Below are 144,179 nucleotides of genomic sequence, written 5' to 3' on the forward strand. Positions count from 1 at the left end.
ATATTTTTAACAATTAAATCTCAAAGTTGACCCACTTAGCCTCGATACTATGATTGAAGGCCTTGCAGGTATTTTCCCAGACCACTCTCTCTCCATGGCTTTATTTAGGACATTCCAATCCACATGGGAGATGGCACAGGCCTTTATCTCGATCGCACCCGGATCTCATAGTTAAGAGGGTTACAGTCTGTGTAGGACGGAAGCCAAATTGATCAGGACAGGAAATTAGCCAAGTTGTTTTGACACAACTTAGTAGGTTTCTTTTTTTATAGTTTTATTTTTTTGGCTTTGTGGCTTACAGGCTTCCTCTCAATGCTCTTGCTGTGGTCCTTTCGTTTTTAATCTTGGTACAGAGACCCTTGGAGCAGAGACGATGCAGGCGATCTCTCGTTATAACTTATTTATGTGTCAAGAAGCCCTGACACACGATTTCTTTTGGTCTCTATTTTAGTTATCTGTGGTCTGATGAAGACAGTTGTTTAACAAGAATTGTGTATGTTTATTGGTCTACAAGTCGATATTAAATTATTATTGGTTATTATTAATGGTACATTTGATATTACAAAGCAACTTAATGATTTTATGTTTTTAACTTAATAGGCACTTTTTATTCTTTAAAATGTTATTTTTTTTGGACCATAACAACTCATCCTCTTATTAAAAAAAGCATTGATAATTTTAGTCAATTAAGTGGCTTTTAAGACTAAAAGTTTAAATATTGGACATTGTGAAGTGCTCCAGGAGCCTGGATATATGGAAAGTAGAAAGTGGGGACAACAATTTAAAGAGGCATGTAGATTTTTCGTCAAGCTTGGTAAAGTAGATCAAGGAAGAGCCAACCAAATCTATAAATCGCCTTGCTAATGACTTCTCTGTGGTTTCTAGGACCATGAGGAGAGCAATGAAGGTTGACTTAGGATTGTACTCATACACGACGACCCCACGCTATCTTCTGACAGAGTTCATGAAGGCTGAAAGGGTTGAGAGTTTACGTTTTGCTGCCCAACCTTGTACATTACATATAGAGGTATTAAAATCCCAAAAAAATCAACCTTTTGCAGCCATTGGCCCATTAACTTTACGGTCGATGTTGACAATTTTGGGCCATTTCTACTGGTGATGTTTTAGTGGTAGATAGCACACATATTTATACTCAAATACATTCCACGCACAGTCGTAATGGGAATTCAACTCCAAACACCCTATGAGCTATTGAGAAGAAAACAGTTTGTGGGCCAAAACCTTTTTTTTATTATTTTTGTAATGTTCCTTTAATTGTACAGATGAAGTTGCACTAATTAAGTATAAGTATGCATTATAGTATTATATTTACTTCATTTGACCCAGGAATCTTCTTTGAAGTCCATATACATAAAGTATATTTCTTTCTCTAGGAATGACCGAGGCGCAAATCTACACAAATAAAGTTAAAGAAAATAATTTCTCTCGAGTGTGTTGCCCATTTACCTACGTCATTCCTAATAAATATTGCGGGTCAAAACCATTTGGTATTGTATGCTATCCATTTACCCAGAATGGAGAGAAGGTTTTTCTATCACTTCGAATTACTACCAATATCATGGCTGATTAAGGATATTTTGATCTTTTCATTTGGAGCCACATTCTTTCGATTCCTGTGCCCGGTGCTCTTAGAATTGGCCACACAGTCCACAGTAAATATTTTATAACAAAATAATCTGCGCATGCAGTTTTTTCTGTGGCTCATTTATTTAAAAAAACACACTTTAATGTTTATTGACATAGAATAATAATTAAGGCAAATTATTACAGGCCTGGAGTGAAAGAAAAATCTCTAAATGTTTTATCTCCTATATTCATATAGCAAAGTGTGTCCTTCTGTATGTATATATGAAAACATGTCACCAGGACCAATGTGCATAAATAATAAAAGTAATTATATGAATGTATCTAAACTTGAAAGGAATAGGTTGCGGGAGTAATTAAAACTCCATGATAAAGTATATTAACTCTTTGATGTTTCATTCTTTCAGTTTTTAATTATTGTAGAGGAGAGTTAGGTAGGGATTATGTTTAATTGTTTAGTTATATTATTTTGAAGAAAGAAAATATAATTCTGCTTGTTATATAAAACTTAAAAAAGTACGCATGTACTTCAAACATAATTTATATTGTAACATGTGCTATTTTTTTCTGAATAAGAATTTCCTCATAAAATGATGTATATATTACAATAATCATATTTTCATCTAAGAAGTAGCAAAAAAATGTAGTCGTATGGATGCAATATTGCTGGCGTGTGCATCTTATGTACATGCAAACGCCCGTAACTTTTATATTATTTATTGTTTTGCTTTACGATTTAGCATCTAACGTGTTTATACTGTGTATAATATATAGCGTGAGTGGACAATTGGCCGAAAAATATTTTGCCGAATGGGCAATTCACCGAAAAACAATTTGCCGAATACACGTTTTACAGAATGAACATTTCGCCAAAGGATTATTATTTAATTTATTTAAAGTACTAGAACGGGTAAAGATTCGAACTACATGCTACTGAGTTGTGTTCATATATAAATAATGATCAATAATGAATATACCTAATTTAAAAAATATATATTTTCTGGAAAAGAATGGTAATTACTTTACTTATAGGACGACATAACCGTATAAGTATAATCGGGGAAATTATCATACAATCATTTTTAATTGAATTAAAATATGCAATCCCATATGTCCCTATAGTATTTATTAAATATTATGTTTCGACCAAATGTCACAAATAATCCTTCGGCCCCATGTCAATTCGGCAAATTGTCCGTTCGGCAAAAATGTTTTCGGCCAATTGTCCTAGAACCATTATATAATAGTCCCTGATGTAAATCAAATAAATATTTTTGAAAAAATAATAATGGAGGGGTATAATTAAATATTAATGAAATATTGAAGGCGTGTGCGCAAAACAAGAGCAATGTTTTAATTGTTTTTGTATTGCTCTCTTATGTATATCATAGCTCATATGTTTTAAAATTTGAATAACACGCTGGTATATTAAAATAATTGTTGTTTATTTTTGTTAGTGAGCGCTCTAAAGACTAAAGTACTCATCCAACCATATTTAAAAAATCATCCAACTCTTTCAAATTATTCTTTCATTCTTGAAGAAGTAACACGTCATATGAACTTATATATGTAGTGATGTAAATCGTGTGAATTTTTAGATGACCCATTTGTGTTGTATTTTTTCGTATTTTTTTTGGAATTGGTAATCGGAAAAATGAATTTTCTCTTCCTTAGCAGTTGTTATTATTATTTAATTCCTGAGTAGTGAACTTCCGTTCATAAAGGTATTCAATTGTATTACAAACCTGATTGAATATTCGTTTGTGGTCTTAAAAGACAGAGAGTAACCTTGAGGATTTATTACAGAGTTATAATTGTGAGTCCTTGTTGGACTCAGAGTAGAATTGAGGATCGACAATGGAGTAATTCTTGCCGATGCCCTTGTTTATTTTCTTATCCTTTTCCTTGTCCCTTGACACAGCTGATTGTAACTGATCTCCTACAAAACATTCTTTAAATTATTATAGTTGTCATGTTGATTTTTGTTATTTATTATTTTTTTTACATGCCGAATATTGTATTGAGTTGTTAGTTGAGAGTGTGATCATGACAAACAAAAAGTAACACTAAACATTTTTTGGGGGAGTTCTCTTCTATATTATAGATACACAAATGTTCTTTTAGACGTCGCCAAATTACTTTGGGCAATGCTGGGTACTACCTCTAATCTAGATTTGCTTCAAAAAATGTTTGAGCAAATTGAGACATCTACGTTGATGTACGCAAGCTAAAATGTGTTCAAAATTTGATCTACCATCGTCAAAGAAAAAATACTCTAGACGAAAACGAAAACAACCGGTTTCGAACCAAGTCTTAGCACTAATATATGTATATTACAAATGTTAAAAAAAAACTGTATATCATTAAGGAATGTTGTTAGGACGCTTATTTATTTATTTTTTGTTTTCTTTTTTTTAAATGGTTAGCCTTGTAAATACATATACAATATTAACATACAATAGTTGTTGAAAATAATAAAAAGTATGGAAAATATGGAATTTAAGACTGTTTATTGTGGGGATAGGATCTGTGGAAAGATCATTTAAAAAGTTATTCAGATTTATTGAAAAAGGATACTTAATTGTTTGACTAGTATATAATTTAACAACATGAATTATTGAAACAGCCATACCAGGGGGGCCTCCGCAAGATTATATTTTAGGGGGCCTTGGTTTATTGAATTTTTTAAATTGTAAAATAAAAATTAATTTTTTTTGAAAATTTTTTTGAAAATTAAAGTTATTGACAAAAAATTTCAAAATATTAAATTTTTTTTCATTTTAAAATCCACAGCTATTCACAAAAAATTTCAGAAATCAGAAGCTATTAAAAAAAAAAAAAAAATTCAGATAAAAATTTCAAATATTAAATTATTTGGAAAAAAAAAACAAAAATCCTTAGCTATTCACAAAATATGATATTTTTTAGAAAAAAATTTAAAAATCATTGGCTATTATAAAAAAATATTTTTCTAAATGTTTTTTGGAATGAAATTACAAAAATTATATTTCAATTATAATTCTAAATTTTTTGAGAAAAATTTAGAAAACCAGAACTATTAACAGATATTTAAATTTTTCGGAAAAAAAATTTCAAAAATAATATTTTTTTATAGAAAATTTAAATATTAAATTTTCTAGCAAAAAACCAAAATTCCTTATTTTGAAGGGGGAGGGTGGCTACATCCCCTACAGCCTACCCCCTCCGTACGCCCCTGCATAGATATGCAATTTTATTCAAGATGGCTATAGTTGTATAAAATATGATTTTAACGGGAGAATTTTTTTTCTATTTGCAATATTTAGAGGGTCTTTTAAAGCACACTTAGGGGTAATGATGTCGACGTTTGAAGGCTCAAGAACATCTTTTAGAAAAAAGTTTATTTTACAACAAAGAAAGATGGAGATTGCATGAATCATATACAACAAATAGAATTAGAAAATATACAACTGTCTAGGAGAAATATTAAGTTGAATTTGCTCTCATAAGACTTATGGGTCACGTTGTAAATATAGATTTATATGGAATTAAAATTAATTTAACACAACTTTTGTTTGGCTCTTTAATTAGTTAGTTTTTATAACCCAAAGGAATTAAATTATTTTGTTTTGGATATGAAAAGTCAAAAAAACTTTACACTGTCTGTTTTTTTTAATATATATTTCCCAGTATTTTTAACATAATTAAATTAAGGAATATATATGAATAAAAATAAATTTTACAAAAACCTTCTCTTATTAAACTTTCTTAATAGTATTAAATATTTCTCCTAATTTTCCATTTGTACAATAATTCTAGCCTTCCTTTATTTACGTTTTTGATTTAGAAGCCATTTTTTTAGACTTATTGACAACAATACAATTTTCAAATAACTGCAAAGGTATTTTTCGAATTAGAAACATATTTTATTAGCTATTAATTATAAATTGAAACCCAAAGAACATGTTTAAGTCAATATATCCACTTTCAGAATTAATGGTGAGCTCCAGGAGGAAGTGGAAGCATCTAGATACTCTCTTAATGCACTTGGCGCTCACGGAGGCCCAGATCTTGTTGACGGAGATCGTCAGGCCCCGGGTGCAGTTTAACTCCGTGGAATACGCTGTAGAGACTTTCCACCTCCTTTTTTAGAGCCCTGGACACTGCTGATGTATTTGAGTTCATCTTATTAGGTTTTTTCTTGAAGGCCAATTTCAGGCGGTTGGCATCTACGGAAGTTTCCTTCTAGCTCTTGGAGAGTGTCTGAGGTCCCCTCCGATCTGCAAGTACATGAATACATTGTAAATCGTATTCCTCAAGGCTCCAGTCTGCTCCCAGATGGCCTTCTAGAACAATCCTGCGCGGAGAAGCACTGTAATCTGAATCCTCTTCTCATACTGTGTGCTCATGGTGGTGACTTGGACAATATTTTTCATAGCAATCGACAGCTAATAATGTATTGTACAACATTGCTCTTCGAAATATTGTAAAAAAGTACTCTTAACCTCTCAAAATTTGCATAATAGAAATGAGAAAATAATACCGGTTGTCCCGGTAGATTGTGGAGAGCAAATTGTTACTCGGAGTCGCCTATTGAACGTTCCTTCTCTAGAACTTTTTAAAATTCTATTACACAAATAGCTTTTTTATCCACTCTCAGCCTCGACTATCATAAGGGAAAGGAAAAATTTGAATGACATGCGGTACATTGCTTTCAGTATTTTTTTGTATCACCACCTATTAATTATTACTTAGATAAATGTTATATTATTATACACATTGAATAGATAACTTTATTAAAATAAGTATCATTGACAATGTAGGAAATGTCATACATTCTAAACGACGTCCCTTAATTAATATAAAGTAATATCAAAACCCTACTGAGGGTCCATTGAAATCTGAACACTTACTAATTCAATATTTAATTAAAGTTGAATTGTTGAAATTAATTCATGTTTCGATATATTAAAGCATACACAATTGGTTAAAAAACTAAACAAATTTGAGCTCTCTAGATTACGTACAAGTCGAGAAAATGACACTTGAACGGGATCGACGAATTTCCATTCGTGCACTCCAAACAGTTAAGCGTCTTAAGGGCCACCGTCTACACCTTCAGCAAGTCCAAAACGTTGTAGAGGAAGAAGGGCTCTGTCAAAAAGGCCAAACTGGATTAGGAGGAGTTAAAAAAAACCATGAGGGCCCATGCAATAGATCTCAGGGGTTCATAAAAGACTGTCTAGAGAGCTATCAAAAAAGTGGATGGAGAGACCACTTTTGACACTAGCAATCAAAGTAACCTATCTTCTCCATTTCAAGACTCTTTTGAATTTGTCTATTGTGATCTTTTAAAATCTTTTTTAACATTTTTGGCAACCCTAAAGTAATGATGCCAACACTCCGACTACACCTTTTGGTTATGTGTCGAAGGGAAGGCCTCCAGTAACCGTCATCCAAACACTGACACCCTCAAAGCCACTGTCACCCAGGACTGGGACACCATAACAGAGGACTACATTCAGAGCGGCTTACTAGGCCTTCCGCCGCCACCTGGAGCCCCTCATTGCAACTAAGGATGGCAACAGTAACGATTCAGAGAGCTCATATACACATCTGTTTATAGTATTAATTTTGTTGAAATTCTATTGTTAATTAATAAATTATATCTTGTTGAAGTTTAAAATTCAAAGTCTTCAGATTTTAATGGACCACTCGGTATGAAGTACCTTTATGGATTTCATAATATATGAAAAATCAGCTGTTTTAAATCATAAGAGAGTCAACTGATGAAAAATAATCAAAACAGGTGAACAGTAAATATGCCGCATCTTCGTTTATTTCAAAAACCTATTCTTGTTCACGGGTTGTTTTTTTACTTACAGCACCATTACGTTCATTTTACGAACAATAGGAGGATGATACTGATATATTTTGAATGCTAATATACTGAATTGGTATTGGACATAAAAAACTGAACCTCAAATTTCGTAGATATTCCCATGCACAAGTTCTACAAACACGCAGTGTAAGAAGATGTTAAATTTGGATTTGGCAAACATAAAACTAAATGTTATTTTTGTAAGCTGTAAGTCTTTTATAAACTTTAAACACAATTTGTCTTTAAATACATTTTATGTTGGTAATTCTTTGAAAATAAACACATTTAAAGATATCCCTGTTAAGTAATGAGTCATTTTGTTTGAATACAAATTAAAAATTGTTCAGGAAAAAATTTGTAATTAAAAAATTTGAAGAAGACTTTTCTCTGTCAAAATTTGAATATTGACATTTAAAAAATATTATACATACTACAAAATGTTAAAAATTGATGGTTTTTTTTTTGAAAGCTTCAAAAAAAGTTCAGAGTAAGTGATTTAATCTTTTTTAAATCATTGATCACTTCCATTGTACACCTAATTGAGGCAAATATTGAAAGTGTTTTTCCCCCACAAAACTCGTCTTTCTCCCAAACTTTTGGAAGATCAAAGGAACGACTTCAATTTTGCTGTGAACATAAATCCTGTTATCGTGGATGACAGGAAATGTGCCCTCTTTAGTGATGATTTCATGCTTCAAATCCTTAAACAGATTGTGCAAGGCAAGAAATAAAGGGGATGTGGAGCCAAATCCACTCAAAATTCAGGTTTGGCCAGTTATTAGCCATCATGCAGAATCATAATTGCACTTGATTCTCCGAACACAAACTGTGAGAGCGTAACATTATTTGACAGAGATCTTCAATAAGTCACGGATGTCTTGTACCTAATAAAATTTCCTCGCAATGAAGAGGAGAATGTTGTTTGACACATCAACGACAATTTTCCAGCAAGAAAGTCCTCCATCTCACCATTTAGAAAAAGGCATAAGAGTTCAAGATACTTGGATTATTTTTGTGATAAAAGTACATGTCCCGCCAACGGAGGGAACTGCATGAAAATGCCTCATGAATTTATATGATAATCGATTTATCTGAAAAACATTAATATTCGTTTCATAATTGGAGGAAATAATATGGAAAGTTTCAAATAAGTAAACACTGAAGTTGATCCTCCTAATATTCGAAATTCAATCTGCAACGAAATTCAGGTCTTGGAGCGTCCCCAGGCCTACAATCATTATTATCATTTAAGCCATAGAACACAAAAATGATCTTGAAAAGATTTGTTCTGTAAAGCATTTTTTTAAATCACGTTGTAGAGTATAAATTCGATTCAGAGTCATATTTTGAAATGAAAGAACGATTTAAATGAAAATTAAAGGAAATAACAATTGATAAAACACTTTCCCACGTTCAAAAATAAAATATTTATTTAGTTATCTAGAACACAGTTCCTTCAAAAGGGCTCTAAAAAAGACAACTAAAATTAAAGGGTTCTTAATTCTCAATTTCTTACACCTAATCAATAAACACAAATACAATATATAGTTTAAATTTTAAATCTTTGTGACTTTAAAATACTAATTCATTATGACAATTTTAATTATCATTTTCGTGTAAGGGTTCAATATTAATATTAAATGAGGGTTTTAGCTGGTGGGCGAAAATGCAGCTTAATAATGTCATGAGTATGGAAAATCTGGTGTATTTTGGGCTTGTTAAAAAAAGAAACCGAAATCAATATGGTAACCCTGACAATTTGAAGAATATTTTGGAGAAGAGCAGCTTAGCTGTCATGACGTTTCATTAGATCAGCTACAATCAGCTGTGAAAAGGGAGAAGGGTGAGAAGGAAATAAAAAAAGGTCATATAACAAAAAATTATACCAATGTCGATCCTCAATTCTTCTCTGAGTCTAAAAAGGAATAGAATTTTAACACTGCAACAAATCAAAAATGTTACATTCCATCTTTTATGAGTATAAATGAATGTTCAATCAGGTTGTCCATATAATTGAATGTAGAAGAAAATAAGTTCTTTACTCGGGTGTTAAAAAATAATGACAATATTGAACCAATTTCCGGAGATAAGTAACCTAACTTTGAGATCCACACTTTGAGAGCTTCCATAAAAAAAGGAACCTGATTTTTGGTACAGGGATACATATCCCTGTATACAAAATACAGGGATATGTATGTTATACAGGGATACATGGTACATATTCGAAACATGTTGCTAAAGTTTCATGCCCATAAAAGTTGGGGATTTTTTTTTTATGATTGATCAAGTACATTCTAGTATATTTCAGATTTGTTTTACTTTTTCAATCAAAATTCAGGGAATAACACATTTAAGTATTCTACTTTTGACATCATTTTTGGACTCCTCATGCTTTAAAAAAAGTTAAACAGCAAACTTCAAGAGGTAGGCTCTTTTTGATCAAAAAATATAGAAGAAAGAGTAGCCTTCGGTAATAAGACATTATAGTGAGGCTATAAATTTTGTTCCAAAAAGGCACTGGGACGAGTATCTCATAAAAAAAAACTCAGAGTTATGGGCTGAAATTTGGCACACTTGTTCTACTCATAAATTTCAGCTTCTGTGCCAAAAATTATCCAAATCTGAAAGGGGAGGCTATTTTTTTTTTTTTTTCTTATGGAATGACCAAATAGCTGAGGAAAAGTTTTACAAATTACAAAAAAAGAGCGGACCAGCTAAAAAATATACACAATTTACATCACTAAACATAGTACACTTAGAGAATTTAAATCAACTGTTTGGTCAATTAAAATCTAAAAACTTTGAATTTTAAACTTCAACAAGATATAATTTATTAAATAACAATAGAATTTCAACAAAATGAATACCATAAACAGATGTGTGTATGAGCTCTCTTAATCATTAATGCAGCCGTCCTTAGCAGCAATGATGGTTTTCAGGCGACGGCAGAAAGCCTGGGACCCACTGAGGATGTATTCATCTATCATGGCGTCACAATGCTGGCTGATAGTGGCTTTGAGGGCCTTTCTGATTGGATGACGGGCATCGCAGGCCTGTCTCTCAACATTCGCCCAAAAGGCGTAGTCAAGGTAGTCGGCATCAGGGATGTAGGGAGTTCAAAAGTGTCAAAAAAGAGTCCCAAAGAATTGAAAGGATTCATTCAAAAGAGTCTCGCAACGGAGGAGATGGGTTTCTTTCATTGCTGCTGTCAAACAGGGTCTCTCTACCCTCAAAAGGTTCTTTCGTCGTTTTTATATCTCTATAAACAGTCTGGTGTAAAACACCGAGATCTCATGGACTTGAGGATATTGGCCTGGGATTTTTCCTTTAACTCTTCCGGGTTCAGTTTAGCCTTTTTGATAAAGTCCTTATTCCTCTCCAACTCCGATTTGCTGACAGCGTATATGGTGATCCTGGGGATGCCCAACTGCTTGGAGTGCACGTATGGACATTCTTCGATAAGCTTCAAGAGTAATTATCTCGACTTGAGCTCAGTTTGCTTTGTTTTGTAAGTAATTGCTTATTTTTATTCATTCATTTCGAACAGCGGCGATAAAAAATGCCTATAAAGGTCGACTTATATTAAATGGTTATAAAATATAAAAATTATCATTCGCAATAAAAGTGACTCATTTAAAATACAAATATTATTATTTTTTCAAAAATAAAAAATGAATCAAATCTGGCTTGCACCTTTTCTAAGGACTTAATCAAGTAATTTCTGGAAGGGTTCCTGATATCAGATCCATACATTAAAATCGGGAAGACATAAAGTTTACCCATAAACAAAGGCTAAGGAGTTTTGAAGCTTCTTTTAATAATTCCCAAGTTTTGATTTGCCTTCTTTATAATGTAGTGTATATACCTTTCAAATTTCATATCGCGAGAGATGTAAATTCCTAAGTCTAAGTAATCATCTACTACCCTAAGACTTGTGTGGATAAACTGTTTTTTGGAGATAGGAAGCAGGACACATTTATAGGTATTCTCTAAGTAACACTCCAGTTAATAAATTTGGTAAATACATCACTGACAGAGTTTAAATCAGAACGAATGATTTTTGTATCATCCGTGTATAAAAATGTATCTTCTGAAAAATTATCAACTAAGTCGTTAATGAAAATGTCAAAGAGTGTGGGCCCAAGTACATTAACTTGCAGAACCAATGAAGTAACGTCATAAGGCTCAGAAACAGTGGAATGGATCACTACTACACTCTGTATCCTATTTGTTACCCAGGAACTAAGCTACTGTAAGAACCTACCTTTTTTACCGATGTTAGACAATTCAAAGAGAAATTCCCCGAGAGGGCCCTTTTCAAAAGCCTTACTAAAATCAATGTATTTAACAACACAGACAAGGTTACAGTTACGACGACTAACACTAACATCCCAGAAAGAAATTCGATTCGAGACACACGACATATTAGGACGGAATCATTGTTGCCTACTAGAAATAAGTTTATTACTCTCAAGGAATGATTGTATCTTCCAGTTAACGATCCACTCCATTACTTAACAAACATGGCTTGTAAGGGATATAGGTCTGTAATTATAAGGATCAAGAGGATCTCCCTTTTTAAAGATTGAAACTGCATTGGCTATATTCCAATCATTTGGCACATATCCACTTTGAAAAGAAAGATTAAATAGAATAGAAAAGAGGGAAGGCAACACTTTTAACAACTCTTTTCGAGAAGAAGATGTTAAAGAGGAATGGATATTAACAATTACACTTCGAACTTCTTCAGGAGAAAATAAACATTCAGAGATGGACGGGGCCCCAGGATTCATATGGATAGGACCCTCAAGTACTCGATTCAATTTGGGCTGTTAGACTAATACAAAATACGTGTTACAGTAAGAAGCATTGCCAACATCATCAATTATTTCGTATCGAGCCAATTCCACTGTTACCAGAACCTACTCTCTTTTCTCTAATACATGAGTTTATGCTTTAATATATTGAAATTTGAATAAATTGCAATTACTCAACCTTAATTAATAATTGATATTATTAAGTGTTCAGATTTGAATGTACCACTTGGTAAAAGAATTCAATACTGCTACCTGAGAAGGCTCTATGTGATTTTTTAAATACCACCATCTGGTTTTAGAGAACCTGTATATTAAGTTCTTATTGTACACATATAAGAAAAAATGACTCCTATTCGAAAATGACGTCTTTATTCCAGATATATCGAGTTCCATGCCCACACTATGCTAAATACTTTTTAATTATAATTGCAAAAATAATAGACTGTAATTTTTTTTTTTTTTTTTTTTTTTTTTTTTTTTTTTTTTTGTATTAAAAACAATATCTTATAAACAATTTCGTGTTTGTTAATTTTTTTTTGTCTAGAAAAAAGTAACCAGAGTAAATTTGTAATATATTTTTATATATGTTATGTTAATAAATAATTATTTTGTTAAAAATGATTTTTTTTATAATTTCTTTCCTTAGTTTTTTCTATAATTGATAATAATTAAAAAGATAATTAATTAACGTAGAAGGAACACGCGCTGGATCATGAATCTATAAAAAAAGTGGGTTGAGGAGGTTCATGGAGGCTCTGAGGATGATTGAGGGAATGGGTTCTTATATATTTTTTCATACTTTTTATTAAAAAGTATTCTTTTATGAATTTGGATTGTGTTTACTATTGCATTCACTATAAGATCGAATATAGATTGAGGGAGAGGTGTGATCCAGGATTTCATTGGAAGTGGGTGTTTCCGAGTTGTCAGGGGATATTAAATGATTTGCAGTATGATTTTCTCTTTGACTATATTCGGATGTAGGTGTGGTTGAGCCAGCTGTTTCACCGGACTCTGAGGAAGAGAGACAAGAGTCTGGAACGAGGAGAGGATACTCCTTGGAGTCTTGAGACTCTGGAAAATACAAAAGTACAATTAAAAAATGCATTTTATTAATATTAATTTAGAATATTTGGTACATTAACACTAAAGTATGTTTGAAAGACATTACAAAAAGACTTAAATTTAAATTGAATCTGGATTAGTGTTGCACCAGTCATTTTTTATTCAGTCAAGTCCAGACTAAGGATCGATCCTTCAGACTTTGTCCTTCGGACTGTCAGTACTAGAACTTATTAAAAAAAAAGTGAGAAGACTTTTTAATTTTTTAGGACTGATATGCAGGACTCAACTGGTCCGGACTGAGATTGAACTGAACGAGACTTTATCTTCAGTCCGATAAACCTATAAAGTAGCAGAAATTAATTGTCGCAGTGAAAGAATAATAAATTTTATTTGAAAGACCGTATCGGGACTAGAAAAGGTCTTATATATCAAATAAAGGCTCTAAACTATAGATAACATTCTTGGATAATTTAACTCATTCCAAAAATTTGAATATAACCCCTATAGCTTTGTGGAATTTCATGCTAAAGCATGACAAAATCTCTTATTACTAGATTTTTTATTCATAAATGTTAAAGACCCAACAATTGAGCCCATTATGGACTTGATATTCAAACTTTGGGGATTAGCAAATAAGATGCTCAAGGATGATAACTATATACTTATCCTTCTTTTTGATAAAAAAAATACTTTATTTGCCATCGATATGGCATTTCCAAAAAGAATCATCTACCATATCCTTTTTCGTTCATTGTGATCAGTTAATCTAGTCATCCTTATTTACGGGTTCTTAAAAGGATCAATTAGGTTAAATTATTAATTCAAAAATAGAAGGTTGTTAAAATTTTTTGTTTGCTGATAAATAGATAAAAAAAAATTTTGTTTGCTGATAAATAAATAAAAAAAATTGATGCATACTCGAACAAAATATTTTAAAAAATGTTTTTTCCCTAAATTGCATCGTCTAACATAAATTTCAATCACCTTTGTGAAATTAATATTTAATTTTGCAGAGAAATAAGTTTTATTTTATGTATTATATTACTGATTTTTTTTTTCTCTTAGTCAAAAGTTGTGTCAAGCAAAAAGTTAAAAAATATTTAGAAAAAATCAAAATTTTAAATAGAAAATGATACGTACAAAAAAACATTGCAAATTCATAATCAGGGTGTCAAAAACTGCTTTGGAATTAGAAATCGAATCTAAAATATGTTTAAAAAACTTGATGACCCATGCAACTAATTAGTCAAATAATGCAAAAGGGTTAATACGTCAACATAAAACTGACCTATGTGGAAATTATTTTTTTTACATTTCTGGCCTCAAATATTCACAATTAGGCTACTAAATTTAATTTATACCAAAAAATAAGTTTTTTATTAATTGAATACATCTTTCAGCTGCCCTTATTTTCAGAATGATTTGTAAAATTCCTTTTTGCGAATTTTGGCTCCAAAGTTCCTTTGTTATTTTTATATATGTTTAGGCAATCAGTCGTATAGTTGTTATTTGCAAAAATTTGCTATTACATATCCAATGTTCAACCAGGGATTATTTTTCATTTGTTAAAACATTCTATTTTTGTACTATAATTCCTAATCTTTATACGTCTGCAAATGGGACGCAAAGGTCATCCCATAGATGGAAATGGGATTTATGTAAGAAGGCAAGGAGATGGGAGGAGAAAGACATATGATACATCTGAATTAAGACCCTTGTTAATATCAGCTGCTTGTTTTATGATTTTGGATGGATGAAAGGAATTACGGGTATAGAAAGAAGAACCTTCTACATTTAAAATACCATTTGTTCAAGAAAAATGTTATAACTATATATAAATTAATATATTTGATTATGCATTTTTAAATCAATTTACAACCAATATAGCCGATAATTCTTCTTTTTGGGGAGATGTTAACACGCAATTAGAAAATTAATAATAAATAAAAAAGATAATGAAGCAACGTAGCTTAATGAACAACGCACTCGGGAGTATTTTTTCTCTTGATCTCAACCTGTGTAGGTTCGCGCCCCAGTCGTTCCTAGAGGAGGAAATATACTTTATGTATATGGACTTTAATTTGAAAGAAGATTCCTATGTTAGTTGGAGTAAATGTAATACTATAATGTTTACTTATCCATCTGACAAATTAAAGGAATATTTAACCTTTGGAATGATTAGTTCTAGGACTGATTCCCTAATCAGTTTCCCCACTTCTGTGTTTTTTATTTGCCATATTCAAACCAATTTGTGAGAAATGATAGGTAAGAGAAGCACTCATCAAATAAGCGAGTGTGTATTTTGACAGTCAATTGACCGAGGAATCAACTCTCATTCTTTGAATCAGACAAGGTTCCATCTATATTTTTCAAATCTCCTTTTGTGTTGTGATAATAGAAACTTGACTAATAATTACTCGAATGTTTCTATTTTTTTTTAATTATTACTCGGATTTCTACTCAAAAAAATTTATGAGCGTGTTTGAATCATTTTTATAGTTCGAATCAAACTCGAATCCAACACTACTTTAAAAGTAAATAATTTTATTGAGTTGAGTCTTCCAGAAAAGGTAGATAAGACATTTAAAAGTGGAAGGGAAGTTATGATTATCCATTTTGACACGAATGCCTGAGCAGCTCTCAACCATATCCGACACTGACTTTTATTTATATATAGTATACAAGTTGCAATTTTGGAGTAAGCTATTGCTTTGATAAGTAGATTGTACAAATTGTAGGTCTCATAATGTCTTATTTAAGTATAGCATCAGCCATTTTAATTAATCACTATTAATTGATGATATTATTACATTTTGATTGATTAGAATTGTGGATTTATTATGTTGCTACGAGTAAAACAACTTTGGGCATTTAAACTTTATAATGTGCCACCGCAGATTACTTGAAGTCTCCATCAAAATAGTTAAGAAATAGAGCATAGATATATTAATTTATCTTCATCATTTAATTTATTTTGAAACGGCATGGATTATGAGGTGAACATTATGACTCGTGTGATTAGGGACGTTGATGTATGTTCCTTGCAAAAAATTATAATTGATTAATATTTATGTCCAGAGTCAAGAGTCCAGAGTCAAGTTCATCATTTATTCGTATAACTCCAAGTTTAGTTTAATGTCTTGTACACAAATAAATTGCACAAGTTACAACCAAAAATGAGATTTATAACCTTTAATAAAGAATTACAGTTTTCTATTTGTGATAAGAGGTAAAGCAATCATTGAATACTCCATGTATGACTTTTGAATTGAAAAACCTTCTGCGGCACATTATACAGATCAAATGCACACTATGGAGTGACGTCAATTGGACAGATTGAGTAATTATAATACCATAATAGTTTAATTATACTTAATCGGAGCAATTAAAGGAAAGTAAAAAAAAATCTCATAGGCCCTAAATACATAATTAAAGATAAGTTTAATCAATCAAAATGAAATTAAGACGTAGAAATAATAACTTTTAAATAATATTCTTCCTGCTTATACGAGGTCTGATCAGAAAGATCCCGTTATTTAGCATTTTGTAAGAAATAACTATTTTAGAAAAATAAACAATCTTTCAAAAGTGTTTTACAAATTTTCCTGTAAATTAATTTTCTTTCCATTTTATTTCAATAATATAAAATGGTGTAGCACACAAAAAGACGTCTAACCCTTTTATCTGTCAATACAAAGTAACAATTCAAAATGGCTGATATTATGAACATGTGTACCAATATAATAAAAAAAATTAATTTATGACTTTAATTTGGAAATAGAAAATAGCAGTTTCTTTATTTTCAAAGTGATTACAACATATATATAATGTTAGGGTGGGGAAAAAGATATTTCGTATTTACCGCTCTTTTTTTTAACTAAGTATATCTTCGTCATTATTGGTCACATCGTATCAAACGATAAAGTTTTGTAAGGGTGTGAGTGTATACTACATACGATTTTTATAGTATTGCGCTTGACCGACGCAATTGTGAATTATTGTGCGTCAAGTATGGATGACTTAAAGGAAGAAATTCGCCATATTTTACATTTTTGCAACCTGAAATAATGGGCCAATACTGTTTCTGTTCGTGTTGCACAACAGTTGTTGAGGTTGTGTTTCTTCGCTGAATTCAGCTCTCTAATGTGGGCAACTCAACCGTTTGAAGCTGGGGACAAAAACAAAAGTGGTCAGCATTCGTGCATAGGAAACATGACATCATCAAGACAACGCCAGGTAACACCTATCTTTGATGACGTCCCAGAAGCTCCGAGCGCTCGGATGGGATCTCCTTATGCCTACAGTCTGGACCTAGCCCCAAGTGACTACTATCGGTTCCTGTCGATGGCCAATGTGCTTGGGGATACAAATTTGGCCTCAGCATAGATTGTGAAAATTGTCTGTCCGAGTTTTTTGCGAATAGGGACATTATGAAGTTGGATTCTTATCAGCAACAAGTTATCAAACAGAGTAGGACATACTTGGCTTAAATTGGATGATTGTAAAACTTCTTACAAAGCATTGAAACCAAGCAAAAACCACGGAATTACTTTTTCTCAACCTATTATAAATAACTATCATCATAATTATAAAGATATTTTTAAGAAGGAGCAAAGACCTTTTAAGAAGGTCGTTAAAATTGCTACACTTTCACTTTCATCTTTGCAAAAAAGACAGATAAGAGTTATTTTTTATGTAAGTGTAAAACCATATGTCATTACTAGTAGTAAGTGTCAACTCAACCCAGTTAGGGTGCCAATCCATATGCAGTGGGCATTAAATTAGGTAGTTATTTTGATCCATTTTAGACTATACAGTTACAAAACAAGTATTAAAGGAAATATAAATTATTAAAAATAATAAATAAATGCTCCATTTGAAGTTAAGGTTAGATTGAAGAAATATGGAGAAAAGAATGCAGAATGGGGACCAAAAACTTTGAGTAGCATTTAATTACAATTTCCTCTCCGCTATTCGTAATTACAAGGTTTCATTATCCAACCAAACGACAACTAAAACAAAAATAGGTTTGTTTTCATCCCAATTCTCTTAGTGGAAAAATATCGGAGCAACAACCGTACAGGTAGCGCGAGTGCAATCTCCCCTACGACGTTGTCAGTGCCGAGAAGACTGTAGAGATTGTTAGGATCTCCGTTCAGACAACCTACTATATCGAGAAGACCATTATAGCCCCATACAGTCAAGAAAAACCAAAACTTCTGCAGGAAAAATATGGCTGACCTCTGACCTACCTCCACGTGGCCCTCCTCCAGCTCTGTTCCTAAGCCTCTGGACTTTGGGATATCTTGGAGAAGAATGTCTGCCAAATTTTACATTCAAATTTGGATTCGTTTAGAGCTGCTATCATGACAGCATGGTACGCGCCATTCATCGTCAAGAGGTGCTATTGCTTATGAAGAAAGACATATTGAATAAAAAATTTATAACTTGATATAATATTTAAATGTATCACAAATTGATTTTGATTTGTTTTTCCTTGATTCTTTTAAAATCACGTTTTCGTAATTTAGTTCTGCTTGTGCAAGTTTTGATTCCTTACTCTGTATACTTTATATAGAAGGCCTTTTTTATGAAAGGTATAATTGACAAATGTTGAACAATCATGAAGGACTGCTGTTTTAGAAAAGCCAAATTTCCCAAATAACCATTTTGTGAGATTAAAAAAAACATAACAAATAACTTTCTTCTTTTTTAAATAAAAAATGTACAATAAATATTGTTAATTTCCAAAACATGACAAAAAAAAAATAATTGACAAAAACTATCCTTCCAATATTATAGCAAAACTACAGTATTAATAATTTTTAAAGTCTATTAATTACACTTAAAAAATTTAAAAAATATATTATCTTTATGTAATTGGAGGATATTGAAGGAAGATAAGGAAACTTTCCAAAAAATCGTTCATTTTTTGAAGCAACCTCTAAACGTTATTTTTTTAGATAAGTACTTTGATTTTTACAACAAAATGAAGAAATTTGGGAGGTAACTCCTGCAAAAAAGTTAAAATTTAGTGTACGCTGCATATGGATTGAAATTGAATGTACATATATCTGCATAAAAGCAACCTAGAGTGATTTTTCTCCAAATTGAGTACGGAACACATTGTACTCCGCAACAAATTATTAACAATTTCTGGGTACTTTATAAGTAAAGTTGTATTATCCTAGATCTGAGATCCAAACAGGCTTAACGTACTCAAATTTTAATTTATCTTAAAAAAGATCTGAGGAATTTTACAGATCCTAAAGAGTCTATAGTATTTCTTAATATAGGTAGGATGAACCTTGAAGTTCTTGGGTAAAGTCCAAGTAAAATGTATTATCTTAAATCTAGGATCTGAACCGGCTTAGAGTACACGAACCTTTAAGGATCTGAAAAAACTGATAGTATTGTTTAATAATTAATCCTGGTTAAAAAAAAAGATATAATCTATATCAAACATAGCATATCTATTTATCTTGATTAGTGATTGGAGCCACATCTACATAAACATTTGTTATTCAAATGTTATCATTGCTATAATTTTTAATACTCAGAAACAATTCTATTGGAGTAGTAATAATATTCAATTATTAATTTTTTCGGTTTCCGTAATTAGTAAAAATGTAACCTTAATCCAAATCCTATTTTTTTAGGTCCGAAACTTTAGGTAAAATACTCATCAAATTCGAAACAAGTATCTATTTAATTTTGATACCGGATGTGGATACGAAAGTACTAGAAATTTACTCGAATATTTACGTCTAAAGATCCAAAGTAACTCGGATCCGAGAAATGTGTAAAGGAGAGGAGATTAGAACACCTTTATTTAATTGAATTTTTTCGATTATTTTTCAAATTTTTACTATTTAGATTCATAATACTTGCATAGTGGCCTTAATAATGCTATTGTAAATATATATACAATAGGTTGGAGAAAAAGTAATTTCGTATTTTTCGATTTCTTTCCATACTTTATAAAAAGTGTTACAAGCATCCAATATAAGCCGCGCATGCCCTGTTCTGTTTGATAACTTGTTGCCAACAAGAATCCAACTTCATAATGTCTTTTCGTAGAAGCCCTTGTCCCTATGGGCAAAAAAACTTGGACAACCAATTTTCACAGGACTCTATTGAGGACAAATTTGTACCCACAAGTGTGTTGGACATAGACAAGAATAAATGGTAGTCACTTGGTCCAAGGTACGGACTGTATGGTGGATGCATAAGAACGTCCCATCCAAGCTCCCGGAGCTTGGGGAATCATCAAAGATGTGTAAAGCCTGCGGTTGTCTCTTATTCAACATTGTTGCTTCAAACGGTTAAGTTGCTCAAAGTAGAGGGCAGAATTGTTGTGAAATTAATTTGTTAAAGTTAAAGAAAAAATCACAATCACTGTTGTGCAACAGGAACCGAAAGATTATCGGCTCCGTATACATCGTATTTTTGTTTGGTCGCTTTCGACGCGTTTTCCCTTTCAGGTAGTAAAAATGTACTTTATGGCAAATGTCTTCCTTTCCATACTCGACGCACGATAATTCACTACTGAACCAGCCAAGCGCAATACTGTCCGCAAAGAGTTTGTAGTATATATTCACATCTATAAAATACTTTATCATATGATCAGATGTGATCAATAATGAACTAGAAATGCTTAGTTACGAAAAAGGGCGGGAAATACGAAATTACTTTTTCTCCAACCTATGATATAATTACATACTTGGGTTATGTAATATACAAAAAAAGGGCATTGTCTACACTCTACTATAAACTGATGAAGAATACCTTGGTATTTGGGAACTTTGTCATCCACTTTGTCATGATTGATTAGACTTGCATGTTCGCACATCATTGAATTCATTTGTGAAATATTGTTCACGCAATTCATAAGGGTCCTGAAAAAGATCAGAAGAAATAAAATTAATGGTAAAATAACAATTAATAAGTGATTAGTAATTAAAATATATGTTAAATTTAGCAACATCAGGTATATGTTGGCTACTGGATCGAGTATAAAAATGATGTCATATATGGATGATATCTTAATCAATCAACTTTTCAATCATTTTTTTTCACACCATTGGGTATAGAAATATATTTAAATAGATGTATGTGAATCTATATTCATGGAAGCAAACTTAATCCGTCCGTCTGTCTGCGGGTGTACTCATGAAAAGCAGAAAATAACACTACATAAGTGTGTTTTAGCCGACAATACAATTAGAGTTTTGGTTGAGAACATACCGTATGACTGAATTGAGTCAAAAATTGAGTTAAAGCTACACCAAAGACGCCAAGCAGGTTGAAACCAGTGACAATACTACATGAATCATTTGGGTTCCCTCTGAATACTTCAAATGAGCCCTGGATCAATGAGTTGATAAAGGCTACGGCAAAGACACATAGCCGGTTAAAAACCATGCACCCAAGGTTAATTTGGAGGGGTCCTAAATACTTTTGAAGTGGTGGCGGTGGTTTTTAACCTGCTTGGTGACCCTGTCATTGCACAAAACAATTTTTGGGATGAGGTGTTTTAGTTTTGTTAGTAAATGACGGGAAATTGTATGTGCACTCATTTAAATATATTATGCGCATGCTGGTAAAAAATTGGAGAGTAAGACAGATGATTTGTTGGGGATTAGCTTTTGTACTGTTAAAGCAAAGGGTGTATGTTAGTCAGCCCCTAATTACTCCAGGTAATAGTTACTACTGCTCGTTATTTAATTAAACATTTTCTACTAATATTAGCTTTCAAGTTTATTTCAGTTATTTATTTAAGTTTTTTTGTTCCTAATCACATTTAAGTATACCCATTTGTCACTAAATAACACCCAACCAAATAATCCTAGTTCCTTTTAATACTCAGATCTAACATTTTTCAATTGAACAATATTTTAATATCAAGAGATCTTCCTTTTATATCGTTCGTGTTGGATAAGCATCTTACATAAATATATATATATATATCCGAGATCTCCGTGAACTCTTATGAATAAATGAAAAAAACGAAATAAAAATATGGGTAAACCCTTATCTTTCAACAGAGCAGAGATTATTTAGGTTACAACAAACTTTAAATTTTCAACCAGTCTAATTAAAGTATTAATGTTGTGTTGACTTTAATTGAGTCGTGTTGTTAAGGATTGATTCGAGTAGATCAATTAAGTAATGGAAGAAAAAGAGACAATTAAAAAACTACCACTGAATGTTTATTTATTAATTTATATTCAATTAAATATTCTCGTGAGTACTTTATATACGAGGGAAGGCTGATAAGTTTCCAATCTAAGAAAGATACTTGACATTTGTCCCGATTCTTGTTCTTCTTGTAACTCTGTACACTTCTCCGAGCGATGCTCCGATCTCTGTAACCCGTTCAAATAATATTCGGCATTTTTCTCTACAAAATAATTGTTCACGAAGGTGATTGCCTCTTCATTTGACATAAATAATTGAAGTCCACTGTTTGGACTGTATTTTTATTCCAGGGGTAAAATGGTTTATCCAAGTTTCATCTGCAGTCATTAATACGCACGAAAGCTTGTATATATTGTGCCTAAACTGCACCAACAGAGTGACACTCGATTTTGTGCATTTTCACAAAAGCACTCACTCAAACGACTCTTACTTAACAACTGTGCGTCAAAAAATGGCTGAAGCTTTGGTGTGTAAGTGTCAACAGATGTTACATAAAGACATTTGCAAAAGTTTTAGACGACCTGTGATACTTTTCACATTTTTAGCAGAAAAGTAATGTGCTTCAGAAATTTAAAAAAATATGACCGGTTTAGTCACACGACGTGAAATAGTGCTGAAAAACACTTTGTACCCTTTACGAAATCAAATTAGACGGGTTTTTTTTAGTACTAATGATCTAATATTATTTAGTAACCTTGATATATGACAATTCGTACAAAAACTGTATAATCTACACATAGTTTTTCTCCTCATAAATGATTAGATCAACCTCATTAGAAATAATGATTGATTAGTAGTAAATCCCTTACTAGAGAGAGCGGAGCCACGAAACTCAAAAAAATATTTGATGTGGTTTAGTGATAAAAATCAAACCAACGCAGTAAATTATGATATCCACACAGATTTATTCAAATTTAAAAATCAACTACCCATTTTCGTATTGGATCAACTCGAGTCAAATGACTTGAATCAAATTTTAAATTAAAAAAAAACACGTGTCGACTCAACTAGACACAACGCAAAACCATTTGAGTTAAACCAAGTCGATAATAGATTATTGTTTAAGTCAACATAACATTAGATTACTACAAACTTTTAATTAACTTCCAAATAAAAGATATTTAACTGTTTATCCTCCAACTAAACAGGTGTATACCTACACACATGCAACAACTCTTTGTAATGTATTTACATCATTGATTGAGATGATGATGTTGATGAAATTTAATCAAAAGATATCCACTTTTTGTTCAAATACCGTGTGATCCATTAAAATCTGAACACTTTGATTTCTAACCTTCAACAAGATATGATAAATTTATTAACAATAGAATTTCAAGAAAATGAATACTATAAATAGATGTGTGTATGAGCTCTCTTAATCATTAATATACCGGCCTAAGCGGCAATGATGGCTTCCAGGGGGTGACGGAAAGCTTGGCGCCCGTTGCCGATGTAGTCATCCGTCATGGCGTGCCAGGGCTGGCTGGCAGTGACTTTGAAGGCCTCAGTGTTTGGATGACGGGCACTGTAGGCCTTTCTGGCGACCTGCACCTAAAAGGTGACATCAGAACTAAAGAGGGGGTTTTGTGTTGGCCTGTTTTATTTAACTTCTCCGTGTCCAGTTTGGCATTGTTGCCCTTCTTCCTCTCCAACGTTTTGGACTTGCTGACGGTGTAGATGGTGATCCTAGAGACGCCCAACTTTGTTAGGAGTGTGTGAATGGAAATTTGTCGATCAAGTTCAAGTGTAATTTTCTTCACTTGTATGTAAGCTGGAGAGCTCAAATTTGTTTTGTTTTGTAATTAACTGTTGATGCTTTAAAATATCAAAATATGAGTAGATTTCAACCGATCAACCTTTATTAATTATTGAATTAGTCAGTATTCAGATTTCAATGGTCCACCAGGTATAAGAAAGAATGATCTTCGGGTAGGGGATGGATAGATTGGGCGGAAATTTAAATATAAAAAAAATCCATTGTTGTAAGTATTCAGATGTCAATAGACCACCCGGTACTCATAGATATAATAGTTAAAATTATCATTATTCATGAATAAACTGCGGATTTTGAAGACTTCCTACAAATCAAGAGGGAATTTGTTTGTGCATTTATTTATTTAAACCGATAAATATTAATTGACTCTACCAAAATGCAATATCCTCTCATTCATGAGAAGTTGTTAACAATCCGAACAAGCTATTTGAGTGGGAGGGTTCTTTGTTATATACATAATATGTAGGGCTCAGGATGAAGAGGAATGTCATCGTCCCCAAAAGTTGGTGGGTAATATGTAAGGAATTATTCGAGGTCGTTGAACAAACTATGGGTTCATAATATTTATATATAGGGAAGACCGAGACAGTTATAAAAGTTTCTTTGTGTTATGTTAGTCCGTATTTATTTAGTCCAGTTCAGTTCATTCTTAAGAACGGACGATCACTGCCCTTCGGACTGTCAGTACAAGGACTTACTGTCTCAACATTCCTTAAGTTAAGGCGAGATCTTAATTTATGGAAATAAGCAAAAAAAAGTAAAATTACTTTTTACTTTTATTTTTCCTTTTAATGCTCCAAGAATTTGTTATATAACATTTTAAGTTTATAAAGAACAGTTTTAAGGTCATAAGAAAGGTAAACTTCTTCTAAGTTTTTATTTTAGCGTCACGTGTAATGGAGTTTCCAATCTTTAGGGTTATCTGTTAATTCAATCTTCTGTTGTATTTTAATGAAAAAGTTTTGTTCGTAAAGTTTCAGTCTGCAATGAGCGTTTTGTGACCTCTATAGCCATTTTAAAAGGACTTTCTTTTAAAGACATTCTCTATTTGTAAAGAAATTCACAAGTTTCAATTTTAAAATTATGTTGTTGAATTTCAAAAGTTTTATTAACGTCACTTTTCTCAAGTAAAACATAAGAATATAATCCTTATTTTTCGTGTTGAAGAAAAAGAAATTGTAGTCCAACGTAATACTTAGTTTAGTATTGTACTGTTTTAAATGCATCACTATCCACAATAGTAGTGGTAGGCCGTGTTAATTGTTGAGTAATTAAGCCTTAAGCAACAAAATGTTGCAACTATCCTCGACCTACCCACCCTATTTAAAGGACATTACTCATTGAAAAAAAACCAAAAAAAAACAATGAACGTAAAAGAATTAGAGAATATTTCATTGTCATGGACTTTTTATTTAGGCCTTGAATTGCATGAAATAAGAAACTGAGGCGTTTCCAATGGAAATAATAATGACTACTATATACATATGCATGTACGCCCTAATAACATGGTCGAAGGTAGCTTATGTGGGGAAACATCTTTTCTTTTCTTATCAATGGGCCTCTCCCCACCCCCTGACAAACAGTTCAGGAATTCATTTTCCGGAAATAAGACCAAGGCCAAATACGATCAAAAATAATTTAAATAGTCTTCTTTCTTGCAATACTGCATGACCACAACTATTTTATAATAACCCTAACAAATGCCTATTTAAATACAGGGTGGGGATTTTAAATGCGGAAAATTTAAAGGACATTGTATATTACAATTATTTTCCCAAAATAATTCATTAATTTGTTGCTTTTACGTGACACAATCCATTAAAGCCAATCAATCAAGTATTAATCCACGGCCTCCAACCTGAGCCCATCACAGCCGTGATAATGAACTCCTTGTCCATGCTGTTCCCTGCTTCGAGAATGGAAGCCCGCAAGGGGTCCATAGTGTTATGTGCACGTGTATTGTTTATTTTTTTACCAATTGTTTTTGTTTTGTGAAGAGCCATTGTACATACATACAATTAGGGTGTTGGTATTGATGATTTAAAGATAACTTTCTGGATTTATCCAAAGATAGAGTTATTCAAATACTCTCAACAAGAGCTGTTCATGTGGACAGATGTACAAAATATTACTAGACGCTACGCTTACCAAACAGACATTGAAAAATGACATTGTAGCACAAACCATTTGAAAAATATTTTATTATTTTAAAAAAATGATTTTTTTTAAATAATATAAGTAGATGTCGCATAAATTACAATCATGATTTATTACCTATGTTAATAAACAAAGTTTGTCTGTATGCATGTACTTCTGTAAAATGTAAGTCATTTTTGATCTAAGAAGTAACAATGTACCAATATTAATGAAATATTGCGGGCGTTTGGCATGTAGCATTGAGCGTGTATATAGGGTGCACTGCATATACAAAGTTTGTATTAATAAATATATTTTTTGGATTATGTCACTTTTTAGTGTATCTTAAATATGAGATGAAGGTTCATTTTTAACATATAGCGTGTGTAGCTCAAGCATATAATAATAGAAACCTGTAAGTGAAGGCTCAAGCGCTCGCGCTGCAGATTGAGTGTAAGAGCAGTGAAATTACTACAATGATATTAGATAAGTTCCGAAGAACATTTTTCAACCATTTGACCATTTAAATTTTTATTAAATTTTTTTTTTTCTACAAAAATATGACAAACATATACCAATATAAAAAAGTTAGGGCTGTGAAATTCACTAATCAAAGTTTTTATTAAATTATTTAACTCCAATATCCAGCCTATCAAAGTCCTCTGTTTTAGATATAGGCTATAGACTCGACGATTTAAATCTAATAAATACTTTTTCCCCATAATAATATTTGAAATTATATTATGTCATTCTAGTAGTTTCTCAGTTATTCTACCCAATTTGTGGCGGTTACGCTTGATAAGCCTTCGCTTACAGGTTCCTAGTATTACATGACTCAAACTCATATATTAATAAATAAAAAAAGGGAAGTACATCATTTAAAATTTAAAATAACGAATGTTACTTTAATTTAGCCTTAGCAACGAGCGTTTGTATATAAAGCTCAGACAGTGAGCAGTCTAGAGACTAAAGTACTCCCTGGCTCATCACACCATTTTTTTTTAAACGAGCCATTATTTTTTATTTTTTTTCATTCTTTAGAAGAGAACATCTAAGTATTGAGTAACTACATGTGGGTGTGCACTCTGCCCATAAAAAGACATCGAGTAAGACGGAAGATTTGTTTGGGAGTTATCTTCAATTTCATTAAAGCAAAGTCTGTCTGTTCGTCGAAGCCTAATTTCTCGGTACAATGCAGTAGAATGATTCAAAGTTGAGGGAGTCCAGTGGTAACTCATATCTATATCATTCCTTATTCCATGTGAGTCACGACAATAACCAAAATAATGATAGAGAAAGATAAGTTATATAAAATAACCTATGTAGAAGGTGCACCATTTTCCTAAGAGCACATCACCTTTATCTACGTCTATGGGTACATAATAAGTATGTCTATCGATATTTTTACTAATTATAAAATGGGTGTGTACCCACAAATTTATTGCGTGAACAAAGGGATTATTAGAATTTGAAATCCATTATTGATAGTATTTTAAGTTAAAAGAATATATTTTAACAAAGTACGGATAAAGTAAGTAGAGCTACATACAATCCGGATTTCTGAAGAGGATATGTATGTATAAATAATTAAGACATTTGAAGGATATCATTCATTGTGGAAATCAATAAACTTTTAGTGTATATGGACAGTCCTCAATGCTATAAGAGTTTGACTCTGTATATAAGAGAATCAGGGAGTGGCCAATCTATGACACTTGTCCACAAAGTGACAAATTACTTTAGTAGGGTTGTACGAAGTTAAGAATAATTATAGCCTTAAGCCACACTGTTACCCATTTGCTATTTATTTATATATATAAAATATAAATTGCCGGTAAAAATGAAGTTGGTAACCCTAATCCCTTGAAGGATTATTTAATCTGTCATGACATTGTATTAAATCAGCTGCAAGCAGCTGCGAGAGGAAGAAAATGAACAACGCATCCCATTACTTATATAGGCAGGAATTTCTCCATTGTTCATCTCCAATTCTACTCCGAGCCCATCAGAGCGGGGAGGCAAAAATGAGCGGTGAGGGAAATGCTGAATTAACTTCGTGTAACTTTTTTTTTTGTCTAGGATTTTTTAATAAGCTTTATTTGAATACTGAGAGTTGTGGTATAGAAGCTGTGGCATTCAATATGACTTCCCCATGCCTCAATGGCAGCATCGATACTGCCCATAATGTAGGAGTCTCCCTTCTTGAAATCCTCTTCAGGGTAGTCTGTCCACTCCTTGTCAATGGTAGCTTCGAGGGAGTCCACATTGTGCTGAAGAGGAGCATTGGTCCTCTCGATAGTGCCCCAACAGAAATAGTCGAGGGGGTTGAGGCCTGGGAAACAGGTTGCCCAGTTGTAATTGGGCCAGAAGTTGGTCATATGTTTCTTGCAGAGTTTTTGGTTTTTGGCTGAGGTATGCAATCAATTGTGAGATGAAGGAAATAAATACCAAGTATATAAAAGCTGACATTACTCCAATATCAATCCTCAATTCTACTTCGAATTCAACAAAGAGTTACGGGATTTATGCTTATAACTCCTGAGCAAATCATCACTCTTACACGCACTGGTTATTAATTTAAACCTTCTCAAGAATTAAAAAATAATGTCAACACTCTTAGAAAATATAAACCCTATTCATACTTTACAAATCTGATCAAGCCGCTTTATAGGACATATTTTATATACTTTTGTGTAAAAAAAGTTGTATAAAAATATGTATATGACACATACTTGGGTAAAAACAACCGGTAACCCCCAATAAATAAAGATCTGAATACTCTTTAAAAATTTAAAATGGCGACGAGTAATTGACCGTGCTCTATAAAATCTATTCTACCGGCGTGTCAAAATAAAAGAAACCGAAAATTAACGTGGTAATCCTTGAGAGATGAGTGAAAATAGGATTTGTTATTACATTCATTAGATCAGCTGCAAGCAGTCGTGAAAGGAAATAAACAAAAAAATACCACTTTTGTTTACAGCAAGATATATAGTCTGGAATTACTCAAATGTCCATCATCAATACGACCCTGAGTAGACAGGAAGAACTAACACTTGCACAAGCTCCTAGTTAATATGTTAAACTCCGTCTTTCATAAGCATAGTCTCTAGTTATTTCTTTAATTTTTTTATAGGCCTCTGGCGGTGATTAACTGGGAATACTTAATATATACAAGGTTTATAAATATCAGTAATTTCCATCAAAAAACTTAAAAATGACATCATTAATATTTTGAACATCCAGGGGGGATATTCAACTATTGCATGATCTTCATCGCAACTAAATATATTTTTTGCAATTTGATTATACTATTTACAAGGCCTATATGTACATAAATATGAGTAAAATATTATTTTTTGCAAGGATCAAATATCTACGACTCTAATATTAGCCTAAATAGTCATTTTGCCCTTCTAATCCGTGACGTTACAAGTTAAATTAAAGGATGGAGGGAAATTATAGGAGTCAATAGGTTATGTCATTATATCAAGGTTGACTTAAAAGTACCCATTATATTGTTGTTCTCAAAATGCATTGGAGAGGAATGCAAAAAGAAGAATTTAAAGTTTTCCAAATGTGCAATGTATTTCAAGAAACCCTTGAATTTACTTGATTTAATAATATATATGTCATCATATTTTATGCAAGAGTTTTGGAATCTTTGATTAGCGATGTTTGATCATTTATTGGCTCAAGAACTTTATGGATCATATTATAAATATATAATCTATAGGTTATATTCAAAGGTGAAAATCCAGTCTAGAATGGGTATGTTAAAAAAAAAAAAAAACGAAAAATCAACATGGTAACCCTAATAATTTGAAGAATGTTACGGAGGAGAGAAATAATAATGCTGATGAGGTTTCATTAAATCAACTACAACCAACTGTTACAAGGGAGGAAGGAGAAAAGGATATAAACAAGGACATTTGCTAGAATTACACTGATGTCTATCCCCAATTCTTCTCTGAGTCCAACAAGGACTTACAATTATAACTCCGAAACAAATCCTCGGGGTACGCTCCGTCTAATATGGGAACACACAAATTTTCAATCAGGTTTTGAATATACATAATTGAATCTATTTAGGAAAGGATGTTCGCTACTCATGAATTTAATAATAATGACAACTGCTTAAGAAAAGAAAATTCATTCTGTATACAAGCAATTATAAATTAATGGGCCAGTTAAAAAACACACCGGATTTACATGTATGGTTATATTACATAAAAAATTCGAATTTCTTACTTTTGACTAAGGAAGTCATTTTTGTAAGGACAAGATAAGCGCGAGGAGCAGGCAGAAGCTAGACTTATGATTTTACTGAATTAGGCCACTTATTACTATCAGCTGCCTGTTATATGATTTATTTATTTTTAGGGGGGAGAGAAAATGACCTACTGGTATAAAGAGGAGAATCTTCTAATTTCTAAAATAGCATTAGAGTAGGGAATATACTGTTGTTGTATATAAATTCATATAAACGTATCTTGGTAGTTGTCGTGAAAAAGTATTTAAAAAGTAAGATTGATTCAACTTAAGACCCATCTAGCGAGTAAAAAAACTTATCTGTGAAAATACGCGCTCCCAGATATATATATAAGGGATGCATAAAATGAATTTAGTATAATTTATACTAAAAAAGAGAAAAACGGGAAGTACTTTATTTAAATTTTTTTTTAAATGAATGCGACTTTAGATGAGGTTTAGCAAAGAGCTAAAGTACTCCAAGGCTCATTAAATCATATTTAAAAAAATCTCTATCTGCATGCCTAAGTGTATACAGTGTGTAGCTACGTATACGTGTGCCATAACTAGACGCCATCTATGATGGCGTCATTTAACAAAGTCAATTTGTATAGGACGACTTTGCCGTCTGATTCGGACACGTATCAAAGATTAAGGACGGACCAGGGGAACTCTCACAATATTGGGACCGATACATCTCCAAGTGAAAAAGGGCGTATCCATTCTGTCTATATGTTGTCTGTTTTGTCCGCAACGAGAAGAAAAATTAACGTACATGCATATATATACTTGTAATCTTTTTTTTTTTTTTTTTCTCTCTCTCTCTCTTGTTAAAGGTCATTTCAGAATACTCTGTAGATAATAATCGAACTTAAAATAAAAACGGGTGCTTCCTACATTAAAACATAGATTCATCTAATGATATGGAAATGCAAATGAGGGGTAGGAAGTAAATGATAATTATTAATGAACCCAGGAGGCATTCGGAATGACGAATGAGTATACCAAGTATTTACATACCAAGGTTAATAGAAATACAAGGTTATACCATAACACATGTACGACTGAAGTTTGACTTCCACTACGCTTTTTAATATTGACGTCATAGTGTATGAGTGGCAGCGTGTTTGGTCAAAATCAGTCTTTCTTGCCCAACAGTCGGTACGATACATCAAATTGAACATTCTTGCCAATAGTGACGTCATAGACTATGATTGGTTGCGTGCTTTGTCAAAACCTTGTATTTCTATTAACCTTTGTACATACTACTGATCCAAGGAATAATCTGATGTCGTCATAACTAGTCATAACTAATTGTAAAAAAAGGTTTTGAAAGACTCGCCTTTGTTTGTGCCCAATCCTGAACAATGTAGCAATTTCGTCAAAGGTTTTATTCTTAGTTTCAGGGACTTTACGATAAGTAAAGACCCAAAAAATTGCTAAAAACACACTGAAGGGTAGAAAGGTGTAATTTTCCAATGCAGTCTGAAATATTAAGAGTGATATTTTAATTGTATAAATGTATTTATGTATAAAGGAGAGTTTCTGGATCTATGATAAGTGTACATTGGACTGTCCCGTTATCAGGCTAATATTTCGTCTCTAAACATATATCTTTTCTGCTGGAGACATTGGCAAAAAAAAGTACATTGGCAAAATGTGAGGCCTCTCAGACCATTTTTGGTATGGTAGACGCCATTTTACTTGAAAAGATGGGAGTTTTATGGTCGCAATTGGCCATTTTATATCCTCTTGTACCACCGGCCCAAGTACAATTCTATGAGTCAAGCATTGTACTTTTTATATTATTTAGTATTTGGTTAAAAATAACTTGTGCTCCATGTTTTTAATCATTTTAGTGGTCCAATATGTACTCAATTTCCCTTTTTTATAGACCTATGCATATTGATGAAAATCGTGTGTATTTGGTGATATAAAAATAAAAATAATATGGTAACCCTGGCACGAATTGGTGGAGAGCAGCTTTACTGTGATTATTTTTTATTAGATCAGCTACAATCAGCTGTGTCGAGGAAGGAGAAGGCGATAAACAAGGACATTGGCAAGATAATTCCAATTTATATCCTTAATTCTTTTCAGAGTCCAAGAAGGACATAAAATTATAAATCCTCAAGATTTACTCAAGAGTTAAATAATATTGACATCAGACAGAAATAAAAAAATTATTTTTCAATATAGCAATTCCCAAAAAGTGGACCAGCTTAAAAATACACACGATTGACATCACTAACTATGCAACAACATTTTTGCTCGCCAGATAAAAACCAACTTTTATTATTGTTATTTAAGCCATAAAACACTCAAATGATTTTTCAAACCTTCAAGCACAATAAGTTTGACCTTAAAAGCCTTTTTTTTTTAATCCTGTATTTAGAGTATAGTTACGATTCAGTGTGTAGTTCGATGTGAAATAACTATATGGTTGAAAGATAAGGATAATAATTGATACAAACAAACCAGCATTTAAAAATTATTGTTATCTTGAATACAGTTTCTCTAAAATGTGCCTGATCATACATACATCAAGGAAAATGTATATTGCAGCTAATGTTATACGTATATTTTTTTTCAATTTCTATATATATTTGATGAAACTAAAGTATATTTTTTACAATTTAAAAAGATATGCAAAAAAAAAATAGTTCAATTTCTGTCAATTTTCTTATGGAATAAATAAACCATTTAGGATTATGTGAAAATGTTTCCAAATTAAATATAATTAAGTCAATCATTACTTTATTATTATTGAAGTATTTTGAAAACAGCCTGTCGAGTCCACGTTTGATGTGCCATCCCTGTATATTTAATCTCGGAAATTATCACGAAACCTTTAATTGCTGACTTATTAAGTATCATATATGAAAATTTAGAGTTAAGCTGAAAAAATCATTTAAAATTGACGGCAGATCCTTTGAAGTTTTAACTGCATAGTTGAGTTTTACTCTCCAATGTTTGATACAACAGGGAATATGTAAGTGATTGAGCACATCTTATACCTCTTAAATGATTAAAACAAGGTACCTAATATTTTTAACTCATATACCGAATACTAATAAATATTCAAAGTCCCCTTCAAAATGAGAAGGCTCTATTATTCAATTTTTTTTTTATTTGGATGACCGAAAATGCCGCAAAAAACTTCCAAAACTTAACTTTTTTGATGTTATTTTCTTTCCTCCAAAGAAGACACTTATATAATCACAGAAGCTCTTTCCCTAAAAAGGGATAATTGTTGAGGTTTGAAGATTATAATATGTAGAGACCATATAAATAAATGATTCATTCCCAAACACGTGGTTACCCTCTACAAGGATCATAGATGTGGAAACTCCCCTCTTCCGAGGTACATATACAAACCTGCATTGTTGGGAATCCGATTCCAACGAGAAAGTTAGCGCACCAATTAATAAGAACGGCGACCGACATTGCTGCTGGTCTAGGACCTTGTGAGAAAAGCTCGGCAGTAATCATCCAGGGTATGGAGCCTGGACCTACAGCAAAGAAAACGACATAAAACAATGTGGAAATGACAGAGAGCCACCAAATCCAGGCAACGAGTTCCTATAATTGAAAAATGATTATTAAACAAAAATTAACAATTCATTCGAGTACATATTAAAATTGAAGTGGGAGCGTGTCAACTTAAAAACAATTTGGAACAAAACAATAAAAGTATAAAATTTACATTTTTTCTTCAAATACAGCTCAATATTTCATAGACATATTTGACTCAATTACAGCCGTTTTTTATCTAAAGTCTGTCAATTAGTCATTCTTTTATTGCTAGTTTAGGAGTACAATTTGCAACACGCCCGAAGGGTGAGTAGAAATAATTTGGTGATATAAATTTGAAGTTAATACGTCGAAGAATAAAAATGTTATACACACTCTATTTTGAGAAAAATCATTCTTGCTCGCTTTTGTGTTGACGGGCCACAATATGGTCAGTTTTAGAAGATAGAGGATAAATATTTTTAAATAAGTAAAATATAAGGTTAAGTTTTGATTCTGAGTGATAAACTTGAATTTTTTTACAATCTAATCCAATTTCAATTTTGTAAAAAAATATTCTACATTGTTTTTTTGTTGACGGGCCACTGTCTAAATGTAAAAAAATAATAATAGTAATAAAATGGTAACCCTGTAATTTTGATGAATATTCTGGAGGAAAGCAGACTAGCTGTCATGACATTTCATTAGATCAGCCAAGCACTTACTTTATATATGGAACACGCATTTTTTCTTTTCTCCAATTTTTGGACCGACTCAGGGCTCTTTTTTAGTTTAGAATAACAAAAAACTAATTTTTATATCTCTATTTGTAGAATTGTTATGAAAGAAAGAAAAAAAATGCATTAAAAAAACTGTGTAATGATTATTTTAATTCAATTTCATTTTTGATTTCATAACTATTCTAAAAATAGAAATATTGCCTATAGTTGGTCCACAAAAAAGGAAGGGGAAAAAATATGCGTTCCATGCATACAACAGTAGTATTTAGGTTAACTATGAGATGAAGAGGAAGGAAAAAAAACATCAATCCCAAAGATGTGGAGAGTGAAATCATAAAAGGTCATTCCTCAGTTCTTTACTGAGTCCAATTAACTTTTAGCTCTCCAATCAATCCTAAGTGTAGAGTATCTCTAGAGTTGTAAAAAGTATGGCCTAGAATGCGTGAAAGATTTTGTAGCTCACACTTGAACAGGGTTTTTTTATTTACCAAATCTGTTATCATTAGTATTTAATTTTTGTAAAAAGGACAGCTTAACTATTTGAAGTAAATATTCTTCAAATAGTCAGGATTACAATGTTGATTTACGGGTTTTTTTTTTTTTTTTTTTAGTATACCAATAAATTATGTTTTACATATCTAAGTTTATGTTTATACTCATTGATACTAGATGGCTCTAATAATTATAAAACTCCAACGATAAGGAGTAGATATCTGTAGTATTCCCAGTGGTGTATAAAATATGTTCTGTCCGTATGTAAAATTTAAAAAAAACGGGGAAAAATCATGGTAATCCTGACCAATAGAATAATGTTTTAGGGAAGAGCAGCTTAGCTGTCATGAACTTCTATTAAATCAGCTGCAAGCAGCCGTGATATGCAGCAAATACATGCAAATACCACTCCTTATATATCAAGTATATATAGGATTGAATTACTTCCAGTCCAACAAGGACTTAACCTTATAAATTCCGAAGAGCAAACCCTCATTGTTACTCTGGGTCCTTCATCACAAATAATTACTTTATGATTAGATATTCTGTCCTCAAGAATTAAAGAAAAATGATGACATCTTTCAAAAATAAAAAAACATATTTCAGACTGCCAATTACTGTAAAATCCCACACGCAATCAAATGCTTAGTTTTTACAACTACAATGATATCTCGTTTGATGATTGACGCTCTCATACACACCTTGACCAAAAATGAAATAGTTATAAATATTGAGAAGATAAACATTCCACCGAGTCCATAGAGATGGAGTGTTCGTCTTCCACTACGGTCCATTAGAGGTATGGAAATAAGGGTCATTATGACCATAACAGATCCTATGCCAATGGTTGCATATTTAGCATGCGTTTCTGTGAGACCAGTCGTGATAAATAGATTCGTTGAGTAGTAAAACACCTATGGATTAATGAATAAATTATTAATTGAGGTGTATATAATAAGGTCTGTGCATTGATACTATACAATTACGTCACTGGGATATGAAGTATGATATTTTTGTATTGAATAAAAATTCGTTACGATGTGTTTTTAAATTCTCAAAATAATATTTGTTTAATACATTCCCTATCAAGTTTCAGTACAATTTCACTTAAAATGTGAGTTTTAGTCAAAATAAATCCATGATTTTTAATGGATATTATTTCCATTAATTTATATCACCTTGGCAATCAAAACAGTGCTTACACAGTGGTAAGACTCTGCGGTTTCTATTATTTTATACACATTTTCGACAATGAGCCTTCCAGAGTATGGTGCATCTTTTATATCGAAATTGCCGGAACAGAATTGACGAAACTAATATACTACGCAATGGGATGTTACGGTATCATGATCATAAACACTGTTTACATTTTCAGCCGGCTGGCCCGCGTTTTCGCCTTGTTTGAAGAAAAACTATAAAATATGGCAACTATCTCTTTGGTCGTGTCCATCTTTGACGACCACTCAAACACTACTGTGTATTACAATCCCAAACTGTTTTAAAAGTTTTTATTAGGATATCTTATCTTTCTAATACCACCTAGAGTAAATCGATCGCACTTATACAACGAGAGATACCCATTACTTAAGCCATCCATAGGAAAAATAATGGCTTTCTGTTTATTTCATCCATTATATTCCCAATTTCATACCAGGTATTTAGCCAAATACATTTAAATGTACTTTTAAGTCATGTAAAAGTACTGCATTGAAATTTTGAGTGCAAGTATAAATACTAGGCTGCTTTTTTTTGTATTTGTATTTAAGTAATTTACAAGTACCACTAATGTATTTAAGTACAAGTGAGTGGAAGGTCTATGAAGAATATATTTACTTATTATTTTCTCTCAATCCCTTTTTATGAGTTAAGTTACTTATATAGGAAGTAAATTACTGGAAATCAGATATTGAATTCCTTGCAAAGAAGACAATTTATCGTCCGAAATGAAAAGGACGGATATAATCCAGTTATTATAATTGATGAAATACAATAAAAATGTTGTAAAAGACATAAATACAAGTAACACTGTACTTGGACCTAACCCTACTTCATAACCCCAATGACGTAATTTTAAATATTTTTTCATTTTCTAGTGCCCAGACCTAGAAATAAATATTCCTGTTTTTCCTGTCCCACTTACAGCATTGATCCCGGAGAGTTGCTGCGAGAGCTGCATGACTATGGCAATGAGGAGAGGAAGCCTCAGAGTAGGGGATCGGAGGAGTTCGAACATGGTGATCTTTGCCTCTGCGTGCTGTGCCTGCTCTTCAGCTCTCATTTCCGCAATGTCATCTTCGATATCGATTGAGTTCCTTAACTTCTTTAAGGCTATGGAGATCATAAAAAAGTAATTGTTATATATTTATGAGGGGAAAAAAAATGATTAAATGAATACGAAACAAACATGTATTGTACAAATTAAGCATTGTCATTGTCACGTCGTTACTTTTATGATATCTCGCAACCTTCCATACAAATAAAAACATTAAAAAAAAAGAGAAAAATCATATGGTAGTTTTCCGCCAACTGTGGAACTATTACACAGGGAAACAGTCATTTTGTTTAAATGAATTTAAGCCAAAAAAGGAATTTATCTCTGAGGGCAAAATCCAAAGCTGATCTCAGTTATTCTCTCAGTCTTCTGAATTCGGAAATATCTGAGATTACAATAAATCACAGGACCATTATCGTTCAGAGTCATTCTTTACCCTTAAAACAATCCCTAAATTAAAGTAGGATTCATCAAATTTATGTAAAAGTATTTTTATTTATTCTGTATCTTGTTCTAAACTCGATACATTTCCATTTTTAGGCTGAAAAATGATGAAAAAAGACACTCTACTTTAGACCCTTATAACTTATTCATAATAATTAGTGATGAAGAATATCATAGCTTAAATAATAAAAAAATATTCAATGTATAACTTAAAAAAAATATGCGTCTCCAAGGATTTTTGCTCGAATTTATATTTTTTAAGTGATCCCATTTTTAAATATTAAAATTATCTACTCATCGTGAATGGATCGCTATATTGTTTCGATACTGGTATTTTATTCCCAAGGAAGGAGTCAACTCTACTCCCTTATGAGGTTTGGTAGTTTTCCTGGGATAAATTATCTTCCTGTCGTCCCTTGTGGAATTCAGAATCCGAATTCCAACATCTCTTGAGAGGGATGATCAAGTTAGAAATATCTTCCTTCGATTGCTCCGATCTTCCTTTTATGGGAAATGACGTCATAAATTGGCATAAAACTTGATATGCATATATTTTAAATAGGTCATATTTTAAATAAACCGTGGATTTTTTTTTTCGGTAATATAAGCTAGGATATTTCTTATCAATATGAATTATGAATAAGTTATATAGATTTAAATAAAAGTGTGGGTTTTCAGCCTAAAAATGGAAATATATCGAGTTCAGAACAAGATTCAGAATCGATAGAACACTTGTATATAAGTTTAAAATCCAACTTCTAATTTAAGGATTTCTTTAAAGGTAAAAATAACTCCGAACTATAATAGTCCCAAATTACTATAGTTCCAAATATATCAGAATTCAAATTACGGAGAAAAACCCTACAAGTTAGTGCAGCAAAACGTGGACTCGAGAAAGGAATTTAACTATAGAGAAAAAAATGTAAACAAAGTTTTCAAAAAAAAAATCACTCAATATGGCCACCTTCATAATCAATCACAGCCTTTAAACGTTGCCTGAAGATATGCAGGGGTTGATGACAAACTCAGCTACTAAGGAGGACTTTAGTCAGTCCACATTTGGCTGTGAAGTTCTATTGGTTTCCCTCTCCAAAGTGTCTTATATGAAAAAGTCCAATGGATTCAAACCTGGAAAGTGAAGGGGGCCATATCACTTTGCACCACAATCTTGCCATGTTATCTGTACAGAACTTTTGGCACTTGGTGGACGTGTGAGAGGGGTTGCCGTCCTGAGTCCATACGTTGTAATCCTCTGAATAGTTGGTCTTCAGGGATGGCAAGATGGTGTACCTAAGCACCTTATGGTAGGCCTCCTGCCCGATTTTCTATCCAGCATTGAAAAAGAACGGAGGCGTCGTCTTTCTATGAGGGACCACTGCCCTGGGAATCATTGTTTGGGCCGGATATTGGGTATGGTAAACCCTTGGACCTCTTCTTTTGAATCCGTAAGCCAGCGGTCGTTCTGGTGGTTGTGGAATTGATCAACTGTGAAAATCTTTTTGTCCGAGATAATTTTAACAATTTATCAATTTTCCTCAATCCATGTGACAATTTTCTTGCAACTCTCGAGCCTTCTGGCTTTCATGCCTTCAGTCAAAAGGTGACATGGAGTCTTTGTGAAAGAAGCTAATCCCAAGTTGTGCTTTATAGCCCTCCTTATGGGCATTGGAGCCACAGAGAAGTCGCTGGCAAGGTGATTCATCTATTTAGTGGAATCCTTCTTTATATTCTTCTTCAAACTTAATAAGACTTTGTATTCCTCTTTAAATTATGCCCTCCACTTACTGAGATGCTGGAGAGGTTTTTTTCATTTTTTTTTTTTTTCATCATGGTCAACTTAAAAACAAGGCTCCTAGAACACTTAACAATGTCCGTAATTTTCATCATATCAACTCCATCATCTAGGAGATGTGAGATGCACCACCTTTCCACTTGTTGCTCACTCATAATGATGAAATTACAAAATGATTAGTATAGTTTGTTTATGTTAAAAGGATGGCAGAAAGAAAATATCAAAATATAATCACTAAACCTTTTCATAGTAATAAGAAAATAAATGTTAATTAACAGTCCTCGTTTTGCTTCTATACCCTGTATAAACAGCCAATATTTCATAGACATATTTGAGTCAATTACAAGCTTTGTATTTGACTTTCTAGGATGAGTTAAGTTACCTCAGAACTTCAGTTATAGCTTAGAAACTTTATTTGATTTAAGAGACTTATATTGAGGCCGATATAACCTCTTTCAAATGTACAAAATCTTTCAATGAGACGATCAATTTTGGCTACTATAAGATTGTAATTTAGGTCAAACCCAAAGAAAAAAATTGGTTATAGAAATTGATTCATTGAAGAATACAAATTTAATCCCCACTCATTTTTGTGAAGAATCATTCTTGCTGGCTTTTGTGTAAACGAGCCACATATGTGATCGTTTGTAGGGGAGAATTTATAAATTAATATAATTTAAGGTTGAATTTTGATTTTTGTGAATTATCTTCAATTTTTTTAATTTAAAAATAGATTTTTTTATTTTTTTATAGAAAATCTCCCTATTGTATATTAAATTAAAGAGACCAACCGTTATTTTTAGCACAAAAAAGTCCTTCTTTTACATACTAAAAATCGACTTAACCCATAACAAATCCGACACTTCATGAAATTACAAAACAGTGTGCTGTACGCTCTGAACATAATGTAAAAATAGGACGTTTCTAGTGATGTTTCAGTCCTTATTTTATCCAGTGCAGTCTCACTTGTCGATCCTTAAAGAAAGTAAAATCAATCACTCAGACGTCATTGAGGGTGTTTGTCCTGTATTTATTTATTTATTTTTTGTAATAAATAAATTATATAACTAAATAAAAATACGAATATTTTTTTTAATAAACGATCAACCTTTTTCAAGGGACACACAGTTACAGACGGTCCCAAGGATACCAATTGGACTGATCTTAGGACTGGACTAGACCAAATAGATAAGGACCGACACGGTCTAGTCCAGTAACTAAGTAAAAATAATTATGTTTCACCATAATATTACATTATAATGAAAATATGAATACTTTTAGCAAGATATGAGCAGTGCTCTGAATACATATCCCATTTCTACCTATTTGCCTTCATAAACTATCAATATTTTAAGGGAAAATACCCATGATGCATAATTAGGGCCCGGTTTGTAGTATTAAAAGGACTAAGGACCAGTTAGAAGGACAGACAGTCCTAAGGACCAAAAGGACCGGCCACAAGACTGGACTCGACCGAATAAATAAAGATATACATAACACTTATTGACCTATCCCATTTCACAAACAGTGTGCGGAGCCTACAAGGGATTTTATAAAATGTTTGCTTGAAAGGGGAATCTTTTCGAATTTGAATAGCATTGTAAAGGACAATTTTCTAACTCATAGCTTTTGAGGAGTTGCGTCATTAAAGAGACTTTTTTTAAACGCGGAGTGGAAAGTACCGGTTATATTCCTAATTTAGTGTAGTGTCGTTTTAAATACATCTGAATCCCGGACCGCACATAGTGCCGGGATACCGAAAAACACCCGTATATAGGAGTGTTTGCCAGCATAGATTCGATTCAGTTAAGCCCTCATTAATATGTATACTTAAATATGCTCACTTGACTATCTATAAGTATGAAGGATCAACACCACCTACCCCAAATCATATTCATGATAGTCATAATCATACGCTTATATATTTTGTATGTAAATAACATGGGCGAATAGAGGGGACCTTGAACTTCAAATGACATTCAAGTGATGTCATTATGATACATACGTATATATATATATATATAATTAAATACGGTTAGCAAAGTGTGATTGGTATTTTGAGTTTGAAGGATGATGATTCCATTTTCCAGATAAATAAACTCACAATCTTCCGTTTATATATGTAATAACAAATCCTTTCAAATGTGATTGATTTGCATAATAATTATCTAACATCAAGAAAATATACATATAAGTCAAGAATTGAAAGAAGAGCATGTGGTTAATATTTGTCCAAATATAGTTGGCTACACGACTACTTTTTTATCCGATAGGAGGCTTTAGTATACATGAATTTTATTCTATAACTAGGGATGGGACAATAAAAACGTGTAAGGAGAAGGAAATAGTGAAACAAAATATAGTAGACCTGAATCAAAACCCTTGTTAAGTTCAATTTAAAGTATCAGCTGATGGTAACAAGGGTCTTAATTCTTAATTAATATTAATTTCTTAATGTCCCGGACAACGCGGGGTAAACCTTCTCTATTCCATATTAAAGGATAGAATGAGTGACTGAAGGAAGTCTTCAGTACGGTGTTACCTTGCTAATACAAAAATGATCTATATATTTTTTGTCACCTGTCGATTCTTTCGTCTCACTGGATACGTAATGACAACTTTATAATTTATTCTTTCTTTAAAAAAAAAGGTTAACCTATTATTAAAGAGTGGACGTGTGTGAATAAAAAACTAAGTATAACGATTAGAAAGAGAAAAACGGTTGTTGCGTGTGCTCTCCCTCCTTTTTTGTTCATTTTTTAATCGATGGTCGTGGTGTTAACTTCTCCCTCTGAAGTAAGCCTTCTTGCTTATCCCAAGGTTAATAGAAATACAAGGTTAGACCATCATGTAATCGGCCTTGCTAGAATTTTCAATTTGAAGTATCGTACCGACTGCAGGGCAAGAATGGGAGATTTTGACGTCATAGAGAATATAAAGGGAATCAAATAGAAATTCATAAAAAGGCCAAAATTATCTTCTTCTTCTTCCCTTGCTGTAGTCTACTATGGCAAATTGTTCCTCTATAGAAACTAAGACTTAGCTTTATATGCTTCACAACGACCTGGAAGATCCTCAATGGGTTTGAATATCTTTTTATAAAATGAAGACCTTGTCAAATTGTAGAATCAAGAATGTATATTGTATCTTTTTTTATAGGGTTGGAAAATGTAAACAAAACACGCAACTACTTATACACTATGACGTCACTATTAAAAGCGTGGTGGAAATCAAACATCAGTCGTAAACACGTTATGCTCAAACATTGTATTTCTATTAACTTAGGCCTATCCTTGGTTCAAATTGTTTTTAAAATGTATAATAAAATATATATATATTAATTTATCTATAATTACAATCTTTTTCATACATTAATGCATTTTAAAATGTAGCAGTTATCCTCTTTATGGCAGTATTTTTTTCCCCAAAATCATTTAACAAGAAGCTGATATTAACAAGGTTCTTAATCCAGGTGTACTATGTATGTATAAGTCTCGATCCTGTCCTTTACTCGCCCTTTTTTGTCCTTACAAGAGTGTCAATTCTAGGTATTAAAGATTTAAGACCCTTGTTAACATCAACTGCCTGTTATATTAATTAAAAAATGCAAATTTCTTACTTTGACTAAGGATGTCATTTTTGTAAAGAAAAAATGAGTAGTCAGAGAAGTCTGAGCGAGACTTAGGGTATTACTTAATAAATATCCTTGTTAATATCAGCTGCCTGTTATATTATTTTGGGGGGAGGGAGAAAACAAATTACTGCAATAAAATAAGAACCTTCTTCATTTAAAATAATATTAGTGCATGGAAAATATTATAGCTATATTTAAAATAATATATATATATATTAATTTTATTATGCATTTTTAAAACAATTTACACCAAAATAGGAGATTATGCTCACGTCAGAGGGAGAAATTAACACTACCACGACCCCTTGAATAATGATCAAGGAAAAGAGAAAACGGGCCCACCGTTTTCTATTTTCTAATTTCGAAACTTCGTTTTTCTTTACAAAGATCCCTTCTCTATCCTTAACTAAATATACTACCTCAACCATCAATTTACCCTTTTAATGGAATTAATTAGAATGTGAATTCCTCAAAGAGAAAGGAAAAGTTTCATCTGTTATTGTGGGAAAATGACTCAAAATATGACGTCATTTGAAGTATCATAAAAAGCTGCACCTTTTATGTGAAAAAAGTTGTTAATATACAGCATGTTACCCCATTAAGACAAACATTGTCAGTGTAATTTAGGGTCAGCTGTCAATGGTTATGCTTCTTCTCCCCTTATAATTAGTGATCTGAAAGTTGATTGGTTGAATTCGAATTTGCTCTTGCTAATCATTCTCAACAATTATTGAATATTCACGCAATAGTTAGGAAGAATTGGCCTATTAACTGTTTATGGTCCAAGTTTCAGTTTCATTTGGGTTAGAAAGGTTGCATGATACAACAAAAGTTCAAAAAGGAATCTACTTAGCTAACAGGGTGTTTCACTATTTTATATTCTAATTATGTCGAGAAACACAAAAAGTCTGTTATATTCATTAATGTCTTTTTAACACTTTCCTAGATCCGTGGCTCAAAACCAAAATTAAAATGTTCAGTTTTAAGATGTGCCTCAATCAGATTTTATTTATCACAAACTTCTTCCACCACTCTAGTGAATGCCTGCTTGCTTAGAATTCTATAATAATGTTTTGTTTTTTTGAAAAAGTAAGGCATAAAAGATTCTCTCTTTTAAATAAAACTAAATTGCTTTAACTTCTAATTTAATTCAATAAAATAATTATATAATGTCTATAACATTTCTATCATCAGATTAAATAAATTCAATTACAATTAATAAATGAGACTCTTGAGTCTATAGTGTTGCGTCCCTCCTTATTTAAGATTGAATACTGCAGTCTGTGTCCGGCCCAAATCCGTCCTGCATATTAGTCCTAAGAACTTGTAAAGTTTTGTCCTTACTGACGTCACTCAACTTTATGTCTTCTCTATTTCATCATTTCTAGTAAAGCGAGTCCTAAGGACTGATCCCAAAGAAATATAGGAGGGATTCTAAGACCGGATTAAACTGGACCAAATGAATATGGACCAACACATCACTATGACTGTATCCAAGGATCAAATTTTGTTAATTTTAATCTCAAAACACTTTGTTTCAAGTCGGTTTATTTTCTTCAGTAATAAGTCATTCACATAACTAAATCCACATACCACTAAACATGGTGATGAAAATTGTAGGCGTAGTCTGTTTGCCAAGCCACTTGTATTTGCATATTTAGCATGCGTTTCTTCATAAAGCCACATAATGATTGTTCCTTTTATTTTGAACAGGACTTACATCGAGTAAATAAAGGTGTGATATAATCAAGGTAAGACGTAGTGAACAGCTTGGATATACATATTATACAAGTTGAGCTGCTTATTGGGGTTATATTTGTGATTTTAGCTTATAAATTTATCATATACCTATAAAAAAAGGTTGATACAGGGGCATTCAATGTCAAATCAACGAGGGCATATCACCCAATCCCCTCAGATTTGGATTATTTATGGCACAAAAGCTCTAATGCATAAGTAGATTAAGTGTGTCAAATTTCAGACCATAATTATGAGTCGTATTATTTAATCTATTGTACATAGAAATCTTCAATCATGAAATAATATGATCGAGCAGCTTAGATAAATTTTTCAACTTCATGACAGCTTTTCGAAGCTGTCATGAAGTTTTATTGAATTAGCTACGAGAAGCTATGAGAGGAAGAATATAAGCCCCGACTCCCAGCCATATCTAACCAGACCATATATAGATAGGAATTACTCAAATGGCGATTCTCAATTACCCTCCAACTACTTATATTTAACTCTGCAACAAATCCTTACGGTTACTCTCCGTCTTTCACGCACTAGTGATTACTTTATACGTATATGTGCTCTCTTCAAGAAAAAAAAGCAGTAGTGGGTGGCTATATCGAAGACCTCCATCAAGATTTATCCATAAAGAAGTCTGGGAAGAAGCCTCAATATTGTACTTTTTTCATTCTTGTAAAATATTACTATATTTGTTGCGATTTTACCTTGCACACTGTACATCTTAGCACCTGGTTACCTTTATTGTACCACGTAACATTTCCTTCGAAAAGAAACAGACACCTTTCCCCCTCCATGCTGACAACTGATGAAATTTTGAAAGATCCTTTATTAACTGGGATAGTCCCTACTTTTACTAACGCAATCTAGTATCCTAGAATATTCCCCCTAAAGTAATCCAGATTGATCGAAAGTGAAGTTCACGATTTTACTACGCACACAATACTGTATCAATAAATTCGAATAATATATTTGGTTTTTTCTCTTTATGAAGGGGGAAAGGTAGAGTGATTACAAATATGAAGAATGTGCATGAAAACAAATTTCATTTGTCAGAGGCCATCATTTATTTCCTGCCTTACAAACATAACAACACTAATAATAAATGTTGAGACATTGCAGGGAATTAAACAGAACATATATGCAAGCATATCATGCGATTCACCCTAGCAAATAATTGCAGTAAATCAGCGTGAAAGTGCATACTTTATTTATTATGCTCTTCCTTGGTCTTGTAATGTACATACTTAGATATATACCAAGGGATATAGGTATATATATTATGAATGTAATAATCTACTCAAATCTCTTTTTTCAAATAAATAAATGTGTATAATCAAATATCTATTGCAACATATGTATGGATTGGATTCTACTTAATACTATTATGTCCTAGATATTTCGTAAGTAATGACACCAAGGTCGCATAGTAACACATGCTCAAAGGGCATTCATCCATGAAGGGGGTGGATGGACTAGTGATAAATCATGTTCATACTCCATGGGGCATTTGTCATCCTAAGCATTCACATGGTAACCCTGAAAATTTGAAGAATATTTGGGAGAAGAGGACAAGTAAGCTGAAGCATTCATTGATAGAACGTCCATAGAGAATATAATATTTTAATATGATGTTAAATTACGACACCAAACGACAGCTGAAACAAAAATTAACAAGTTTTGTATATATCCCATGTCCCTAAGTGTGAAAATGTCGGTGCAGTAATAAAAAAAGAAACACGTGTCCCATCTCCTCCAGGCACAAGTCCGTGACGAGAAGGTGTCAGACACTGTTGGCTTCTCTATCCTAAACACTTGCACCATCAAAACGTCCATAGCACCTCCATACTATCCCAAACAACCTAAGAAGAGCCAAAACATCTACAACAACAATATGGCTGACTTTTTTCCTGCCTCCTTTCAAACCTGACCTCAACCCCCTGAAATTTTGAGTTAAGGATCCCTTAGAGAAGAGTGTCTTTGACACCACTAATCCAAATTGGTATTCACTCCGAATTGCCATCATGACAGTGTGGTACGCTATGGAATCAGCCTTCATCCTCAAGTGCTCAAAATATGTTTGCCGTCGTGTCGAGGCTATGATTGTATGAGAAAGAGGCCGTATAGTATAAAATAGAGTATTTAAAATTATCACAATGATATTGATTTGTCTTTTCTTGAATCTATAGAAATTGTGTTTTTCGTAATTAAGTCACGCTACAGCAAGTTTTAGGGGATCACTCTCTAAAGTGGGTACGCTCAGTAAAGGCAAAGGACATTTTAGAACCCGAAAGTTAGTTGAGGAAAACAATTTTCAGTGACTGGACTGTGAGAAGTTTTGCAAGGATTTTGGGGATGGCCTCTTATTTACAACGACATCGACAACTGCCTTCAAGAGCAACTAAGGCGAACCTAACCTTGTCAGGAAAGAGAAGAAATGGTTGACTTGATTACAGCATAATGGGTCAATCTAGCCATACTCCTTCCCAGACTGTTTCTCCCTCGACTATGCCATTTGCGGCGTAGTCAAAAAAGAGCTTGTGCTACCCTTCGCTGAAATTTGGATGACCTTAAGGCCTCCGTAGAGCAACAGTTGACGGCAATGTCCAATGCCTTCATCAACAAGTGCTGCGGCCCCTATAGTCCCAGATTGGAGGCCATGGTAGCAGACTATAGAAAATATAGAAAGATATATCAATAAAGAAGTCTATGATTAACCCTCAATGATGTACACTTTCCTGCAAAAGTTTACTCTATTTGTTCGTTATCAAAAAGACCACGATTTTACCTCCCACACTGTATATATGTATAAAGTATATATAAAAAATTAGACTTCTTTTCAAGATTACTTTTGTGTTGGCATGCTGACTACTTATGCACCTATGTGTGTACGTCAATCCCGGAAGGAGGTTTGAATCTCTTCCATTATACTCATATATATACATGTATATGTCCTATGGGTTTTTAATTGAATATATACGGATATATGTATGATATGAAGCTACACGCTGTTCCAGCCACACCATGATTAATTATTATCCTTTTTTATCATTAATCATGCAGGGATGGAAAGGTTGGGTGATGTGAAGGGAATGATATACATACAATGTAGACAATAAGTTTTTGATCCCGTGCCAATTATGTAGGTTTGTCCACGGTCAAAGAAAAGAATGGTCTATAATTTTAATAATAGGCTACAGTTTCTGAAGCTCAAATTTTTTTGTATAATACCTAATATCTTTGAGCCTCAAAGAACCCTTGTAATATCACAAAATAAAGCTCGTCCCTCCGTTTGTACAGATGAAGTATTGGTTCACAAAACAGTTTAAACTCCAACACCACCGCTACCATGGCCTCCAATCTGGGACTATAGGGGCCGCAGCACTAGTTGATGAAGGCATTGGACATTGCCGCCCACTGTCGCTCAAAGGAGGCCTTGAGGGCATCCAAATTTCAGCGAGGGGTAGCACAAGCTCTCTTTTTTTACTACGCCACAAATGGCATAGTCGAGGGAGGAACAATTTGGGAAGAGTGTGGCTAAATTGACCCATCATTCTTTAATCAAGCCAACAATATTTTGTATTTCTTGACCAGGTTTGATTGCCCTTAGGTTGTAAATAAGAGGCCTTACTCAAAATCCATGCAAACCTCCTCACAGTCCAATCACTGGAAATTGATTTGATCAACTAACTTTCGGATTCAAAAATGTCCTGTGCCCTTACTGAGCATACCCACTTTACAAAGTGATAACCCAAAACTTGCAGTAACTTATCCAGTAACTCAGAAAAGGATGACGTCACTGCATGGAAGGGATGGTAGAAATACTGGGAAATATAATTCCCTCAGAACAGAGCACTAGAAAAATTTCGTTGATGGGGCTTCCAGTACATCAATGACACAAAATATACGGCCAAAGTAATAGAGAAGTGGTGCTGAACAAGAAGCACACTAAAGTCATAGAATGGCCTAGCCAGTCCCAATTTTTGCAATTTTTAACTTTTTTATAATAAGTGATTGCTAATTGATTCTTTGGCCTATTATAAAATTCAAATGCATTTGATTGTTAACAAAATATCTGTGTTTATGTCTCATTTTTAATAAAATAATTTGCGAAAATCAATTCTTCGTTACGCCCGGTAGGGAGAGTGGTTGGGTGAATGTTCTTGGATAAATATTGTACAATGATATATAATTATTATTTAATATTTCATAATGAATATTTACTTATGCAGTGGTATGGATCGTAAATGAAAGAAAAAATAATACTTTTAATTGACTTATATAATAATTATAATGATTAGTATGAAATAGTTAGACATGAAATGTTCAAATATAAATTAAATATCATTATAATAAAATAATATGACAGCGTTCTTGAAAGGGGATAATTTTCTCTTTCAAAGTCGGATTACGAAATTATGTAAAAGCATCCTATGTAGGCTTGACTATTTCAAAATGCATTCACTATAAAAGTTCAAATGAAGGACTCTATTGTCGCTGTATTTGGGTCAATTGAAGATAATGTTCTGGGTGACTTTACAAACCTATAGTTAGATTTTGAGTTTTGGTTTTCAATCATTGTAATTTTTACAGAAGTTGCGTGAATTTATTTCAAATATTTCCGTGTTAAAATTTTGTATCTAGCTCCAAAACAAAAATTAAAAGCCAATTGCTGAAACGATTGCAAATTGAGGCTCTTCCCACGAAAACCACAGAGTGAATCGAAGCAAGTGGTGAGCTCAAGCACATTGCCAAGAGGTTCAGCTGGAATGTCAAGACAGTGCACATTGGTTAGGGTCATATTGAGGAAGGCGGACATGAGTTTCAGAGATAAAAAGAGATCAGGGAGGTCAAAAACAACAAGAATATCAGCCAAGATCTAGGTGGCCGTAGCTCTGATTGAATCCATACCTTCAATGTCAACCAAAAAGGCACTCGAGGAGGTGAGGGTTCCTGAGAAGACCATGAGAAAAGTGCTGAACAAGGACACGGGGGATTTTATCAAGAAGTTTGTTTCCTGAAAAAAATATACGAGAAATTTCCACGCACCCGGTAAATAAATAGGGGTGAAAGATTAAGGCGTTATATGATATGAAGAAGACATTTCATATATTCTTTGTTTATTGACCGGTTATTAAAATTTAAAATGAAGTAAGCCTTAAATAAAATAACTGTTGCTTCATAAATACAACCGATTAGTCAATAACTTCCCAACTAAAATGCCCATAAAGTTCAGTTGTTAATAAATTCCCTATATTATTCCAAGGGTTGTTAAGAGAAAAATACATAAATTTATGTTTGTTAATATATAATCTACGTTATTAGAAAACTGTTTTTGAGGGGTTCTAGGGAAATTTGCACAAAACCTTTGTCAAATGAACACTTTGCTGAGTGAAATTGAAATTGATTTTTACTAATATAGATATAGACAATTAAAAGAGTGGAAACATTCATAGAGATTTCTCGTTTGGATGATCATCTCACTGTAAGACTTTTTATGCCAGATGTTACTGGCAAGTTAAAAAGCTTTGTAAAATTATTGAGTCCATTAAAAAGTATAATTCTTCATTAAAATAATTGATAGATAACAGATCAAACATAAGACGACTCTTCAGTAGATCGATGGCCTTTATCGGCCCATCCATTTTGCAAAATCATGATAAATTTTTTGATTTGACTCAACAGATTTCTTCCGATAGTCGCCTTTCTACCCCCCTTCCACGGCCCAAAAAGAAAAGTCCAGGACTTTTCCAGCAAATTAAAATGAAAATTAAAGTAGCCTAAATTGATTTCGCAATAAAATAATGCAAAATTGATAGATTTTGATAGAAAAGAGTCATATTGGGGGCAATATACTTCACATAAATCATATCAAGGTTTCCAAAATATACCTAAAATCCTTGGGTACCTATTTTAATTCATTCCAAAATGGTGAATAGTTAAGGCTATAATTGACTGAAATATTGGGTTGTTTGTACATAAGAAGTTGTAATATCTGTTCAAGTAGCAACTTGTATAACCAAATTGTACAATTGTCTATTTCTTTGTTTTAAATTGCATTACTTAATTGGTAAACATAGGTCATTCTAACTACCAACTATTAATATATGCTATATTTTCATTTCGATCCATTGAAATTACAGGCTTATTTTGTATTTATGAGTAATATAACTGTGGGGATTTGAGCTTTATAACGTGACACAGAATAGATATATTTTTAGGAATCTGTATTAAAGTAGTCAGTACTTACACCATTAATATATAAATGATCCATGGAATATTCAATAATTGCAATATCTTCATCAAAAGTGTTGTAAATCCTTCATTTAAAATTATTAATCTCATTTTTTGTTAGTAACTTGTACAGAGCATTCAGTATATATATATTGATAATTCATGATTTACTAATATCTAAGTATGTTTTTATGTCATGGCGTAGCTATACATATGTAATTCCGTTCTATCCTAGCTATTTTATTTTATTTTTTCTATTCATGGTACTTCAATTTTAAAGGACAAAATGTGTTGTTATTCGCCACGAATTGCATCATTAATTGTTATTAATTAATGATCGTTAGATGAACAAAAAATCTGCTGATAGTTTTCCCATGGAATGATTACTTTTGATAAAAAAATATAAATGGTGTATTAAAGTACCGCGTATAGCGCGCAGGTATTCCTTATTTATCTTTTACATAAACTCTACACTTTTTTCTATGCCTTTTTCAAAGTAAATAAGTACATATCCGCCTATGAAAGTGCATAGCTCCGAGTCAGCTATACGCTCAAGAAAATCTGAGGTAGTACTTATATAAAAACACCATAGTTATATAATCTCTATGGACGCCCATGAATCTTTCATGTCTTAATGTCATCAAAAATTAAAAATTATAAAAGTATTGTGGAAAATATGTACTTTTTCAATTTTTTTAAAAGTTGGGACCTTAATAATGATTTTTTTTGGGGGGGGGACTATCACAAGCTTTGGAAATCTTGTTTGTTGATCTAAAATAGTTGTCTTCTACAAAATCGTAAGTTTTACTTCTGTTGACTATTTTTGAGTAAAAGGGCTCTTTTCTCCCCCAAAATAAATCTGAAATTTAGAATTTTCAAAGGAATTTCTCACCTATAAACATTAATGAACACGGCTGAAACTTTATTATGCTTCATTTTTTACCAAAATGATCTTTTGTTCTTTCAACAAATTTAAGAACCACTCTTAAATATGAATTTTGTAAAGGTAATAAAAAAAATACTTAAACTAAAAAAACCCTTTTTTTAATGATAACATAAATTATCATTTTATATCAAGTGAAATTTAATCAGAATTGACCATATGGTTTAAGTCCACTCGTAATTATCCTTTATATATATATATATATAAAGGATAATGACCTCCATTTTTTATGACCATCGACATATGTATTGGTCATATACCTGATTATAATTTTTTCAATGATTTCCTTCTATGAGAAATTTTAAGATAGATCACGCAACCTACATATACATATGTTACTACATCAGAAAATTATCTTAGAGTGTATGTGACCCGTCAAGACAAAAGCATGATATAAATATTTTTCTGTAGATTGAATGTGGAACACATTTATATTCTTAATGGGTTAATCATTAATTTATACCAACAAAATATTGGTATTAACACTGTGAGTGTGCCGCTAAATGCACATAAAGTAACTAAAAAATAGTTCTTCAAAATAAAGTAGTGAGAAATTGACAGATTTTATTTTGAAAGTCATGTTGAGGTTAATATAAGTCTCTTAAATGAAATGAAGGTTTTAAACTATAGCCACAATTCTTAAAAATCTTATCTCATCCCACATATTTGACTATAAAGCCTATAATTGACAAGGGACGCTGAGGGCGGGGACCATGAATATTACTCGATAGCCTTCATGAAGTCAGCCTTTTAATTGAACTTAGAAGGGGAATTCAACATAGGGATGAAAAAATTGACTACTTCAAAATAATTGGAAATTATTTATTTTTATTTTTAAAAGTTGAGGTTTCGTGTTAACAAAAATCATTGTCATAAAACGATGTTGTTATGATTCTGTAGATTAACTTTTTTCTAATTTGTATCATGATCAGTTTGCTCATGTTATGAGGATAAATCAGACATTAACGTCATCTGTGGTTAGAGTTGGATGCCTAAAGAGGTTTTTTTCTCTTTTTGCGACACCTCCTTTTTTTAAAGGAAGAAAAAAGACCGTTTAGCTATTCAGTCCTAGGATCGATCAAACATTATTTTTGGTATCTCAATTGCAACATTTAGCGAGGGGAAAAGCTTTCAGGTAGCCCAGGTATCAGCTCAAGCTAAAAGGGGCGTTTGGTCACTTTGTGTATAGCTTTGGCTTCATGATTCCTTGGTATGGCCATACCATAGCTTCTTGCCAAATTTTTCTTATTCGTTTTAAAAATCCAGATTTCGAGTGAACAAATACGCTCATAGTGAAAACGTGTAAATATTGATTTTTCTCCTTTTTTTTCTAGGGATCTGTTTTATGTATCACAAAAGTATAAGAAAACTAAATACTCACCAGACCGCGCTTCTGCTTCCTGTTGCTTCGTAATGAGGAGGTACCTAGGGGATTCAGGACAAAAGGGAAGAAGAACGATTTGCAGGATGGATGGAAAAATGGCAATACCCAGGAGGAAAGGCCAATTATCATCAGTTCCAAGGAGCCCTTCAACACCGAGTATTTGTGAAATGAGTAGACCAACAGTAACGGCAAGTTGATTCACTGTTCCAAGTCCTCCTCGGAGATTGAGTGGAGCGATTTCAGATATGTACATTGGAACCAGGGAAGTATTTAAACCTGAAATAAAGAACAGGATCATTGATTTATTATTAATGTATGCAAGGGTTAAAAATGAGTTTTTCATGGACAATTGGTAATATTTATATTTTTAATTACTTTTGAGGGTTTGAGGGCCCTTCCTATTTTACCCCATAGAAACTTGACTCGGACACGTCAAATATGACTCTGATCTCTTTTTTAAGGGGAGACATCCAAAAATATTCTCGCTAAAGTAAGTTGTAGTGATGAGACAATTATTTGGAATCGGAGAATTGGGTGTTTTTACAGAAATCGGAATCCGGAACGTAATGTTCAATTTGCGATTCTGATATCATTTATTACTTTTGAAAAGTTGATGGGGAAAAGTACCGTTCAAGCTCAGCAATGGGTTGAAAAGGGTTGTGGGTACTCCGCTCTATACAACGAATAAATAAATAAATAATAATTAAAAAAAGCCAATTTGGAACAAGAAACAACGTGTTTTTCTTGCTAAGCCCAGACCTTTTCAGCCCATTTGTTATCAATCCATTTATTAAATGAATATGGTTTTAGACTTGTTTTATGACTGACATATTTTTCATTTCAACAAAATATATTTTCATATTTTCCTCCTATTAAAATAGGTATAACCAAGGACATTAAAAGGCTTGTACCTTGGATAAAAGGTAATTACGCATTCAGAACATTACTCAAAAACCAAAGAGAGAAAAAAAGAAAAAAATGGTCCATCTCCTTATTCCACAGAATAGAAATATATATTATTGTAAGAAAATCAGTTTTTACCCAATTTATAATTTGCATATACTTTTTTCCAAAGACTTAAATAAAGGATTAAAGAAGGTTGCGTGAGGGAAAAGTAATACAGTATAATGAACAGTCCAGTGTATCCAGCTATCTACATATCAAAAATTGCATTTCTCCCAAAAAAAAATATGTCCACCTACGGTTTTGTGCTATATTTGAAGGAAGCGTTCGAACTGGACACAAAATATAAGTGAAAATTATGCCCTTTAGAAGTTGTTCCAAAATTATTTAGGGCATTGTTAAAGGACCAAAGCAAGTCCACTATTTACATACAAACTTTCAATCAAGGGAAGAAATACAAAATGTGTAGGATGCACGTTAGGGTGGTTTATTGAATTTCGATTAAGGCTAGTTTGGAAAAGTTATCACGTGGTAAGAAATTAACCTATGCTAAATTTCATTTTCCTACGATGTCATCTTTAGGCAGCACATATAGTTCAAAGTTTGAAAGGAGACTAAAGTTCTTTATTTTGTCAATAAGGATAAAAATACAGCATTAATCATTATTTTGGATTAACTACTTATGATAGACCTTATTCTAGCCTATAAAAAACATTAGTATAGTTTTTTTTTTCTAAAGCTAGAGCAATAAGGGAAAATTACTTTAGAAAATTTTAATATCTCCTTTCAAAATACGTAAAAATTGGATGCGCGCTATACGCAAATCATCCAATTTCACAGACTTTTTCACTCTTTTTTTGTTCCACTGGACATTTTTTAATAAAAACTTTGTAAACAATTTTTATAGGTTCAAAAGATCTTTATCAAAAATATTTTATGCAAAATGTCTAAAAAAAGCCCTTTTAATATCTATATTCAATAACCTCTATATTATATATATATATGTACAAGTATCGGTCCATAATATAGGACTTAAAATCCATATAATTATTAGAAATAGGATGGGTTTTGGAGCCGGATACAAAGTACCTAAGTACGGTATAAGTAAACTTATATTATACTAAAATATCTGATACCCAAACCGGCTTATGTACTCGAACTTTTACAGATCATAAAAAAGATTCCAGGGATTTCTCGGATCTTAAAAACCTTATATTGATTTGCTTAGTTTCAAACAATGTAGTATCTATATTTGACATATAATCTTTAATTATCTTGTTTAGTGCTTGGAGCCAATTCTACATAAACAATTGTCTTTCACGGCTATTCCATGCGGCGCTACGTCACTTTTAACCTAATGATTGTCCTAAATGTTAATTGGTGGGGTTCGAATTTGTTACTTTTAAGCTGTGAACAATTATCAATAGTTATTGAATAATATTTCCATAGTTTGAAAGAATAGGCTAACTACCAACTTACTTTAGGCCTTTTGTGTGTGTGTGTGTCTTTTCCGATGAGAGGTTACGAGACACAATATAGGTACCGACGTGTCCAAAATTTATTATAATAATAATTCTAGTAATAACTAATTAATATACTCTAATAGTAAACGAGGGTCGTTTGAAAAGTCCATGCAAAGTCCAAGAGATTTTCAAACAATGGATGAAAAAAAAATTCATGAAGCTTGATAAACATTATGGGGACTCTGCAAAGACTTTTCAAACGACCTCGTAACAATAGTTTATTCATTGTTTCGGTTTAGTCATCAGTTAAAATGTAACCTTAATCCAGATCCTACGTATTTTATTTAGCTCTAAACTTTGATTAAAGTGCTCATAAAATATAAAACCAATATCTGTCTAATTTTGGTTTCGGAGCAGGATCCGAAAGTGCAGATACCCAAAATTTACTCAATTTTTTACAAATAAAGATCTGACCCGTCCTTGATCCGAGAAAAGATTGATCCGTCCTATCTTTGATTGTTATCAGTTGTTCAAAAAAATTGCAGACTTTAAAGCGCCTTCTACAAGGCATATTTTTTTATTCATATATATATTATATACTGCGTATATACTTGATCTAAGAAATAACACTACAATCGAGCCTGCGCGTTATATGAAAAGAAAAAATAAAGTGGATATATATGGAATTCTTTTGTTTCAAGAGACGAAAGTACTCCCTGTCTCAACACATCATTGTAAAAAAAATATCAAGCTTTTGGTATAATTCTTTCAGTCTTGAAGAGAGAACATACAAGTATTGAGTAGCAACGTGTGAGTGTGGTCTTGAAAAACAAGAGTAAGACTGAGGACTTCTTGAGAGTTATCTTCTATAACATTAAAACAAAATGTTCCTTGACACCTAATAACTCCGGCCAATGGCCGGGTACTCCTGATATCACTATAATCAAGTGACGTTGTTTGCTTATTTTCGTTTGTAAACAAAGCGGCAGAGAGTCTTGTGGCAAAATAATACTACTCCCTTTATGATAATACTATTTAATATCAAAAAATTCAAAATTCTACGGAGAATGTACCATGCTACAAACTGTCACACCATCTTGCAGATAACGTTATTATTTTTTTAGTGCTACTAAAATCGTTAATTAAAACTTTTTGTATATTCCATTCACGTGAAAAGTTCTCATTTTTTTAAAATTTAAACTTAATTAAATTATGAGTTATTCTTATATATAATCTGATGATTACATATAATTAATGATAACCTCACCAAATTATATATAATTAAGTAATGTAAAGATGATTGTTCTATTGTATTGTTTTTTGCCAAATACGTACGGGATGTCCAAATTTTGGAACCGATACATTGCTACACTGTATAAAATCATCTATTGTAAATATTTGTTGAATACTCTCAATGACACCATCGATAGACATGCATCTGATGATATGATTTACGAAGAAGTAATTCTATTAAGAAAGAAAACATATTACATTGATATATAAGCCAGAAGTGTTATACTCCAAGGCTAGTTATCTACCCATAGAGGAATTAATTCTTTCTCCCCTTTGCGACATAGTATTGGTCAATCAATTCATTAATTCAGTTTATCTTTAAAAAAAGCAATAATCTGTATTTTTTATTTTAAAAGAGTTTTAAATTACATCCAAGGATATTTTCCCCACAGGCATTTTTATAACAGTTGTATAGATTTTCAAAATTACTTATTATTGCTTCTCAATGCCAAACCACATCTTTAATAACGCATATATTAGATCTTATCTATATGTGTAGACTTTCGTCTGTCTATGTTAGACATATGTATAGCTTACAATACTGCAGGATAGATGGAGCTGATTGTTGACATGTAACTTCTTTGGGATTTGGGACACAAGAAAAACACTGCACTTGACATAAGCTACTTTTTTGATATCTTATGCGACGGGCTGTCGTTGGGGCGTATGCTGTGCTGTGTAGGTCCGTATTTATGACTGAGGACCAGTGGTCCAGTCCAGTTCAAGTTGTCGGTCTATAAAAAAAGACAAAATGGATCTTTTCTGACGTCATTAAGGAGTTTTTTCCTAGAGGGTCATTAAAAGCCAAGTCAATCACTCAAAAACAGCATCATCTTCATTTTATTTTTTATAATTTGGCACATATTTTAATAGTAGTTAAAAACTCAAAATCCAAAAATCATCCTTTATGTCCTCCGGCTCAGGATTTAAAGGCTTCTGAAGTTTTGTCCACCACCCTATTTTTAAATAACTGTGTTTTGAAGATATCAATCTATTTTAAAAACAATTTAATAGATAATGGTTTTATCCTTTCCTTGTATTTTATTGTATAAGCCAACAAAATGAGTTTTTAACCATAAGGTCACGGAGTAAATATTTGACCTCGAAAAATTAAACATTTTCAATTTCACTCAAATTTGTATAGGTTAATTTGTAATATATCATAAGTATATATACATTAAGTTTTAAGGGGTACATTAGATTCCACTTAAATACCACAGATAAAAATATGTGCCTATGTAGAGCAAATGTCTGAATATAGATAATGAAAACTAAATATTTTTTGCAAGAAATATATAATGCTCTTGATACCAATTTCCTATATTTAATGTGGCTTAAGAAACCGTCAACTTTTTAGGAAAAATTCCAAGGACAGAGGATTTTAATGACCTTCATGGATCGTTTATACGACTGGACTGGACTGACACAAAACCAGGTGTTTTTTCTTCCACTGGGTCTGTTTTTGTAAGAATTATTTTTTTACAAAAGTCTTGGGCATATATTATTATGGTCTATTTTTCACTTTATAGTTCCAAAATTCGGTCTCTAGGCCTTAATGAATAATCACTTAGATAATCTAAATAAATGTAGATGTAATGTTGTAACGCCAAAATAGAGATAGAAAAGCAGTTCTATTATAAAATAAAAGCTGTCCAGTCAATAGTGTCAAACAATATTGACTAAAAAAGTTTCCAAGTATATACCCCTGGTGCTTGGGGCAAATCAAACCAGCATATACCTTATAAGACGTTTGTATTAGTACTGGGTCTAGGACTGTAAATCCTATACTGATTTAAGACCTTTGATTGGATTAGTTATGCATTTATAAACCAATTTATTAATATTCTTGCAAAAATGTATGATATTTTTCAAGCTACATCGATCTCTTTTAAAATAATTAGTTCAGTCTCTCTAAATATTTATTTGTAGATGAATTATGATGTGAGGGAAAGATTTTATGCCGCTAGCCACTTTGGGGTCGGGCTTGAGTACCTAAAAGCTTCTAACGCCTCCCACCCCCAAAAAATAACATATATTATATATATTTATAAGTCTGTTTTTGTGTTATCACATATACAATCAAATATCGTTCTGAAATTTAGTGTGTAGACGTAAAAAATAACTAAAATTTTCTTTTAATATTTTTTTTTTTTTTTGCCTTTGACATCATTAAGAGCCTTTGACTGATCGAAATAAAACATATTTTTCCTTTTTTCATTCTCTCTTCTTCTTTTGTCCCTTTCTACATGCCTCTTTCTGTCTCTTTTCTTCTACCTTCATTCTTTGTTTCTATTTCCCTCTATTCATCCCTGCAATGCAGGAACCTTTTGCTAGTATATATATATAGACAATAAACTTTTTTTATATAACTAATTATATGACTGTGTTGATAATTTTTGGGACTACCCCCTTCCCCCAGCTAAAATGAAAGCTAGAAACGCCCTTGCCTTGCAATAACTGATCTAATAACAGGCATGGCAAAAACTCCATGCAATATTAATTACGTGCATTGAATTTATGCACTTTTGAAGTTGGTTCAATGATATTAGCTCTAATTACATACCATGTTATTTTTAAAGTTCAATAATCTTTTAGGTGAAGTTTTATATTTCTCTCTTTTTGTGCAATCAAAACCCCTTAATTATAGGTGTTAAGTTTAATTATATATGGATAATTATTTGTAATTGCAACCTCTGTATGTATGAGTATCAAATATTAATACCTAATCATTGAAAAGTCACCAAACTCCCTCCTCATAAGGTACTTGGAAATAATACACTCGAAGGTAAGGAAATAGTGATAAGGAAACTTTGAACAGTTGCAACTACACGAAACGGAATCAAACAGGAGCCATTTTCTTAAACATCAAAGAAGATTACATCCCCCAAAAATTACATGTCATTCGTATAATAAAAGGGGTTTCATTAGCAAGGATATCAATTTTTTTACAGCTGGGCATATTTCCATATTTATTTTCTTCCTTTGACATTGAGAAACTTCATTAGTATACATTTAATCTAAAGTTAAAATATAAATATAAGGTTGTTAGACCGCCATGTAATCGAGCTTCCTAGAATTTTCAATCTGATGTATTGTACCGACTACTGAGCAGGACAGATAGATTTTGACAGAACATGCAACCAATCATACTCTATGAGGTCACTATTAAAAAGTGTGGTGGAAGTCAAATATTCGTCATATACACGTTATGATCTAACCTTGTATTTCTATTAAACTTGGTTTAATATAGATTTAGTGTAAATTTGATCAAATTATGTAATAACAACATTGATCCCCAAGATGGTGTCTTCTTCAATCATGATGTAATGTATGGCGTCAGTAGAATTAAATATGTACTCTTAAAATCTGGGGATTCTAAGTCAAAAAACATCGTAGAAATTGAGCCAAAAACAAATAGTGTTATAACGTTTTCCAGTCTCCCTTACTCTTAAAAAAAATGTACTACACCTTATGAATTTTTCCCTTAAAAAAAGGAGGATCAAGGAGCTTAAGAAAGTGGAGAAAAAGGATAAAAAGAAGAAAGAGAAATTGCCTTTTTTTTTTATTTAAAAAAAAAAAAACAGATTCATTGTTCAATGATTTACGATTTTTTTATATATATTTTTTTTTTTTCTTTTGAAAGATGTAGCTCAAATAAGCATGAAATTTTATATTCTACTTTCTTCAAAACTGCAAAGATTTATTGTAGCCAATTTATGTTCGGTACCTATGTACAGAGATAAATATTGTGTCGACTCGAACAGTTATTGGGTTGGTTGGACTGGTGTTGTGTCGGTCCTTATCTAGGGTTCTTATGTATATATATATACGATTGTATATTGTAATTCAGTTTAAAATTATTCGATCAGTATTATCCAATAAGAATAACCCATCATCGTCTGCAGGCTGAAACCCATATTTGTTAATGTTATTTAAGACGTAAAACACGAAAATAACCTTTAAAACTTTCAAACATGACAGGTTTGGCCTTTAAATCCTTTTTTTAATCAAGTTTTTAAGGTATAACTATGATTCTGTGCCATATTTCGACATTTCAGCATTTGAAAAATGAATTATTTATTACTTTATTTTAATTTCAATTAATAAAAAATGTACCTAACTATCAAAAAATTGTCATATTGAAAATTGAATCGTTTATGAGGTTATAACTAACATGTGATTGAGAGGAAGGCAAGAATTCATCAATTATTTTTAATATGAAGCATATATAAACTTGTTTTAATACCTTGCATCTAAATTATTAATTATATAGTTCAATAACATCATAAGCAAATCAATTTTTTTACCGGAATATTATTCTTATATATTTTCAACGCAACCTAACCAGCTTATTTTATTAAACTTCTTAATAAATATTAAAAACTAAATTGACCAAAAATCAAGCAAATTTACCTCTTCAAGGATTTTTTTAATTGAAATAGAATGTCTATTCTATAACTTTAGGTATGATATAAAGCACTTAAGGAAAGAAGATATAAGTTTCTTAGTAAAGTCCTTCATTTTACTCAACTTTTTGGTAGTATATACATTTTTATAAGCATTTCTTCGATTAAAATCTTTGTCTTGTTTGATACTTATTCAATTTATTTAAAGTACTACAAGGGTAAAGATTCGAGTATATTCGAACCAAAGTGTTGTGTTTATATAATGATCATTATTGAATACAATTAATAGAAGAAAAAAAATATGCAAAAGAATACTCATTAATCTACCTATATGACATATAGTATATGAACAATACCAATTAATTATACTCTCATTTTATACTGAATAAAAATAATTAATTATAACTTTTTTGGTAAAAAGGTGCTTCGGCGAAATGAATATTATGAAAATGATCCTTCAGCAAAATGTATATCCGTCCAATTGGCAAAAATTGTTTAGGCAAAAGACCACTCACACTTAACTAGGTATGTAATTGGAACCCACTTGGACTGTTTATGGAAGATTAAGTTTTTTTATTTTACTAAAGTAAAATGATTAGAATTGATTTTACTAAATAAATTCATTTAAATACAATTATTGACTTTAAATAGGACAATATATCAGTATTACCAATAGTTTCAAACGGTACCACAAAGCCTAATACAGTTTTGAAATTTACTCATTAAGTCTCTATTCTTTGAAAAAATACAAAACGGTGAAAAATGGAAAACTAGGCCATATAATGCAAACCTTTTTTTATTCAAAACTATGTATATTAAAATATTATCTACTTATGATAAAATTATACTTTATCTCTAGGGGGTGTTGATGTAAGACTAACATTTTTCTTTATGAAGTAAAATGGTTACTCTCTGGGAGAGTTGAGGCAGTGAGTGAGACACACGTGAGGTCATAGTGACAATTAGTGTACTACTGGAGTAAGTTTGACCGGCGTTGTCCGGGACATTAAGAAATTAAAATTAATTTTGGACTCTTTTGCTTCATATAAAACAAAACAAAAATATTATAACGGCATAATGGTATTTAAATTCGCACACTTTAACTATGTGGATCTCTTAAGGTTTAGAGAAGAAAAATAATTCAAATTGAATTGTCATTCACTCAACTTTCATATTTTTGAGAAAAATCCTTTATCTTCTTATTTTTTTCTAGTCTAAACCTTATAATCTCCATTAAAAAAAGGGTGCAAATATTCATTCCAACATACAGCGAGAATAATTCTTAGAATTTACGGTCTTTATTTATTGTTTTATATGAAGTAGTTGTTTGAAGGTTAAAAAAATTATTTTTTTAGGAAAATACTATTTAGAGGGCACCATGGGCTTGAAGGCATATATAAATTGTTACCAAAACTATCTTTTGAACCTTCAGAATCGACGTACATTTTTTTAGCAAAATCCATTAATTGGTTTGTTCCAATTGTATTGCAAGAAGACCCTGTAGTTTTTTTTGTGTCTTTGATAAAAGAAAAAGGGGGGGGGGCTCTCCAAATAACAATTTGCAAAGGATGTTACTTTTAATTAAAAGGAAAAATTAATAGAGATATTCTTAACTTACCACAATTAACTCCAATTAAAAACCTTCCCACAATCAAAAGCTCGTATGACTCAGCAAATTTAGCTGATCCCATTGAACATGCACCAAAAACGCCAATGAAATTATTAAAAAGTAGACCACCCTTTCTGTAATATTAATAGAAAAGAGATTTAGAATTGACTCAAAAAATATATAGATATGACGACTCCAGTAACTCACCTCCCTAGTTTATTGGCAATCATTCCACCCATGAATCCCCCGCACATGCCACCAAGTGCAAATATGGCAACTGCTATTGCATAAAGAAACGTGGAAGCCTCATACGTCATGTTTTGTCCATCGTATCTTTGCCGGTAAGCAAATCTAATAAATTTCTCTATAACCTGTAAGGAAGGGATGATAAATTAATGACTGCATGTGAGAAGGGGAAATAAGTGCATTCGGCCTGTACAACACGTACTTGTAAGAGCAAATTGTGCTACAAAGTGAGGACGCAAAACTTGAAGTAGGATTTAATTAAGGATTTTATCCGATATTTTTAATATCGAGCTAACATTACGGCATCAAACAACAGCTGAGACAAAAATAAACAAGTTTTGTTTTTATACCATGTCTCTAAAATGTAAAAGCACCAATAACAAAAAAACAATGCTTGTTTAATCTTCTCAGCCCCACTGTCAGTGCCGAGAAGGTACCAAAGAGTGTTGGTATCTCTATCCAGACATCCTTCAACATAAAGAAGTCCATAACATCCCCATATAGCCAAGGAGAACCAAAACTTATGTAGCAACAATATGGCATAATGCTGACCTGTCTCATATGGGCCACCCTGGCCTCAATCCCTGCACTTAACAGTTTAGGGCGTCTTGGAGAAAAATGTCTACTGCACCTCCCATCCAAATTTGGATTTGCTACGTTCTACCATAAAATGGTGTGCTACACCATGGACACGGCCTTCAAATCAAGAGCTGTCAATTTGTTCAACCGTGTGTCGAGGATGTTATTTCTTGAGAAATAGGATATATTAAATAAGAAATATATCTAAATATACTATTTAAACATATTAACAATTGTTTTGTATTGTCTTTTCTGGATTCTATAAAAAAACACGTTTTACTGTAATTTAGCACGTCCTTATCTTTATTGTATCACGCAACCTTTCCTCCAAAAAGGGGAGGGGGGAAAAAGCCCAGAAATCCTCTGGTAGTTAATTATAGCAGGTTTTGGGTCCTCACTCTGTATTTTATTATTGCACACTTAAAAATGCAAGCATTTTGACTTCACTCTCAGTAGGGATGGGCATTTTGTAGGGCACTAGAAGACAGAGGTGAGATATTTATCATACTACTGAATTAGGGCACTTGTTAACATCAACAGCCTGTTATATGATTTTGGATTTCATATTTTAACATTTATGTTATTATTATTTTATTATGGATTTTTTTTAAATCCCACCTAATCTAGGCGGGAATTCATTATTCAGAGAGAGAGATGTTAACACCAAGACGATCTATTAAAGTTATGAACAAACTAGAAAAAAGAACAAAACAGACTTTCTAATGTTAATTTTTTCTTATTTTTCTTGTACGTTTTGCCCATCCCTACCTACAAATAAGTAGAAAAGAGAATCTTACTGTTTCTGGGGCGTTGATAACTCCTGTGTTATACCCAAATTGAAGCATGCCTAAAACGGCTGCAAAAATACTGTATCCTAGAAAAAATGTAAGTCCCTGGAAAAGAAGAAAAAAGTTAGGGATTCATCTTCAAGAATCAGGTGACATGTTTTTCAGAGAGAAAATATGTACATAAGTAATAATAAGAAAAAAGGCACTTGCATTTACTTGATCTATGAGTCGCGTCTTTTTACGTTCACCATCCGCTTCTAATCGATCTAATGAGTCCCGGAGATCATCAATCTCATCTTTGACAAATTGAACACTATCTATTTCATGCTTCATGCCCACAACATCCTTTTTAACGTCATAGACCTCACTTTGGCAGCTCTCAACGCTCTTGGTGAGCTCGTGTAGTTGAGATCGGATCTCGGTGAGTGCAACATTGGTTTCCATACTGGAAGAAAAACCATTGAGCTCTTCTAATTTAGAATTGAGGCTTTTATTCATGAGTTTCATTTGCTTTTGGAGTCGGGATCTGCAAAACCAAAAATATGAATCATACATAGAGTTATAAAATATATGGTCTCCCTGTATATTAAAACAAAAACTAAAAATAACCATAATAACCTTAACAATTTAAAGAATGTTTACAAATAGAACTGCTAAATTGTCATGACGTTTCATTAGATTATCTACAAAAATAAAACAAAGTGACGGAACGTGACTTTTAGCTTGATTAAACTAAACATAAGAGATGTGTTCAACTTTTCAAGATCAGAAAATATATTTTCTGTCTCCCAAACTAACCCAAGCTGCCATGTCAGCTCGATATTTTTCTTACTCTATCACGTCGTTACATTTATTGTATCACACAACTTCTCATAGGGGGGGAAACCCCAGAAAAAAGGCCCAAAAGCAATGGTTAATTAACCAATTATTCCCAACATGGAATTTCAATTCAATAATTGATAAAAATTGTTCAAAGCTTTTAAAGAGCTAATTTTAATTCAACCATTAACGTTCAGAACACTGATTAAGGTGAGGGTAGCAGAAACATCGATAGCTGACAAAACACTACACAATAAGTTTTGTGTGTTAGCAAGGTAACGCCGTTCTATGACTAATTTTTTATACACGGAATGCGTTCATTTTCTCCGTAGTTTTGGATCGGTCTTAGGACTAATATTCAAATCAGTCTTCTTGTTTTTTTTCAGTCATATTTTTTTTACCAATCAACGATCATAAGGACCGATTAGTCGGTCTTACTGTCCTAGCTATCATTTACTTTCTTCACTCCTAGCTAGAATTGAAGATAATAGCTAGAACCATAAAAAGACATATGAATTAGATATCAAAATGGAAAAATAATTATTCTTAGGAAGAGTAAGGATAAATAAATGCGGATTTATATATCTGAATGCTTTGTACGAAAGATTTATCCCATTTACTTAAATGTTGTTTCTGCTCAGATCCATAGTTTTAGTAATGGAATTCAAAGTCATACCTACACGCGTACTAAAGTTTCGTGAATCAAAAAGAAGTTTAAAGTTCCTGTCTATTTACTGTATCAAGAAGTATACTGCACCAAAATCAGGGATTTTTTAAAAATAAATTGAAGATAATATTCGAATTATTCTATGAGTGCAGACTCCTAAACTGATCTCAGTTTTTCTCTCAGTCATCTGAATTCTGAAATATTTGAAATTATAATAATTCAGGACTATTACTATTCATAGTCATTTTTACCCTTGGAACAATCCCCAAATTTAATGTAGGATACATAAAACTTATGTAAAGGTGTTTTTTATGATTAAAAATGTTTTTCATTGACTTTGTATCTTTTTCCGAACTCGATATATTTCCATTTTTAGGTTGAAAAATGATGAAAAACAGCACTCTTCTTTAGATATTTATAACTTATTCATAATACATACTGATGAGAAATATCATGGCTTATATTATAGAAAAATATATTCCATGCATAATTATAAAATATGCATCTCCCAGGATTTTATTACATTTTGTAGAATCCCATTTTTATGGGGGGTGTGCTAGAAAATAGTTCAAATCCTCATTATATTTGATCCTATTTCAATGCTAATTTCATGACGTCATGCTTCGTAAAAGGAAGATCGGAGCAATGGAAGAAAGATACTTCAAACTTAATCATCTATTTCAAGAGATGTTCGATTTCGGACTCCAAATTCCACAAGGGATGACGGGAGGATAATTCATCCGTGGAAAACTACCAGACCTCATAAGGGAGTAGAGTGAGATAGCAGTATCAAAACAATCAAGCGATCCATTCAGGATGAGTAGAGAATTTTAATATTTCATAATGGGATTATTTAAAAATATACAAACTGGAACAAAAAATCCTTGGAGATGCATATTTTTTAAAGAATTGAAAGCTAAGAAATGATAGCTAGAAACATGATAATAACTGACTATTATACATTTTAGCTACACCCTTCCTACTTTAAACTAAAGTATAGTGTTCCTTTGAAAGAGGTAATGATGCAACTTCAACAGCTGAAATTGCATTGTTAGTAAAAACGTTATTACAGTTATTGGAGACTAGGGTTGTCAATCTTCCCTTGAATAAAAAAAAAAGTACACTTCCGGTATTGAGCTGAAATGGGACACACTTTGTCCCGTAATACTGTGAGTTTTAAAAAGTGGTCAGTAAAATGTCACGGCAAAATGAATAACAATGCACACCATATGAAATTTGATGGTGAACGTGTTCCCAAGTCAAGTGATTTGACAGTTATTCACACGTGTACCATAACACAATTATATTAATGTGTAACGTTCTGTTTTCACTTTTGATATTGCATTAAAAATAATATGCACTATTTCAGGATACTTTCAATCTATTGGTTTATACTAATGTCATGGGCGCCCGCAAGTTGTAGGGCGGAGGAACTGTAGCCCTCCATCCACCCCCCCCCAAAAAAATAAAGGAATTTTGGCTTTTTACAAGGAAATTAAATATTTGATTTTTTTTTTTAATTTAATATTCAAAATTTTATTTGATTTTCCAATTTTTTTTTCCAAATAATATAATAATTCAAATTTTTTTCCTTAAAATTTAATTTTCTGTGAATACCAATGGATTTTGAAATTTTTTGTGAATAGCTTTGGATTTTTGAAATTTTTTTCGGAAAATGTAATATATGAAATTTAATTTCGATAAAGTTTAATTCTTTGGGAACAGCTGTAGATTTAATTTTTTTTTTTTTTTTTTTTTTGAGAACAGCTATGGATTTTTAAAAAAATTCCAAGTCATTTAATATTTGAAATTTTTTGTGAACATCTGTGGATTTTTGAAGTATTTTTCGAAAAAATTTAATATTTTAAATATTTTTCCATGAAATTTAATTATTTAGGAACAGCTTTAGATTTTGATTCTTAAAATATTTTTTTTAAGAATAGCTATGGATTTTTAAAAAAATCCAAGTAATTTAATTCTTGAAATTTTTTATGAACATTTGTAGATTTTTGAATTTTTTTTTCAAAACATTTAATATTTAGAATTTTTTGAAAAAAATTTAATTGTTTGGGAACAGCTGCAGATTTTGAAAAAAAAAATAGTTTTTGAAAATAGCTATGGGTTTTGAAAAGAAAAATTCTAATTAATTTAATATTTGAAATTTTTTTCGAAAAAATAATTTTTTATGAATAGCTGTGGATTTTTGAAATTTTTTCCCAAAAATTTATACTTGAAGTGTAACTTATGGAAGCCCAACCAAGCCACAACAAAAAAAGTTATCTTACGGACGCCCCTCCTGAATGTATACAGTTATATTTTGCAATAGAAGATTTTATTTAAGAAAGATTCGTATTTTATTCAGTTGTTTTTGCTTATTATTAAAGTGAATTGCTGGATAATAATTTATTTTGCATTTTGTTCATGTCACTCAAAAATATGCCTCCAATTCAATTCAGGATCAAATAGTTAAAAAATCGGAAAATCAGGGGAAAAAATCACCGTGTAAGGAAACGTAATGGCAATCAGGTCGGGCAATCCTACCAATGAGGTTTACTTCATTTATTTTTTAGATAGTTGGCAACCCTATTGTAGACCGACCCAACACTAACATCGATACATTTCCTATTTAATTTTGGGAATGAGAACAAAATAAGTTTTTTTTCTTTGGTAAAGTTTCAAAAATAAATTTGTCTGGTCCTAAACAAATTGCCGTAATAATATTGCTATTATTTATGGACAGACTCTCTAAGGCTTTAATTATCCTTCTTTTTTCCCCTCCCCTTTTTTGACATTATACTTTTTGCCAAATTTTCGGTCTAATTATGTTGGTACAAATATTTATTTACATTTCAAAGAAATATAAAAAGGAAATTGGGGATCAGTTGCCAAGGATTTGAAGCATACACATAAAAGGTTAAATTATGCTCCTCTCATGAGATGGTTTCATTCTTAGACTGGTATAGTATTTATTTTTATATCAGTCCTTATATATTTGTTCCAGTCCAGTCTTATAACCGGTTCTATCAGTCCTTTCGACCAGTAATTAAGACTGTCAGTTCTACAATTGATATATATAAAAAAAGAAATAAAGTTTAGTCACGTCTTCAAGCACCAAACTTTGTCCGTTTTAGGACTGATATACGGGACTTAACTGGACCGGAACGAGACTTAACTGGATAAGACTGCAGTCTTCAGTCCTAGATAAGGACTGACACAACACTAATTTTATTATTTGGGCGAAAAATGTACATTACTAAACATTATAAATAGTATAATACACCAATTTATAAAAAGAATTAGATCTCATAGACGTTTAGGTCGACTCATATTAAAGAAGAAAAAAAGGGAAGCACTTTATTTAAACATTTTAAAAAAATGAATGTGACAGAAGAAATGGTTTTGCAATGAGGTAAAGTACTCCTTGGCTTTAATATTTTTTTATCTTTTTGTGAAAATGGATGAAATGGAATATGGAGCTCTCATTAAATATTTTTTTTCCAAAATGGCTGAAACTTTGGTGTACCTGTCAAGAGATGATAGATAGATGTGACTAGGTGTTTAAGCCATTTTGCACAACAATTATTTTATGACCGTTCCATACTCTATTTTGTCCCTATCACTCATATTAACTCACTCAAACGACTAACACATAACAAATGTGCGTACAAAATGGCAAAAACTTTGGTGAGTAATTGTCGACAGATGCTATATAGATGTGATTAGCTTTGCTATTTTTCTATTAGTAGAGTAAATTGTTAAATTAAAGAAGGAATTGAATATAAGCAATCGTATAATAAAAGTCTTAAGGAATTACAGTAATTTTTATGGTTGATCAAATTATTTTATGTCATAAGAATTATAAATGATACAAAAGTTTTTTTATTATTATAGACATTCTTCACTAAAGTTGTATAGGGGTGGAAAGTTTCCGAACATTTCCATGGAAATATTGTTTCGGGAGTTTTTAATTGAGGAGGTTATGTGAATTTGGAAATGCTCCGTATACATTTAAAGGATAATACTTTCTATTTCTTTAGTTCATACTCTAATAATTAGAAACTGAGCTTCTGAGTTCACTGAAGATTCCTTATCTTTCCTCTATAAGAAACATATCTTAATGATCATAATTATAGAAAAAGATTAATTTTCGTACAACATTTATTTTAAATATACCTTCAGACCAATAAACCTTTGTTTTTTTGTATGTTACCTCTGATTATAAACATTAGGGGACAAGAAAGAGGGGAAGAAGGGTGGTAATTTTGTTCAGTTAAATACATAGCGAGTAGCGGATTATTGGGGAACAGTGGGGCTAATATTCCAGGGACAACACTTAAGCGGACTTCTTTTTTATAGAAGTTGGAATTCTTTCTATATAAAAAAATCTATTTTATAGCTCATTAATTAATTGTCAATTTTTTTTTATATTTAGCGGATTAATTTGTTTGTTTATATATTAATATGTTGAAAAGTATATTTTTCATCTAAAAGATTTGTATCTCCAGCATTTAACATTGAAAATTCCCGATGAAACGACGTAGCTCAAGGGACAACGCGCTTGGGAGAAATTATTCTCTTAAGTTCAATGTGCGTAGGTTCGTGCTCAGTCGCTCCTAGAGAAGGAAATATACTTTTGGTATATGGACTTCAAAGAAGATTCTTAGGTCTAACGGAGTGAATGTAATACAATAACGTTTAATTAAACTTCATCTGTCCAATTAAAGGAACATTAAAAAAAACATTGAAAATCCCCAGTTTAACACAGTTATAAGTCGACCATTCCTTTGGAAAGTTTCCATGTTTGATAATTCCAAAATATTGCAAACCTATGCATTACAAAAATTTTATAATTTAATTATCTGTTTCATTTCATTGCTATTCGTCTAATAGAATGAATAACCTAAAGTTGGTCCAAAAAAAAAGGAGGAGGAAATGAGTGCGCGTTCCATGTATTATGTAGAAATCGAAAACTTGGATGTTTGAAAACGAATAACGATTCAATTACTTAAGTTGTTGCAAATCACAATTGAAAAAAAAAAACATGTCTGAAACAAAGTAGGATTTTTTGATTTTAAACTTATTTTATGGGGAATTATATTTGATTTTTTTATTCTATTAATATATTTGGAAAATTAATGCCTATGTTTGAAATTAAATTAAAAAGGATAGGATTTAATCCGGAAGCATATTTTTTTATATTTTCCGTTTTTATTTCAAAGATAAGTTTTTCCCTTGGAAATATCAAAGCAAAAAAAAAAAATTCATTGAAGTGAAAGGAAATGGAAAAAGATATTATTTTTCTGAGCTCAATCATTTTTTGTAATTTTCAGGAAAAAGCAAGATGGAGGCTTTTTCCTCAAGGGATGACAGAAAAATGAGTCTTGATTTTCATTTGAAGGTAAAGAAAAAAAACTACTTGTAATCCAAGAAACCACATCTAGGTGAAGTGTTCAAATTATGATAAACTTAGGAATGTAAAAGTCCTTAATATCCCACTGAAAGTCCATCTCGTCCATGTTATCGGTCCCTCCAAACCGTTCCAAAGTTAAAAGCGACGTCTCTTACAATTTACCCATTAAATTAGTTTAGTAAAACTGTAAATATCTTTCAAGAAGGAAAAAAGTTTCCCATAATTATTACTTGAGGCCTATTGAAAGTATCTAATATGCTTATAAATATCAAATCCTTCACACATTATTACTTTTAATCCTTGACGCCTTCACGCAACCTTTCCCCGTAAATGAACATAAAAAGGCTCAGTTGATAGTTAGCCAATTCTTCACAACTATAGAATTATTTTGGAAATGTTGTACGGAATTGTTCACAGCTTAAAAAGTACTATTTATACTTCAACCAATCAGCGTTCCGAACACTGATTATAAGAAAAGAAGCAAAGAAAAATGACCTAATGACAACAAACTAAAGTGTGTTTTTTTTTTAGAGAGGTAAGACTTTGTTGATGGTCGAAAATATTGCTGTCTCGGTCCTTATTTATATGTGTTCCTCTAGTTTTTGGGCATGTCCTATTGTTCCTTAAGACCGTCACTTCTTGGGACCTATCCTTGGAACTTTTCCTAGAAATGTGGATGATTTATTCACCAAAGTAAGATATATGAGATAGGTATTAAGATTATTGAGGATATCTTGCAAAATATATCCCTGTTTTCACTATACTTAAAGCAATATAAAACAAACTTATATAATTTTTAATTAATTATATAATTTGTTCAATTATAAATCGAAGTAATAAAGAACCAGGGATCGATTTTAAGTTCTTTACACGTCGTTACCTTGATTGTATCACGCAATTTTTCCTTCAAAAAGAAATTGAAAAAAGCGAGGAAATCATCTGGTTGTTGTCCAAATAAGTCAATCATACCAACTGCTTTTTATGTATTTTTATATGATACCCAAAATTACTTTATGGATATAATAAGATGGCCAATATATATATGTATGGGAGGAGGGGTCAAAAATAAATTTTATTCATGTCCTTTTGGAAACGGAGATTAAGTATGATATAACTTAATATGTCCTTTATTTAAGAAAAACACTATATTAGGAAATAGCCCTGACGTATCAAACAAGACGAAGGAATCGACAGCTGACAACAAAATAGAGTGGGTATTTTGTGTTAGGGAGGTAACACCGTGTTTAAGGACCGACAAGTAGGACTGGACCGCAGTCATATATAAAGACCAACACAACATTGGGTGTAATTGATTGATGATGATATCAATGGCTGATATCTAAGATTACGTAAATATAGCAAAGATTGTTCTATGAGACGGTTTTTGTGTCTGATTTGGATGGGGCCTGACCTCCAAATTATGGAAATGCTACATCCCTAGAAACAATTGTAATCGGTAAATTCAAAATAAAAAGTATCATTAGATAGGATAGAAGTCATAAGGAAACCCCTACTCAAAAAATGGTTGTTGTTTTTTTTTTTCCTTTTATCCTTAATATTATTTTGCATATTCGATTGATATAACATTACTTGCTAAGGACATCCTTTGACATTTTATTATACTGATAACGAGTTGCACCTTTAATCAACTCAAACTATTTCAAATCCACTGTACTACTAATATTGTTCGTGTTGTGTTTTTTCTAATGGTGGACCGAATGGAGCTCTTGGAAGAAAACTTAGTTAACTCCTACTAATGTGGGGAAAGGAGATATAAAAAAAAATTGAGGACAATTGGGCTACAATAAGTAGGAAAATAAAGACAGAAGGGAAAACTGTTTTAGTTTTTTGTTTGACTTGACAGACAAATTTCAATGGGATATTTTACGGTCAAATACTGATTTGTTTGACTTGACGTGAGTCTTGCAAGTACCAAAAAACTACAACATTTATCAAATGAGTCTTAAAGAATGAAGCAAAAATATACTCAAAACAATTGTACATAAGCAAGGTTCGGTGAACCGTTCTCAAAGGCATTGTGACGGTCAAAAATCACACACAACTTAAAAGGAATTTGCTATCAAAAAGGGATTCACAGCCTGTAAATAATTAATATATATTTTAATTATAAAAACAAAATGGTTAAGGAAATGAGTATGTACTAGTCAAGATGATATTATCATTGATAATTGACATTGACATTGAGGGATCGAGATTGACGCAAGTGGAAAAAATATAGTTTAATCTCCTTTAAGGGATTGAGAGCAGGACTTTGAGGAATTGAGACCGATACAAAACCTTATCTTTAAAACTAAATCATTAGGATTGCGACTTTTGTTAAGGTGAGTAAGCACGCGTGCAATTGCTATCTGGTTATTTTATTACATTCTATGTGCTACTAATTACTGGCAATTAACGACGCTATTGATACTCATAACCACTTTTATTTTTCTTTCTTTCTTGAAACTCAACTTTTTCTCAACAAAAGTCACACTCCTATGCATTACACATATTTTAATTATTTTTTTTTACAAATGGTGGCTTTACCCTTCAAACGCATCCGGCGTACTCCCCATTTCATTTTCCAGAAGGAGATGCGGTGAATATACAATATGACAACCATTTTCCAATAATAGAGGTTCATCGTGATAGGAAGATCGATCCAAATCCCCAGTGCATCGGAAGACCCCTGAGGCACTCCGCCGGATATGCGTATGGTCCAACTCTGAAGGAGGATCATTGTAATGTGAGTAAATGTTCATACAATTTGAGCTATTCTGGCACACTGAATGTGTTCGAGAGTTTTCATGTTCATGGAAGGACTCTTCATCGTTCGAGAGATCTCCTTCACTTAGGTCATCATCCCCTTCCATCGACGTATTTGTGGTCCGATGATCCATTTTTTGAGCGTTTCCAAAGTTGTGTTATTATTTTCAAAGAAATGGGGGGAAAGGGGGGTTCACCACTGCTCAAACTTTTTTGCTTTCTTAGTCTAATTGTACTCCTGATTGAATAATGTTGGAAGAAGAGGTTGTTGTCTGAGTGGGTACTCTGAATGCAGCTGTTGATGGTGGAGGCTGCCAATTCCTATTAGTCATCACGGATATAAACAACAAAATAACTTCACTCTCCGAAACACACTCATAAAAGGAGAGGAAGTCCAAAGTCGTGACGGGAATAATTATACTTTGGTTATACAAAATACTGAAGGACAGGGAGAAGATAAAAAAAAAAAGAGGGGAAAAATCAATAGAAAGAAAGAGAAAAAGCGAGCGAGGGAAAGAAAAAAAAAAGGACCTGAGACTCGCTCGCTCAGTAGAGCACACGGACAGTTCTTTCCCTCTCTCTCTCTCCTATTCTCTCTCTTTTTATTCCTCTCTCTTCAAAAAATTACATATTTATTTATTTCTTTTCTACCCAAAAAAACAGCCTTTGCGACAACATCCTTTAAGAAAACCCATATGTGTTGTGTGTCAACACAAAAGCAGTATATACCAAAATGAAGAATATGAGCTATAATTCCCAATTTTTGTTGCGCTATCATAAAAACAGTCTGGAACAAAATCAAAAAAGGAGCCCAATGTATATTTTCTTATGTTGGACAGCCCAATACTTCATTGACCTATATCTATCAGTTATAGAGTTTGTATTCAAATTTTTGGGATGATACCCAAGAATATATGATATCATATAAAACCTTTATTTGGTTTATAAAGTTTAATTTAAGCCCGATAATGCTCCATTCATCCATTGACGACAATATGACAGAGAATACGCATCATTCTAGCTTACTTTTGTTTTGATGGGCCACACTTATTGTTTGGCTTTATAAATATAACCGCCTCACTATTATTTCATCGACCTACTCTACTCTATTATGGGCTCTTAATTTCTGGGAAGTGTTGAGATATTTTTCTATATTCAGTTCAGTCTTAGAACCGATCCCATCAGTCCTTGGGATCGGTCCTTAAGATAGACGGTCCTTCAGACTGTCAGTACAAGAACGGATTCAAAAAAGAAGAAATAAAGTTGAGTCAGATCGTCAAGGCCCGAACTTTATAAGTGTTTGGACTGATATCTAGGACTGAAATGTACCGGACAGGGACTTCCGTTCTCAGTTCTAAATCAACTCTGAAACAACACTTCCCACGGCTATTAGCTATACGTTGGAGCCTTCATTTGAAATAAGAGACTAAGGTTGACCTCATAGTAAATGGTATATATTTTATCTTTATCGATCTTTAAATGAAAGAGTCTTTGATTTATTTATCAAAATAATTTATTAAGAAAATGTGTAGATAATTAGACAAAGAATACAACATATTTTATCCAACCTAACCTTTGAGAAATATAATATTGCCATTTTGCTTTTGCGTAAAACGGCCATAAATATACCGTCTGGATACTTAAAATTAACACAGTTTGTATATTTTTCTTGAATAGTTACAGGATGAGGATTTTAAATAAGGAAAATATAAGGGTAATGTATATGTATATAAATCTATATTTTTTACGTAGTACCAGCCTTCAAACCAAAACATATCACATTTGAATGACAATCGGCGAGCTAAGAGGCCACATGTCCATTGACTTTAATTGTGTAATCGTTTATTATCTCCTATTTTTCCAAAACGATCATGAGTCCTTCTTGCAGGGTTTCCCCGCCCGTCAAAAGCCTTGGTAACATCGTAAACAGTTACACAATAATGGCCTCACAGTGTTCGTATTCGGAGGATGTCACAAGAATTTTGTATTTTTTCGTATACTATTTGCCATTTGAATCTGATAAACATAGATTTGAGGGTTCCCAAGAGATTGAGGTCTAAACTTGCTCCAGATTTAATATCCCCACACTTTATTTCGGCCGATATTTGTAACAAGAATTTTATATTATACAAAACTATCTCCAAACCTGTCAGCTATTTCTCTATTCAATTATTCACCATACTACGGAAAGAGACGCAGGGCTTACAGATGTAGTCCAGATCCAATTCAATCCCAGGCAGGTCAACAGCTGCATTCATTGACACTACACCTACATGATCTTCTACAAGACATATTTATATACCAGGTATGTGCCTATGAAATGAGACTTTTTTTTTTAATTTTGAACGTTTATTGTGAAAAATGGTTACAAATTTAATTTTCTATGTATACACCTTCGCAAACCAGATATTTTTCCCATTTTTCAGACAATTTATCGATGCCTTTCCAAAAAATTATTAGTCTTTGGCTCCAAACCAGTCATCGATCTATTTTTTGACTTCAGCGTGGTAATCGAAGCTTAAATCCCTGAGTGCGTGGCCCATCGATGCAAACAAGTGAGTATCGGAAGGTGCCATGTCTGGTGAGCAAGAAGTTCCCAGTTGTACGACTCAACATGTTGGCGGGTGGCTATAGAGCGATGTGGTGTTGCGCTGTTATCAAGGAAAATTATCTTGTGATTTTCGGCTTCATACTATGGGCATTTTTGGCGTATAGCATGGTTCAAATCGGCCAATTGTTGTTGGTAGCTATCACCATTAACGGTTTGTCCATCATTTTCATAGAACAATGCTTGCAATTCGGCGTCCTCAAACTTTTTCAGTGGCCGGCCACGTTCTTTATTTTTCACGTCAAAATCACCTTCCTGGAATTTTTCAAACCTCCAGAAGCACATAGGCCTTCTTAGAGCATGTCCACTGTAAGCTTCCACGAGCATTTGAATGGCTTGAGAAGCGCTTTTCTTCAATTGGTAACAGAAAATCAATGATGCTCGGACATTGTAGTTTGTAGGCACAAAATTAGACATTTTTACGCGAGAAAAAAGTGCGTTGTTGAATGAAACTATACAGGCAATGAATTAAATATTGTTCACACATGTCGAAATAAGCGTTTAGATTTTTTACCGATTTATAATGTCTAACTGGCGACACCTAGGGACCAATAGCCGAAAGTCTCATTTCATAAGCGCATACCTAGTATAGGGGCAGACAAGAAAACACAAGAAATAAGCCCCTTGGCTATCAAATTATTTCTTCTTCCTTTTTCTCAATTTTTTTATTATTATTTCATTATGGAGGAGAACACATCTATGCATGTATTGCATGAGTAGCTACATGAAAAATGGCGAGGATTTGTGTTTGGAAGATATCTTCTATATTTTTTTTTTTAAATTATATTATTCGATCCCTAATAACTTCGGGTAATTTCGGGCTCTACCGCTTCTATTAAATAATATTATAATTGAGAAAGTTGTATTATTTTGCCACAAGATGGCACAACTATTTCTCGCTTAGTTTATACCCGGTAAGCTGTTTATAAAACTATATTTCTAAAGGAAGAGTGGGTTTATTTATTTAATCATACAAACAGCCAATTTTGAATGAAAAATAAAAGTAAAATCTTTTTTTACACAGACTATTTCCCGACTTTTTATTTGCCTTGATGAACTTTTGCATTATATGACAAAAACAACAGGGCACATACACACATACATACATTGCGACAAATGTACCCCCTCTTAACAAGGTTTGATCAATTAACTATATAAGTTTTTTTTTAACAACATAAGTACATACTTGTTTTTTCAACAAAGTTTTTTTTTTGTCTATTTATTATTTTTTTGCAAAGGTCAAATGGGGAGGGGGAGGTGAAGAAGGGCTTATTTACTGACTCCAATATAAGGCAAAGTAATGCATAGTAGTACAAATGTGTAGTTTATTGTAGTATTCTGTCAACTTAAGTCGATTGAGTCTATAAATTATAGAAGAACAGAAAAAATTATATCCACTAAGGTTTATCATACACTTTGAGGAGGATCCCATGAAATAACAGGATTTTAAGACGTTTTAACAAATTTTAAACTAGTCTTACACACCATTTGGATTGGATCGGTCAAATACTTAAAAAACTGGGGTCCTATCAGTTCTGTCCAAATAGAATTTGTCAGTCTTAGGACCACTCCTTACTTATCTTTTATAGTAACTTCAACGGCTGAAATGACGTACTTACTAACTATGTATGTTATAACCTCATTAGAAATTGTAATTGATTATATAATCCTTTACTAAGGACAGTAGCACCACAAAACTCAAAAAAATTGATTAGAGTCAGGGTTGATTTTATCTAGTGTTACACGTTTTATTACTTTCAATTTTTCAAGAGTAAAATTTAAATGAGAGATTATGTATTGAACAGAATCATCTAAAAATGGTGATGCCCACAACTTTTATTCAATATAGGATCCTGGGCTATGTATTCGGTCTCGTGCTAGTTCGACTCTTTCTTGATGGAACCTTCTAGGTACTAGACACTCCTGCAGGGAGTAGCACACACCCCTCCCCCAGACGCACCTAGATATAATAGTGCAAGAGTTTCGCATCTGGAAAGGAGGGCAGCCCAACGTTGAGGTCAAAGAAGTACATAGTCTTAGCGGCCCCATGACATTGTTTCCGTCTTGAGTGGAAACAAATTTGTCCCATAATTTTTTTCTGACCCAAAGTAGCACTTTCTTACCCAGAAGTTCGATGTATGCATCTGCATCGAGCCCCTCCTTCCTCTCCACAAAAATCCACTCCACAACACCCAATACCAAAGTTCTGGCGGGATTTTTTGTTCTGAAGGCATGTTTCACTGCAGTTGAGAAATTGTCTGATACTTGGTTGTTATGTAGCAGCTGTTCTGCCTATTCACATTATCATCAACGTCGGAAATTCCTTCCTCAGAAATATGCAAAACATTCCCGATTATTATTTATTTTTTTTGCCTTGCAAAAATTATTTGCTCTTTCTGACCGTCTCAGCTTACTCTATTCATAGATCAGATGTCTTGCTGTTCTCCTCGGTGATTTTGCTCCAATTTCATGCCGGATTGAAAATACACTATATAACAAGCAAGTCAAGCCAACTCAATACACTATTTTTAAAGTCTACCCCACTTTTTTTGACCATTTACAAATAACTCATCGCCATTTAACTCTAGTCGAAAAGTAATTGACTCAAGTCGAGTTGAAGCAAATAAATAATTGTTCAAGTCGACACAACACGAATTGATAGTCGAAAAATGTGTTGTTGATTTTTTTTAAACATTACATTAGAAAATCTGCAAGAGGAATTTGGAAATAAATTCGAATGAATGATTAACTTCTTCCGGGAAAGGATTCATTAAATTTTCATATTCATGATCATAAGTGATTGGTGGGGTTATTTGTTCTTTGATCTTTTCTTTTTATTTTTTTTTGTTGAAACTCTTAGAATTTATCTTTTCTGACATATATTCACAAATAATAGTGTTAGATCGGGTAAAAAAATGACTAAAAATACTAAAATGAAATATCATTACAGCTAAACAAAACAAACCTGAGCTCTCTAGCTTACGTTCAAGTAAAGAAAATGACACTTGAACGTGATCGTCGAATTTCCATTCGTGAACCCCTGACAGTTGAACGTCTCCAGGATCACTGTCTACGCCGTCAGCAAGCCAGAAACGTTGGAAAGGAAGAAGGGCTCTATCAAGAAGGTCAAAATGGACGCAAAAGAGTTAAAGAAGAAAAAAAACATGATAATCAACTCAAGTCAATGAGTGCCCATCCAATATATTTGGGGGCTTCACTTCAGAGAGCTATCAAAAAAGTGAGTAGAAAAAGCATTGTGAGGGTTAAGAGGCCATTTTTGACATCAACAATGAAATAAACCCATCTTTTCGATGGGAAGACTCTTTAGAATGAGTCCTTTGATTTCTTTTGAACTGTTTTTGAAAATTTTGGCCCGCTAGAGTCCTGATGCCAACCCTCTCGGCGACAGCTTTTAGTGCACGTCGAAGGAATCGCCTGCAGTGCCCGTCATCCAACCATGGAAGGCCTCTAAGACACTGACAGCCAGCACTGGGACCCCATGAAAGAGGACCACATCCACAGCACCTGTCAGGAATACCACTGCTGCTTGGAAGGGATAGTTGCCGCGAAGGGCGGCTACATTAATGATTAAGAGAGCTCAGACACACATCTATTTATGCCATCAATTTTTTTGAAAAAAGGTGTAGAAGTTAAAATCGGGATATCTTGTGTAAAATAGTCGAAGAGGCTCAAAGACATACCTAATTACCAGATGCACAGTTGAAATTTGACACTTATAAAACAAAGGAATTTGTAAGATAAGGACACCCATTTTCTGACAAACTGTGTGTCTTGACGCCATCAAAATTAAACACCATCAATAGAAAAATAGCCTCAAAAAGAGACAAAAGAATCCATATTGTTTCTTTACTTCACCCAGAACACACATAAACAGAGATCCAAAACTTGAAATAGACAAGCAGGCAAACTATATAATAAGTCAAGAGGGCCATTAATGACAGTATTACAATCAAAAGGAAGTATTTCCCGAGCCAAATTAAATCCAAATAACATCAAAGAGGATACACAAATCAGCCCAAAGAAGTCCAGACGAGCATAATGGCAAAAAAATCAACCTTTCCGAAAGCACCATACGGAACTCTGACAAAAAGACAGTGGGAAAAGTTTGATAATGTTTAAGCATCTGTCATTGGCACAAAAAGTTCGTCAGTGACAGCTTCAGTGCTGTCAAGCACTTCTCAATAACCTGAAGAGCCTAAAGGCTGGTCACATCATCGCCTTCTGACCACCTGTCGAAGCCAGGGGCTGCCGGACAAGGGCATCGAGTCTCGAAAGCACTCAAGGCTACTCTGGAAGAACATTGGAACTGCGATTACATTAATACTATCTATCAAAGCTTTCAGTAGCGCATGGAGGCTATATTGAACATTAGAAATGGCAACGCATGTTCTAATCAATATATGTATAAAGTTTACTTAATGTTGTTTCCTTAGTTTCCGAATTAAAACTTGGTAAGATTCCTGATTCAATGTGTCTAGTTTTCAATTACACACTTGATATATTCTAAACTATTTAAACATCCCAAGTAATTAAATATATCCAAAGTATTTCTTGAGTCCGAATTATTCAAGACTGTCACTACATCAAGCCAAACCCTTATTCTTTTTGCATTGAAATGGTGTTTTTTACATTTAAAAGGGTTATTAAACGAAAGATATATAGCAGAAGCCAAAATACTACAGCATAAAACTACGATAATAAATGAAAAATCATGTAATACTATAATTTACATTTATAAAAAAATGCAAATTGGCAATTTATTTTCATTGCTAAAGCAAATAACATATTTAGATATTAGACTTTGGCACAAAAAATTGCAAAAATAAATAAACCAATCAGTGTGAAGATGAATTACAGTGATGAGTTAAAATCTTATGAAAAAGATTTAGTGTAGTTTAATGAGCATTCTTTCTAAACTTTTTTCACCAACTTAAGGCTATTTCTACCTATCAGCTAGATGATATTTTTTCCAGCTATTTGAGTTAAAAGTCAGATAGATCTAGCCGAAAATTAGCTAGTCTGGCAGCACTGTGCAACAAGTTGAAGTCATTGTTGTACTCTGGAGTATAATTGAGGAATCCACCTCGGAGTAATTCCTCCCTTTATCTATGCTTCATACGGTGTGGGGCTTGTATTGATTTCCTTGATTTTATAGCATCTTGCAAATAATTAAATGAAATATAATGACAACTACGTACATTAGGGACGTTTGTTTTAGAATTTTTTCGAAATTCCATTACGGCTAGTTCGGAAGAGTTGTCATTCAGTAAGAGAATAACCTTTGCAAAAATTAATTTTCCTACGATTTCATCTATATGTAGCACATCCATGTAATTCAAAGTTTGAAAGGAGACAAAAGTTATTTTGCATTACTTAATTATGATAAACATCATTCAGGGGCATTCCAAATTAAGGAATTTTTTTCGTTATTCAGGGAAATTATGCAACAGAGGAAAACATATAATATTGCAAATTTTTTGTGGATAGCTAAAGGTTTTTGAAATTATTTTCCCAAAAAATTTAATATTTGAAATTTGTTTCTATAAAATTTAATTTTTTGTGAATAGTTATTTTATGATTTTTTTTCAAAAAAAATTAATATTTGAAATACCAATTTTAAAATTTTTTTCAAAAAATTAATATTTGAATCACCAATTTTAAATTTTTTTTTCAAAAAAATTAATATTTGAAATACCAATTTTAAAATTTTTATCCAAAAAAATTAATTTTAGAAAATTTGTTGTAAAAAAAGTTAAATTTAAAAAAAAAATTCCAAAATTTAATTTTCTGCGAATAACTATGGATTTTCGAAAAAAAATGTGTTTTTTTTGTGAATAGCTAGGGATTGTTGAATTTTTTTCTAAAAAATTTAATATTTATAATTTAATTTTTGTATTTATCTTTTTTTTGTAAATATCTTAAGTTTTTTGAAATAATTTTCAAAAAATTTATATTTAAATTTTTTTAATAAAAAGAATGTGTTACTTTAAGTTGACCTCGTAGACAATGCAATTTTGGATAGTTCATTTTCATACAATATGGCCATTTTTCTGCATTAGCCGTAATCAAAATTTGAAAATGAAATTACTGTAATTAATATCGATTTTTCTTACTTTTTATTGATGACACGCTGTGTTTTCGTATGTAAATGCCCTTATGATGACTAAAAAGATCTTCTTATGTGTACATGGATAAAGGGCCATGAATAATTAATAGTCGATTAGGATAAATTAATAATTTTTTTTGAATAATTAAACAGCTACATATTCGTAGGATCGATTAATAAACTTTTATAGATATGATGCGTATTTTCCACAAATTTATATAAACTCTTCCATTAGATTTATTTTCCTTTAAAAAATACAAATTCCAAACTAAAGAGATGTTTTATGTCATACAAAACGGGTTTGTATCTTCTTTATTTGAATTTACGTCATAAGTGGGGAAAAAAATTGTGCGTGTAACGACAAAAATTGTCTTTGCATTATATGAGGCAATGGGAAATAATTGTTCATTATACCGGTACGATATACACTTTCCCGGTATACTAATGCATTTAATAGGTAGAACAAATTTCGAATAGTTCTATCCTCTGAGCCTGCTCTCCAATTTCAACAAGGAAGTGTTCCTGAAAATTAAACATTGTGGAAAAATGTTAGCTATTTCAAATATATTTATAAACAACCAGTCGTATTTAATTAGGATTTTATTTTTAATTGTAATGTTTCAATACGCAATTAGTTGGTTAAATATTTATTACTGCTTGCCATACATACATAAAATAAAATTCTACAAATATAAGGCAACGAACATGACCACACAAAGGGGTATCTCTCCTACTACAGCAGATTCTAAGCCCTAGTTTACATTAAAATTTTGTTCAATGATATATTTTATTTTTTTACATTTCATAAATTTTAAAATACGAATGTCTTCGTTTCCTTCATTCATTGCTTGATGTATCTCGTTAGATAGAGCGGGCATCTATTGATAAGATGGTCTGCACTTCCATACATACATCCCACGTTGAGCTTGCATCCTTCCACTTGCTTAGGTGGGCCAGAAAAGGGTCATGTCCAGTATAAGCATGTACAATGAGTTTCAATGTTTCTATTTCGAGCAGGATACACTTCGACTTTGGCTAATTAAGCATAGTATGTTTCATACTTTGATCTTTTTCATATCGAGCACACCAATATTGCTAGAAGAACTCATGAATTACCTTTTTATGTAGCTTGGAGGCATGTCGATAATAGACTGATTTTGGCTCTCAGTAGCCCATTTCGCAAGATGGTCTACAAATTCTTTTCCTGTAATGTCAGAATGTCCTCTGTACCATTGTAGGTGTATATTTTTCTCTCTTATTCCTTAGATGAGGGTTTCTTTACCTTTTTAAACTTCTTTATTTGTTTTAAGTAAATTAAAGATTGCAGCAACTGCTGATTGGGAGTCGTATCTGATCATTACATTCTTCAGGGGTTTCTTTCGTAGATGAGAAGAGATTCTACACCTTGTGTTATGGTAAAAATCTCTGCTTGAAACACAGAAGCATCTTTATTCAATGAAGCCATTGAATGACAAATTGATGCATCACCTTTTGGCGATGACCCATCCAGCGCCAATGTTTCCGTCTTTGTCTTTAGACCCGTCCGTATAGATGATCGTGTCAGGATTCTTAATCTGACTATTATCTATCCAAATATGATTACTTTTTATGTAGCCACTTGGTTGATCCATTCCGATTTGTAGTAGAATTTTATCATTATACAACCGTTGTGCAACTAAACGACAGCTGAAACAAAAATGAGAAGGTTTTGTTTTTATCTTAAATAATGTAAATAGGTCGGAGCTACAACAAAAAAAGGCAACGCATCTGCGAGATTATTGTCATTGACAAAAGCTACAGAGACCATTGACATCTCGTTTTGGAATACCTACAACATCAAAAATCACATTACTGCCCACTACATTCAAAGAGAACCAAAAGTTTTGGAGCAACAGAAACATGAAGGCTCACTTCCGCTCATCCAGCCCCGACCTCAACACCTTAGACTTTATCGTTTGGGGGATCTTGGACAAAAATGTCTTCCACACTTCTCATCTAAAATTGGATTCGCTCTGAGCTGCCATCAAGACAGTATAATACCCTATAGACTCGGCCTTCATCATCAATAGATGCTCATTTCCTGTCCGGCGAGTCGAGGATGTTCTCTGGTGGAAGAGAACATTGAATGAAAAATATAGGTAATTATAGTATTCAAACATATCAGAAATTGATATTGAATTGACTTTTCTTGATTTTATAAAAATCACATTTATTGCAATTTTCGAGTCATATTAAAAACAATTTTTTAGCACATATTATTGTCAGATATATAATCATGAGACTGGTGTGTTTGAGAAACCAGGGTGAACTGAGGATGAAGCCGAATCGTATAAAAAAGAGAAGGCTTCTTATCGAGGCCACAATGGTCAAAAGGCTGACCCAGGCAAAGGTGCTTCTGAACATTCTCAATTCTTGTTCCCGCTTTTCAATCATTTGGATTGACAAGTATATCTTCATGGTAGAGCTGGCTTACATGGGCAACAACGACCGAGTGCTTAGTCGGAGTGCTTAGTTTGTTCAAATGCCAAAATAGCATTGAGGGATGATTTCATCTTCATTCTCAAGGGAAAAATTGCTAGAACAATCCCAAGAACAGAACAGACTAAGAAGTGTATTACTACTTTCAGCAAGGCGGGCCTTCACATACTCTAAAGTCTGGGCAAGAGTGTACCAAAACACTTTGGAGCACTCTTGGAGCAACAACATGTGGCCCCTTCTTCCCAGATTAGTTCTTGTACGGGCCGGTACTAATTGGTCCACTGTCCGATACCAGTCGTCGGACAGGGGATAGAGAACTATTGCATTACACGACCTATTTTCAGTGCCCTACTCTAGGGGAAGGAAGTTGTTGGTCCAAGATTTACTAAAGGATGCTAATGGGATATTGAATATGAGTGCCCTGGATAAGTCATCTGGGAAAGAAGAGAAAATAATGGTTCAAATCTATAAACAAAGACTTTTCAAGGAAGAAATTGACTAAATTATGTATTATGCTGAAGAGCACAAGGGAAGGGCGGAAAACAAACAGAAAGGATAATAATGATCTTGAGTCTTATTGCTACAACTTGAAGTCAACAGTGGAAAAGGATGAGTTGAGGGGAAAGCTATCTCAAGAGGATAAAGAGACAGTCAAGGACAAGTGTGAAGAGACTATCAAATGGATAGATACTTAATCAAACTGCAGTAAAGAATGAATAGTTATACAAAAAAAAAGTTGAGGCTCTAAGGAATCCCTTATTTTTGTTCCTCCAAACACTTTTTTGTTCAGTCCATAAAATATTTTTTACTCTTAAAATAAACTTAGTATTTAAATTATAGCCCGCTCTTTTCTTTGTCCTTGGGTAATGTTACAAAATTACGAAGGGTTCAAATAATTATTTTTTCCACAGTAGGTGCTCCATTAGTTTTAATTGTTTATCGATTAATAATCTATATTTGATAGCATCTCCACCGTCAAGCATGTGGGAGGAAACATTATCTTTTGGGAATGTCTTCCAACTAAAAGAAAGGACAACTCATCTGGATCAAAGGGCACTGAAATGTGTATTGTAATGGATTCTCCAGCTCCATACTTCTGACCTTCAAGTACATAATTAAGACAAGACACCTAGCACCTATTTTTGTACTAATAGCTAAATAACTCAAACATAAGGGTGTCGAAGCGTTGGCAAGGCATACTAGAACAATGCTCTTCTAGGTATATGTCAAAGAAATACCTGCTTTGTTGGTATCTTCTTAGTTTGTCCAATAAATGTTTATCTTAAATAAACCAACGAAAAAATCATGGAGGTATATTTCTTTTCTGATTTATGACTATGCATTGTGATTTATAATAATCAATACAATCCTTATTCCTTGAATCAATTAGTGCATGATTTAAAGACAGCCTTGTTGCGTGATACATGGCATTTATTATTTTATGATTAGCGTTGTAAATCATAAGCTTTTTTGAACTGGTAAGGTTGTTTTTTTTTGTTTCAATTTTTAGAGCTGTTATTATTATTCTTCCATTCTCGAGAACAGAACTTTGAAGCCACTAACCACTAGTGCGTCATGAAAGACGGAGATTAATACGGAGGATTTGTTGGTGAGTTGTACAGGGTGGTCCATTGATCTCTTGGAGCTCATGGTTTCACAACGTACTTTCCAGAGAGCTATCAAAAAAAGGGGATAAAAAGAGTCTTGTGAAGCTGAAAAGGTAACTATTACTTTTGACACCAGCAATGAAGGAAACCTCTTCTCCTCTGTAGCAAGACTCTTTGAGTTCTTTTGAACTATTTTTTGAAACTTTTGCCCCCCCCTCCTTACAGCCCTGATGCCAACCTCCTCGACTTTTTTTTTTTTTTTTTTTTTTTGGGGGGTGTATATCGAGAGGAAGGACTGCAGTATCCGTCAACGAAACACACTGAGGCCCTCAAAGCCAATTTTAATCAGCACTGGGACAGCATGACAAAGGAATACATCCACAACAGTTGCCACACTTTCCGCCGCCGCCCAGAAGCCATCATTGCTGCTAAGGGCAGCTATATTAATGATCAAGAGAGCTCAGACACACATCTATTTATCAAATTAATTTTGTTAAAATTTTAGTGTTAATAAATAAATTATATCTTATTGTAGTTTAAAATTCATAATGTTTGGATTTTAATGGACCACACGGTAAGTGTTTAGCACTTTCGGACTACTCTAGAATTGAGAATTGATATAAGAGTAGTTTAACTCCTTGTTGATTATCTTCAACAATCCCTTGTGCTCTTCAATGTATTTCTCAAACTATATACGATTCGCAAGTATACAGATGTTAGCTGAGATATCTCTTGGTTGGATATTTGATGATCTCCCTCTTGTAATTGCTACCTGAACATATATTTTTATTTACCTAAGCTGTAATCATTAATATTGTATAGAAAACAATACTTATAAAGTAATCACAACTGCGTCAAAGACGAAGATTAACTCTGAGAATTTCTTGTGTAGTTATTATAAGCGTAATTCCTTGTTGCACTCGAAGTAAAATTTAGGATCGACATCCCTGTCATTCCTGTCTATATCATTGCTAGGGCTGTGCATAAGAGCGAGTGCGAGGAAAAGGTCGGAGGGAGAGACATTGATAAAAGTATATTTTAAAAAATCAGTAGCCTATGATGTACTAGTTTTGGGGGATAGAATATCACGTGATCCTGCTTTAGGAATGAGAATCTTCTATGTTTCAAATAACACTAGAATAGTTAATATAAAAGTAATTTAAATTGTCAAACTCAGGAATACTTGATTTGCTTCGTGAAACTCATAAAAAAACTTAGATATTTCTAGATTATAGATCTATTAACATTAAGATCTTTTAAATTTATTCTCCTAAGGTCGCTGATATGATATTTTATACAATAAGTAATGACTAACACTTTAGCCATAGCAGTTGATTGCTACAAGGGAATTGATAAGTTACGTAATTATAATAGTTATCCCATCTCAAGAGAGCAGAGTCGACTCCTTCCTTACAAAGGAGATTCCAAGATTGCAACATTCAATAGATTAATTCCCAATGAGTTGGGAATCACAATATTTCACATATAATTAGCATTTACTTTAATTGAATTTGTACAAAGGACAGTATTGTAATGTAATATTAATTAATATTATTTATGACAAAGTATGGTCTTTATCGCTATATTGAAATCGTAAACATTATCAAGATAATATGTTCACAACAATGCTTTGATAAAGAATGAATAAATAAGAAAAAAGAGAAAACACAACAACCGTTTTTCCTTTTCTAATCACAAAACAGTCATTTATCTGACCAAGCAAGCACAGGCCTAATCATTGCTAGGTACAGAGTAGTTTTTGTGCTTATTTCCTTCATTTAATAGATGCTTGAAGATAATTTAATTAAACGTGATGACAGCTAAGCTGTTGTCCTCTCAAACATTTTTTTTTTTAAATTGTCAGAGTGACTACTTCTATTTTTTTTTTTTTTTTTTTTTTTTTTTTTTTTTTTTTTTACAAGAAACCGGAAGATTATATTATTTGAATTTATGTTCATATATATTTTTCTTTAGAAACAAGCTAGTATCGAACCTACGGACATTGATTTCAAGAGAATTATTCCTCTTGACTGTATGACTCACTGAACTATCTACCTCCTAACTCTTGAAGAGATAATAATAAGTATAAAGTTATCACTCGTGATTGAAAGACGAAGAGTAAGCATGAAGATTTGTTGTTTAGTTATTGGCGTATGTCCTTGTTGGACTCGGAATATAATTAAAGATCAATATCGCAGTAATCCCTGTTTATGCGTTTGCAAGATACATACTGTGATTTGTGTTTATTTCCATTATTCTACTTGCAGCTAATATAGTTTAATGTCATGAGAGCTCCTCTCTACCAAAACACCCGTCAAACTGTCAGGGTTACCATGTTGATTTTCGAGTTATTTTTTTTTTAAACACCGCCGAGTCATATTTTCTACAACTGATATAATTATTATTCAATATTCCCTCGTCGGGAATATTGAAGTATCAAGTGCGTGTGTTCATGACAGACAGAGAGTAACACTGAGGGTGTACAGAAGAGTTATAAGTAAAATAACTTGTTGGACTCAAAGTAGAATTCAGGATCGGAGTCATTCTAACCTATGTCCTTGCTAGATGCGGAATGGGATTTGTGTTTATTCCTTATCTTCTCATACCTACGTGTATCTAATTTATGAAACGTCAATAACCAAGCTGCCCTTCTCTATAATATTATTCAAATTGTCAGGGTTACCATATCATTTTTTTGTACTACTTAGAATTTACAAATCTTATTATCATTAATTGAGATGTTCTATACTGAGTCGATATTTTCCCAAGAGAGTTATTGTAGAAATTGCTTTCTAAAATAAGTCACAGTTACTAATTGGATTAGTGTTCTTCTACTGTATGAGGGTAGTTTGAAAAGTTTCCTACCTCAACATGAAGATGGACTCACTTGTAAATAAAAGCTAGTCACATATATCATTTTTGAAAATGGTACCTTTTAAATAGATTCAAGCAATTTGTGAAATAGAAAGACTTATCGCGTCAAAGTTTGACGTGTCTAAGTCAATCCAACTCGGACTAATTGAGCCGCTAAAAACAAAAAGTGCCTTGTGAACAATATTTTTGCAGAGAAAACCCCCGACTACTAATTGGATGGGTTACAGAGATGGGACCATCTCTGGGAGAAGTTTTTGGAGTTACAATGAGACTATTTTGAACAATAAAATAATATAAATCAGAAAAAATGTCTTGTTAGGTCGGAGACTTTTAAGACCACTAGCGTATTTTTTTTTTTTTAATCCCAATTGTATGGTATCTAGTACTAGTCCAAATATTCTCATTTGAATAGTTTTCAATAGAAAGCTTTCCTATTGTTTATTGGTAAAAATATATTATATTTTCTTTTATTTTTGTATTCTACAAATATTTTCTTTTCTTTACTGCCTAGTCAATTTCAAGGAAATAATAAACCAATATCAACGCCATGTGAAATGCTTATGGTTGATGATGTAGTTTTGACCCAAAATTGACATATTTAAATTGGCTTTCTAAAACATGTTTTATACACTTTTATTGATGTCGTAACGTGGAATTGACTTGAGTAGTAGCAGATCCGTTGCTCTCGATGACGGTCCATACACTTTTATCTTAGGGATTTAGGCTAGGTAAGTTTTGGGGCTACAAGTCTTTTGACCAAAACCGGTCATAGCCCAATTTTTCATCAAGGTAGTTTTAAACCATGATTAAAATGTGAGTTTTGGTCTCAAGGGCGTCCACAGAGAAGAGGCTTGAGTGTCTGTTAGATATTATTTTTGTCTTCAGGATGAAAAAGTTTAACTGGCTAATATGCGTTAAAAATATGGTCATTCGACTTAAAAAATTGAATTTTCGAAAAATTTCATACAAATTTCATCAGCCAAGCCCCTCCAACCCTCAAAAAAAAGTATATTTAATAATCCTGCAGACGCTCCTGGTCCTCCATCTTGGTTTCATATCCATTTACGGTATTTGTCCATATTAAGGTATCTGGCACTCTATGGCGCATTGGCACAGGAGTCGTCCATTAAATTGTCCATGCTTTTTAACGTTGTAAACAGCAGAGGCGTACGCAGGATTATATTTTGGGCTAGGCTGGGTTTTTGAATTTCTTACTAAATGCTGCATGATTTGACAGAAATCCATAAAAAAAATTACCACTATTTCGGCGATAATTATAATCTAGTATTAAGCAAAAATTCCTTAATTTGTGGTGGGGCAAAGCCGCCTCCTTCCCTCTGCGAACGCCCCTGAACAGTTTTTGTTTTATTTTATATTGTTACTGTTCCTTGAGTTGGTCTAATGGAAGTATAGCTATAGCAAAGCAATTATTCAATCTGAAGTAGGAATGATCGTCCATGTGCACAATATATGTACTAGGAAAACTGCTCCTGGGAAAATTGGGTGTGGAAGATTGTCATGGAGGAAAATAGCTAGTTAGGAAAATAGACCTTATTTTGTTCAAACTTCATGATAACGCATTATAGATTTGCTTAATATTGTTTATGACAAATATCTAAACATTTTTATATATCCCATCCCCCAAAGGAGAATCTTCAATTGTGAGTAATAAAATTTCCTTGTATTTTTTTAAATCCAATCCAATCTTCTAATAAATGGATCGAGAGGATGGGTAAGGAGAGGGAGGGATAAATAGCTTAGGGTCCTTAAAATATGGTTGAATACCCTCCGCTCTCGGATTGGCCTGGGGGTTATAACAGATTGCTACAAACCACGGGCAATACATCCAAGGAACCCTTCTAATACTACGTTAAATGAAAATAACATTATGTGTATTTCAATAGTCACATCAATAATTATTTTTCCATTAATTTTGTAATGGATGACCTCAATTTTTGTTTACTTTTTTCTTTTTCGTTTTGAATAGGTTAGAGTCTCTAACTGATTTATGTTTGAAATGATTCATCTAATCCTCTGAGTGAATGGTACATAAAAGAAAATTTTATAAGACTAATTATAATTTTTTTTAAACAAATATCTACATTTTATACATTTTTATATACAATAATACAATAAATTTGTAAATAAAAATTCAAAATACGGGCAATTTTCTCCAGGCTAATCTTCGGCGGGCAGTTTTCCGTGCTTGCAATATATATTCCCTTCCCTAGGAGTGATGAGTGTGCGAACCTACACACATTGAGTTGATAATTACCATACAAAAAAAAGTATATTCGACGTCTCTAGTGGACAAAAAAGTAACAAAAAAATTTGGACATATCTTTGTTTTGTCACAAATGTAATATAAGAACCTGATGTTTTTTACTCATTGATTGACACCCTCTTCCTTAGTGTCTGGGATGTAATTAAAGAAGTCCTCATTTAAAACAGGAAAACTTTTTCCAGAAAGATTTTTTTGGGGATAAAATGTATTTTACATTCATATGGTTGTTTAGAAAAGTTTTATCTTTTCTAAAAGTAAACAAAATCAAGTACAGCTTTCCTTTTTAGAGAGAGTACCATTTCAGAAAAAGGTTTATCTGATTATAGATCATCTTAAAAAATGTAGCCTTGATATTTTTCTCTTTTTTTACGGAAAGGAACTTATAAACATGAAAATGAATCATTTTAGGTCAAACCCTTCAAAAAAAATTCCCTACACATTCAATTCATAATCATAGTAATATAATTTTTTATTAATAATATCAAATAAAGAGTTTTTCAAAGGGACGTTTCATTTTTTTTTTTTTTTTCCTTTAGTAAAAAAAACAACGCCATATTTTTTCTCTTCCTTTGACATTACTTCATTGGTATACATTTACTCAAGGAGTGATATACACTTGATCAGCGATTACAAATTATCCATACAACCATTCAATTGTTGAAGTTTTAATGATGCAAAATTCATTTTGAGTGAGGAAGCTCATTTTTAGCTCAATGTTTTGTTAATAAGCAAAATATGCGTTATTGGTCAGGCAGCAATCCCCAAGTGCTTCACGAGACATCATTCCATCCTTAAAAAATTATTGTTTGGTGTGGACGTCATGCTGGAGGGATCATTGGGGATTTTTTTTTTTTGTTGATGATAGTAATCGCCACATTACTCTAAATGGAAATAACTATCACACCATGATAACAGATTTTTGGACCCCAATTGCAAGGTATGGACTTGACAAACATGTAGTTTCAACAAATTGGTGCCACTTTCCCCACAGCAAACGTTAAAATCGATTTACTGCAAAGCTAATTTGGTGAGCCTGTTATTTCGCGAAATGGATTAGTTGATTTCCGCTTCAATCGTACGACCTAACCCATTTAGATTATTTTCTTTGGGGTCATTTTATTGGAAAAAGTAGTGCAAAATTGGGTTCAGCAATTGGACTTTTGTAAACGTGCTAGTAGTGATGGTCACACTAGAGAAATCGATTCCCATTCATAAATGTATATGTTTATAATTTGTACTCAAGAAATTAATTTCGCTTGTCTCTAGATGCTTTCATCAAGAAGGAATTAACCAAGCTTGAGTCTGGGTATAAAGTCAAGATGTTTAGACCTCGTATTGAGGTAATTATTAGAGCTGAGGCCTCACATAAGGGATAAAAGTTGTGCCGAGATCTCTTTTCAGATGATTTTGTAAAATAAATATACTAACAAAACCTCTCGTTTGAATTTTACTCTTGAAAAATGGATTTAAAAAATGTGTACCACTAAATATTATAAACCCTGGACATTGTAACCCCCTGTATACTTTTCATAAATTAAATCAAAACTTCTTTGACTATTATTTAAAACGAATATATTTTGTATAGGATGAACGATATTTAATTATCCTTATACTTACCACGTTTATATTTGACAAAACTGTCAATACCATTATTGATTCCTTTTAAAGTACTTATGTATATATGTATTATATTTTACAACATCGATATTTTTATGCTTTGATATTAAATAAAAAATCTAATTAAATAATATAGGTGAATAAGAACGGTAGAATAAATTATACAAAGATAGGAATTGAAATTAATAGCAATTGTCTGATGAAAAGAGTGCAAAGGTTCTTGAATGCAAAAAAATAAAAACTATTTTTCAAAAGTGAAAAAAAGTGACAGTCATGCCTTGGGCACATATTAGGAATCAAGTGGCGAAACTCATGCTTTAAAAAGTAGCCATGCACGCATGTTAGCTTGAGAAAATTCCTCATGATATTGATAAACATCAGTGGTTCCCAACTTGTGTGTCTCGACCCCATTTGGGGACGTCACATTAATGCCAAGAAGTGTTCATTGATTTTGAGCCAAATGTGTATATATTATACAGAGTCGTTTAGGTAAATCTGCACTATCTTTAACTGCAACCTGATCAATAAGGGAAGCAATTAGATGTTTGAAATTTTATTTACATGTGGTAATACTACAAAAGTAAAAAATCATTCCATTTGTCAGCCATCTTCGCCAATCATTCACTCGATACTAGGCCTAAAATATTTTTAGGTCTTGAACACGTCCAGGTTGAGTCTTTGTTCCATTATTTGATGATAGAGACCTTCAAAGAGTCGATCCTGTTTTGTGAATTGGCAGAAACCTTCTTCTCTAACTTCCTCTAAAAGAAGTAATCCATGGGATTCATATTATATGAATTAGAGGGCCAGGAGGTCTGGGTGTCCCAATATTGTACCCATTGTTCTTCCAAAAAGTTTGGGTATTGTGGCCCTTGGGAGAGGGGGCCAAGTATCATTGAAACAGGAAGTCGACATCATTGGCCTCAGCTTTCATCCAAGGTATCACTTGGTCAGACAGTAGTTCACAGTACCTTTCGGAACGCACCCTCTCTTTTGGATCAAAGAAGAGGGGTCATAATACTGCCGTTGCTCCCAATGAACCCAAGGGTCATGATGTTGTATATAAACTTTTATCTTTCTCTGTGGCCAACCATCTGTCGTTATGTATATTGTGGGATCTGTCAACAGTCCATTGTTTCTCATCCGAATAAAAGATTACCTTCATTTTGTCTGTAAGGGTATGTCTTTTGTAGAGGGGGTATGACTTTATCCTCAGTCAAACCCCTTTGAAAAATATATTAAGATAGGTATATAAATTCATATTATGAAATTATATGTAACAGTTCCCTAATATATGATATCTTTATAAGAGCAACTCTTCTCCTGACATCATTTATACGAGAGTGGTCTAAAAAGTTTCCTACCTAACAAAGATACAAATCATTTTTCCGAATTTTTCAACATAGTTTCCTTGTATCCCTGCACACATCATCCAACGATGCTCCCATTTCTGCAACCTGTCCAAATTGTACTCGCTGTTTTCTCTACAAAATAACGGTTCAGTAGACACTTTTAGTTTTAAACTCAGTTACTCCGATTTGGATTGACTATACGTGTGAAGCTTTGGCGGCAGGCCTGGCGACCTCGTGCATATGCAGCCTTTTCATTGAGCGGGTAATGGACTTCTTCAGGGGGTCTACAGACGAATGATAATTGGCACATACCTCATGCTCAACCCTCCTCTAGAGATAAAATCTCATAGGTTCCGGTCCGCGCTGTTTTTAGGACAAAAATCCAGAAGCCAAAAGTGAGGTAATTTTATGGTCTAAACATCCTTGCACTTTTTTGGCATTGTGAGTCGTTGCACTGTCTTTTTGGAGGGTATAATTTGTTCTTAGGGCTACTCCAACCACCCAAGGAATTGACCCATCCTCAAGCACCTTGATGTACATGAGGATCATGGTTCCAACTGGCTTCTTCGTCTTCATGACGGCGTGTACCTCAGAAGGGATTCAACAGATCCATCTGTCGTTCTTGTAGTTGGATGAGCATTCAACCATGAAAATGTGTTAGTCTGACAAAATATCAAGAATTTTCCATTTAATTCATCGAGTTGATGATTTTGTTGCCTTCAATCGGACTGGTGTCCTTGTTGTCCTCAGTGAGTAAATGTTTGACAGCCCTGATCCTAGATAGAAATTCCAGGTCCATACTGATGGTTCTCTTGATGGTCGTCTTGCTCAAGTTTCTGGTCTTTGCGAGCTTGGCAAAAGGAGTGGTCGGATTTCCATCGATTGACTTTTTGAGTCCCACCACGAACCGGCGGATCGTTTTTTGTCACCTCTCATTTTGTTATGTTTTCTTTAGATCTTCCCCTCGGCGTCAAATTTTTGGCAAATCCGGTTAACTGTTCTTTTCCAGTACTTGAGACGATTGATAATTTCATGAAAAGTGAACCTTGCGTGACACAATTTGCATATAACGGTTCTTCTGGTCTGCTCCATCTTTAAATTTTGACTGACTTTTTTTTTAAATTGTTTATTAACAACACACTATTCGGAACTAAAAGAATTTTTATCGCACAACTTATAAAAGCCCAATATATTAGTTTCCAATTTATCTGGCCCACCCTGTATATACCTATAAACACACTGAAACGTGTACATGAATGATAGTTGTGGTAACCCGGGTTTAAGTCACTCGTCACTCAACACGACGTATGAGCCAGTATTGAATTTTTTTGGTTTCTGTTATGTTTTGTCACGCCACCGTTGTCGTTCATTTCACCAGTTAGGACGAATTACTCGATATATAGGCAAATATGGCAGCATCTCGCAGAGACTGTTTTCATTTAGGGGTTTTGTTTGTTTTTTGTAAGAAAAGAATACCATGTCAATTGTGGCCAAGGCTACAGGGAGGATGTCAAAGAGGTTTGAGGAGAGGCCATTCTTGACCCAAAAGCATCAATAATTCCCTATGAAGGGTTCTATTTTATGACCTTAGACATAATGGCAACCAGGTGATATTCTTCTCTGATGAAGAATTTACAGAATGTATGAGGGTCGTTTGTTCCTGCAACAACAAAAACAACTTAATTGTTTCGAGTAAACCTTATATATTTTTCCAATGCTGCTCCATTTTCTTGATCCCTTCCAAATAATTGGATTTGTCTAAGTCTCAAAAATAGCTATTCGTTTTTGCACTCACCTATGTTTCTCCCCGCCCATTTCTTCAAATTTGGAAACCAATAGTAGTCTAAGGGAACTAAGTCTGAAGAATAGGGGGGATGTTAAACGAGCAGTTGTATTGACGTGATAGAAAACGACGTTTTTGTGGACCAATCGCGGCTGTTTTTCTTGTAGTTGGAATTAAAACGGTCTAATAACGATGAATGGCATGAACTTGTAATAGTTTTACCACCCTTTTCCAGATAGTCACTCAGGATTATTCCTTGTGAATCCAATAGATAGACGCTATAAAATTGCATCCGAAGAAACGGTCTTTTTTAGCACAGATTCTACCTTGATAACCCATTGTTTAGTTTCAGGAGTGTAGTCATGTATCCATGTTTATCCACAGTTATGCAACGACGCTTAAAGTCCTGCAGATTCTTCTGGAAGAGATGCACACGATTTCGTTATTGGTTATGCGTGAGCAATTGCGAAACCCATCTTGCGAGTAGCTTTCTCATATCCAAATGTTTACGGAAAATGTTATGTACCTATTCATTCCAGATGCCCAAAGCACTAGCAAATCTCATGCACCTTCACTTTTATGTTGTCCATCACCATAGCTTTCTAAAATCTTGATTTGTATATATAATATAGCAAAATATATTAATAAATGATAAAGAATCATCAATTACTTTAATCTTCCTTATAAAACTATATCTATAGGATTTTCAACTTACAATAATTTTTTTAAGATTGTTATAATGTTGACACTGCACATATATTATAAATGTAAGTAGATCTCTGAAAATAGGTCTCGCACATACGTCTTTAATATGTTCATTTTATACATACATATATAATATATGTAATATACACTCTATATAGATATCTGCTAAGGAATACTTACATCTATATATCTCACTTACCGGGAAGTTGTCTTAAAACGGGATCCCCGGAAATATTGGGATCTCGTTAATATATAACAAATACTGTTAAATTTATGTATTAAGTAGAAGAAATCATACGTTTTAAGCTTATTCTACCCAAAGTTAATTGAAATGCAAGGTTATACCGTAGCGTTTTTCCGACTGTCGTTTGATTTCCACCACGCTTTTAAGAGTGACGTCAAAGAGTATAACTGTTACTAAGAGTAGCATATATCCAAGGTTAATAGAAATACAAGGTTACACCATCATGTAATCGGGCTTGCTAACATTTTCAATCTGATGTAATGTACTGACTGCTGGGCAAGACAAGCAGATTTTGACAAAACACACAACCACTCATTGTCTATGACGTCACTATTACTACAATTTTCAATTTAATGTATCGTACAGAATGTTGGAAAAGAAAAACAGACTTCGACCAAACATGCAACCACTCATTTACTATGACGTCAATATTAAAAGCGTGGTGGAAGTCAAACATCAGTCGTACATGGATTATGGTATGACCTTGTATTTCTATTAACCTTGCATATATCGTTGTTTACTTATATATGTTTGTCAACAGAGAAACATAGAGTGGAGCCACCTTGCGGCAAAATAATACAATTCCCTAAATGATAATAGTTTTTAATATAATGTATACGGGGATGTAATTTATATAGAGGGCGCTGTGAATCTTTTTCTGAAAAGGCACCATTTTAAATACACAACCAGTTTAAAAACTAGAACAAACTACAGACTGGCATGTCTTCTTGCACATAAAATATATATTTTTAATTTCTTCATACCCAACAGAGTGTGGAGCCGCCTTACGGCAAAATTATACAAATACCAAAAATAATAAAAAATATAGGTATATATCATGGTTAAAAGAAATACAAGGTTATAATATAACGCTTTTCCAACTGATTTTAGACTTCCACCACACTTTTTAAGAGTGACGTCAAAGAGTATAACTGTTACTAAGAGTCTGCTTCCTAGACAATTACTTTTAGAGTACTGCTGTTATACTCTATGACGTCAAAATCTGTTTGTCTTGCCCAGGAGTCCATACAGTACATAAAAATGAAAACTCTGGTAAAGCCCGATTACATAATGGCACAATCCTGTATTTCTATTATCCTTGATACTACCAAAACCTACTAAAACCAATTGGTGAAAGGAGAATGTACAGGGTGAATTATGCAAAGGAAAAAAACATGCTGCATGCGTCATGAGAGACACACGTAGTTACTTTTATTGCATCAAGCAACCTTTCATAGTAAAAGAAACCAATGGTCCAAAATCAATTGGTAGCTTAAACAAGTTTCATAACTATGGAATTATAGGGACTGCTTAACATCCGGATCTTACCTCCGGATGACGATAGAATTTGAAACGATGATAATGACTCAAAAAATTATAAAATGCAGGGCATTAGTCCGCTCAAGAAATTCTGAGCGGGCTCCCGCTGAATTAAAAATGAGCAGTGCTCATTTTTTCACTCATATAGGTGTATTTGAATTTGAGATCACTTTAAGATTTCAATTAAATTCAATATATTGCAAGTTCAAGTGTTTGTTGTCACAATTTGTGACAAGCATACAATATTTGCAATAGCTTGAAATAATACAAAGGATTAGTTTAATTAAAATAGGTGTGTCAAGGAATTTTTATTTGTCCTTTGCTGTGCCTTAGGCACAAAAGTTTGGGAACCACTCTCTTAGGGGACATGTATTTATCAGGTTTCGTGCACTATCATCCAATTAAGCATGATAATTAGTGTGAGCTTGAACAAAGGTTTCTCATGTTGGTGAACTTATGCTTGCGTGAGATTTGGAGATCTTATGTCAATTTACTACATGAAAATATAAAAAAAATTCAATGGTATCTTCACACAAGAAGGAGTTGGCGGTAAAATTCGAGCAATTTTATCGCTCTTCTAAAATGATGAGGACGCTCCCACACAAGTATTTTGAGTGTTTTAATTTTTAACAGACATTGGCCTTCCTCTTTGTTTTTAAAATTTGATATCCTATCTGGTTTTGATTGAATAGAGGGTGCCCTATGGACTATTTTTCTACATCACTCAGTCCCTATGATTTAAAAATAGGATAGGAATTGTTCAGAGCTTAACAAGAGCTAATTCTATCAATCAACGTTCAGAACTCTGATTAGGGATCTTGTAGAGGATCTCCTTGTTTGTACATATGTAGCCTATGTACCCACCTCTTGTATAATAAACCAGAGAGCACTCACTATATTGCTCGCTGAATAAACTAATCAGTCCTTACTAAGTAGAGAAGCAGAGATCACGTCTCCACTTATTAAACTTCACAGGGGATAAAAAGCAGAAATATCGATAGCTGACAACAAAATACAGTCTCATTTTTGATGTTAGTGAGGTAAGCCGTAGAAAGGGACGTCATTTGTACTGGTTTCATAAAAAGCGACATCTTACTTCGGAAAAAAAGAAATCAGTACTCCAAGAAATCTACAGAATCTAAGAGTTACGTTTGGTCACCTTTTTTAAACCTTTAGTCCTGCCCATAATGTATTCTAAACTCTCATGTTATTCGTTTTTATCATTATCAAAAATAGTGTTCGTTTTGTTTTTTAGACACACCAGGTCCAGCTTTTTTTAATTCCGGAACTCGATTTGACCTTCAACACAAAAATAATTAAATAATAATTGACGAAATAGATGGGTTATATGGGTTAATGGGTTATATTTCATTACAATTAAACTTCGTATTGTGACAATTAAATTCGGTATTTCCCAGAAATTTCCCGACGTATTAAAACCTGAAAAATCCCGGGAAATTGGGATCCCGAAAGAGAAACGCTAATAAGTATGAAAGGAATATAAAACAGAGATTTTCTCCCTACCATTATTTTTCTTTAAAAATAAATACGTATGTTGGCTTGAGACAGGTGCCCAAAAAAATTCTTCCATTTTGACGTACAACTCTAAAACTTTTTTGGTAATGCGTATAGGACCAAATGAACATATATATCTATACTAATATTTACTTTGAGAACAAAGGCAATACATTTTTGGAAAAAAGGACACAAAAGCTCTAACAATCTCCTTTTTGGGTTTTTGAGTATGTCTAATATTTTTTTCTGTTTTTTTATCAATGTATGAACTTAAACTAATGTACAATGATTATCCTATTAATATATTTTTTTCGCAAAAGTTACTATTGATTATGGTTTTACCAAAAAATGGATGAGATTGAGAATTTCAAAAAAATTTCCTATACAGAGCTCGAAGATCAAATCAACTTTATTCTCAATCCCGCGTAATATACATACAAAAAAAAACATTCATTCAGTCTAATTTCGTCACAATGGAAGAACGATACTCGAAGCTGTTGGAGATTCAGTTCACAGATCCAACGTAGTAAAGTGTTTAATTAATCATTGAGAACAAATCAGCAACCATGACATCTGTAACATCACTGGGCTGACAAAGCATTACATCCAGGATGCCAAGAAGAAACTAGATGATCAAAGATCCCCCTAAGGACTATTAGAAGGCCACAGAAGGGATCCAGGAAGGTCAGAGACGCGGAGTTCATCGATAAGATGCGCAACATAATTGACCGGTCTCCAATGAGTCCCATTGTCTGAACTTGAAAGGAACTTGACTTCTGTGACAAGACAGTTAACGACGATCTCAAATGCCAGTATAACAGGATGCAAACCGACCAGATTTTTGATCCCCCGGCACCCCATATCTTAATCTGATAGACTATTTTGTCTGGGGCCTTGAGGCATACACTAATAGACGTCCCATACAACTAAGGCAGGTCTGGTGACTGTTATTAAGAAGCACTTCGCATTCATGCCCAGGGATTCAGAGGCCGTATTGATGCCGTGATTGAGGCTGAGTGCAATTATATTGACTAAGACTCATGACACATGACCTACAATTATTTTGTTTTTAATTTGATATAAAAATATTAAAAATTACTAATTTTATTTTGCTTATTGCATAGAAAATGCGGATATCATCTTTGAGCTCTGTTTATATACTTTATTGGCAATCTGTAAATAGTAATATGTTTAATTTTAGGGCCGGATTTAATCTAAATACTTAGTTCTCCAATAGATATCTAATAAAATAATTCAGTATCCATAAAATTGGATTCTTATATTAATATATTTCAAAGAAATTACACAAACATATTTAATTGAGTTCTTAAACACACAGTACAAAAAAAAAAGGTTAAGGTATTTTGTACAAAGTTGGAGACTTTGAGCCCACCCTAACGTAAATATGCTAAAGAACGCTATAATTAAAATTCTATAAGGTGAGCAAATAGATGAAATTGCTGCATTATTTTAATCAGTTTATTTATTCAAGTCAATTATGACTTGAGCCTCTTTTTCTACCAATTATTCCACTTTGTTTATAAATATAGTCGACATGGGAACTCTCCCGTCCTTTTAGCCCCTAGCATTTCCCCCTCGACCCATTACTCCCCGCCATCCTTTTTTATCATTCTCATTGAAAAGTACAGCTAGTACAGGGATTCTCAACCTTTTTTTAGTGATGTACGACTTGTAAAATATTTATTTGACAGAGTACTCCTTAACTATTTTTAGCTTCAGTGAGAGGTGCGTAACCAGGATTATATTTTGGAGGATGGGGGGGAAAAAAATCAAAGAATAAAAATTTTTGTGTAAAAAATTTTAAAAAAATTCATATCTATCCTCAAAAAATTATGTCACTTTTGGAAAAAAAATTCAAAATTCACAGCTGTTTACAAAAAAAAAATATTTTTAAAAAAAATTACAAAACTTAAATTTTTCTAGTAAAAACAAAAATTCATTTATACATCTTGCAGATTCCCTTGAGTTATATACCAGTATTAAAATATTCTCTCAAAAACTCAAGTACCCTCTGGAGAGCCTCTATTGTACCCTAAGGGGTACGCGTTCCCCTATTTGAGAACCACTAAGCTAGTACACGATAGGGGGAAAGTGAATAATGAATCCTATGGCATTGCAGAGCAGTTATTTTTGAGTTCAAAATAAAAAGTAATTGCTCGTTTGGAGACTCAAAAACGATTACTAAATATTTCCCGGTAAAACGCAAAATCACTCGTGACTCAAATCTGAGTCAGGACTAGGAGCACTCATATTTGAATCCAGGACTTAAATCAAATTGCATCATTTAGTAAATATACATAATTAATTTATTGGATTTAAAGCCTTACTTTAAATGACTGAATTCGAGAATTGGTTAAGTCTATAAATATAAAGATATGAAAGAGTCTAATTATGTTAAATACGGTTCTAGGAGGATTCGTCTTGAACATTATTGTATTTTACGTTTTTGCCTAATATGTATTCGCCTTGAGGTGGTTTCGCCTTGCACTGTTTCGCCTTGAGACTTTTTTGCATTGGATAATAATAGAAGGAATATTACTTTCTCTAAGCTATATATTTGTTTTGAATTTTTACCCTTGTATTCCAGCTTTGAGAAATTATAAACAAAAATGTAAACAAGCTAGGCAATAACAATTTTTCAACCCTTACTTAATTATATATAAATAATATGCAGGTTTCAAAGCATTGGGAAGGAACCACGGAAGGTTACTGCTACGTTCCGTTGCAAAGAATAATTAGCAATCATATGCAGTCCATTTCTTTATCAAAATGCCATAAAGAGATAAAGAAATCTCTACTTCCATCAAGGATTGTCCTAGAGTTATGGATCAAGATCAAGATGGGGACCTCGTCCATGGAAGTCTACATGCATTTGTGAATATGATATATTTATATTATATATCAACATACTTGATTAACTTATTCGTCATCACAATCATAAATTTTGCTGTGCTCGCTTCGACCCTTCACTTGCACTTCCCTCCCTGTGCCTCATCAGTAAATTATCTTGCAACTTCATAGCATTTCGATGAAGAAATGGACTGCATATAAATGCTAATGATTTTTTGCAATGGTTACGTAACAAAGCTAAACAGTACAAGGCGAAAACACCTCGGGGCTAAAGCAACACTATGCAAAAACGTTTCAAGGCGAAAATGTCAAAAGGCCAATACGTAAAAGGCTAAAATATTCAAAGGAAATCCTCCTGACACGGCTAAATACACAGAGTAATTACTCAATTACCGAGACATTTTAAAAACTATCATAATATCGCCGACTAAAAATAAAGAGCTTCCAGAATATTCGAGATTTGGTCCAAACAGATCTCTCATTTTAATAAAAAATCATCGCCCAAGGTCGATTTCAGCGTTTTCTTTTTAACTGATGGACTTCTTTTACAAAAAGTCCATCCGTTTTTAATGGCTTATAAAAACATTTCTGCTATACTTTGTGAAGAAGCAAAATAAAGGTTTCTAGTGAGAGTAATTAAAATCTTCCGAAAAATTACTTTCTTCGTTGGTTCTCTACAAAATATATAAATTTACAACTTTTGTAAATAAAATAAAATAATAATTCGACCAAGCATGATGAGATCTATATCAAAAAGGCTTGCTCCGTCTTAAGTACCCTTGGAGGCTGTTGTTGCAGCTAATGGAATCATATTAAATAAATTATAACCTAATTATATGATCATTTATAAAATAAAATTTCAAGTTTCTATCTCACATTGATCATGAGATATTTGATCAAATATGCTAGTAATAACATTTGTTCAGATTTTGGTTACGCACTCTGTACTTTTCTTTTTAATTTACAATCATTTAGGATATAGACAATTTTCACATCCCTAGTTATGATAGTTTTTGAGTGACAGCGGTAATTGAGTATTTGTCCAATGTTTTTTTAGGCTGTTAAGTAGGGAAACTATTTCTATAATACGTTTTGAGTTAAGATACAATGTGAATTTTTTTCGTTCCATTGATATCGTAGAGTTCCCTGGAATTAAAAGTAGCAACGGCAGTTGTGATTCCAGATTTCTTGGCCCGTAGAGTGATAGGGATATCAACCTTTTCGTTTGCAGCAATCATTCTAGATATATAAGTGAATGTTTTAAATTCAAAGAGCAATAACTAAGGATGTAACGGTCCCAAAAAATGTACGACCGGCCCGGTCCCATCCTAACCTTTGCAAATATGACGTAAAAGTCATCCAAGATAACAATCTTTGCTAAATGACGTCTTCATCAATTAACATCTTTCTAATTAAGGATCTAATATTTATAAGAACAAGAAATAGGGCTGAATTATGAAAAATGGCGTTGCTATAATAATAGGGGAAGTAAAAGTTCTGACCGTCTTTCACTATATTTTGACAATAACATTAGCAGAGTTATCCGATTTAGATGATTCCAAACGCTGTCTGACTAATCTTCAGTTCCTGGGCAATGGAATATGTAATTACATTCGGGTCCAACTCGACAATTTCCATTATTTTATCTACATTTTTAATATTGGACCTACCAGAGCGTGCCTCATCTTCGACGTCCATATTTACAAAACAGAATCTTTGGAACCATAGCTTAGCTGTTGAATTCGATACTGTATTGATTACATAAACAGCACACATTTTTTTATCTGGCTTTCCACCTTGGTCCTTGTGATAGTGAAGAATGTATCGAATGATCTCTTTTTTACTTCCATTTTGGAACGCTGTAACGCACAAATGGCTTCACCAAACACAAAAATGTAAATGATTTTTTTATTAAGCGTACGCTTAATCTTTAAACATACTTTAAGCTTTTTTTTTTATCCAACAGATTAATCGTGAGATATAGCTCACTAAAGACAATAGCGAAAAACGCTCAGAACTTTTTACTTAACCTAATATAGTGAAAATAATGCATTGCAGAGGGCGCTTTACAATTTAGAACTTTGTCATAGATATATAGCAAGCACAGGATTTCAAATCCTGTCTTTAGGACCGATACAACCATATCAATAATTTTTATAACGAGCAAACCTGAATTTCCTTTTTGTTGAGGCTATGATCCCTGGGGCCTCAATAGTAACGTCGCATTTGGATAAGTCGTTATTCAAAGGATTTGTAAATGATATGATTAAAGTAAAATCCCTATAGAGTCGAGGAAGCTCTGGCTCAATCCGAATACTTAATTTTGGTTTATCCAGAATGAAATCATCTTCTTCCATCCATGTTTGTCCCGTTTCCTCTACTCGGACTGTGAAATGATTCACAAAGATGCAGTACTCTACAGTCTTTGGCATGTAGTCGGCAGGATCCACAGTGAGTGAGAAGGTTTCACCTATTGAGAAAGAATGTAATCAAAAATAATATTCTAAAATAGGAGAGAAAAGATTGACATTTACGTTCATGTGCTTTGAGGACGAAGCTTTCATGGGCTTTTTTAATAAGCTGTGCCAAGTTTCCCGTATAAAATACAGAGGAGGTGGACATGATCAGGTCTAACGTACGATCCTCTTTTGCTTGATTCTTTAGAAATAGTTATTTTAGTAATAAACGCAAATTACAAAGATTTATATAAAAGACCCAGTTGCACCAACTCGCTTGAATGTAGTGACTTGCAACCGGGCCTAAGGATCTTACATGAACATAAAGAGAGGCTGCATAGACTTCCCCGTAGACTCCTTGGTCTAAATTAATTATTTGAAAGAATACATCATTGTTTTGAATTCCAGGGAATCTTCGAATATCTGAAGTCTCTCCTCCAGAAATCCTTAGAGCACGAATCATTGTGTTTCTCTCAGAAATACTACCCTCTTTTGGCTTGTACTCCATGGTCAAATCATAAAAGTCTTCATCGCTATCCTCACTCAAATGACCAACTTTCTTCGTTACCAGTAGTCGTCCCACACTGTTTTTAAAAAAATAAGAAAAATATCTTAACAGACATGCATATGTATATGTTGCTCATCAACACACACGGAGCAAGAAAGTGACCTGTCTCAAAAATTAGTCTGGATTGTATTTGAACTCTGCAACTAATTAAATATCTTCAATTTATATTAATAAACTAGTTTTGTTTTTTTAGTCAACTAGAATTACTCTAAATTACACATAGACCCATTTGCACATAGACCCAGCTGCACCAACTACACTTCAATATAAGTTAAGAAAATGTGACGTCACTACATTTTGGCTGACTTAAAATTAAATTAAGTTAGTGTAAATGGGTCTTAAATATCGCAAAAGTGCCTTGTTATAATTGCAGAGCAAGACTATGATTGATTATATTTGAAAGGCTATATTTGAGACAAATAAAGTTCGATAAATCAATTGCATTATCTAGACCAGGAGTTTCCAACCGGAGCATTTTGAAGCTCCAGTGCTTGATAGTGCATTGTTTAGGGCTCTACGATAAATTCGTAAAATTATAGACAGTTGGAATAATCATGCATACAGATTGTTTTTCTTTATTCCTCCTCAATGTTATAGGGCTCAACAGTAATAAAAAGGTTGAGAATCGTTGCTTTAGAGTCTAGAATATAGTTAACACTTCTTGGCATTCCAACCAGGGCTGTCAGTAATTGAGGTTTCCCCCCATATCATGAGCTCTACATATCATCTTAAGTTCTTGGGTTTTAGTTTTGAAAATGTATAATATAATCTATAATCGTATATATTATATGGCATATAATAAGCCATATGTAAAATTTCAATTTGATTTACTTATTTGATTCAAGCGTATAAAGAGTCCTGTACTTTGTACATTTGAAACCGTTATAAAAGAGTATATTTTAATCCGTTTCGTTGTAAGTGTAATTTTCAAGACGTTAAGGGATTCTTTATCCAAACCTATTTCACAATTTCTATATGTTGCAAAGCTTAATATTAAACTTCAGTCAGATAACTTTAGGGTACATGGTTATGTATATTATGATATTATCATTGTACAAAAAAATGTTGAGTTTCTTTGTTAAAGATAAAATAACAGTAGTGAGCTGAACTGACATAAATTGATATGAATAATTTATCAAAGTAACCATAAAAATATTATCAAAGTTTATTTTAAGGGAAGAGCATCATCACAGCAGGGTAATCAGCCGTTAAAAAGTAGTTTTTAAAGGTTTTAGTATAGCTATATAATCAAATATGAAAGATATTTAATTTTGATAAAAATGGAAAACTAAGGTTGTTAGATCCTAAAGTATTCCAAAACCAGAGCATTTCAGCACCATCTATCATTCCATTAGCTGTCAATTTGCCTTTACTTTCCCTGAAACATTCAGCAAACTGTCCTAATGATCAATGGAGGCTTTACCGTTTGCAAATATCCATAGAAATTTCTTGAATAAAGATATAATATATAAATAATTATATTAATATTCATGCAGCCGTGTGGTTTTTTGAAATCTTGGGATTTAAATAGCTACAACGTATGGGGTATTGATGAAAAATTCGCTGGCTGCCCTGATTCGATCCCATCCCGCAATTTTAATTAAAAATCTCATAACAAACCGGACTATGCCTATGAAATATTGCGTCTTTTATGCTTATAAAATATAATCAAGCATATCTCATTTTTGTTCAACTTTCTTTTATGTTGAGTCACTACATATGCATTCATGATTGACCCTTACTGACTAGTGTTCGTGTTGACCAATCTGAATTGCCAGGCAGACTTTTTGTCTGGAATGTAATGGAATATATCTGCATTAACTGCACTATAAATAAAATCCGCATCAAATGACGTTCCAACGTCCCCTCTTTTAATGGCACGAACAGGGGCTGGTCCACAACGCATCATGCTATCAGACTCTTCTTGCGGTGTAGCATCTATAACCTGCCAACCAGAGTATTCAGAAACTTTCCTATCCATCCAAACCTCATTCCAAACGTGAAAATTCCAAATGGAATCTCGTGGTAAACCTAAGGAAACGCTATTCCCCGGATTTTCACCGATCTCTTCCCCTTCCTCATCATAGAATTTATCAATACTGAAACTTTTATTCGTATCGTGGGCTGATAAGAAGCAGGTTACATCGCGACAAGGGATTCCAATGGCTCTGCAAACTAAAGAAAAGTGTAAAAAGTAACATTTCAATTACGTACTAATATAATGGCAACCTGTGGTTACGAGACCCGCAAAAACCCAACATTGCCCGTATTTGACCGGGGAAAATGTTTGCATATACTGTTCCAATATGGCCACACTACCAGTCCATTCAAAAGGCCTTGTGCCATCACTATAATTTCCATCCCATCGACCTTGTAATACTCCAAAGTCATCATTGGAATTGATCTTTGGTATATGTAAAAGACAGATTATGTAGATTAAACAAACATCTTTTTTTATAGATAATAGAGTTTGTGTGTGTGTCTTTTATGTGTCCACACTCTTGGGACAAGGAGGCTGAAACTTTTGATGGGTGCCTCTTTTGAGCATGGAATGCCGATTTGGGGGAGGGGGGAGAGATAAGGGGCTAAGTTATAAATCAAAAAGTGATTGTCATCTCAAAAACAACAATACGAATAATGACGTTTTCTAGATTTGTTAGAAATCAAAAAAGGTTATGGGCACAAAAAAAGAAGAAATTGGTGAAATTGCAGTTTTGTCTTTTTCTAGTGCAAAGAAAAATGGATTTTCAATAGATTATTTGATTCGTAGATAAAATCAAGTTTGTAGAAATTAGTTCAAAGATTCGTTTGCATATAAATTTGACATTTAAAAATAGATGTTTAACTGAAATATCTCTCATTTTCTGATTATTATTTTTTTTTTGATTTTTTTCTAATGAAACGTCCATTTTTACGAATAAATTGCACAAAACTTTGCATTTGGAACATAAAACTATATAACTTAACACTACAATATAGTATTTCAATTTTATTACTTAATTTTATGCAACATTTGAAAAAATGAACCAGTTATTGAGGATTCTTCTTTCGACCACATTATTCCACATAACTTTTTTTCTTTTTAAACGTACGAAAAAAATCTTGATAGGTTTATGTTCCTCTTTACAATGGTAATAAATTTCCCAAAGTACTTTGTTTTTTTTTGTTTTTTCAAATTTAGTACAAAACAGTTTTTAGAAAAATTTCTTCATGAATTTCGATTCCTCAATTTTTTCAAAAATAAAAAGTTGGACTTTTCATCTATCTGCATTTTTAATGCTATTTGAAGTTTTAACATTTTTTTTTTTTTAATTCATAATAATACACATACTCTATTTTATAATGCTCACCCCCCACCCCCCCACCGAAGGGTTCTAACCATTAAGAAGAAATCACAATGACCCTTGTCAATGTGATTTCACACTCTCTCCATGGCCCGAGCAATTTAAGGTAACCCTTTGCTTGTATTCTATATTTCATACTTACAACTGCAGAAATGGCCCGTACGACCCGAACTGCATGTCCTCTCTCAGTATCATTGAGTCTTTTTGCTACTCTATCAAGTAGATGAATTACGGCTGGAAGAACAGAATCCCTAAACTGTCCATATATCCAGGGACGGCCTTTAACTTTGTTATGACTCCCTCCGTATATTTTACCCGCCTCTTCCTCGATGTATTCTGCTCTCTCCATATCATTATCCAAATAGACTTCGTCATGCTTATTATAGGGATTGAAGAGAATGTATATGGGTTCGTTCTTACTCACATACTTATTAGAAATCTCTGTTGCCTTGCCATACCACGTTAAAACACTCAATCTCCAAATTCCAACTGGAATATCAGAGGGGATATAAATGACGATTTCCACACTGGAACTTTTAGGACCAGTATTAAGAAAATGAGCAAACCAGTACTCTACACTATCTCGGAACGTATTACGAGTATCTTTGGTGGAAACATCAATGATGACTCGAGTCCCCTTTGCCAAACTCGGTCTTATTCCTAAATAAAAAGATACTAATTTAAAATTGAGCCCTCAAGAGATTCATTTACCAAATTCAAGGTATAGACGAACGTTGTCATTATTAATATCAAAGGATCGGGTATTCCTAAACTTTATTCCGAGATTGAAAGACTCTCCTCTTCGAAGTACAGCTGCGGTTCGATCATTTACTAGATCGTAACTAGTTGTCTTATGTACATTGGCGTTCTCACGAATCTTCCAGTCGATCCCTTCTATTTCCAAAATGTGGTTCTTTGTATCTAGGAAGATAAATATTTGAAGGATTGTGCGGGAAATTCAAAAGTTTTTTAACCTTCAATCACATTGTCATTGTCTCTATTCGAGAGGGCTCGATGAAAATACCAAAGAGGAGGTGAATAATATTCACGAGTTCGCCAACGATTCCATTCCGGCCAATCCAAAGTCCACGATGCCTGCAAGTACATGAAAATAGGTATATTGAAGTGTTTCTATCCATTTTAAATTAATAAGCATGCATCAAAGTGATCCCATCGCGTCAATATCATGCGTAGGTTAAAGTTGAAGGTGTGTTTACTCAGGTGGCTAGTGTAAATCATGCATATACACAAAAAAGAAACTAAAAACCCACAGGTGTCTGTGTATGATTACCTAAGGATTTGTGCCTTTCAATTACATATTCGTGATTTTCATGATGTAAATTGGAATTTATGTAAGTGAGGTATTGTTACATCATATGAGGATATATCTACGCATATTATAATTTAAAATATAATCAAAATAAGGTGCAAATATACCTATACAAAAAAAATGTGGGTTTCTAACTTTATCTATACCTATGTAGATATTGGTGCAATTTATGAACTCATACAAAAATTAGTGAAATCATCAATGGAAAGATTCCTTAAGGATGTGTGCGTAGTAGACTGACCATTTTCTAGTTAATATCCCTCCTCCCCCTACACAATGACCTTGTCCACTGGAAACAATAAAAAAAGAGTTTGGCAAAATTTAAGGCCTCCCTAGCCATTTTTACAGTAAAAATGAGATTTATGGATCAATATTACCCTATTTTTCCCTCCTACACAAGGCTATTTTTACTGAAGACAATTAAAAACTGACTTTAGCAATGCTTGGCTCTCATATGCCATTTTACCGTAGTACGAGTCATTTAAATTTGAAAATGGATTTAACGATTAAAAATTGGCCAACGTTTTTCTTCCTTCAAATAGTTTTTCAGGAAGGACAATTAAAACCAAACTTTGGCAAAGTTTAAAGCCTCTCAAGTCATTTTTGGCGTGGTACAAGCCATTTAAATTTGAAAATGGGATTTATGGGTTGAAATTGGGTCTTTTTTCTCTTCCTTTAGACAAACTTTTCCTACTGGGACAATTAAAAACAGACTTTGGCTAGGTTTGGTACCTCTTATGCTACCTTTTTACCCTGATACGATCCATTTACTTTTAACAAACTGACTATGACAATTTTTGAGGCCTCTCAGGCCATTTTTGATACATTAGGATACATGAGTAAAAATATGCCTTTTTTTCCCTCTGAGACAAAGACTTTTTCTGCTGGGGACAATTAAAAAACTGATTTTAGCATTTCAGTCCATTTTAATTAGGAAAAAATGGGTTTTGTGTTTTAAATTGGCCATTTTTAGGCCCCTTCTACCGTCTCAAATATGATGAGTAAAAAATTGTACTTTTTATATATTTTCTTGTATTTGGTTTAAAAGTAAAAAATATTTTACACAATATATATGTAATAATTTAAGGTGTCAAAGATGTGCTCAATGACTTGCAGTTTCCATTTTTATCAAATATTACATAGCAAAATACAGTGTGTCCCTGCGGATTGTGAACGAATTTTTACAAGTTGAACTTTGTCAAGATTCTCAAAAAGTGTAATTAGTTTTAGAATAAGACTTTTTATATTTATATAAACAATTGAATCTCAAAATGGCCACCCCTTGGTATCATCCACTGTCAGGGTCGTCTGGAATTTTTTTATCCAGAAAATTTAATTTTTTTTATGAATAGCTGTGGGTGGATGTTTGGAATTTTTAAACAAAAAAATCCAAAAACCCAGTCCCCCAAAAATATATATAATCATCATCCCATAGTCAAGAAGGAGTTGCAGTTGGAGGAACACAGAGGCAACATTGACCAGTGACAAAAATTCGCTGCTTTTGGCCTTGTGGCTTCAAAGCTTCCTCTCAAGGCTTTTGTTGTCGTCTTAGAGCTTTTAAATCTTCTGAATGAGACCCTTGGAGAATGGGACGATGAGGAAGATCTTGTTATAAATCATTCCTTGTTTATACGCGCGATATATTTTGACCTCCATCCCATCTGTACTATGTCTGATAAAGAAATGTGTTTAACAAGAATTGTTTGTTTTTATTAATCCCGCAGAAAACGTCGAAGGTGAGGGAACATTAACTTGAAACTGGGACAGTCTCCAGGGCCGTCAGCAGGATTACAAATATTAAATTTTTTCGAAAAAATTTTAAAAATTGACAACTCTTTACAAAAAATTAAAATTTGTTGGAAAAAAATTTCAAAAATCCATAGTTATTCTCAAAAAATTCAAAAGTCCATAGCATTAACAAAAAAAATTAAATTTCAAGTATTAAATTTTTTGAAAAAAAATTACAAAAATCCACAGGCGCTCACAAAAATTAAATTTTTTGAAAGAAGGTTGAAATATTAAATTAAATTTCAAAATTTTCTAGTAATAAGCAAACATTCCTTAATTTGAGGGATCGACAGCCCCTCCAGCCCACCCCCTGCGGACGCTCCTGGTCTTGTGCGTAGTTATAAGCTACAATAATATAAATTATACATAAAAATAGTCATATTGTGAAGAAGTATATTCAAAAACTATATATGCCAGCTCAAAATAAGTTATTGTGTCCCTATAATAAACAAACGTTCCATAATTCAAATGACCTTAAATACAAGTACACACACGAAGAGGCAACAACTTCCTAGCATTGAATCTATGAGAAGACTTGACCCCCAATAAATAATATTTACAATTATAATTCAAATAATATTCAAATTCTCCCGCGTCCTTTGGAATAAAATTGATAACTAAAAGGTTGACTTTTAAATAGGTAGGGATTCAAAATAATGTCTTACCATTCTGACCCAGTTATTGTTGACTTAGGTATGTGATGGATGGCTTTATTTCTCCTTCTCTGCTTGGTTAATACTTGTACTATATACTCTCATGAATCAACGTAGAATAAAGGACCTTCAATACGGTTTTGGGGAACAAAATAATTACGTGGGCGGTTTTGCTTCGTCTTTTTTTTTTTGTACAATAAAAATACGTGAATGAAACTACGAAGCAACAATTACGAACTATCCTTTTGTAGTAATATTATTTCGATAGTTTGTATACAAAAATTGGGAAGGGGGAAATGACATCATTTTGGGCTAATATAAGAGCAGAATCGTGATCAAGTATGTGACCACGAGATAGATGCATTTAAAAATGTCTAGTTACATGTTTTAGTTATTAACTTTCTTATAATTGCCCTCTATATTTATATCTTAAGAAATATTTCATGTGCCATGGTTGTCAATGATAGATTTATATACGGTACGTCAACAGGGGCGTCGTCAAGGGGTGGGCTGAAGGAGCTGAGTCCTCCTCACTCAAATTTAGAAATTTATGCTTTTACAAGAAAATTAAATTTTTTGTAAACAGATGTGAAATTTATAATTTTTTTCAAAAAAAATCTTTTTGAGAATTACTAAGTATATTTTTAAATTTTATTCCAAACAAAAGATTTTTTTTTTGTGAATAAGTGTGGATTTTTAAATTTTTTTTATAAAAAATTTAATATTTCAAATTTTTTCCCTAATAATTTTAATTTTTTAATATTTTTTCTGGAAAATTAAAACAACTAAACCCCCTCCCCTCCAAAAAAAATATATAAATATATATGTGTTCAATAAATATACAATCTTAACCACAAAAATCAAAAAATGGAACAAATCCGAATTTACAATTATACTTCATAGGTTCGTAAAGATATGTTTTAGTTATGTGTTTATGTTTGTCATAAGCATAAACTTTTGTGAAAATGATGGAATTGTAATATATATTAAATCGAAAAAAAAAACCCACTTTTTTTCGAATTACAGTACAGAGAGGAAGAAGTAGGTTGATCTTCACGCCTTCGTCAAAAAAAGTGAGGAACATCTTCTTCCGTCTGACATAATACCGGACCAGACAATGAAACTAGGCGATAACTGGCATCTGGTGATGGTATGCAGCTCCTAAGGGATGTTGTCAATGGTCTTGTCTAAAACACGGTCATTTTGAGTACTATGGATGGCCTCAAAAGTGAACAACTTGGCCTGTGCTGCCTCTGCCCAAGTGGTCCTTCGTTTCCAATGTATGTAATCTGGTAAAAGGGTAGCTATTTGTAACAAAAGTTACTTTTAATTAATTTATATAACAATTTGATCATTTTCTCAAAAGTGTATTTAATGAATTTATATACTAAAAAATATATTCACAAACTTATTTCTCACCCTGTACATACAACTGAATAAGACATTGACATATTTGAGTTAATGACAGGCTTTGCATTCAAAGTTGTACGATGAATTAAAATACCGGGTGGTCCATTGAACTCTGACCAATTACTAATTCAATAATTAATGAAGGTTGATTAATCGAAATAATTGAATATTTCGATATATTAAAGCATATATATCCTGTACACATCTTATAAGGAGATGTGATGCCCTAGAAAGCGTGAGGATAAGTATAAGGGGATTTAGTCGAGATCTGCAATGGAACCAGAAAGACATTTTATTTTTTATTGATAGAATTATTGCCACTGGTCACTGGATGACATTATTCAAATAAAGGGTTAAGAAAGGATCTTATTTTCATTGTAGTGTATTTATATTTAGTTTATGTTTTGGCTTGGAAGTGGTGTTTGTTTTAAGTCTTTTATATAAGTGTTCCCTTTGGGTTTGATTTTATTTCTAAGAATGTGATGATTACATTTTCATATAAAATATACCTCAAATTCTGGGGTATATCCTATACTCACGGATTACTACATCAAATTAGAGTTTCCGTGACCTTGAGGTGGCTGTGTCATTGCATATGCTCCAAGGGTAAGAATAGAAAAAAAAAATATTAAAGCATAAACAATAAATTATATCTTGCTAAAGTTTAAAATTCAAAGTGTACAAAACATGTAGACAAGGTTTTTGCAAAACTTTTTTGACTCAATATGCCCACCTTCATTATCAATCACAGCCTATACACGTCGCATGAAGGCCATGCGACAGTTGATGATAAACTCCTCCAACATTTTTCCCGTGCAACCACTATAGCAGACTTCAGTGAGTCTACATTTGCGTATGAGGTCTTGAGTGCCCCATATAGAAAATTCAAGTGGGTTCAAATCTGGTGAGAAAGGTGGGCATATCTGTTTGGACCAGAATTGAGCCATATTATTTGCTCAGAACTTTTGGTACTTGGTGGAAGTGTGAGAGGGGGTGCTTTCCTGAGTCCACAAGTAGTTACTCTCCAGGTAGTTGGTCTTCAGCCATAGCAAGATGGTGTACATAAGTACCTCATAGTAGGCCTCTTGGCCGATTTTCTGCCCTGCCTTGAAAAATAATGGAGACATCTTCTTTTCATCAGAGGTCACAACGCCGAGGACCATTATTTGGGCCGGATATTTGGTAGGTTAAACCCCTTGGACCTCTTCTTTTGTTTCTCTAAACCAGTGGTCGTTCTGGGGGTTGTCAAATTGATAAGTCGTGAAAATCATCATGTTCGAGAAAATTTTCACAATTGACCCACTTTCTTGATCCATGTGATGATTTTCTTACAACTATTGAGCCTCCTGGCTTTCATGCCCTCTGTCAGAAGGTGTGTGGGGTCTTTGTGAAAGAAACTAATCCCAAGTTGTGCTTTATAGCCCTTCTGATGGTCCTAGGAGCCACAGAAAAGTCATTGGCGAGGCGATTCATCGTCTTAGTGAGATCCTCCCTTATATTCTTCTACAAAATAATTATTGTACTGGAATTATTGCACGCCAGAAGGTCCCAAACGAGATTTTCAATGAGCTCAAAACCTGCCGGCTGGCTGTGTACGTCTTTAAAAGGGGATTTGAAAGCCAAGGAACAGTCACCCGCAAAGTCTGGGAAAGGCCAGAAACGATAGGCATGAGTATGCGTGTCAAAAACCGTCTTGCTAGAATTCGAGGAAGGACGATTCGCGGTATGACCAAAAGGATTCAGGTGAGTGAGATTACGTTCCGAATGATCATTAAATATGACTTGGAAGAAAAATCAAGGGCAAGGAGAAAGTAACATCTCATTACAACAGCCACAATGGAAAAGAGTTTGTCCAGAGTAGGGATGTCCAACCCATGGCACGCAGGCCTTCTTTAGGGTCTTTTAAAGCGTAAGTGCGGCCTCTTACTCATTCTCACTTCAACTAGTATTTTTTTTTTTTTTTTTTTTTAAATTGCCACAATATCATTAAAACGAAAAGAACGTGCATAATACTTACAGACATTGAAAAGTATTACTCGAATTAAGGAATTTTTGAAAAATTATCACTCCGGAAAAAAATGGAGAAAAAATTTAACTTTTTCAAAAAATCCAAAAAACCAAGCCTACCTCCCAAGATATATATATATAATCCTGCAGACACCCCTGAACAGGGTTGCCAGATTGGGCTCTATTTAATAGTTTTCTTTTATGAAGCCATTTTTCCTGAAATTTAATTTTATAGATTCTGTGGCTCATTCAAATATTTCAAGTGGCAATGCGGCACATTATATATCCCTGGTATAGAGCCAAGGTTCTTTTGAATGTGTCCAAAATCATGTAGCCTCTCACCTCCTAAACCCCCAGTTTTAATTCTTCCATCTAGGGATAGGTCAAGGTAGCTTCCTGCCACAAACCTCACGGGTGTATGAGATCTTTAAAGTCCACCATCAAGATAAATGGGCTGAATCGTCAGAACACTACATCCTTAGATGGTGGGGCCGTCATTGAGGCTGAAGGTGGTCATATAGAATGAAAAATTGTGGATTTCAGTTATAATTAATTCACTGAAAATAAACTTCACGAATATTTTTTTTTTAGTTAAGTTTGCAAAACATTTTCAGTGTAACCTTAAATATGACGGGTACATCATTAAATTTTCTACTTATTTTATTTTTAAATTGAAGATTAATTTTCGGAGTAAGGCAACCAACATTTCTCCAAGTTAAACTTGGGAGAAAAAACACGATTTCTTCAGTATAAAAAATAAATTTCACACTTTTTTTGGAGCCTTTTCAATTGTAATTGATAATAATAATTATCAATGAAAGAAATACATCATCTGACAATTAAATATTGTAATTTTTTTAAAGAATCTGCTATACACTAGAAGACGTAGTTCACTTTTCCCATGATTTGTACTTTCATATAATGCAGTCTGTGGTCACCGGTGAGAAGTAATCCAGTGCCTTCTTCACTTCTATTGATGTAATCTATATATTTATCACTCTCTCTTTTAATCTTCTTCCTGTTTGGTCAACATATTGGGCTCCACAGTTGGGTAAGCTTAAATATGACGCATGACATATTTTAGTTATCCTAGAACATGTCATACTCAGTAGCGTCTCCAGGTTTGGTGTGTGTATTTTTGCTCAGGCCTGAATTTCATCCAATGACAATTTTAAAAAAGAAATCCTTTCAAAATATCTATTTCCATATCAAAAATGGGTACTTCATCTCTTCCAGCCCCCTGGATGCCCTTGATACTTTAAATGGGCACCTTCATACTATGTCATTTTAAAAAAGCTGATCACATTGTTGTACAGTGTATGTAAAAATTGTATACTCCTTATCTTTGAATAACAAAACAAGCCTTAAATTGAAAGGAAATGATGACGCAATTAAGGTAATGTTTTATTATCATCATAATATATAATTATTGCCATTGCGTATAAAGTAAACAACCATCTGATACGAGTCACTGAATAGGTCGTAACTACACCGTGATTGTACCTAGGAACCAGAGTGACTAACATTTCAAAGGCGTTTTTATCTAGAACTTAAAATGCATATCATTTTAACAAAAATAAGCAAAGTTTTGACGGATATATTTAACAAATATGAGACCTTTCAACACAGAAGCAAGATAGTCATTGTATCCATATCCAAATATCCAAATGATCGTGTATTTCTATGAAGGAATTTTATTATTGTCCCTTGGGGTGTTCCGCAATTACAGTTAAACTAGAAAAATATTATCCCCACAATAAAGGAATGGAAATTTATATTTGAACTAGTCTGTATATACATAAAATAGGGCTTGTGTCCTTTATGGGTGTCCATACTGTTGAACCTAGGAGGCTGAAAGTTAGTATGGGATCAAGTTAAAATAGGGATACCGATTTTTTTTTTTTTTTTTTTTTTGGGGATGTAATTAACGGTGGGGCTTATTCAATACCCAAAACACAAAAACTGTTTTTGGAGCTGAAGGAAACTAGATAAGGAGTTGAGTTATAAATTAAAAAGTGACTGGCGTCTCAAAAAACAACTATTAGAATAAGAACGTTTTCTAAATTTATTCAAAATCAAAAAGTTAGGGGCAAAAAATTTGATTTCCAATGCAATATTGTATTCGTATTCAAAATAAAGTTTGTAGACATTTGTCTGGAGATTCGTTTGCATATAAATATCACAGATAAAATTTTTTGCTAACAATGAGCCTCCAAGTTTGATTCCTAATGAAAAGGGGTTACTTTATTAATAAAGGGTAGAGTTTCTTCCGAGTAAGAACCCGTTGGTTCTTTGGCCAAATAGAGTAGAAATAACCTTGTGAAGGAGGAGAGCGCCCGATACTTTTTTTTTGGCGTACAAAGGACGACTCCCGAAGGAAACGAGACAAAACTTATTCCCCAACTTGATTGTCTAAGCTCAATTCATCCTCCTCAAGGACCTCCTGGTGAATTTTAGAATGAAATTCTTCTAAAAAATTAGTCTGGAAACTTCCAGTCGTCTCATGCGACAGTGTGCAGCCAAGACATGCAGTCCTTGTGGAGAGGAGTTGACTAGCAGAGTACTTTTTTTTTCTTTATAAATTCTAAAATGACTCTTGGCATGTTCAAAAACCTCCCTTGAAGGACAAATAGCAGAGCTGTCCAAGCAGACCATTCTCTGAAGACTCCAATACATTAATCTTATCACTGGACCTAATTTATCCCTAAAATAATTATATTCTAGCTATATATTTCTTAATACACGAATATATTCTAGTTTCTAGCTGTTGTCTGAATTGGCAGATACCTTCATCTGTAACTCCTCATAAAAGAAGTAATTTATGGGATTCATATCAGGGGAGTTAGAAGTCCAGGCCTGGGGCTCCAAAAATGGTACCTTCTCTTTTTTAAACAAGTTTTGGGACTTACAGGCCTCGTAAGAAGTGGCTGAGACTTGTAGAAACAGGAACTCGACACCATTGGCCTCATCTTTCATCCAAGGTATCCGACAGGAGTTCACAGAGGACATGATGTCTCTCTGCAGACAACAATCTGTCGTTCTGGATTTTGTGAGATCTGTCAACAGTCTATTTTTTCTTATCCGAATAAAAGATAATTCAGTAACCATAGGACTTCAAATCGTTCAGCAATTTTATTCCGTGGGAAGCCCAGGGGCTTCATTTTGTCAATGAGTATATGTCTCTTGTAGAGGTGGTATACCTTCATCCTCAGGTTTATGGCCCTGATGACCCTTACACAGCTTACTTGGCAATTTTGGCAAGAGTGTTAATCGGAGTTCCAGGAGATGACTTCAACGAATGTTTCAGGCCTATAAAGAAAATGGGAATGTGTTTTTTATTGCTCTGAGACTTGATGGTTTTTCTCTTATATGTCCCCTCCTTCTTCCAGCTGTTGTAGAAGTATCAGCCTGTGGTATTTGGATGTCTGAGCATCTTCTTGATATATGCTGGTCTGTGTCCCACGCAAGCAAATTCGATGATGGTGTTCCTCCGGGTATCCTACAGCGTAAATACTTGTTTGAATTAAAAGTTAATCAACTAATTTTAAGATATCGCTCAACCTCTCACTTTAAAATTGAGTTAAATGTTTTCCTTATCGTTCAGGATAAGTAGTTGAAGATGGGCCGGATTTACCTGAATGACCCTCCAATTCCATAATTGTGAAGAATTTACTCACTAAAAACTGATTTTGGGCATTTTTTTAAATTATCTTTGAATGAAAGGTTGGGAGATACAATATAGGTAACACTTAAATGTACAATATATTTCGTTGTCATCTGTCACTGTTTCTAAACATTGATTGGTGTAATTAAATTAACTTATTTGAAGCTATTAACAACAATTATTGATTACTCATTCCATGATTGGGAAGAATTGGTTGACTACAAACAGGGGCGTCCGCAGGGGATAAGTTGGAGGGCTGTAGCCCTTACCAAAATTATGGAATTTTTGTTTTTTACTAGGAATATTTTTCCTCATTTGGCCAAGCTATAATTTTAGTGAATAGCTATGAATTTTTGAATTTTTTTCCAAAAATGTAATATTTTAAATTTTTTTCTAAAAAAAATTAGTTTTATGTGAATTAATGTAGCTTTTTTAATTTTTTAAGTTAATGTAGCTTTTTTAATTTTTTCTTTAAAAAATTTAATATTTGAAGTTTCATTTCTGAAATATTTTGGAAAAAAATGGAATTTTTTCTAAATAACTATGGATTTTTCTAAATTTTTTCCCAAAAATGTAATATCTGGAGTTTAATTTTGGAAAAATTTTCAAAAAAATTTTAATTTTTGTAAATATTTTTGGATTTTTGAAAACAAATTAATTTGTTGTGAATTGCTGTAGCTTTTTGAATTTTTATTCAAAAAATTTATATCTGAAAATTTCATTTTTGAAAAATGTAATATTTTCTGAATAGTTATGGCTTTTTCAAATTTTTTTACAAAAAATTTAATATTTTGTGAACAGCTATGGATTTTCAATTTTTTCCCAAGGAATTCAATATTTAAAATTTTTTTCTAAAAAAAAATTAAAAAGATAGATAATACTACGGACGCTTTGACAAACTGATTTTCGGCCTTTTTTTATTTTCGGAGTAAAGGTTAAAGTTAACGACGATAGATAAAGTTTATTTGATAAGGAAAACGGTGAAAATTTCTTCCAGGAATTATGTTTATCATTATGTTTAAAAGAGGAGGAAACAAATGACGTAATCGCATGTCTTTTTTATATGTTTTAATGTAAGAATTCCTAATTTACAGAATATAAGCAGATAACATGTAATATAAAACTCATTGTACCTATATGGAGCACTGATTGCTAATAGCCATGTTACATATAATTTACTTTTTTGAATACCTATTTCTACGCTTAATGAAAAGCTGAAAAAATTAATTCAACGATTACATAATAAGCCTGCACAATGCAATTAGATGATTTCATAAATCGATCTACTTTTTGCAATTTATTTGTGCATCTGAGATTTGATTTAATTTGCTCAATCAATCATCAGGGCTGTAATCACAGGTCTGAGCATCACTAACCATTTTTTTAAAAGTAGTATTTATAGTGAATGGTGGAACATCCCTGTTCTTCCAACAAGGTCCTTCTAATAATCAATAACAAAATCGTGATTACTGCACTGATCATATGCATAATTCAAAAATTTGAAAAATCTATAGTTGTTTACAAAAAATTAATTTTTTTTGAAAAATATTTCAAATATTAAATTTTTTCAAAAAAAAATCAAAATCCACAGCTGTAAACAATACTTTTTTGGAAAATGAAATTTTATAAATAATTTTTCTTTAAAAAAAAGTTCAAAAATCAGCAGCAATTTACAAAAGAATTTTGTCTAAAAAAATGAAGATTTTTTTTTTAAAGTACAATAAATAATTAAATAAAATACCTGAAGGAATGGCATTATAACAATATAAATAAACTTTTTCGTTGAAAATGAGACCTCCAAAGGTAGAACAATTCTTCCGTTTTTTTATTTATATAAAAATTCTATAAAAGTATAAAGTGTTCAATTAACATTTTTTGGAAGCAAAAATTTATGCGAAATTAATATACAAAAAATATTGAAAAAGTGGACAATAAAAAGAAATAGTAATAACTTATTTCCCCTTTTCGATGATGCGCTCGATAAAATATTCAAATATGTTATTTTTGAACACGTTTGGTGACGTTTGTTGTTTCAGAGGGTATGAACCTCACTATGTCAGAGGCGAGGCCCATTAATTTTTTAGATATACTCTCGGTATTTTGATACTAAAAGCAACGTATCTTATTGTGGCATCTATTAAAATACATCTAAAATTTTTACTCTGATCGGCTCTCTCAAAGTGATTTTTTTTGGCAGTATATGCCTTGCAATTTTAAATTCCATAGTACAATGCCTTGGTTTTTCGAGCAAATTCCATCGTACAGATAATCCAAAAAGAATAATGGCCAATAGATAGCTGAACTTTGTATTTATGAGACCCTCCATATTAAGAGATACGAATAGGTTAAATATTTCCAGACGGGGGCACTCAGCGAATGTATGGATGACCGACTTATACATTTTCTGACAATCTTTACACGGTTCATAAAAGGAAATACATCCTGTCGAGATTCAAGTAACTTTCAGCCCTAAAATTACGACCGTCCAAGATTCTATGTGGATCTTAGTATTCGTTTGATCCAGATCTGTGGGAGTTGTGGTAGTCTTATATATTCTTTGGTCACCTTAATTGGTTCGTCTAATGTAATTTCGTCAGTGGATGATGTCCACTGTGGAACTCGAGTCATACACTGGAGAACCTCTTCACAGAATTCTCCCAGCTATAGGCAATGATTACTGAAAAAATATGAAAAAAATTACAATTGTTTGATTTTTCAAAGTTTTGTAAAAAACAAAAAAACTTCAATAAAGGCCTCCAAAACATTTATATTTGAAGAATTTGTTCCTGTCATTTTTTGTCAGCATCTTGATTTTTGTTTTTTTTCAAAAAATGATTATATTTTTAAATAACTCGTTAAAAAAAAACTCTGGCAAAAAGAAAATGTTTGCAACAAAACTAGGGCACAGCTCTTCCAGCCCACGCCCTACGGATGCCCATGTTTTTTTTTATGATGAGCTGAGATATATCTCAAATAAGAAAACTGAAAAAAGTTTTGACGTCTTAAGAAAGAGTTTCAGTTGTTCCATTTAATTTGAAAACTGGATCCCCCATTTTGGATTTGATACGATGTTATATAAAACAAAAACATAGAGTTTATTTGTTGTCAGCTGTCGATGTTTCAATAAAAAAATGTTTTTGGAAGTTCAAATGTGTCCAATCATGCATTTTTATCAATGTGTCCATTCAATTTGGGAACAATTCACAACATTTTTCAAAACTTCATTTTTGTAATTCAAACTTTCCTAAGGCAAATTTTAAATGAGCTCTTTCAAATTTAATAAACTTATCAGAATGCACTTCCCAAAATACAATTTTTCCGATGGGCTATAAACCAACGGAAAAATTTAGTTTTGTCCAATTTGTTTCATCTCAGTTTTGAGCTTTTTTATCAAAATTATTTTATCAAAACACTTATAATATATATGACTCAAGCAAATTCACATGGCGTTTTTTATATATTTTTAATGGATATTTTAATATATACATAACTAACAAATTAATAGTTAAATATCATTTATAGAAAATAATAATTTACATGAATCAGTTGCTTAAATATTATTTTCCAAAAGAAAAACTTCTCCGATTCCATAATCCCTCATATTTAATCATTTAATTTGTTGAATTATATGCTTTGTTATACTCTATGACGTCAAAATTCGTTAAGAGTCGATACGCATCAAATGGAAAATTAAATAGCCTTATTAAATGATGGACAACCTGTATTTATATTAACGACTTGAACAATAGTTGCATTTATTTAGATTTCCTTTTTCTTTTCTTTTCGGATGATTGTCTAAAAGTGACAGTCGATATCCATATGTTATACAATAGTTCAACTTTATTAAATTAAAATATTAATTTGGAAGAAGTTTTTTTTTACAGCTCCTGATAATCTATGTTTTATAGACCATAAGCTAATTGAAAAGTCAACTATCAAGGCTTTATTTTGATCTATTATTATTATGTACACTGCGTTTAAAAGATTGGCACTACTGACACGTATCGAGGTTATGATTAGTTAGTAGCATCTTTGGAAAAGACAAAACTTTCAGCAAGATCGGTATATTTCTTACTGCTTGATATTCATTTGAATCGTGGAACTGGCCCATTTTTTGCACCTGAAAAAAAAAAAAACGCTTTCTCACCATTTTTTTTTTTTTTTTTTTGCCCATAACTTTTTTGATTGTGAATAAATTTAGAAAACGTCCTGATTCATATTGTTGTTTTTTGAAATGCCAGTCACTTTTTGATCTATTACTCACCCCCTTATGTGGTCTTCTTAAGCTCCAAAAACAACTTTTGTGTTTTGGGTATATAATAAATCTCCTTAATGAGCCCCCTCCCAGAAAATGGGCACCCCCGTCTTAGCCTGACCATGCTCAAAAGAGGCACCCATGCAAAATTTTAACCTCCTAGGAGGAGCCACACAGACACAAACACTTTTTTTTAGTTATACAGAGAATGGAAGTGTATAATTTATTTCATACTTTTAGTTAAAAACTTTGTATTGTAATAATACAAACTTGAAATTAAAAAGGTTGCTGATTAAATATTTAAAGTTCCGATTATATAAATTTTACAGTAGACCGCATTAAAAATCAATTAAATACCTGATTAAAATGAAATTTACCATAATTTTACAAGTATGTTTTCCGGCATACATTATTTCAAATAATTACTGTCTACTGATGAATAAAATGTTTTTACTCTTAACTATATTTCAAAACAAAATAAAAAAAACAAAGGAAAAATAGTTAGAAGTGGTCTAACAAAAATCAATTCTCCCATTATACAGATTTTATTAGTAAAAAAGTATAACGCGGATTTCATATAACCCGGATATTTCTTGTTACCTTAAACCCCAATAGCCCTTAAAACCAGCCCTAGTTCCGCTGATTAAATCCATCTTACTTATTCCTCTCTAAAGTTTTACCCATCTTTATCTTTTTTTTAATTATATCTAACTGCAGAATGGTTATTCTTACATACTATGACAAAAGAAAATGTGGGCAATAAATTATAACTGTTTTTCTTTAGGAGTTACGATAGCAATAAATTTAAATTAAGGCAATTTACCTAGTATGAAAGTAGTTGAATTCTCATAATAGTGTTTTTTATCTAGCTCCATGCCTCGATTCTATAATTAATAACTATAATCGTCATAATATTTAAATGAATTTCCATAGGTTGAAGAAAAGGACAGAAGAGGGCGCCTTATATGACGTCATCACAATAAATGAAGTGCCAAGGAAGCTGTAGCTCAAGCTCAGCTAGATAAGTTGGAAAGGAATCGGAGCAACCATGGGGAAGCGACCCACGAATAAAACGAAATCCGGGAAGTTTATGAATCCCACGGATCAGGCCCGTAAAGAAGCAAGAAAAAAGGAGCTAAAGAAGAATAAAAAGCAGCGACTACTTGTGCGAACGGCGGTGTTAAAAGGGAAAAATCCGAGGGATTTGATTTCAGAGCTTGAAAAAGTAAGATGTTGTTTATATTCTTTTCACGTCATGTGTCACGTGACTTATGTTCTAACTCCTCTGTTAATTTATTTTGAAATGACGAATGATTGAAACTGTGGTTTATCCGTTGTATAGATTGACGATATGGAGTTTGATGTGAACAATCCTCCAACGCTGAATGAGAAAGTGTTACGAGAAAAGCGAGCCAAGTTGATAGGTACGTGGAATCGAGTGATTCGACTCTATGAGAAGGAAGATCACGAGCAGTACTTGGAGCTGAAGCGTCTTTGGAACGCGTACTCTGCACGGAAGAACTCCATTGCCTCGCATTTCGAATCTGTCAAAAATGCACAAAATGTTAGTTTGGATGACATTCCTTTACCGGCGGCGGATCGGTCAAGAACCGAGGAAATTCCATTACCCCCCAAAGCATCCATTCTTAAGAAACCTTTATCTGTGTTGTAAGGCTCTTTCCACTCTTCTCAATAGAGATATTAATGATATTAGGCATCTTTTGGAGTTTCATTCTTTCTTTGTTTTTGCAGAGATACATTTAAACCTTCAGTTTGTCCCGGAGTTCCTTCGATACCCCCTCCTTCACTCTCCGACTATGCAGTCTATGATAAAGAAGATGATTTCTCCTCCAGGACAAGAAAAATCCGGTTTAATGACGATGGTAGAGACAATGGGGAAGATGTGCCGGCTCCTGGAGAAGAGCCTAGTAGTGAATTACATCGGAAAATGATGCCAGGGCAGGATGTTGACGCTTACATGAAAGAGGTATTCATTATTTGAGTTTTTTTCTCCGAATGGCCGAAAGTAACAATCCATGTATTTATACTTTATTTATTAGATGGAAGAGGTTCATCGACAAACACAAGATCCCAAATTACGAGGAGTAGATGATCAACCCAAGCCCCCAGGTCTTTCAGAATCTACTGGATCATCCGGAGTAGTTCCTCCTGGTCCACCACCTGGACCTCCTCCCTCCTTGCGATTACCTCCAGGACCCCCACCTCGACCTCCTATGTTTGTTAGACCTGGAGCACCTCCTCTTCGTCCAGGTGTCCCTCCTCCGGGTGTACGGCTCCCTCCGGGTCCACCTCCTGGTCGTCCCCCAGTACCTCCAGGTCCTCCTCCTGGTAGACCTCCTATGGGTGCTCCAGGAGCAAGACCTCCAAGGATGATGCCACCAGGTATACAACCACCTCGTCCACCACCCGGTAGACCACGATTACAAAACGTTCTTAGTGCTGGACCTCAACTTAATACTGGAGGATCTGGAAGCGGTGCTGTTAGTAGTACTAATAGTAATTCAATCCATACGGGTGGTGTGATTGAGGCCAAACCTCAAATGAGGAATCTAAGATCCGATATTACTCGCTTTATTCCTACTAATCTCAGAGTTAAAAGAGATGATCCCAAGAATCCTCATAGAAAACAATCTGGTAAGTACATTACTAACATGAGCTCCCTCATTTATCATCTGAATAATTAATTAACTCCTTTTGTTTTTTAGATCCCTTAACCAGAGATATTTTTGCAAAACATTCAAAGCCTCTACCACCACAAAAGAGTAAAGACGATGCCTATGCTCAATTCATGTCTGAAATGGATCAACTCATGAAGTAGCAACGAAGTCATTTATACATTATTAGGAAACCTTCTGGTTCTTGTTATTTAATTATTATTATTATCTAATGAAATATTTTTCATGAAAGGACAAAATCATAAATATATCACTAATGTAAATAGATCTTTATGATATTAGTTCTCTCGTTTCATTCAGGTTATCTTCTATCAATAGTGTCGAAGATGGACAAATAAATAGTTTGGTCGCATTTGTTATTTATTTTTCAGCATTATCTTATTTATTTTAGTAAGAATTATGCATTCCTCTCCAAATAAGTATGTAATAATTATCTCTATGTTTAAATGCTCTTGAAGACTATGGAATCAAAAGTATTTATGTGACAAGTGTTATCTTGTTACTATTGTTTACGAGAGAGGAGGGTGTTGGGGTAACTGAGTAACATCATCGGCTATCGCAGAATTAAATGTACTGATGGGAGAAAGAGAAGCGTTTGATAATAGGAAAATAAATATACTTTGCTCTTTGTATATATGATATTTTTTACAAAATAGATATTTTATCAAAGTGAAAATTATCTGGCGAGCTTGTTGTCTGCAGCTTAATTTTTTCTTATCGGAAATAAAATAATAATAAGTTAACATCTAGACGCGTAGAGAAATCTAGGGTTCAGTCCTTCTTAGAAGCCCATTTGCAATAGTCAATAGCTCTCTAGAGTTGAGACCCGTTGTACTTTGAATTAACTGTCAGGATGCTCACCTCCGTCGTACCTTTAAAAGTATTCAGCTCTGATGCGGACGTCATCAAATCCCCAGAGAATTTTGACAGCGTTGTTGTTGTGACTTCAAAGGTCAGCTCCATTGGGTGTGAGGCTTTGAAGGCCCCACTATTACAATATGTGACACAAACGGATCCCTCTGCTGAAAATGGAGTGTTTCTGATGAGAGCTGGGGAGGAAGGACCTCTTCAAAAGGTGGTTTTCTCTGGAACGGGACCGTTAGACAAGGACTACGATGATGTCCGATGGTAAAAATGAGTGTTTTGACATGTTTTTAAATTAACTAATGTATTTGAATAGTTTTTCGGATGCCGCTGAGAAGGGTATTGAAAAAGCACTCAAGGCTGGAAGCAAGGCCCCTGCTCTGGTTGTGTACCCTACGGAATATAAATATGCAGAGTTTGCATCCCTCATGGGAGCCTATACCGCGCTTTATGTTCCTTTGGAGATGAGGGAAGAGGTGCCACAAAGGGCGATCAAGGCAGATAAGTTGGGATTTTTGGCCAGGGACGCTAATATGGTGAAGATGGCTAAGGTATGTAACATTGAGCAGTGTTAATGTACCACAAGTGTTCTACAATTAATCTATTATGTATGAAACAATTACTCCCATCTTTGAAAAGGGGAGGGGAGCATTTATTTATTTTTACTAAATATTTTTTACCGAGATATCTTTTCTATTTTATAAAAACCATTTGCTACAATGACAGTTTCTTCTATATTTATAAATAAGTCATTAAGAATATCTTAGACCTCAATTTTCTTTGTTCGATCATTCTCAAAAGAAAATTCCATAACATGTATGACTAGCTATTATAACTTATTTCTCATCCATTTTGATCATAGGCATTGGAGAAAGGGAGATCCGTATCTAGAGACATTGGAGGCTCTGATCCTGAAAGAATGGCACCACCTCGTGTGGAGGAATACGTTCGTTCAGTCTTTAAGGACTCTGGTGTTAAAATTGAGGTTGTTGCAGGACACGACACCTTTGAAAAGGAGTATCCGTGCCTTGCTGCTGTGAATCGTGCAGCATCCACTGTAGCTCGTCATCAAGGACGTGTTATTTGGTTGACATATGAGCCTGAAGGAAAGGTAGAAAAGACAGCCATGATTGTAGGAAAGGGTATCACTTATGATACCGGTGGAGCTGATATCAAGGCTGGCGGAATCATGGCTGGAATGTCCAGGGACAAATGTGGAGCCGCAGATGCTGCTGGATTCATGAAAACCATTTCAGAATTGAAGCCAAAGAACTTGAAGGTCGTTGTTGGAATGGCTATGGTGCGGAATAGTGTTGGATCCAATTGCTATGTGTCTGATGAAATAATTACCTCTCGTGCTGGAGTAAGGATTCGTGTGGGTAACACGGATGCTGAGGGTCGAATGGCCATGGTAGATGTTCTCTGCCACATGAGAGAAAAGGCTTTAAGAGAAGTTAATCCTCATTTGATGACTATTGCTACTCTAACTGGACATGCCGTTATTGCTGTTGGGCCCTACACTGCCGTGATGGACAATGGCCCAGCCTCAGATATTGATTTTGCTTCCAATATGGTCAAATTAGGAACAGAGATCGGTGATCCCTTTGAGAAAAGTACAATCCGTAGAGAAGACTATAAAATGATTCAAGATGTAAGCGGAGAGTACGTCGATGTTCTTCAATGCAACAATGCCGCATCCTCTAGAACTCCTCGTGGACATCAATTCCCTGCTGCATTCATGCACAAAGTCTCTGGTCTCAATGAGCATATGAGGAAATCCGACAAGCCTTTAAAATATTCTCACTTAGATGTTGCTGGCTCATCAGGAGATCTTCCTCACATTCCAACGGGATCTGCCATTTCCGCTTTGACAGCCCATTTTGTAGGATTTTAATTCATTTTTGGTTTATATTTTTTAACACTATCTATTTATTGATAAATGAAAATAAATTAATGATGTAAGTTTGAATAGGTATGAGTGAAACTAAGTTTTATTTTGGCATCCGACAACTCTGCATGTATATTTAATTATTTACAATTCAATTATGTGATTAATTATTATCCAGAGTAAGAAAAATAGTACAATTCACATTGAAAAATCCGTTTACGAATGTTGAAAGTCTCTTCTCCACAGGGATACGTCCATAAGATCATAAATATACTCAAATTCCATATTGCACAAGAGCTAGGAAATGCTAAATTTGTTTTATTTTCTAAATTTAAGTTCTAATAAGGAGCACACTAGAATGTATATGTAATATAACGGTAATCCTCGCCTTTTGTCAAAGCTTGAAGAAGAGCTATAAAAAAACACCATCAAAGTCCTCTTTAATAATATAGAGAGGGGGAGGGGAATAAAGAGTCTGGAATCGACACAAGGGAAATTTCGATTCATGGGATGAACATGGGAGCGAGAAGAAGAAGGGCTGGGGCAGCGTTCCTTCAGTACTTGCCCGTATTCAGACATTCTCTCACTTTCTTGGTGATATTGGGAAGTCGAGCGATGTTCTTATCACAGCAATTGACAGCACAAGTATCGAACTCTGAGCGAAACTTTTGTATCTCCGCCTCAGTGGAGGAAGGACTCAGCTTATCCTTGACCTCATCCTGGCAACTAAGGATACAACGACTCAAAGTGCTTTGAAACTGCTCCAACTCACTCTGGACAAACTTTTGAGCACGTGCCGTAGGCACTTGACACCGGTCAATGCAGGCATGTACGGATTCGATGGAGGCCTCACTGTCTGAGAGGCAGGTGGCAGCACATTCGTGCATGCGACGATCCATACCTCGGATATGGGATTTGTCAACTTCGTTCACAAAGACTTTAATGCCGTTTTGAACACGTTCTTGGGCGTCTGCAGACATGATTGCCTTTGTTTTTAAGGGAATTGGTGGAGGAGTTACGTTATATATTGAGTCTGGTTGTTGAATCCAGTCTCCCTCAATAGTAAGAAGTTGTTAATCTTTCTTTAAAATGGAATCTCAACACTAAGCTGAGAATCAGAATGATGAAGTTTGTTGTTATTTTATTAATATGTGAGCAGCTTCTTAGTTCTTTTATTCATAGATTATATTTCTAGCTATACGCTACGCTTTAGAGTCTCCTCACTAATCTTTTTTCTTTATCGTAGGGTTCACAGCTGCCCACGTGAGCGGCTCATTAGATTATATTTGTGGACAACTTTTAATGGTCAACATATTCCTTCTACGTCCATTTGTTATGATATCTTACTATAGCTCCTGGTATATTATGTAAAAAAACTGCTGTGAAGAGATTAACATTATTTAATATCCACTTTTTGTTGTTCCAAAAAAAGCAAGCAAAGTTGCTATTTCAACAGTTTATTTCATACCTAAAGCAAAAAGATAAGCAAAGGAGTTATTACGACTGAGAAAGTGGGAATGAAACAATTATTCTGGCAATTTAGAAGCAATAAAAGCAGATTAGGTTCATTGCTACAAAAAAGCTCGACATGAATGACACTTATTCCCAATATATGAATGTACTTTTGATTCATTCTTTTATTGAAGTAAAAAGCGTGAATAAATCCATAATTCCCCCATCTTTTCCACTGGTTCACTTTAAGTCATAGACGCTAGATTCCACTTAATTAAACTAACCAATGATTATTTTAAAGACAAGCTTAGAAGAAGAAGGAATTAAGGAAAAGAATCATATTGTACAAGTGTTGTTGTTTTTTTATCTAGTGACAACCTTCTTCTAATCTATAAGGACTGGACACTTCCAGGTACCTAAAAAATCCAGTTTTTCAACAAAATATAAAATATTTAGAGACTGAGTAAAAAATAAGAAAAACACTCATTTATAGATATAATTTATCTAAATACATAAATCTTTTTTTATTATTTATCAACATCATCAATAGACATTTGCCCTTCCTCTACAAAATATTTGAATTAAAGACCTTCATATCATTATCTGCTCCTCCACTCAAAATATACTTCCGATTTGACCAATCCACACAAAGGACTCTCTCAGAATGTCCAGACAAGTCAAAGAGAGGAGTTTTATAACTTCGAGAGTCCCACATTTTCACTAATTTATCATGAGAGCCCGATACAAAGAGATTTTCACGATCCACACACCAAGCAACAGAAGTAATCCATCCCGTATGTGAAGAAAAAGTACTTTGAACGATGGAAGAGGCAGTACTCCGTGCGTCATAGATGCGAACGAACCGATCTGCAGAGGCTGCGAGGACAGTGTTGTCTTTGTAGGAAATATCGAAAAAAGACTTGTTTCCAACAAGCTCAGACTTCATTCCTGAAATGCTCAAGTCCCATATTTTAATGGTGTGATCCCATGAAGAGGAGAAGAGAGTATTGGAGTCTTCTCCAAAGGCCAGGGAGGAAATGGCTTCTTTATGTCCTGAGAGAGTAAGGAGAGGGAGTATGGTGGGGGGAGTGGACTTTTTGCGTTTCTTGGCCTGATCTGGCTCTTCTTCATCCTGGTTTGTGGAGGATCTATCTTGTAGAATGGGGGACCATAGTTTGATAAGTTTGTCGAATGAGCCAGAGGCGATGTGTTCCTTTGAGGACGCGAGTGCATCTACACTCCGCTCATGGCCTTTTCCCACATTGACCCTTGTAATTTCATTTGCAGACAGATCATACTCATAGATGCGGAGTGTTTGATCGTGACTGCTTGAGGCAAAAGTGGCCTTATTTTGGTCGAGATGAAGGAAACGAACGCTTTTAGCGGGTTGTGGGCCATGTGCAGGTATAGTGAGGAGCCGTGTATCTGTAGAGAGGTCCCAGAGAGAGAGAGTTCCATCATAGCAGGCACTCAGTGCCAGTGATCCCATCGTACAGACGGAACTGACCCAATCATCGTGGTTGGAGGAACTCAAGGGACTCGGGGGTGGAGTCTTGGAAGAGTAACGAATCTCAAACACACCCTCGGATGTGGAGGACACATAGTCCTCTTTGGATGCGAAGAAGGCTTCAAGACTATCCTTGAGGATATCGTTGAGGATGATGAAGGAAAACTCGGGGACTTCATCCGTGTCGGATTCTTCCAGGAGACCTTTCAGTAAATTGTTGAGACCTTTTGAATTGATGGAAGCTGGAACGGATAACTCCGAGGATGGAACCGCATATTTGGGCTCATCCGTCACGAAACGTATCTGAATCTTCATTATATCCACACGTGTCGCGCGGCGTGATAATAAAATAAATAAAAAAGCAACAACAAATGTTGATATTTAGTTCCTGAGTGAGGCGAACTCTTGTTTATTTCTCTTGTTTGATCAATCATGATTCATGACAGGGGCACCAACAGTTATTTATATATAGCAGCAGGAAGAACTTTTCTAGCAGAAGTAGGTTTTACAATATATATGCGGTGCGTCAACATTAAAACAATCTTGAAGAAAATAAAGAAAATTTGAAAATCCCAATTATTATTTTTTCTTCTTATGGATTTGTTGTGTACAAGTTCCAATCATAATATGAGATGAATCATTTTAAATGACAAATTTACAGCACTTAGTATAAAAATCATGCAATAATTAAATATTCTATGGATGATCCATCTATTCATCGTGTAATTACTGACTAATTTAATATAAATTACTCAAATATAAGTATTCTCTGACACATTATAAAGTTCCAATGCCCACCGTTATATTACTCATAAATAGATAATAACTTTGTGATTTCAATCGATCAAAATGAAACGATAGTATCAATGTATAGTTGGTAATTAAAATAATTAATGTATTTTAAGACGAAGAAATTGCACAACTTGTACAGAGGATATATTTAAAGTGTCCAATATTTCTTAGACATATTTGAGTCAATAGTAGACTTCGAAATAAAATTACTGGGAAGAGTTATGTTACACAATAATTTTAGAACCTTCCTTTGGTTTAAGAGACTTATATTGGAACCAATATGCAGTTCTAATAGGATTGATCCATTTTGGCTACTTTGCTGTGAAACTTGCTACACATCCAAAGACTTAATAAGCATTTATTAAAGAATAAAAAACCTAATGACACTCGATTCAAAGATGAAAACTTACTTTATGCGACCCCGTTTAACAATATATTTTCATCATATTTGTCAAATTTCAGATTATAAAAGCAATAATTGAAAGACTATCTTATGCCTCAGAATTTATTGAACAAATAGTTATTATAAATGATTTATAGAGGAACACTGAATCAAAAAAAAATAATTATCATTAATCCCAATTAATGGGAGAACGGGTGAAATGAAACATATTGTACTTTAATATACATTTCATGTCTAATTCATGATCATTAGAAATGATATTGTAAATGTCGAGAAGACTGAGAGGCGGGTCTTAAGCCATGGAATTTTCGATAGAGGAGATATCAACCCCCTCTTGTTTCAGCTCCTGAATTAACTTATTATTGTTTTCTTCATAATTGACGGGTGAGAGGGACATGATGGTGTGCCGAGACTTGGACTCCCCATTATAGTTATCAGCCTTGCAACGAATTCTAAAGTTATATGTTTTGAAATTAGCTTCTTTGAATATTTGATTGTATTTCTCTTCATCATGTTGAAAGGAGTGTCCAAGATCTTGAGCAGATACACCTAAAATACTTTCAGCAGACTCTTGAAAACAATTGACCCATTGAGAATCTGTGGAATCAACAATGAGCAAATTGAGAATGATGCGCCAATTGAATTCATCGTTATCCACATTGCACTTCTCACATCGATATGAGCCATTGTTGTCCACGACTTTTTTATTGCAGGCCCTTCCCTCAGACACACGATTACAGGCCTGATAGAGTGCCTTATCCTTTTGAAACATGGAAATGAGAGCCTGGGTAGAGTAATAGTCAGGCTTCTCCGTGGATGAACCGAGATTGTCATATTTAACTTCTCCTATTGTTTTACCTTCTGATCCGGAATCCATGTTATTGGAGCGTCCCAATTGGGACTGAGTCAAACTCGTCGTCTCTATATTAGAGCCTTCAGATTCAAACCATCCTTTTAACTTATGTGCCTGAGGGATATCGGGGTTCATCTGAACTGTAGAAGAAATCAAAGTGCTTAGAGATACTCCATTGTAGTCCGAGACTTTGGCTCCTTTAATAGCTACCACAGGGAAATTGCTTCCCTCAAATGTGTCAGCCATCGTTCCCCATACGGTTACATTGACTTCCGTAAGACTTGTATCCACAAAAGTCAAATCCCGCTTCCGCATTTCCTTTTGTGTACGTTGACTCGTAAACTGTACTGACTCATTACACACTTTTACAATACCAATAATATCCACGATACTATCCTTGGCACATTTTGCCAAGTCCGCAATTTTAACAAAGTCAAAAGAAATGGTGGGAACGTCTTTGTCAGCATCAGTACAGAGAGATACTTCCGACGTGTCTTTAAGAGTGATTTCATAGTCATTATTCGTGTTATTGAACTGCTTATTTGCGGCTTTAAGTACTCCTTGACTTATATAATAGACCTAAAAGTGAAAAAATAAAAGGATTTGAATGAGTGGATCATTTGGAAGTCGTAGGATGAGATGCTTAATTATTAATTTTATTGTCATAAATGTATATTTACTTTACGGAATGAAGGTTGGGAAGGTTTCAGTATGAATCATGTGTGTTCACATTTTTATAAATAAATGGATTTGATAATTGAATTTAAACAGTCAATTATTGAATCTTAATATTTAAAAACAGAGAAATTAAAACTATTTAAATTTATTTCTCAGATCAATTTATTTGTAAAAATTGGAAAACACCCTCATTCATAATGAAAGATTGGAACAGTAATAAATACAGATCAAGAAAATTACTAACATATCTAAGCAATGCAAATTAGAAATATTCGTAATAAAATTAACAGCCCCGAACAAAGAAGATATTCTAGGTGGATATTTTTTATTTTTTTTTGGAAAGTCTACCCAACTCCAAGAATGAAAAACTTCCTTAGAAAGAGAGGAGTAAACCGTTCGACAAGTCCCAATCCCCCTTTCCACCTAACCTCTTAATAATGAGGTCATAAAAATCAAAATATTATGTAATTTAGACTTCTACAAAAAATATTCTATAAAAAAAAACACACTTAAATCTTATTATGGCCATGCAATTGGCTCTTGTAGGCTAAGTAAATTAATTTTTTGCAAATCTTGGTACCTAAAAGAGCTATAAATTCAAAATGAACGTATAAAATTAAATGACTCAATACCCTTTCTACTCAACCAAATCTTATGATACTCACTATAATTCTTAAATGACTTATCGGCAACAATAAAACTAATATTTGTCATCTTTGAGTAACGACCATTTAGCACCCCACCCTGGAATGAATAGATTACCTTTCCAATTTCAATGAGATTGAAGAATTTGTCGCATAGCTCTTTGAATGCAGCAATTTTGATGGAGCCAGATGCGTCTAAAACGTCAAAGGAAAAGAGATGTCCTTCCCCTCGTGAATTACTCCAACGTCGGATATCCGACTTATTCGTGACTCTTCCTTGAATCGTCCATTTGTTTTGGTAGGGAGTGAGAGAGTTAATGGGCATGATGTTGGTGGAGGGAGTGGATGATGATCCAATGACGGGCCTGGGGTCTAGAATGCTGGAGCGAGGAGGGTTTTGTGGGGCAAGAGGTGTTTTTTTGGAAGGTGGCGCATTGAGTCCGGCATCATCTCCGTAACGCTTTTGGTTGGAGGAGGAGCTGTTTCCACCAGAGGAGGATGGTTTTTCGTTGACGGTTCCATCAGGATTAATGGCTCTGGGATTTCCTAGTTTTTCTCCAATTTCCGCCCCTGGAGTGGAGATATCGATGTCCAGAAGGATGATGACCTTTTTCCCTTGCATGTTGTTGCAAACGTATTTCTTGACGGAGACGACGGTGTAGTTCTCCAGTTGTCCATTGTGGATCTTGTCGTTCATCTGGGTGGCCAACATGGCAAAGGAGTTGGAATAGTCACCATCCGAGATCAACAGGCGATAGCGATCCGAAGATGAGCCGTTGATTTTTTTATTCCCCAAAATCTGCAATCATTTCAGTTTCAATTACTAAGTCAATCAAGAAAACCCGCTATTAAAAGATGCATTCATTACCTGCAACACAGGATTCTCAACTCGATCCCCTTGACATATCGACAACAACGCTCCTCCCGTTAATTTCACAGGCATTTTCGACCTTTTTTATATTCACTCCAAGTTCAATAAATACAATACCAAACTCGGGGAAATAATAATCTCGCGCCAACTTTACATTAGTTTTCTTTTTTTTATATATACATGTTATGTATACGTACAAGTTGGAATTTTGTACAAGTTTTACCTTGTACAAAAAAATTGTACATGTTGTAACCAAGAAATGAGATGAATAATTTTAAATGACAAATTTACAGCACTTGGGATAAAAATCATGCAATAATTAAATATTCCATGGATGATCCATCTATTCATCGTGTAATTACTGACTAATTTAATATAAATTACTCAAATATAAGTATTCTCTGACACATTATAAAGTTCCAATGCCCACCGTTATATTACTCCTAAATACCTAATAACTTTGGGATTTCAATCGATCAAAATGAAATGATAGTATCAATGCATAGTTGGTAATTAAAATGATCAATGTTGAAATTAAATAATGCATTTTAAGACGAAGAAATTGCAACTTGTACAAATTACTTATACAAGTTGTAACTTGTACAGACATCGTCAATTGTATACAAAATATATATACTCTGCTACGCGCCAGAAGAATTAAATAAAAGAATTTTTATACTGGAACGAATGCGCACATACTTTGCTTATAACCAATCAAAGCGTTGAATGTTTTTACCCACCAATCCAATTCAATCTTCTAATTTGGTAAGACGTCACTTGAAATTTTTGAAGTGAAATTTATATAGGATAGGGGGGACAGGGGTAGATTATAATGCAATTTTATAAAGTGTTACGAACTTTATCTGGCCTGCGATCAGTGATTAATATATGATAAAATAATATAGTTTTATTTCCATCTGAAATTTATCCCAGTGATTCTTCTATATCATATCTACAAATAAATTAAAGCTGTATGAGTCTCAATTACTATATATATATATTATTTTTGAATCTTAATTATAGAAAGATAATTTTAGGTAATAATCTATTATTTCCGAATATGAGAATTTGCTCTGGTCTATCGAAGAATTTATTCCCAGAGACACTGGAGCAAATCGTCACAATATATATATATTAATTAGTTATAAATAATATGTTGATCCTTAGAAAAGTTGAAGTTTATACGATTAATTAATATTTAATACATAATTATATGCTAATTATTATTACTTGTGAATTCACTCATCCTATCAAAATGCAATACGTTTATAAATTAGTCAATCTAAATTATAAAATAATATTGATAATTAATATTAACTCTGCAACAACCTAATTCGGTCAGCCCTAGCTATACAAATTCCAACTTCGTTCTACTTACAGGCTGTGCATCTAATTATACAATTTGAAAAAACTCATTGTGATATTATTTATTAATTATAGTGATATACTTACTCAACGACTTTAATTTCTTATAATTAATAACTATATAAGAAGGCCTTAAAACATTATTTTCTTTTGGATTATAGTAGTAATACTTGTTTTTGAGAGGGGTTCTGTAGATAACACTTGTAATGAATCATCATGCTTACCAATTAATAATTAATTAGTTACCACTTTTTAAAATGTAAATCAAAACTAATTTATGATTTTTTTTGTATTTATAATAATTATAACTTATGATAAAATAGGCACCTACTGGTGTCTTGGGGATTAAAAACAGAGGTGATCGGAGACTTGGAGTTGAGTCCATGTTTTGAAGATTTTCGACTCGAGACTTGAATTGGACTCGATAGCTAGTTTATACTGAACTCAGCAATGCCTTTACACTAGGGACCCTTTATTATAATTATGAACTTGAAAGAACTCAAAATATATCTGAGGACTCGATAAAAGTATTAAAAGATTCAAATTGTACTTGATAAAAAGGAAATTTAAAGACTTGGACTTGGAGTATATAATAAGGAGACCAGACATCCTTGATTTTTGGGGAAAATCCCCGTTTTGGGTAACCTGTCCCTGGTCAAAGGTGTAGAAAACTTATAATCACTGAAGTACATACTTGTCCCTGTTTTGTATTTCATAATGATAATATTTAATGAATTTTACTGCCGCAATGAAAAAGTTTATTTTAGAAATTTTTCCGCAGCTCTGATTAGGAATCTCTAACTCCAAGTGTGCTCTTAATATTCAATCAAACTATCTTTATATTATATAAACATAGTGTTTGATTTTAAAATATTATACTATACTATAATATTTTCTAAATATTAAATATGTATTTAATTAATTTATTTATAGTCTATGTCAGTTTAATTGATTATAATATTAGTCCCGCTCCGATACTTCAAATATTAAAATATGTCTACATTATTTATGTGATATTTTAGACGGTAACTGTCTTCGGCTGTCTTTGACGATCATTTCGCCTCTTTTAAGTTTACCAAATAATTTTTCAACGGTTGATTTAACTGGTGGAGAGTCGGAATAATGTTTATCAAGCCAAACCTTGGATTCATCATTTTAGATTTTCGGAAATAAGTAATACTTCAATAACACACGAAATTCTGTTTTATCTATTTTTTAAGCAATAACTAAAAATATTTCATTCAGGGGACTGGTTGATGTATCATGAACAAGAATAGCCACAAGGACACTCTCTATCCAGTTAAAATCTGATAATTATAAACACTAAGAGGATGTCGAATATCTGTCAAAAAATTCAAATTACTTCTTGACATCATTTTCTTCTGATATAAACTTTGATTTCATAATTTAAAATTTAATTGAGTTTTGCCGCGATACTAGCCCCGTACATCTGTAGGCAAGTCGTGTGCCGAACGTTAAATGGAGCAAGGAACATTTAAATGAATTACCGTGTTCCCTGATTAGAGTGATCAAGTGAAGAAATATGTTTTTTACAGTCAGTTGTCGCAGGTAGGATTTCTTATGTTATGAACTTATGTTTTATAAGAACGAATTAAAATTGTAGAGAAAATAAAAAGAAGGAGAAGAACCTTTAAAAATAACATATTTTACGGTATACCCTACGGACAGCTGCTATGTGTCAGCCTACGGAATTTTCAGCCGATCTAATACTAAGACAAAGTGTCGAAGGACAAAGGGTCGAAAGAACTAAATTTCGAATGGACATAGTATCGAAAAGACGTTTCTAGGATCACATTCGTAAAAATACTTTGAAATTGAACTTTAACACAAATTATAGTAACTTGATCATTCTTAAAATAAGTTTTCTCTTTTAAATCTTGATAGATACTGAAAAGTTAAAATGTGGAAGCAAGAACATTTTAAAAATCAATACAAAGGAACTGCCTTCTTCTTTAGTCCTAGCTAAAGATCTTAGAATGCAATTTATTTGTATAGATTCTTAAAATGTTTTTCCATCTCATTTAAATTTTTCATTATGTATGTACAAGATTTCAAAGAGAAAAGCTCCGTTATTTTCTCTAGTAAAAAATATGGACATTATCCAAACCCAAATGGGAGGTAAAAAACTTCTGCATGAAGGATACGAATATCATCTCAATAAAGAAGTAGGAGACAAAATATATTGGAAATGTGTTAAGCGTAAATTTTGTAAAGGACGAGCAATCACTCAAAATGGCTCACTCATTATTTCTAATCAACATTCCCATTCTCCCAACATTGATGACTGTGAAACCAAAAAGTTGATGCAAGCAATTAGAACAAAGTCTTGCCAATCTGAAGCTCCATCCTCCGCAATCGTCAAAGAATGCATGAGTCAAGTTCCAATTGAAATCGCCAGAAAGCTACCGAAACAAGAATCTCTTTCAAGGTCTGTAAGGAGATATCGTAAAAAAAATCTAATCTATGAAGATTTGACTCTAACCACAAGGGGGGAAGAATTCTTACTTTTCCAAAATGACGAGGTCCAAATATATTCAACCGCAAATAATATCGATTTTTTGAAAAGAAATAAAAGATGGTTTGGTGATGGAACATTTGATTCCGTTCCAATAGGATATCAACTATATACAATCCATGCCTTAGTCGATAAAAATAAAGCCATTCCATTAGTTTATTGCTTTACCAAAAATAGAAATGAGAAATCATATTTTACTATATTTAACTTTTTAAGTTTAAAGGGTTTGCAACCTTTATCTATTACTATTGATTTTGAGCGTTTTGCTATTAATCAAATCAAAAATTTGTTTCCCGAAACTAAAATTTACGGATGTTTCGACCATTTTGGTCAATGCCTATGGATAAATATTCAAAGATTTGGTTTAACATCTTGGTGCCAAGAAAACTCTAATGCAATGATCATCAAGCAATTGCAAGCACTTGCCTTTGTACCCCCAGATGAAGTCAATGATATATTTGACAGGTTTATTAATCAAATGGATGAAAAGATTGATGAAATCTTAGGAGAGTTTTTACAATATTTTGAAACAACTTGGTTAGGAATTGTTCAACGTGGAAAAAGAAGAAAACCTCTCATTGAGATAGATATTTGGAACGTATGTGATAGGTTGGCGAATGATTTACCTCGAACCAACAATTCTGTCGAAGGATGGCATAATTTATTTAATCATAGACTTCAAATATGTCATCCTAATATTGACAAACTTCTTCGAGAAATCCGGATAGAACAGGCTTCTACAGAAGTGATCATTCGTCAAATACAAAATGGAGTAGCAGTAGAAAAAACCCATATTAACTATGAAGATATTAATCAAAGACTTAAACGCATTTTCATTAATTATAAAAACATGGATGCATTAGATTATATAAATTCTATTGCTCAAAATTTTTGATTTGATTTTATACATTTCTAGAAAATATATGTAGAAATTTTATATATTTTTGTTATACTTAAAAAAACTACTTTCAAATGGTTATGAATATTTATGTGGAATGTGGATGTTTATGTTTTTTAGGAATAAAAACTTATTTTAAGAATGATCGAGTTACTATCATTTTTGTTGTAAGTTCAATTTGAAAGTATCTGCAAATGTATTCCTATAAAAGTCTTATAAACAAGTTGTCCCTTCGACACTTAATCCTTCGAAATTAAGTCCAAGTACCTAAAATTTAATGTAATAGTCTATTTATTCAAATTTGCGGGATGAGTTAAGATACCAAAGAGCTTTAGAATCTTTATTTGATTAAATACACTTATATTGGCCCCAATACGACCCCTTTCATACAAAATCATTTTTTTATTACGACGATTAATTTTGGCTACTCTAAGTGTCATTTGTGGCACACCCAAAGGATTAATATGAATAATCCTTGTTGATAGAAATTGACGATGATTAATCGGAGAATACAAAATATAGAATGCACATTCAATTTTAAGAAGAATCCTTCTAGTTTTGGTTTTTTTGTGTGTTGACAGGCCACATATATGTAATGGATGGGATCGCTAGCTGTCTACATTTTGCATGCATGAGAGAATATTAATGAATAATGATATATGAATCATTGAAATAGAGTGATAACTATTGATTAGAAAGGACTATAAAGGAGGGTAGTGATGTGAAGTACGTGGTTATGGACGGATTGATTTTATGGAGGGATTTCATTTGTCACCCCTGCTCCATTGCCACTTGTTCCTTGTTTGTATTCTTGCGTGAGACTGTTCCCTATTCTTTCAAACTCAATATAGAATCTGTCAATTAATCAAATATTCCGTTCCATTAATAAATAAATACTCTAACGTACGCGTTTCAAAATTGTTTGTAAATTATATCCTGTTAATACCTTTCCAGAAACGATGTCTGCAGTCCTTGTCCCTGAAGATTACATCTCAGTAATCCGAGTGTGTGGTA

General features: G+C 33.1%; 8 protein-coding genes across 13 annotated transcripts in view; 3 read left to right on the top strand and 5 right to left on the bottom strand.

The window, feature by feature from the left end:
• Positions 1–12,836: 12,836 nt before the first annotated feature.
• Glut1 (Glucose transporter 1) lies at positions 12,837–83,928 on the bottom strand. Of its 6 annotated transcripts, none has more exons than XM_040727401.2 (13): positions 83,601–83,928; positions 83,473–83,537; positions 65,407–65,722; positions 65,206–65,301; positions 63,791–63,954; positions 63,593–63,717; positions 53,907–54,185; positions 37,598–37,785; positions 36,159–36,371; positions 34,091–34,294; positions 32,055–32,197; positions 21,136–21,245; positions 12,837–13,356 (listed from the first exon to the last, which is right to left on the bottom strand). In XM_040727401.2, exons 3-13 carry the CDS (start codon positions 65,701–65,703, stop codon positions 13,103–13,105), a joined length of 2,073 nt encoding a protein of 690 aa, XP_040583335.1. In that variant the 5' UTR covers positions 65,704–65,722; positions 83,473–83,537; positions 83,601–83,928; the 3' UTR covers positions 12,837–13,102. The 6 variants fall into 6 exon arrangements, with proteins under 6 accessions (XP_040583335.1, XP_071750196.1, XP_040583334.1 ...); XM_071894095.1 differs by having other exon boundaries at positions 65,413–65,722; positions 83,601–83,842; XM_040727400.2 differs by lacking the exon at positions 83,473–83,537 and having other exon boundaries at positions 83,601–83,898.
• A 19,748-nt stretch (positions 83,929–103,676) lies between these two features.
• On the bottom strand, positions 103,677–114,523 carry LOC121131980 (hemocyte protein-glutamine gamma-glutamyltransferase). Its single transcript, XM_040727402.2, has 10 exons — positions 114,395–114,523; positions 111,586–111,706; positions 111,323–111,532; positions 110,754–111,271; positions 109,497–109,671; positions 109,010–109,442; positions 107,016–107,283; positions 106,778–106,901; positions 106,413–106,713; positions 103,677–105,482 (listed from the first exon to the last, which is right to left on the bottom strand). Exons 1-10 carry the CDS (start codon positions 114,395–114,397, stop codon positions 105,341–105,343), a joined length of 2,295 nt encoding a protein of 764 aa, XP_040583336.1. The 5' UTR covers positions 114,398–114,523; the 3' UTR covers positions 103,677–105,340.
• A 12,043-nt stretch (positions 114,524–126,566) lies between these two features.
• LOC121131983 (uncharacterized) lies at positions 126,567–128,681 on the top strand. Its single transcript, XM_040727404.2, has 5 exons — positions 126,567–126,943; positions 127,061–127,386; positions 127,471–127,705; positions 127,779–128,373; positions 128,445–128,681. Exons 1-5 carry the CDS (start codon positions 126,767–126,769, stop codon positions 128,555–128,557), a joined length of 1,446 nt encoding a protein of 481 aa, XP_040583338.1. The 5' UTR covers positions 126,567–126,766; the 3' UTR covers positions 128,558–128,681.
• A 293-nt stretch (positions 128,682–128,974) lies between these two features.
• Positions 128,975–131,247, top strand: Dip-B (Dipeptidase B). The gene is made up of 3 exons (XM_040727403.2): positions 128,975–129,542; positions 129,595–129,829; positions 130,141–131,247. The coding sequence occupies exons 1-3, from the start codon at positions 129,268–129,270 to the stop codon at positions 131,170–131,172; spliced, it is 1,542 nt and encodes a 513-aa protein (XP_040583337.1). The 5' UTR covers positions 128,975–129,267; the 3' UTR covers positions 131,173–131,247.
• Positions 131,238–132,579, bottom strand: LOC121131985 (protein FAM136A). Its single transcript, XM_040727406.2, has one exon. The coding sequence runs from the start codon at positions 132,144–132,146 to the stop codon at positions 131,721–131,723; it is 426 nt and encodes a 141-aa protein (XP_040583340.1). The 5' UTR covers positions 132,147–132,579; the 3' UTR covers positions 131,238–131,720.
• Positions 132,580–133,104: 525 nt separating this feature from the next.
• LOC121131984 (ribosome biogenesis protein WDR12 homolog) lies at positions 133,105–134,557 on the bottom strand. Its single transcript, XM_040727405.2, has one exon. The coding sequence runs from the start codon at positions 134,438–134,440 to the stop codon at positions 133,184–133,186; it is 1,257 nt and encodes a 418-aa protein (XP_040583339.1). The 5' UTR covers positions 134,441–134,557; the 3' UTR covers positions 133,105–133,183.
• Positions 134,558–135,404: 847 nt separating this feature from the next.
• On the bottom strand, positions 135,405–138,558 carry LOC121131986 (replication protein A 70 kDa DNA-binding subunit). Its single transcript, XM_040727407.2, has 3 exons — positions 138,364–138,558; positions 137,614–138,294; positions 135,405–136,752 (listed from the first exon to the last, which is right to left on the bottom strand). Exons 1-3 carry the CDS (start codon positions 138,436–138,438, stop codon positions 135,613–135,615), a joined length of 1,896 nt encoding a protein of 631 aa, XP_040583341.1. The 5' UTR covers positions 138,439–138,558; the 3' UTR covers positions 135,405–135,612.
• Positions 138,559–141,449: 2,891 nt separating this feature from the next.
• The window catches only part of Cp110 (Centriolar coiled coil protein 110kDa), a 3,954-nt gene continuing 1,224 nt past the window's right edge, over positions 141,450–144,179 (top strand). The window contains exons 1-4 of the mRNA XM_071893009.1: positions 141,450–141,588; positions 141,835–143,156; positions 143,377–143,428; positions 144,120–144,179. The exon at positions 144,120–144,179 is cut by the window's right edge and continues 219 nt beyond it. Coding sequence (XP_071749110.1) covers positions 141,843–143,156; positions 143,377–143,428; positions 144,120–144,179 — 1,426 coding nt within the window. The 5' untranslated portion in view covers positions 141,450–141,588; positions 141,835–141,842. The remainder of the gene's footprint in view (positions 141,589–141,834; positions 143,157–143,376; positions 143,429–144,119) is intronic.

This window comes from Lepeophtheirus salmonis, chromosome 1 (genome assembly GCF_016086655.4).
Source record: "Lepeophtheirus salmonis chromosome 1, UVic_Lsal_1.4, whole genome shotgun sequence".
NCBI lineage: Eukaryota > Metazoa > Arthropoda > Copepoda > Siphonostomatoida > Caligidae > Lepeophtheirus > Lepeophtheirus salmonis.

Bases quoted from the DNA above. Each gene is read 5' to 3' on its own strand.
- LOC121131986 (XM_040727407.2), bottom strand. From the start codon at position 138,438: ATGCCTGTGAAATTAACGGGAGGAGCGTTGTTGTCGATATGTCAAGGG. The intron at 138,295-138,363 runs GTAATGAATGCA...AAATGATTGCAG, and splicing joins TTGAGAATCCTGTGTTGCAG to ATTTTGGGGAATAAAAAAAT. The intron at 136,753-137,613 runs GTAATCTATTCA...TTTCACTTTTAG, and splicing joins ATCTCATTGAAATTGGAAAG to GTCTATTATATAAGTCAAGG.
- LOC121131984 (XM_040727405.2), bottom strand. From the start codon at position 134,440: ATGAAGATTCAGATACGTTTCGTGACGGATGAGCCCAAATATGCGGTT.
- LOC121131983 (XM_040727404.2), top strand. From the start codon at position 126,767: ATGGGGAAGCGACCCACGAATAAAACGAAATCCGGGAAGTTTATGAAT. The intron at 127,387-127,470 runs GTAAGGCTCTTT...TTGTTTTTGCAG, and splicing joins AAGAAACCTTTATCTGTGTT to AGATACATTTAAACCTTCAG. The intron at 127,706-127,778 runs GTATTCATTATT...TTTATTTATTAG, and splicing joins TTGACGCTTACATGAAAGAG to ATGGAAGAGGTTCATCGACA.
- Glut1 (XM_040727398.2), bottom strand. From the start codon at position 74,992: ATGGATCATCGGACCACAAATACGTCGATGGAAGGGGATGATGACCTA. The intron at 65,302-65,406 runs GCAAGTGCCTTT...CTTCTTTTCCAG, and splicing joins GACTCATAGATCAAGTAAAT to GGACTTACATTTTTTCTAGG. The intron at 54,186-63,592 runs GTAAGTTAAGAA...TCTTTATTTCAG, and splicing joins TTTAATTGGAGTTAATTGTG to GTTTAAATACTTCCCTGGTT.
- LOC121131980 (XM_040727402.2), bottom strand. The intron at 109,443-109,496 runs GTTGCCATTATA...ACTTTTCTTTAG, and splicing joins TGCGGGTCTCGTAACCACAG to TTTGCAGAGCCATTGGAATC. The intron at 105,483-106,412 runs GTTTGCTCGTTA...TTATATATCTAG, and splicing joins TCAACAAAAAGGAAATTCAG to AATGATTGCTGCAAACGAAA.
- LOC121131985 (XM_040727406.2), bottom strand. From the start codon at position 132,146: ATGTCTGCAGACGCCCAAGAACGTGTTCAAAACGGCATTAAAGTCTTT.
- Dip-B (XM_040727403.2), top strand. From the start codon at position 129,268: ATGCTCACCTCCGTCGTACCTTTAAAAGTATTCAGCTCTGATGCGGAC. The intron at 129,543-129,594 runs GTAAAAATGAGT...GTATTTGAATAG, and splicing joins GACTACGATGATGTCCGATG to TTTTTCGGATGCCGCTGAGA. The intron at 129,830-130,140 runs GTATGTAACATT...TTTTGATCATAG, and splicing joins ATATGGTGAAGATGGCTAAG to GCATTGGAGAAAGGGAGATC.